This window comes from Humulus lupulus, chromosome 6 (genome assembly GCF_963169125.1).
Source record: "Humulus lupulus chromosome 6, drHumLupu1.1, whole genome shotgun sequence".
NCBI classification, from domain to species: domain Eukaryota; kingdom Viridiplantae; phylum Streptophyta; class Magnoliopsida; order Rosales; family Cannabaceae; genus Humulus; species Humulus lupulus.
Genome location: NC_084798.1, coordinates 6,449,711 through 6,593,889, shown reverse-complemented (window position 1 = coordinate 6,593,889; position 144,179 = coordinate 6,449,711). Strand labels below are relative to the sequence as shown.

Below are 144,179 nucleotides of genomic sequence, written 5' to 3'. Positions count from 1 at the left end.
ATTCTTGAGTCCAAACGGCATAACATTATAGCAGTATAGCCCTTTATCTGTGATGAAGCTCGTATGTTCTTGATCGGGGGCATGCATGGGAATCTGGTTGTATCCAGAATATGCATCCATGAATGACATCAGGCCATGCCCCGCCATGGCATCCACGAGCTGATCAATTCTTGGCAGCGGAAAACAGTCTTTTGGGCAAGCTTTGTTGAGATCCAAGTAGTCAATACAGGTTCTCCACGTCCCATTGGGCTTTGGGACCAACACTGGATTGGCTACCCAGTCAGGGTAAAAGTCATCTATAAGGAAATGGTTTGCATTTAACCTGTCAACTTCCTCCTTTAATGCTTTCTTTCTGTCTTCGTCCAGCTGTCTTCGCTTTTGTTGCTTCGGGGGAAAGCTTTTGTCTATGTTCAATGCGTGGCTCGCTACATTCGGGCTTATCCCCACCATGTCTGAGTGTGACCATGCGAAGACATCCTGGTTTTTCTTCAGAAAGCAAATTAATTGCTATTTTGCTTCGTCTTGGAGGTGTTTTCCGACCTTCACCTTCTTCGGGGATCTGCTTCCTCGAGCTGAACTTCTTCGAGCTCTTCCAATGGTTCGAGGTCAATTTTCTCCTCAATCCTTGGATCAATCTCCTCGTCAATTTCTAAAACCGTTTCATCTTTATTTTGTACGATAACGAGTGCTTGAGCGCTCGTTTGTTTCTTTCCCCTCAAAGAGATGCTATAGCACTCCCTCCTTGCCAATTGATCTCCTTTCAATGCTCCGACCCCGCTTGGGGTTGGGAACTTAAGGGCAAGGTGCCTTACAGATGAAACTGCCCCCAGCCCGACCAGGGCGGGTCTCCCGAGCAGTACATTGTAGGCAGATGGTAAATCTACTACCACGAATTCCATTATCTTGGTCACCGAGACTGGATAGTCTCCCAAGGTCATAGGGAGTTCAATGGATCCCATACAGGCAGTTCCTTCTCCTGAAAAGCCGTACAAAGTAGTTGCACAAGCCTTCAGGTCGCGAAGGGAGAGTCCCATTTTCTCGAGTGTTGCTTTATAAAGAATGTTGACTGAGCTCCCATTATCTATGAGAACTCGGCGCACTCTTTTGTTGGCAAGCTGAAGAGTAATGACCAGCGGATCATGATAAGGGAACTGGACATGGGAGGCATCTTCCTCGGTGAAGGTTATAGGTTGCGTTTCAACCCTTTGGCTTTTTGATGCCCTGGGTTCGGGTTCATAAGGAGACTCGTCCCCTATCTTCAGCTCGTTAACATATCTCTTTTGGGCATTTCTGCCCCCTCCTGGGTGATGAGGCCCTCCCAAGATGGTTATTACGTCCTCTCCATCTATCGGCGGGGGCCTGTCTTCTTCCCGAGATCGGGAGTTATTATTTTGTGCCGTCGAAGGCGCGGCTACTCTCTGGCTCGCAGTAGTCTGTCCAGTACTCTGGTTTTTGACATACTGCCGGAAGTAACCTCTCGAGATCAACCCTTCGATCTCGTCTTTCAGCTGTCGACACTCATCAGTTGTGTGTCCGGTGTCTCTGTGGAACCGACAATACTTACTGGAATCCCTCTTGGATTTTTGGTTTCTCATTGGGTCCGGACGTTTGAAGGGGACCTGGTTTTCATTAGCCAGGTATATGTTTTCCCGGGACTCGTTGAGCTCGGTGTGCACTTTATATACGGAGAAATACCTCTCTCCTTTCTTTTTCTTTCCTCCCTCAGCTTCGGGGTTATTTCCCTCGCTCTTTTTCCTCTTGGAGGGATTCTCCGAGGTAGGCTGTGGAGCTGCTGGGTCAGCCGAGGTTGAGGCGGAGTTGATGTTTATCGTTGTAGTTTCGGTCTGCGAGGTCGCCTTGAGCGTTGACCTCGCCTCCTCTACATTGACAAACCTCTGCGTTCGTCTGTTGAACTCGGTTATTGACCTCACCGGTTTCCCTTGCATGTCATCCCAAAGGGCACTTCCAGGTAAAACACCAGCTCGGATAGCCATAAGGTGCCCACTGTCATCCACATCTCGAGCTTGGGCGACCTCTAGATTAAATCTTGTTAGGTAGCTTTTCAGTGTTTCGCCCCGCTGTTGTCGAACGTTAGTCAAAGTGGATGCCTCTGGTCTGACTCCCATCATAGCTCGGAACTGCTTCTTGAAGTCTCTAGACAACTGATCCCATGAAGTTATCGAGTGTCTCTTGTACTTTTCGAACCAACTCTTGGCAGGTCCTGCCAATGATGTTGGAAACAACATGCACCTGAGCTCGTAACCCACGTTACTAGCTCTCATAATAGTGTTAAATGTACTCAGGTGACTACATGGGTCGGTTTTTCCTTCAAACGCTGGGACGTGAGGAATCCGGAACCCTTGAGGAAACTGAGTGTTGGAAATATTGGGAGCAAACGGCTCGAGCTCCTCATCAGAGTCCTCGTATCGACCATTCCCTCGTTCATTCTTTAAAAGCCTGAAGGCTTTTTCGAGCTGATCGATCCTTTCTTGGACTAGGTCCGTAGGAGGTGTTGTCTGGAATTGACAGTCATTGATCATGATTCCAGGCTCGCGTCTCCGTGAGGGATCTCTACGCCCATTCAGGTGATTCCTCAGGTCCGGATTTGTCTGATCTCCCTTCCCCCTACTCTGATTCAGATGATTTCGCAGGTCAGGACGATTCTTGCGGCTTCCAGTATTTTTACGACCTCGGTCGTGTTTACTGACGGACCTGGTCTCTCCGGACTCGTCACTGGTGAAACTCATTGATCGGTCATTTCGTGATGGATTATTACCACGTCGCCTCGTCTCCGCAGTGCGAGACCGAGACGTCTGACTTCTTTCAGATGGTGCGCCTCACCGCTCCTGGAATGTCTCCCTGTTTCCTTGTCTTTCCCCTGTACGCCCTTGATCCTGATCTCGAACAGGTTGAGCGTTTCTGCGGGGAGGTGAAGGATATCTTATGGGTGACGGAGGGAACCGTATAGGCGACGGTGGCTTCCGTCCTTGCCTCGGCCTAGAGGGTCCAGAATTTTCCCGAGATGGGTCAGTCGCGTTCGGTGCACTACCAGGAACCTGAGTCCGAGCCTCTGCAGGAGTTCGGTTATTCTCAGTTCCTGCAGGCACTTCCACAGGCGGTTTAGGCAGGACCCGAGCTCGGGTACTCCTCTGGGGCCTAGGAGGAGCAGATGGCTCTGCTTGTGCCGGAGGTTGAGTCGGCCTCCTTGTGGCAGCATTTTTTCGTGGACGTCCACGGGGCCTCCGGGGAGGAACATGCACGTCCCTCGGAGGAGGGACTTGGTTTTCGCGCGGAGGCGGGGGCTGAGCCGCCTGCGCCTCTGCGGCCATCCTAGTCAACTCCTCATTCCGTTGGTTGGCCTCTGCCAACAGTTGTTTCAACTGCCGGTTTTCCAGTTCTACAATAGGAACATAACGCTCAGGATTGTAGTACATGTCCTCATCCCTTGGTTGTGGAGGTGGTCCCCGGGAATCAGAGGACCCACTTCTCTCACCAACATCCGGGTTCTCCATTGGTTGTTTTCCAAGACGCCTTGGGTAATTTTCTTCAGGAGTGTTCTGATTGTTTGCGGCCATGAATCTCTCAGGGATGAATGCTTAAGGCTCTCAATGAAAGCACCAAACTGTTGACGCTGTTTTTCGTCAAACAATAAAAGAAGAGCACATAAACAACGAATGACAATGGCCAAATGAAACAAAACAAATCAAACACACGATTTTTTACGTGGTTCAGCAGTTAAATCTGCCTAGTCCACGAGTCTCTGTTATTAATCTTAAGATTATCTCTGAAAATTCTTTAGCATGAATTCTTCAGAGTTTTCTCTCAAGGATCAAAATTTCGGTCCTCTACAATGGTGCATGGCCTCTCTATTTATAGAGAAGGCTGCAGAATACTATCCCACATATTTTGGGTAGTTACTCTTTTGTGAATAAAATAAATGGCTTTAAATGCTTATAATCAAATATAAAAGGAAACGTCCCTGGAGACCAGGAAACGCATAACTGACCAAATAATATCCCACGATTCTTGGGGATTTACATTAATAAATGAGGATTACATCTCATATTTATAATACTTGTAGATATTCAAGGTGGTTATCGTGTATCTCTAAGGCTTTAGCATCCCAGGTCTCACGTCATCGTGCGAGCTAATGACATCTCCCGAATTCACGTGGCCTTCGAGATCGTACGTACATCGAGCTCGAGACCCCTGATCCGAAGTCATCCCGGAAGATGAGTGTTCTCGGAGCTACCTTTCGAGATCGAAATCGTTTCGAGGTCACCATATTCGAAGTCATACTTTGTACTTTGCAGGCTCGATATACAATCCTGGAGCATACTCTAATCCTTACGAGACCATTTGTTGCGAATCCAACTTTCGAGGTCACATTTACCATGGCTCGAAATCTGGGTATAACAATATTGTAGTTATTAGAGCATCTACAAATTTTTTGAAAATTTTGAAGAATTTATTGTGATAAAAATAATGTTCAAATATTTTGTTTAATGCGTGATTATTTTTTTATGTGCATGGAAAGTAAGATGTTTGAACCTTATTTTGTAAGTGTGGTTAGAATAATGGCAGATCAATCTAATTACTCTTCTTTAAATTCAGTCCACTTTCTACCCAATAAGAGGAGTAAGATACAAATATGCTTTTCTCTAATTTGGTTAATTCTCTACCCAAGTAGTCCTCTTTCTACCATGACCACAGTACGAAGAGAAATAAAAATTTGTGGTTCGTTTGATTGATAATTGTTAGGTTACTAGTCATTCAAGTACTAATAATTATATTTTTAAATAGAGAAGAAGTGAAAGATGCACATTGCTCAGCCTTTTCATGTTCGTCAATATACTAAAGTATCTTAATTTTCATTTAGAAAAATACCACTTTTTCTTACTCACGTTAATTGAATTGATTTTAAATAAAATAATGCTATTTTAAATATTGAAAATACTTTATGAAGCCATTTTTAATACTTTTGATGACTTGTTTTGTTTTAAATAATTTTTAACATATTTTAATCATCTAAACCAAGACAGAGTTTTAGTTACTAGAGTTACTAAAAGTTGTGTTACTAAAATAATTAGGTTACTCTCCCAAGTTTGACTTATACTACTAACATGATCTAATTATGTCTACTAATGACTAATAGTCTAGTTCAAGCATGATAATGGATACTTGATAATTGGATGTCTAATAATTTGGTTACCTACTTCCAAAATTAGTTAGCTTACTATCTCAACTGTGACTTGTATTACTAATCTATGTTCAAATTTTTATAATGTAATATTCTAATAATTAACTCATATATTCACAACAATATGATTTCTTATATGAAATTATACTTTAGCAACAACGAGAATAAAGGAACATATAAATATAATTCTAAGAAAAAGAATAAAGCAACATAAAGAGAATAGTCGCTTTGAGTGTGTTGGGGACATAGCTTGCAAGGAATAATAAAGTTAAAAAAAAATACTTTTATATAGTGAATTCTTAAAATAAATTGTGAAAATGTCACAAAACAAAAGGAATTTGAAAAGAAAAATAAATGTTATGTTTATCCCCATGTTATATGAATTATCATCGTTGTGATTGAAATTACGTTTCAATTCAAAATTTGGTTAATCACTTGTACATTAGTTGCTTCTTTATTTTTCTCATTTTTTATTTAAAAAATTATAATTCCTTGCCCCCCTCAAAGATGATTGAAGGACCAAGTTTAATTATTTCCACGTTTAGTATCATCGAATAGTTCACTTCAAATGTGTATATATTAATTTGCCAACAAAATTGATTCTTACTTTTCTTTTTTAAAACAATGTCACTTTGTGACCAAATTGAGATATGTGAACTATAAGAATATGGAGAACTGATAATGTAAGTCTCTTTTCAAAAAGGAAAAGTAATGTAAGTTTCTTTTCATAAAGAAAAAATAAAGAATTTCAATTGCCATAAGAATTATTATGTTTCATAAAAAATATAAAATTAATTTTAAATTGATTAAGTTTTTAATCTTTATTTTTAAATTATTTCAAATATTTTTGTAATTATTAATTAGTTTAATTTAAGAGTATTTTGGTCATATTGAAAAACATTTAGACCAAAATTGGATTTAGGGTAGTATTTTGATTCGTTTTGTAGAATATAGGGTACATAAATGTCGTTTAATAAAATATAGGGTCTATTCACGTAATTGGAGAAAATACAGGGATCAAATTGATGTTTTCCCAAATAAATATTACTTTGTTTGAATCTATTGAAATGCTATTTTAAAAAGTGAAATTTAAGAATAGATATAAATAATTTTGACATAATTAATTTTAGACAAAAATAATGAATAACTATTATTTTTCTTAAGCATCAAGGGCCGATCTTGAGCATCAAGGGCCTTAGGAAATTAACACTTTATTTTTAATGTTTTTCTCTTTGAATTTCTCTTGATGAGGGATTTTTTGGGCTTTCATTTTTTTTATTAGGGAGTCTCTTGGGGGTGGGGTGCCCTAAGCATAGGCTTAGCTTGCCTATAGTCAGAGTCAAACTTTCTTCTTTGTGATGTTACCTAAGAAAATGTAAATTGGATGAAATTGTGTTAGTTTTTATGTTTTCCATTAGTATTTTAAATTTTGATTATTTTATGATGATTATACATATAAATAAGGAAAAGTATACTAGGGAAAATAATAAAAGAATACAATGAGAATAATACTTTGAGTGTGTTAGTGACATAGCTTCAAGTATGAAGAATAAAGTAAAATAAGAAAATATTTTTATAAAGTGAATTTTTAAAATAAATTACGAAAATGTCATAAGAGAAATGAATATGAAAAGAAAAAAAAAGGTAATATTATATGTTTAATAACTTTAATGCCTCTTGGTATATGAATTATCATCGTTATGATTAATATTTGGTTAATCACTTGTACATTAATTGCTTCATTCTTTTTCTCATTTTTTATCGAATGACCAAGTTTAATTTTAATTATAAATTATAATCACATTTTGTCGTGCCAATATATATTGTCAAGTAATATATATTGTAGCATCATTGAATAGTTCACTTCAAATAGGTATTTATTTGCAAAACTACTTTAGTAAACAACTCTTGATCTCAACTGTGACTTGTATTACTAATCTGTTCTAATTTTGTTAATGTAATATTCTAAAAATTAACTTATATATTCACAACAATATGATTTCTTATATAAAATTATACTTTAGCAACAACAAATATAATCTACTGCTGCACTAAGGTCAATGCATCGCTTGACCTAATCATTGCAGTCAATTGTTATATGTACAAAATCCACTGTGTTCTAATCATCGCATCATTAATTTTTATTTACAGAAATACCACAATTTTATGTAAATGTCACTTTTTTTTTTATGTTTGTCAAATTGATTTCCAATATAAGATATGTTATTTAGAATATTAGAAATACTTAATCAAATTAATTTTAATACTTTCAAAAACTTATTTTGGTTTTAAATTATGTTTAACATATTTTAATTATCCAAACAAAAAGCTAAAAACTTTAGTTACCTGAGTTACTAAAAACTATTTTGGAAAAATTCATAAAATGTTTTATGAGAAAATTCATTAAATCTTAGTAAGAATATATATATTTTGTTTGAAACTATCCCCATACCCTACTAATTTAATAGCTTCTCCAATGAAGTGTTATAAAGTGGTGATTAGTTATATTTTAGCACATCTTGAAAAAATGTAGCTCCAATGGTGTTGCAAAATGTGTGCCAAATTTGACACAAAATATAGCATGAGTCAAATTTAACACACAATAATTGTTAAATTTTTTATTTACTTTTTTTGTCACTAATTAATGTCTTTTATATTAATTGAAAGCTTTTTAACTTTTCATTTACTAATTTTCTATTTTTTTTATATATTGTCAATAAAGATTAAATGACTTTGTTGACTTCTTAAATTAATTTGTACTGGAGCACAATTATAAAAATTGGGCCAAATATAACATTTGCTCATTTTTTAGCTAAATTTAGTACAAAATTTATACGATCCATTGGAGATGGTCTAATAATTCTATTTTGGTTACTTAGTTCCCAAAATAGTTAGGTCACTATTCCAAGTGTTAGTTATACTACTATTATGTTCTAGTTATGTGTGCTAATTACTTTAGTCCAATGAAATTATATGAGAATAAGAGCTTGAATGTATAAAATAACACTATTTGCTTTAATCACATTGACCCCACTCAAATTAATAAATTAATAACTTGGGTTGTGATCCTTGTCATTAACTATTTATTATTTTTCTTTAGTAGTGAACAAAGATTAACCTTGTTCATGAACATTGGTGTCAGTCTTAATAACTTGACAAAAAGAAAAGCATGGATTTCGAATTCCTTAATTATATATGTTTCTTAAAAAATATTAAATTAATTTTATATAGATTAAATTTTTAATCTTTGTCTATACAATATTTTAAATCTTTTTTTAATTATTAATTAGTTTACTTTAAGGGTGTTTTTGTCATATTGAAAAATATTTTGACCAAAATCAGACTTAGGATATACAATATTTTGATCTGTTTTGCAAAATGTATGGTCCTAAAATGTTATTTAATAAAATATAAGGTCTAATCACGTAATTTGAGAAAACACAGGAATCAAATTGGTGTATTTTGCAAATAGATATTACTTTGTTTGAATCTATTGAAATATTGTTTTAAAAAGTGAATTTTTATTTTTATTAGGGGGGGTCCTAATCTTAGGCTTAGCTAGGCTACAGTGAGTCCAGAACTTACTACTTTGTGATGTTTCTTTACCTAAGAAAATATAAATTTGATGAAATTGTGTTAGTTTTTGTGCTACCTGTATTTTCAATTTTGATTACTTATACATATAAATAAAGAAAAATAATACTAGGAAAAAGGATAAAGAAACATAATGAGAATAATCACTTTGAGTGTGTCGGGGACATAACTTGCACTAAATAATAAAGTAAACAAAAACTTTTATATAGTAAATTTTCAAAATAAATTGTGAAAATGTCATAAAAAAGAAAAAAAAATATTATGTTTACTCTCTTGTTATATGAATTATCATTGTTATAGACATAGGGTCTAATCATGGATTAAACTGATATTTTTTTTTTTTTGCAAATAGATATTATTTTGTTTGAATGTAATGAAATACCATGTTAAAAACTGATTTTTAAGTGTACAAATAGATAGTTTTGGCACAGTTAATTATAGACAAAAACTATAACTATTATTTTTATTAACTTTTTGAAGGGGCCAATTTTGAGCATTTAGGGGCTCTAGGAAATTTATACTTTATTTTTAACGTTTTCTCTTTGAATTTCTCTAGATGAGGGATTTTTCATGCTTTCATTTTTTTTATTAGAGAGTCTCTTGGGGATGGGGTCCTAAGCTTAGGGTTTACTTGCCTTTACTTTATGATGATCATACATATAAATTAGGAAAAATAATACTAAGGAAAAGAACAAATAAAGATAATGATAATAATACTTTGAGTGTGTAGGGGATGAAGAATAAAGTAGAAATACTTTTATATAGTAAAATTGAGAGAGTAATAATGTGGTAATACTAACCCTACACAAATAAATTATTAATTTGGGGTATCATCCTTGTAATTAACTATTTATTATTTTTCCTTTAGTAGTAGTGAACAAAGATTAACGTTGCTAATAATCATTGGTGCCGCTCTTAAAAACTTTTTTTTAAAAAAGCATGGATTTCAAATTCCTTAAATATTTGTTTCTTAAAAAATATAAAATTAATTTTAAATTGATCACTTACTTTACTTAATGGAGAAAGCGTTTTTGGAAGGTGTTTGTGATAAGTGTAATTTTAATTATATTTTCATAATTTCTTTAGTCTTAGAAATTGTTAGTTTTTAGTTAATTTAAATATTTTAATTTTGTTTTTGCTATTTTATGATTTTTGGGCTAATAAAAAGATTTTTATGAGTTAAAATATGCTTTTGTTATCGTTAAAATAAATTGGGTATGAATTAATATTTCTATAGATTCATTTGATAATATTTTTAGTTTGTTCAATATTTGATTTTAGTATGGTTCACATCTTAAAAAGTAAACATCGGTGCACCCCTTAATGATTTTGATTCGAGAAGTATTTTTGGCAAATTTATTTTTTATGGTCGTGTATATTGTACTTATTTAGAGCATCCTGTAAATTTTCAGAAAATTCAAAATAATTTACTGTGATAAAAATAATGTTCAAATATTTTGTTTAATGCATGATTATTTTTTTTAGGCGCATGAAAAGTAAAATGTTTGAACCTTATTTTGTAAGTGTGGCTAGAGTAATGGCAGATCAATCTGATTACTCTTCTTTAAATTCAGTCCACTTTCTACCCAATAATAGGAGTAAGATACAAATATGCTTTTCTCTAATTTGGTTAATTCTCTACCCAAGTAGTCCTTTTTCTACCATGACCACTAGTACGAAGAGAAATAAAAATTTGTGGTTCGTTTGATTGATTAATTGTTAGGTTATTAGTCATTCAAGTAGTAATAATTATATTTTAAATAGAGAAGAAGTGAAAGAAGCACATTGGTCAGCCTTTTCATGTACGTCAATATACTAAAGTATCTTAATTTTCATTTAGAAAAATAACACTTTTTCTTACTCACGTTAATTGAAATGATTTTAAATAAAATAATGCTATTTTAAACATTGAAAATACTTTATGAAGCCATTTTTATAACTTCTGATGACTTATTTTGTTTATAATAATGTTTAACATATTTTAATCATCTAAACCAAGATAGAGTTTTAGTTACTAGAGTTACCAAAAGTTGTGTTACTAAAACAATTTGGTTACTCTCCCAAGTTTGACTTATACTACTAACATGATCTAATTATGTCTACTAATGACTAATAGTCTAGTTCAAGAATGAGAATGGATACTTGAATGCATAAATAATACTATTAGCATGGCAACACATAATAAGCTTACTATCTTGATAATTGGACATCTAATAATTTGGTTACCTAGTTCCAAAATTAGTTAGCTTACTGTCTTAACTGTGACTTGTATTACTAATCTATGTTCAAATTTTTATAATGTAATATTCTAATAATTAACTCATATATTCACAACAATACGATTTCTTATATGAAATTATACTTTAGCAACAACGAGAATAAAGGAACATATAAATATAATACTAAGAAAAAGAATAAAGCAACATAACAAGAATAGTCACTTTGAGTGTGTTGGGGACATAACTTGCAAGGAATAATAAAGTAAAAAAAAAATACTTTTATATAGTAAATTCTCAAAATAAATTGTAAAAATGTCACAAAACAAAAAGAATTTGAAAAGAAAAATAAATGTTATGTTTATCCCCATGTTATATGAATTATCATCGTTGTGATTGAAATTATGTTTCAATTCAAAATTTGGTTAATCACTTGTACATTAGTTGCTTCTTTATTTTATTCATTTTTATTTAAAAAATTAAAATTCCTTGCCCACCTCAAAGATGATTGAAGGACCAAGTTTAATTATTTCCACGTTTAGTATCATTGAATAATTCACTTCAAATGAGTATTTATTAATTTGCTAACAAAATTCATTGTCACTTTTCTTTTTGTAAACAATGTCACTTTGTGACCAAATTGAGATATGTGAACTATAAGAATACGGAGATCTGTAAGTTTCTTTTCATAAAGGAAAAGTAAAGAATTTCAATTGCCATAAGAATCATTATGTTTCTTAAAAAATATATAATTAATTATGTTTTTAATCTTTATTTTTAAATTATTTCAAATATTTTTTAAATTATTAATTAGTTTAATTTAAGAGTATTTTGGTCATATTAAAAAATATTTGGACCGAAATTAGATTTAGGGTAGTATTTTGATTCGTTTTACAGAATATTGGGTACATAAATATCGTTTAATAAAATATAAGGTCTGTTAACGTAATTAGAGAAAATACAGGAATCAAATTGGTGTTTTCCCAAATAGATATTACTTTGTTTGAATCTATTGAAATGCTATTTTAAAATGTGGATTTTAAGAATAGAACTAAATAGTTTTGACCTAATTAAGTTTAGACCAAAACAATGATTAACTATTATTTTTCTTAACTTTTTTAAAGGGCCGATTTTGAGCATCAAGGGGCCCTAGGAAATTTACACTTTATTTCTAATGTTTTTCTCTTTGAATTTCTCTTGATGAATGATTTTTGGGACTTTCGTTTTTTTTATTAGGGAGTCTCTTGGGGTGGGGTGCCCTGAGCTTAGGCTTAGTTTGCCTATAGTCAGAACCAAACTTTCTTCTTTGTGATGTTTCCTAAGAAAATGTAAATTGGATGAAATTGTGTTAGTTTTTATGTTTTTCACCGGTATTTTCAATTTTGATTACTTTATGATGATTATACATATAAATAAGGAAAAATAGTACTAGTGAAAAGAATAAAGGAAAATAATGAGAATAAGACTTTGAGTGTGTTGTTGACATAACTTCAAGTATAAAGAATAAAGTAAAATAAGAAAATATTTTTATAAAGTGAATGTTCAAAATAAATTGCGAAAATGTCATAAAAGAAAGGAACATGAAAAGAAAAAAATGTTATATTATATGTTTATTAAGTTCAATGCCTCTTGTTATATGAATTATCATAGTTATGATTAACATTAATCACTTGTACATTAATTACTTCACTCTTTTTCTCATTTTTTTTATCAAAGGACCAAGTTTAATTTTAATTATGTCGACGTTTTGTCGTGTCAATATATATCGTCAAGTAGTATGTATTGTAGTATCATCAAATAGTTCACTTCAAATGGATATTTATTTGCAACTACTCCACAATTGATTGTCACTTTTCATCTATTACACTTAATTATCTAGTCATATATTTTCAGTAAATTTTAATTATTAGGATAATTTTACTAAAATATGCAATGACCATAAATAAAGTACTGAAATTACGTAATTAGATGCAAAGACTCAAAAAAAATCATGGTAGTATATATTATTTGTTCTGGGACAGAATAATTACTTTGCTTCTTTGAATAGCTTAGAATAAAGAATAATTTCAAAACCTCAATTTTTTTTTCTTGTAGAGTATATATAAAAAAGAATATGAAGAAAATAATATAAGTTTTTTCTTTTGATAAAGGAAAAGTAAAGGATTTCAATCGCCGTAAGATTCGTCATTTTTAATGAATGAGAGCAAACCAATTGATCAATGTACATGCTCTTTTCTTAAAGTTCTCAACAAAACAAAAAGTAAAATTGAGAGAGTAATAATTTCTGGTAACACTAACTCCACACAAATAAATTATTAATTTGGGGTATGATTCTTGTAATTAACGATACATTATTTTTCCTTTAGTGTATAGTAGTGAACACGAATTATTAACTTTCTTCATAAACATTGGTGTAAGTCTTAATAACTTAACAAAAAAAAACATGGATTTCAAATTCTTTAAATATTTGTTTCTTAAAATATATAAAATTAATTTTAAATTGATTAAGTTTTTAATATTTATCTTTAAATTATTTCAAATATTTTTTATAAATTGGAAGAAATTGTGGTTGTCATGCATATAAATAAATAAGGAAAAGTAATATTTGAGAAAAAAATAAAGCAACATAATGAGAATAATCACTTTGAGTTTGTTAGGGATATATAGCTTGCAATGAAGAATAAAGTCAAATTAGAAAATACTTTTATATTGTGAATTTTCAAAATAAATAGTGAAAATGTCATAAAAAAAAGAAATGAATGTGAAATAAAAGAAAAAATTACATTATGTTTATGCTCTTATTATATGAATTATCATGTTTATTGTGATTAGCATGTGTATCTCAAATTAGTTTTCAATTCAAAATTTGGTTAATCACTTGTCCATTAATTGCTTCTCTATTTTTCTCATTTTTTATTTAAAAAAATAAAAATCCCCTGCCCACCTTATAGAAGATCTAAGGACCAAGCTTAATTTTAATTATCACCACCCATTTACATATGCCAATTATATATATATATCGTCAAGCAGTGTATATTATAGCCATATATATTTTGTAAATTTTAATTATTGCAACACTACTTGAGTAAACAAATACTAATGTCTACTCTTTCTCCTTTATAACAGAAGATGAGAGTTTCAATTGGAGTGGGATATATAAAGTACTAAAATTAAGTAATTAGATGCAAAGACTCAAAAAATTAAAAAGTTCATGGTAGTATTACTGGTTATTAGGAGACAAAATAATTACTTTGCTTCTTTGAATATATAAATTTTTATATATATATATATAGGGGGGTTCTCCTATAGGGGCTTCACTTTAAGCCCTATCGGTAGGGCTCTCAGTGTTCTCGACCTGTAAACAGTTTTCGGCGCGATTTTTTTTATGACCGTGTATATTGTAGATATTTAGAGCATCCTGCAAATTTTCAGAAAATTCTGAATAGTTTACAGTACCGAAAACTATGTTCAAACATGTTGTTGCACGCATGACTAATTTTTTTTATGCGCGTGGAAAGCAATATGTTTGAACCTAGTTTTCAATACTGTAAACTATTCAGAATTTTCTGAAAGTTTGCAGGATGGTCTAAATAGCTACAATATATACTATCATAAAAAAAATCGCGCCGAAAACTATTCACGAGTTGAGAAATACTGAGAGCCCTACCGGTAGGGCTTAAAGTGAAGCCCCTATAGAAGAATTGTCATTTATTTATATATATATATATATATAAAGACTATGAAGAAAACAATATATGTTTCTTTTGATAAAGCAAAAGTAAATAATTTCAATTGCCATAAGATTCATTAGTTTTAGTGAATAACAAAAGAATTATTCTTATCTTGTTATAGAGTAAGTAATAAATTTGTCTGTCTATCGTCTTCTTAAAGTTATCTACAAATATATATATATATAATTTGCACAACCATCTTTTGAAAAACAAGAAGTAAAAAATTGAGAGAGTAATAATGTCTCATACAATTCAACATTTCTCTCACAACCATCTTTTGGAAAGCATTCATGATATAGGACGTAGATACAATGCTAAAATAATATGTAACCTATGTGAGCTTATAATCGACCCCAATCAAATATGCTACGCTTGCAGTGAATTCTGGTGTGTCTATTCCCTCCACAAAGCATGTGCTGAGTTGCCGCAATATCTTGATCATGCGTTGCATCCTGACCATGATCATCATCTGAAGCTCAAGAAAAGATCATCAGACAACACAACTCTCTGCTATTACTGTGACAATTCTTTTCAAAGCCAAGAAGTTCTTGCTTACGCCTGCAATCAATGTGCTCTCCACATGCATACTGCATGTGCTACCATTCCTGTACCATCCTTGATATCCGACAACGATAAAGATGACAATGCTCAATATTTCTGCCACCAGCTTCCAATGAAATTGCTTGAGCGTGATAGTTCAAAGGACCAAGCCAAATGTTTTGTGTGTCAATCAGTATGGTCTAATTCGGCCTATTCTTGCTCCTCTACATCATGTAAGAATTTTCTTCACCACTCTTGTGCAAATTTTCAATTGAAAATTGATAGGCATCCTTTTCATTCAAACCATCCTCTCACACTTCAGTTTAGTAAGCCTCAATCTTGCAATTTATGCTGCAAGACAGATTGTAGGCTAATTTTTAGGTGTCAGAATAATGAGTGTAACTTTAATTTGTGTACAAAATGTGTTGTTCCTAAGACAACTGTGAGATGTCAAAGTCATGATCACTCACTTTACTTTGTGGACGAAGCATTTTTCAAAAGTGTTTGTCATGCTTGTCAAAAATCGTATACACAGTGGAGTGATCATCTTGTTCCTGAGGAAGTGAATCTTACCCAAGCCTTCTTATTTCGATGCATGGAATGTGATTTTAGCCTCCATTTTTTATGTGGTCCATTGCCATCCATCATTAAATTTGATTACCACATACATTCTTTGACTCTTGTTGATCATTACACAAGCAAATATGACCATTATGATGAATTCTATTGCGACATATGTGAAAAAGAAAGAAATCCAAACTTCCGCGTGTACTGTTGTAACGATTGCGATTACGTTGCACATATTCATTGCCTACTTTCTGAGGTAAGAAAATTTTATAAATTTTGTTAGTTAATTTATAAATACATTTATAATTAAAAGTGCATTTTTAAATAATAACTTATTTTACATATATATTCTGCTTTTCCTTTTTGATTTGTTTAAAAGTACTGTATGTATACATATAATTTTTTTAAGCTAGCTCGCTCATTCCTTTTAAAATCGGTTAGTATATGTTTTATATACATATTTATATTAAAAAGACAAATCAGCCATTAAATTGTAGTGGAAAAAGAAAAATTAGTGAAAATAATGTTGATTGATAACTACTTTTTCATCCAGCAGGTGCATTAAGAATGCATGTAACTATAAAAATAAATCAATCACAACCTCTCTTACATAAATTTAATATCATAATATCTTCTAAGAAAACATGTTTGTTTATATAATATATATTTATAAATATTGGTGTAATTAATAATTAAGATATATAGATTTACAAATGTGTATGCATGCATGTGATCAGATCATGAAGGTGATAAAGGAGGATAGCAATGATGTGAAGTTAATGAGCTTGGGAGAGAGTCGGTGGACTGATCAATTTATTGACACAGAAACAGACGACAAGGCACGTGAAGTGACCCTTGGAGAGTTATTGAGCAACACTCTAACTGATCAAGACAGTGCAATGTTGAATCATCCCTTTACTTTTGGTTCTTCGTCTGAGGACAAGACTTTTGTAGAACAATATTACAACTTTGTTAGGCGAGAGATCAATCCTCCTCTATTTGATCATCAATTGCGATCAATTGAAAATATTTATAAAATCAATCAGTTTCCTTCTTTTGGCTCAGACGATTTCAAGAGCTTTTTTTGGGAGCTTCTATGTTATAGACCTAGAGAAGGTTTGAAATTGGATGAAAAGTACTTGAGACAAAAGGTTGTGGATATCAAGGGTTATAAGGTACCAGTCACATTGGCCCCAATCTTAAACACTTTGCTCCACCAGTACACAGAATCAGATTTGTTTGGCGCAAGGGTCTCAAGTTGGACACCTGGAATGAAAAGTGTCTTGGCTACAATGTTTTGTGTAGTTTGTGATCAAATGTGCAGAACTAAGATTGAAGACGTTACGAAAGATGTTCTCCAGAACTGGGTTTTCTATCTAAATGCCATTGCAGGAGCTAGATACACAAATTATATTATACTTTATACTTTTATAGGAAGAGTCATTGAACGATTTTTCTATTTTGAAGCAGTTAGATATGAAAGAGACAATAAAGAAAAACTGAAGTTGAGGATCACAGAGTTAGAAGCTGAAATGAAGCAATGCAAAGAGAAGCTTGACATGTTCAACACGCAGATGTCTGAGAGCTTGGAGAAAATTAAAGATCCCATCAGTGACACTCTGAAATTGAAAGGAAAAACTGTGGATGAATTAATTGATTTTGGTCAACTTCTAAATACGCAATACAAGCCTTCATATTTTACTTAAGATCTATATTGTAATTGGTATTTTTGTGATAAATAATTGTGGATTTTATTATACACTACTAAATTATTTGTGATGAATAAATCTTTGAATGAGTGCGTTTATAACCAATTTATTGGAAGCTATCATATATTTACGTATTAAACCTTTTTTTTTCTTCCGTTTTTTCGACAATTAAAAAAAAAATTAGAGGACAGACTTCAGTTTTCTATTAATGATAATAATAAAATCTTCCTGATATGTCATTACCTTTCAAATCAAACTGTGTGTTTTCGTAATTGAATTCAAACTTGGAATGGGAAATTTTCATACAGAAAGAGCTAAATTTATAATTATATAATATAAATTACTATATAAAAAAAATTAATTGTAAAAACTATCCTTCTTAAATTAGTTATTCATTTCTTTCACACAGGAAACACTCACAATTTCATGGTCGTAGTGGCATTATTGGATAGATTCTTATATTTGATTTTTTTTTCAAAAGAAAAATAATAGATAAAATTAGAGACTCTCAAAATTGTCAAAAAAAAAAAAAAAATAGATGATAACATTGTCAAGAATACAAATAGAGTTAATATCATATGCATATTTTTTTTTTCATTTATGTGTAAATTTTGATATTATGTTTAGAAAAATACCATTTTGGTATCTTTGCAATAGTTTTCTATTCCACTGTTTTTGGGGGGAGACCAACAAATACTTATATCAAAGTTTCGGCCTATAATAACCATAGAGACGAGCCCACTTTCTATTCTATTGATGAGAAAATTGGTCCATTTTCAGCTTATTGGGCCAGGCCTATGAAACACGATGTGAATGTGATCTAAGCAAGTCCAAAGTCTAAAGTCCAAGTGAATATAATTACTGATATATACAAAAAAAATTGGGATAATTTGAAAAGTACCCATTTTTAAGATTAATCAACTAAAAATTAGCCACTAAATACATTTAGTTTAGTATTAACTATTTTTATAACTACATTTCCCATAATACCCCTTGAAAAGTACATTGTTTTGTAAGTGTTTGAGCAAGAAAAATGGTATAATAGGAATAGTAACTAAAATGTTGGGTATAAAAAGAAAAAGATTTAAAATATGGCTACAAATGAGATTGAATGTACGTACTTAATTTTACACCCAAATTTTATTTAATAAATTTTTTTATATAAAAATAAATCTTTTATAAAATGAGTATCTATATACTATTAGATCTGATTCTTCCTTTCCGTGGTACCAAATATTGCATTTAATCCCTACCAAATTTAATACTACGTACTATACTCTTTCTTTCTACCTTGGATTCCTTTGCTGTAATTCTCCTCCTTTTTTTATTTTTGACAAATTTAATAATCTAAATATAACAATAATATGTCATTGTATTTATTTATTCATTGAAATAATAAATAAATTAGGACCACATGCTTTTAGGACATACTCCTAACACGGCTTTCATTCCGGGATAATGTTTGGGCTTTACTGATATTTGGGCCGTCGGGACTTTCGTCTATTGGGCCCGATCTAGGCCTTAAATCCCTTCAGGGTGGCCCGTGGACTCACATGCAGAGCCGCGAATGTGGAGAGGAAACGAGGATAACATTATATATATATAATATTTGCAATGAAAGTACCTGATTTATTATGTTTGTTGCACTTAACTACCAAAGTTATTATTTTAGCAGCGAAAGTATTTTCCGTCCATGTTTTGGTGCAGTTTAGTACAACCGTCAATTCTCACTGTTAAATTCGATAATAACGTGTAGGCGAAAGTACCCAATTAAATGGATATTTGCAGTGAAAGTGCCTAATTAAAGAGATATATTTGTGGCGAAAGCGCCCAATGTAAGAGATATTTGCGACGAAAGTATTAAAGTTATAAGTAAATTTCACGTCATGGTAGCAGACTTAACGACGAAACAAACAGGTGCACTAAACTGCACCAAAACATAGACAGAATGTACTTTCTCTGGCAAAAAAATAACTTAGGTAATTAAGTGTTACAAACATAATAATTTACGTATTTTCTCCAATGGAGTATCCATATATATATATAACCTAACAGTGAGAGAAAGAGCTAATTAAGTCTATCCATTAGAGCATGCATGGTTGGTGCAGTAGTATGATTCATGCCAGCCTTGCTCACTACCCAGTTGGTATATATATATATATATATATATATATAACACATTTGCATTCATATAAATATATATAATATACACAAAGTGTTGACTCATATTTCTCCAAACCATTATATATATATATATTATTCCACACCAAACTTACTCTCTCTTTTTTTCTCTTTTTTTTTCAATTATATAGTGATCATTTGGGGGAGGGAGGCAGAGATTTTGTGTCACGTAAACCTGTGATTGTACATGCAGATATATATATATATATATAATGTGTACATAAATAAAATATGTAGTTGCTGTTTACCATATATATATTTTCATTAAATAATAAAAAACTATGGGAAAAACATTTGTCATAATAATCTAGAATAGTAATAGATTAGTGATACTGATTATTAAGTATATGTAGTGTTAATTAACAACTAAACATGTTTAGAAGAGTAGGTGTTTTCGAATCATTATTGCTTCTTTGCCGTCCCATGCACACTCCATAATTTTATTTTATTATAAATAAATTATATATATATTCACATGTATAAATATTAATTATATTATATAGTATTGAAAAACAACCAACCATTTAATTAATAAAATTAAAGTGGTTTATTACTAACTATTAATGGCAATGATTTATGAATGATATCAAAGTTGTATATTATTTTTACAAAATTGGATACATTAATCAAAACATAACTCAATTCACATCATGAGTAATATATATATATATATATATATACATACATAAACGTACTTGTTTCAATTTACATTGGTTGACATTAATTTTTAATTAATTGACATAAAAATAAAAAATAAAAAGTTTTCAACCATTAAATCGCAGTACTTTATTATATTTATTGTTCAATTAAAGTCAATGTTGTAAATTTTATAATAATCAACTTGGTGCTTTAATTTGTAAAATTTAGTTTTCATATAATTTCAAAATCACCACTTTATTGGTTATAGAAGAGTAGTGACATTAAATCATTATGATAAATCTATCAAGAAAAATAATTAATGATAGACGATTAGTATGATCAGTACTTTTCCGATGCTATTTAATTTTGGAAATATACCATTTTAGTCCTTTGAGTTTATACAAAATGTCAAATATGCCTCCCAATTTTCATAAATACTAAAATAGTACTGTGTTTTGTTGTTCATGCCAAAATAGTACTCTAGACCTCACCTACATATTTAGTTTTTAAAGAACATTTCACCCTCACTTACATATTTTATCTATAATTAAAATTAATTTTAATTCTTTTAATAAATTAATAATAATACTTAAACTTTGTTTTCAAGAACATATAAACTTAAAGAAATGATAATGATAATGAGGAGACATCTCTGATATTTTGCATAAACCGGAAACCTAAATGCATGGTATATTCCCTTTATTTTTTTTGGAACAAATACCACATGGGTAGGAATTGATCTAATAAGAACTTTCAAACACAAAGCAACAACATCATCATCTTCAAATACATATAAATATATATATATATATATATCAATTAATAAGAGTACATATCTTTCAAATTATTAATTAATACCAATAATCTTAATATAAAATATGTCACATCTCTTAATATTTATGTGCCATCATTGTATGAGGCAAATAAGTGATCGCATGTGTTAATAATTTCAATATTAAGATTTATCCTAAGGATACATCTCAACCATCTGTTAATTAATATAATAAATCAAGTACGCAAATAAGTACAAATGAATAAATATATATATACACACATAATTAAACAAAATTTATTATTCCCATCTCTATTAATTATTTTAAAAAATCAACTAACATAGTATATAATAAACAAGATATATTTATCGAGAAGGACAATATACCTAATTTCCATGTAGATAGCAAGGCATGATCCATAAACAAATAAGAATAGAGTAATTTAGGGTTTACATATTTTATAGATTTGTATGAGTCAATAATCCATTATACATATATATATATATATATAAATATATATATATATATATATGTGCGTGGAATTGGGGAGTGTCCAAAAAGAGGTAACACAGTAAACCAAAGAAGTATCTGGTTGACTGACTTTTTCAAATTCTATCAGTATAATATATATATATATATGGATTGACTACAGCTCATTCATATTTTTACAACTTCAAAGCATCTTTTTTTTCAATTTTTGATATCTAAATAGATATAATTTTAAATTTTTTTATATGATGGTATACATTATAGCTATATAGAATATTCTACAAATTTTTAACAAATTTCGAATAGATTATGGTACAGAAAATAGAGTTCAAACAGTTTGTTGTACGCGTGTTTTTTTTTTTATATATATATAAGTGTGTAAAAGTCAACTATTTGAATCTTATTTTCGGTACTGTAAATTATTCAGAATTTCTTAAAAATTTGCAAAGTGTCTTAAATGAATACAATATACACCGTCATATAAAATACATTGAAAAAAAAAGGTTCAAAACATAGGATTCTATTTTAACAATTTTATAAAATATAAAATCTAAAAAATAATTTATTAAAATACAGAATTCAAACAGATAATAAGACAAAACACAAAGTCTAAAAAAAATATAAACTCGAAAAAAAATTATGAAAGTGTAGAAAACACAAAATAACTACATCAATATTATCAAAAAAGTGAATGCGTTCTATTTTGAGATATGTCATTTTTTTGAAAATGTCAAATAATTCTTTACCTGCCTAATAGGATATATAAATATCATTTTTCACTTTTTGTGACGACTCACGAGCTTTGAAAATTGACTTTTGGTCACAACGATGGCTTACAAACTTGGTTGACAAGTTTTTATATATAGACAAAAATTTGAAAATGGCTTATATATAATAACTCTAAATGGTTTGATCATACTGTAGTTGTGCATTAAAAATCTACGTAGGGTCCATATGACTTCTTATATATAATAAATAGGTTCTTATTCTTAATTGGTTTTGTTATCGTCACAGTCATTTATTCCATTGGCTATATATATGTTAGTAGCTTTCACTGAAAATCATGTCAATTTTCTTCTTTCTTTTTCCATCTTTTTACAAAGTCATAACTAAATAATAAGTTGGTATTCCGTAACCAACAAGGAATTAGAGTATATCAATTAAATAGGTTAATACTATGATATCATAAAAGAACTGTTCACAGAAAATATTGAATAAAAAAACTCAGTAGTATATATCTTTTGTTATCCTTGCTATATGTAAATATATAAGGGAATTTTTTTTATAGGAGTTTCCCTATCAGTGGGGCTCTCAGTGTTCTCGATCCATGAATAGTTTATGGCGCGATTTTTTTTATGACCGTGTATATTGTAGCTGTTTAGAGTATCCTGCAAATTTTCAAAAAATTCCAAATAGTTTACAGTAGCAAAAACTAAGTTCAAACATGTTGCACGCATGACTAATTTTTTTTATGCGTGTAGAAAGCAACATGTTTGAACCTAGTTTTTGGTAGTGTAAACTATTCAGAATTTTCTAAAAATTTGCAGGATGCTCTAAATAGCTACAATATACACGGTAAAAAAAAAATCACACCGAAAACTGTTCACAGGTCGAGAAACACTGAAAGTCCTACCGTTAGGGTTTAAAGTGAAGCACCTATAGAAAAATTATCATATATATATATGATATTGGATTAGGTTCCAATGACTTAAGAAAAGGAAAACTTACGTGCATATTTAAAGTACTCTTCGAAATAATAAGATCTAGATTTACTCTTCTTAAAACTAGTCATCTTAAACTTCTCTTGTATAGCTTGCCTTGTGGTTTGAAACCACAAATCAAGATATTTTATCTTGCATTTAGGAAGGGATGGAGTACTGAGAATTCCTCTCCCCCTTTCTCTATCTCTCGGTTTCTCTCCTCCTCGCCTTCTCTCTTATCTAAGTCTTACTCAAATTCAGAAAAAGAGAGAGACAGATCGAGAGAAATAGAAAAATGGAGCACAATGCTGAACTATGGCCTTTGTAGAGTACTATTGCAGAATTTCCCTATAAGTTTTGGACAAATTAGAATGTTTCCCCTAAATTATGGCATTTGTAGAGTTTTTCCCCCAAAACTTTTTTGTATGGTGAAATTCCTCCTCGAATTTTTTTTTCGTGGCAAAAATTCATCCAGAAAACAGCAACCATTGCAAACATGCCCCTTCTAGACACTACAACAAATAGGGGCTTTAAGGGCGACATGTCGCCGCTAAGACGTTGCTGCTAATAATTCGACGCTAATATTGATTATTAGCAGCGACCAAAAAATCGCCCCTAAAAAAATTCAAAGTCGCCCCTAATAGTTTTATATAATTAAAATAAATAAAAACTATTTAATAAAATACAATATTAGCTGCGACAAAATTCGCCCCTAATAGTGTTATATAATTAAGAAAATAAAATATTTAAATAATTTTTTTAATTCATAATATCAAAATTAAATATGCATAAAAATAATAATTTGTTCAAATTACATAACTAATATAATATTATCCAAATTAAATATGCATACAATAATATATTAATTAAAAGTTATTGTTTAATAAAATAATTTTTACTATAATAGTTTTTAGAGAGAGACTCTCTGACTTCTCTCTAAGATCTGAATACTTCTCAACTTTGGGTTGTGCTATGGCAGGAGGTTCTAAGGTCAAGAAGAAGAGATGGCGTCCTAAACGTGGTCCTTCATCTCCAGAGGATTCGCGGAAAACCAAGACTGTGATGGAATTGATTGGGATTGATCCAATTAAATTTTCGGATGATGAGGAAGCGGGAGATCTTAGTCAAGAAAGTTTGGAACGGGTGAAGAACAGGGAAGCAAATTCTTCTTTGATGACCACACAAGATTCGCGAGGGAAGAATAATCCTGAGTTTGGCGGTAAGTCTCTGAATCAAGCAAATCTTGAGAGTTTTTCTACTGGTTTGAGTGCTAAAAAGAGAAACGGTGTGGGTAAACAAAGGGTTTCGATAGTTACGGGTCTGAAAGAATGTGCAAACTCTGAATTGGGTTTTATCAAAATAGAGATGGAAGACATTGAGGAAGAGGTGGGCTATTGGAACTCATCAGTAGTTTGTTATGTCTTGGGAACCAATCCTCCATTGCCTATATTTGAAGGATTCTGCAGGAGGATATGGAAGAATATGGCGATAGATAAGGTGGCAATCATTGGTCATGGCATCTTCATTGTGCGATTTGTTACAGTTGAGCAGAGGAATCAGGTTTTAAATAATGGAATTCTTTTCTTTGATAAAAAACCACTTGTTATGAAATCTTGGAGTGCACAGGAGGACTTTAGGAAGGAGACAATTCAGAAAGTGCCTATTTGGGTTCAGTTATCAAATTTAGACTTGAAATACTGGGGAGAGAGATCCTTAAATAAGATTGTGTCACAGATTGGAAAGCCTCTGCAGATTGACCCGATTACAAAGGCCAAGGAGAAATTCAATTTTGCAAGGATTATGATAGAAGTTTCCGTAGATCAAGATTTCCCTCATTTAATTAGCTTCCTAAATGAACAGGATAAGCAGATGGACATGTTAGTGCAATATGAATGGAAGTCAAGTTTGTGCTCGGTTTGTAAAGGTTTGGGCCATGAAGCTACTCAGTGTCGAAAGAAGGAAGGAAAGCAGGCCTGGGTTCCAAAAAATTCAGCAGAAGAATCTACAAAGAAGGCAAAGCCTGAGAATGACAAAGATGGGTTTCAACTTGTTATTGGGAAAAGAAAAACAACTGATGGTGAGAGGAATAAAGAAGGGCCAGGTGTGCATTTAATTGAGGCAAACAGGAATTCTTTTCAGGTGCTTGAAGAGGATAGTGGTGGAGACTCTAGAGGGAAGCAGAATTGGGATATAACTGGAGGAGGGGGAGTACCTCCTGTGCAATATGGATAAAATTTCGACTTGGAATGTAAGGGGTTTGAATCAAACTAATAAGCAAATAGAAGTTAAGAAGCTCATCACTAATAAGAAGATTAGTTTGGTTGGCCTCTTGGAGACTAGGATTAAAGCTAAGAAAATGGGAGCTCTATTCCTTAGGATGTTTAGGGATTGGTGTTTTACATCTAATAGTGCTTGGCATAATAATGGTAGAATTATAGTTGCTTGGGATCCAGCTGTGTTTTCTGTGGACATACAATTTTGTTCGAGTCAATGTATTCATTGTTGGGTTGAGCCAAGGAATGGTTTGCAGTCTTTTTATTGTACCTTTGTCTATGCGTTTAATGAAGAGATTCGGAGAGCTGATCTTTGGAAGAATTACGGTGCTTGAGATCTCAAAAACCGTGGGTTTTATTAAGGGATTTCAATGCTACTATAAATATTGAAGAGAGGGTTGGTGTAAAGGTTAGGACTCTTCATTCTGAGGCTTTTCGAGAATGTATGATTGAGTGTGATTTGGAGGATGTGCAATTCAATGGGTGCTTTCATACTTGGAGTAATAAGCAGAATCCGCCTGACAGGATAGTTGCCAAATTGGATAGAGTTTTGGGGAATGCTAATTGGATGGAGGTTTTTGAGAAGGCTACGGTATGTTTCTTACCTGAAGGCATTTTTGATCATTCTCCCTCAATATTATCGCTCAGTATTCCAGCAGTTTTGGGGCGTAAACCCTTTAAATATTTTAATATGTGGCAGCGATTTTCAGTGTATAATGATATTATTAGTGCAGCTTGGAGTGAATCTGTTCAAGGGGTTCCTATGTTTAAAGTGATTGCTAAGCTGAAGAGGGTGAAGATAGCTTTGAATCATATGAATAAAAGTCATGTGGGGGATGTTATATCTTTGTATAATAGTTCCTCTTCTGAGCTAGAAAGGATTCAGCAGGCAGTGCATATTGATTCTCTAAATCCTCACTTAATTGATGAAGAAAGGAGAATAATGAATGATCATGAAAGGATTAAAGGGATTTATTTGGATTTTCTGAAACAGAAATCTAGGATGTTATGGATTCAACAGGGTGATGCCAATACTAGTTTGCTTCATAGGAGTCTTAAGGCTAGAAGAAAGCAAAATTCTGTCATGGCAATTCGGGACATCTCAGGAGTTTGGCAGGATACAGCAGAAGGTGTTCAACAAGCTTTTCTTGATTATTATAATCAATTGTTGGGAGACAAAATGGATAACAGAATTAAGGTCAAAACTAGCATCACGAAAGAGGGCCCAGTTCTTTCAACAAATAATATCCAAATTTTGCTTAAGCCTTTTGGGAAGGATGAGGTTCGAGAAGCTGTTTTTAATATTCCCCATGATAAAGCTCCGGGGCCGGATGGATTTAATAGCGCTTTCTTTCAAAAGCATTGGGATCTTATTGGAGAGGAGGTTAGTGAAGCTATTCTTTCCTTTCTTGAAAGTGGTAAGTTGCTTAAGGAAATTAATGCAACTATTATTACTCTCATTCCTAAAGTTTCTAGTCCCGAACATGTGAGTGATTTTAGGCCGATCTCCTGCTGTAATACATTGTATAAGGTGGCTTCTAAGCTTGTTTGTAACAGGCTGAGAGAGGTTCTTCCTCATTTAGTGGGGGAGAAGCAAAGTGTATTTATCAAAGGTAGAAGCATAGGTCAAAATGTGTTGGTTTGCCAGGAAATTTTGAAGCATTATGGGAGGAGTAATTGTAAGCCTACTTGCACTATTAAGATGGACATTAGGAAGGCTTATGACATGTTGGATTGGGACTTTCTAGAAGAAATGCTTGAGGCCTTTGGGTTTCCTAATCAATTCACAAAGTTAATCATGGTATGTGTCAAAACACCCAAATTCTCTCTAATGATAAATGGGATGCTTCATGGTTTTTTCAGCTCTAAACGTGGTCTGAGACAGGGAGACCCGATCTCCCCTTTACTCTTTGTTCTTTGTATGGATTATCTAAATAGAATCTTGATGAAGGTGGCTCGCCATGAGAAATTCAGATTTCATGAGAGATGCTCGGAGCTTCAGCTTACTCACATGTGTTTTGCAGATGATGTGATTTTATTCATGCATGGAGACTTTATGTCCATTTATTTGATGCTGCAAGGTGTTGAGCTGTTCTCTAAGTCCTCTGGTTTGCAAATCAACAACAACAAAACAGAGATTATTTGTAGAGGTATGGTTGATGAAGAAATTCAAAGAGTTCTGCATGTTTCTAAGTTTAGGGAGGGGAGATTACCTATCAATAATCTTGGCATCCCTATTAATTCTAAGTGCATTTCGGCTATAGATTGTGCTTCCATTGTAGACAAAATGGTTGCTAGGATAAAAAATTGGAGCTGGAAATACTTATCTTTTGCTGCTAGACTAGTTCTTATTAATTCAGTTCTAATTTCTTTGCATTCCTATTGGGCCCAAATCACCATTTTACCTAAGCAGATTTTACACAGTGCGAAATCCATTTGTAGAGCTTTTCTATGGAAGGGTGCTTTGGATTTTGATGGTGCAGGTAATGTGGCTTGGGAAGATGTTTGTAAGAGTAAAGCTAAAGGAGGTCTGGGTATGAGGGATGTAGATTTGTGGAATATAGCTGCGATAGGTAAATATGTTTGGGCTGTGGCTAAGAATAAAGAGAGTTTGGGTGCATACAGTCTACCTTAAAGGAACTTCCTGGTGGACTTATGAAGCTTCAATTACTTCAAGTTGGCAATGGAAAAAAATAGTGGCAGTTAAGAATAAGCTGAATAGTTTATATTCCTTTCAAACTTTCTGTGACTCTGAGTATAGTGTTAGAAACGTGTACTGGAAACTTAAGGAAAATGAGATTTCTGTGAAGCTTTTTTGGACTCGTATAATTTGGAATACTCATAATGTTCCTAAGCATTCATTTATTGCTTGGCTTGCTCAACTTAATCGCCTTAAGACCAGGAAACATCTCTTTCAACATGGTGTTATTGATGATCCTAATTGTCTGATTTGTGGGCAGGGGGAAGAAGATATTTGGCATCTCTTTTTTGGCTGCTGTTATAGTAATTCCTGTTTGGCTCAGATCACTGAGTGGCTGGGCTGGAAAATTTTTGACAGAACCTTAAATGGTTTGTTAAGATGGCTGGTCAATGTCAAAGGTGTTTCTTAGGTTAGGAAAATATTTTATTCCATGACTTTGTTAGCAACAGTGTATCAGATATGGAGGGTTCGGAACTGTGCTCTTTGGGATCATAAAGTTGTGACTTTACAATGTACAGTAATGCATATTAGGAAAGAAGTTAAAGCTAGAAGTAATATTCTCTTACATAGTAAAATAATTTCTGGGCAAGATAGGAATTGGATAGGAGAACTATTTGTATAGTCTGTTCTCTGTTTGTTTTGCTCTGTTTTGACTTTCCTTTGGGAAAGTTGTTTGTTGTATTCTTGATTTGATATATAGAAATTTCTTACTTACCAAAAAAATAATAATAATTTTTACCAATTTTATTTTTTTTTATAAAAAAAACGCTAAAATTATCCCTAGGATGTATGTCTATGACTTTCTGTTACTACAAATATTAAGAATTATTACTTTGTGATAATAACCATCATATCCTATAAAGACCCTATATCCCGACCCTCGACTCTATAAACACCTTATCTCGACCCCCGACCCTATAAAGACCCTGTCCTGACCCCCGACTCTATATCGACCCTATCTCAACCCCCAACCCTATCCCGACTATATAAAGACCTTATCCCGACCCTATAAAGACTTTATCCCAACCCCCAACTCTATCTCACTATGTAAAGACCCTATCCCGACCCTATAAAGATCTTATCCTGACCCTATAAAGATCCTATCCTGATCCCCGACCCTATCAATACCCTATCCCGACCCTTGACCCTATAAAGACCCTATCCCGACCCCGGTCTCTATAAAAACCCTATCCTATCCCCGGGCCCTATCTTGAACCCCGACCTTATCTCGACCATCCGCCCTATAAAGACTCTATCCCAACCCCCGACCCTATAAATACCCTATCCCAAACCCCGACCCTATAACCCTATCCTGACCCTATAAATCTACAAAAAACTGGGCAGCATCTCCCCTATACTAATGACCTAGTCATTTGTACTACTACAAAAAAGGTCTTTCTCTGCGGTTTTTTTACTTAATACACTCCGGTTTTCGAGAGTATTGAAAAGTGCAGTGTATTCGACCGCAGAGAAAAGTGGAATGAAAACCGCGGAGAAAAGCCTCACTTTTCTCTGCGGTTGTGTTGAAAAAATCGCGGAGAAAAGCCACACTTTTCTCTGCGGGGCATGAGCTTGGTTTTGTGTGTTGTATTGGTGCCCTTGATTCATTTGAGGTTGGTTTTGTCTCCATGAAAAGTTCGGATGGTTTCTCCAATTTGGATTGTAGGTGGACGAAAATGGGCTATCATTTGGTTTCCCATAAGAATGAAGAGCATTGACCTCCTCAGAAAAGGCTTCTTGGTAGGAAGGACAGGATTGGGCATTATGGCACGGACTAGAACATATAGAACAGACATCTTTTCTTGGTTGTATTGGAGAGTTTATAGTTTGTCTTATGGCTAAAGCTTCTACTTTTCTCGCTAATTTATCTAAAGATGTTCTTAAGTCTACTTCTTCTTTTACTTCATACCTTCCTCCTCTTTTTGGTGAATTAGTTGACCTAGACCTAGGATCAAAATAATTCCATTGTTGTGAATGGACAGATAAATCTTCAAGGGCGTCCCACGCCTCTTGTCCTTGAAATTTTAAAAAAATTCCAGTATGCATAGATTGAATCATTTGACGATTAGAGGGAGTCAAACCATCATAAAAATATTTTACAAGTCTCCATTTTTCAAAACCATGATGAGGACATTTTAATAATAAATCTTTAAATCTCTCCCAACATTCATAAAACTCTTCATTATCTTTTTGAAAAAACTCGGAGATTTCTCTCCTTAGACTATCAGTTTTAGACATTGGAAAAAATTTCAACAAGAATTTATTATAAAGTTGATCCCAAGTAGTTATAGACCCAGTGGGAAGGGAATTTAACCAAGCTTTTGATTTGTCTTTTAATGAAAAAGGAAACAATCTTAGTTTGACCGACTCATCAGAAAAATTTTGAAATTTAAATGTTGAGCAAATTTCTAAGAAATCTTTGACATGCATGTAAGGATCCTCTCTATCTAACCCATAAAAAGATGACAACAATTGAATGATTGCTGGTTTAAGCTCAAAATGAGTAGCAGAAGTTGTAGGTAAAACAATGCATGAAGGAGCATTAGATGAAATAGGTGCAAAATATTCAAGCAAAGTTTTTTCAGGCACAACATTTTCATCAACAGGATTAGCAATAGGTTCCATGATGCTCAAATTTTTACTAACACTTTCAATTTCAAACAAAGATAAACGTCTTTTTACTAATCGTTTTTTAGAGTTACGTTCCCAATGATGCATACAATTTTCACAAACAAGGCAACAAGGATAATCTCAAACAAACAATTTTCTGATGTGGAAGATCAGTTAAAACCGCAACCACAGAGCATACTTAGAATTTTTAGAGATTTCACAACAATATAATTCTTATGGTTTACTTGTCCCCAAGCCTATTTGATTCCACTTACTCGCGCACTACTAACAACTCCCCGAGGTTAATTAGTAGAGGCGGATGAGAATTTTGTTCAAATTTCCTTTAAGCAAAAATTGCTTATGGTGAAAGGACAAGATTTAGGTTTCTCTTTTTTTTTTTCAAGTATTTTTCACAATATTACACTAAAATATTAAAGAAGACAAAGAAAAATAAGGCAAAAATTAAATAAGACTAAAATTTAGGCAAGAGTAGGGAGGCATAGCATGCCATCAACCATAACAAAATTAAAGTAAAAACGAGGAGGCACAAGTGCCATCAACTTAAACATAAGATAGAGGACTAGGAGGCAAAAATTGCCATCAACTAGCTAGGAGGCAAAATTGCCATCAACTAGTAATTTGCGAAATTTAAATAAAATAAAAATACAACAAAATAAATAAAGAAAATTACACCAAATGTTAGGAGGCACAAGTGCCGTCAACTAACAAAGATATAAAAGAAATAAAATTACAACAAAATTATAACAAAATTAGGAGGCACAAGTGCCATCGACTATAAAAATTAAAAGGATAGATAGGAGGCACAAGTGCCGTCAACTAAAAAAAGACAATAAATATAAATATATAAGTATATATATATATGATTTTTTTTTAAGGGTGGTAGAACCGTCCCAAATTTTCTTTTTTATCTTTTTTTTTTTTAGATTTTATAGATATATATTTTTTTAGTTTTTTTTTTTTAAGTGCAAAAATTAAAATAACTAGTAGAAGAATTTACTAACCTTGAGATAATTTTCGTTTCTTTTCTCTTGCAACTCCCCGGCAACGGCGCCAAAAACTTGATGGACCCAAAACGGGTATGTTTAAAAATTTATATATCGCAAGCGCACGAATCGTCCATATAGAATAGTGATCGTAAGCAAGGATGTCGAACCCAAAGGAGTTGTCTAAAATCGAAAATGAAACTATTTTAAATCAAAAGTAATAAATTATAACCTAGTTCCAAAGATTGATAAGTTTTAATATTATGAACATAAAATAAAAGATTGAAAAATAAAGCTATTTAAGATAATGAAAATAAACCAATAATGAGTTGAAAATAAGTGTTAAAAGAAAAGATTATTAAGATACTAGAATCCACAAAATGTAAGTTTAATAATATTTATTAGTATATTGATTCCCAAGTTTTAGTGATAGTTAAAATAATTTAAACTATCATTTTCCAAAAATATTTATAATTTTAAACACAAATTTCTTATAAAAAGATAAGATTTTTCTTCACTTTTCAAAATTATAATTTCAAAACATTTAGTGTAAATCAATCTAATGAAATAACAAATAAATCAATGAACATTATTTATAAGGCAAAACATAATATTTTTGTTCTAAGCATGGATGTGTACAATTTAATGACACATCTTACACAAAGAATATTATGTTTATGCATTAATGAAGAACAAAGTGTAAATATGTTCTAACAATCTAAAATACAAGATATTTAACATGAAAGAAATATATGAAGAAGAAAAATCCATAGACTTTGTTGTATTACAAGGGAAATCAACATACAACATAAATATTACCTAGTTACAAGTTGCTTCATCATGATCTTAATAATCTTATGAAAAAGATTAGAAGCACATAACTAGAGTAGAAATTACAAAATAAATGACATACATACTTGCAAAATGCTCTTGAAAAACCCAAATGGAAGAGAGAATGGTAGAGAGAAAATGAGAGAAAAAGAAGGTAACCAAAAACATTAAGCACCCTAAAATGGTCTTGAAAGTCCATATTTATAGCCAAAGTGGGATTATTAAAATAATCAATTTAAATTAATTAAATTGATTAGATTAATTAAATAAAATAAATATGATATGTAGAGGTAAATTATAGGGTGTAATGATGGTGTTGTGGTGAAAATATGTAGACAAAAGGGTAAAAAGTTGGCAATTTTATCATAGGGGACACATGGTACATTTGGGCAATTTTATGGGCTCAAGGAGGTGGTGTACGGCTGGGCTTGGAAGAGGCTTTGGTGGCAGCTGGATGGTGGAATGCTGCTGGGTATGAAGCTGGCAGGTTGGTGACAAGCCAGGCGTTGGCTGCACGGTTGGAGGCAAATGTTGGGCAAGATTTGGCAGCAGCCAAATGATGAAGGCAGCAGGCTGGTAATGAGAAGTGCTGGCTGGGAGCTGCTTGGAGGCAGCTGAGTTGGGCCAGGCGTGGGCCTGGTTGTGAGGCCCAATCCATGGGGCTAAAGGAGATGGGTCTTGTGCCACTTTTCCCTATTTCTTTTTCACAAATGCCACTCTTCTTTCTTACTTTTTCCCAAAACTACAATATAATTCCTACAAGATAAAAATAAATTAAATAACAATCAAATATTTTCAAATATAAATAAATCATATTAATTATTTGAAAATATTGATTATAACTTAATTTAATATAGCATTTAAGTTCACAAGAATTACACTTTTAACTTCTAACTTAACAATACAAATTTCAAATAATTAAATTACAACATATTATAATAAAATATCTATAAAAACATATAAAAATCTAGAGAACTACAATAAGACTAATAAATTAAAACTTACATAAAAACTTAATAAGTTAATTAAAAACTCAAGAACTACGCCACAATTAGCATATAAAATATGGTAAAATAACTCTATTTTGTAGAGTTATCAAGTAAGGTTGTGAGTCGAGGGTTTTATGTAGGGTAAAGACTTTCTCTGCGGTTACATAAAGAAAACTGCAGAAAAAAGTGTACCACTTTTCTCCGCGGTTCCATAAACAAAACCGCTGAGAAAGGTACCCTTTTCTCTGCGGTTTTCTTTATGGAACCGCGGAGAAAAGTCTATTTTTTTTCCCATTTTTTGTGTTTCAAACTCATTTGAACATTTTTTCTGCGTTTTTAATTTAATGCTAGAAAAAAAGCGCAGAGAAAGCCTATATTTGCAGTAGTGGTAAATAGTTAAAAAAAACAATTCGAACAACAACAACCATTACAAACATGCCCCTTTTGTTGCATTCCGTTCATTTTTTTAAACACTTTGCTGATGTAACACTAATGTGGCGTAATTATAGAGTTTAGACGAAAAACACATACATAATAGTGGTCTAATTTAGAGCTAACATGTGTATGTTTAATAGAAATAAACTTGATTTTGGCTATCTTTAGTTAGTTAATTAAGTAAACCTTGTTTGTATTGCAACTATGCATGTGGCCTATCAATCTATTTAAAAAATTAAGGGACATTTGGTTGGAGAGAATGAAAATAGAGGAATAGGAATGAGAATATGAAAATGAATAGGAATGGAATTTAATCTTGCATTGGAATGATATTTTCGCTCATTTTCGAATCGAAGAGTCGTTCCACCAAAATGGTGGAAAAATCATTCTATTATAACGTGATTCCAATACTCTAAAATGTAACCAAATAAAATAATGGAATAAAAATTGATTCTTTTCCATTTTATTACCCCCAACCAAATATTATCTAACATAATACAACAAAAAGGGCACATTTGCAATTATTACTATAATTTGAGAACATTTTTATCATACTAAAACATTTAGGATGCAAAACTCTACAAGTATTACATTTCATGCGTTAAAATCCTATTTTTGTCCATAAGTTTTTTTATATAGAATAAGACATGGATATTATGTTATTTTTCTATCCCTAACTAAAATTGTCATGTGATATAATGTACACCAAAGGGGACTCATGGTCAATTCACCCACACGTGTCACTTTAGAGTTGGTTGGAGTATCATCACTTTGGTGGTTGGAAGTATCATCATTTCAATTGAATTGTAGAACAAAAAAGGTCGAAATAATAAAGAGGACGGTGGAGATGATGTGGGTCATATCATATATATATATATATATAGTATAGATGTGCACACACACATATAGAGCTGGAACCCCTTGTAAGTGGGTCATGGCTCACCCAATCTCCATCGAAATTAGCATGTCTGTATGTGACACCTTAAAGTCTCAATCTTTAACCCAAAAAAAATCATTTAAACTACGGAAACGAACGAGGGGCCATGCACATACATGTGTACTCATACAAATAATCGACTTGATTTGTGTTTAAAGAAGCTAGCTGGTTCCTTTTTGGACCATTTCATACATGAACTTTGGTACTTATAATATAATGCAATAAAGGCCACCTTTTTCAAAGGGAATTTTTGTTTATATATGGGGACGCTTATGTGGTTGAGTACTATAGAAAATGCATACTATATATATATATTGAGAATCGTTAAGTGACCTTATTAGTGTTCAATAACAGAAGTAGATGACATACCGTTATTGGTGTAATTTAATATTATGTCTTACTTTTTGGATTTAATAAGTATTATAGGATATCGATAATCAATCATGAAGTAACAACTCATGTGTTGTTAGGTATCTTAAGATGTCAAATAGCCACTCATATATATTAAACTGGTTTAGGACCAAGAAACCAAAAAGTGAACTTATTAAAATTAAAAGTACTTCTTAGTAGTGGTGGCACTTTTCTTTATGGTCCAATATATGTATGTCTTGCATTTCTTCAAATATATATTTTGTTTTGGATTTATATATCTTAGTCCAAGATACGCATAGTGGGGAGCAAAACACAATTTTTTCAATGTTTTCTAGGTCAAAAGTAACTCCAAACTAAACTCCGTAATAATTAGGGAGTGTTTGTTTTGAGTAGTTGAATTGTCTTGGAAAGTGTAAATTGATTTAGAATATTGAAGTAATATTAAACTCTTGTGTACAAAAATGTTCACTTTACCTTTAAAATATATGTGGAGAACACACAAATTATTAACTTTACTCCCTTAAAATTTGAACCAAACATAGGAAATGATTTAGATTCTCATTCCCACATTTACTTTACCCCATACCAAACACCCCCTTAGAGTAATGATATGTGCACTCAAAATATGTACCCAAATATTACACACAGTAACGTGTAACTGCTTTTTAAAACAGTTGGTCTTTATTTTTATAAATATGATTGGCTAAGCTAAACTCTCACATTACTGTACGTAATGTTTGAGTGTATATTTTAGGTGCACATATTCATTACTCTAATAATTAACTAAAGATTAGAGAAACGGATTGCTTGTATGCCTAATTAGCAGATATATATATATATATAAGTGCTCATTGTTTACTACTTAAGCAATACTAATTATTTACTATATATTGTTTTGACGCAAGTAAATAAAAAGTGTCATAAGTAGTTATTAAAATGTACTTATTTTATATATTAGTGTGGTACTACCAAAACAAAGGCATTTAATTTAAGCACCTTCAATGAAAGAAATTACTTATTTGTCATTAATTAGTTTATAATTAATAAATAATTATTCCATTTTCATGAAAAATCATGTCAAAATTTTAAAAAATTAGGTAATAACACAACATGGCGTGATCATTTACGCTGACTAAAAATTGCATATAGTCATACAAAATATATATTGTGACTAAAAAGTTATTACTAAGGGCCCGTTTGGTAAAATTTTGGTTTTTGAATTTTTAAACAAAAAAATGAAAATATTATTTTATTTTTGTTTCTTATATTTAAAAAATAAAAATATGCTTGGTAACTATTTTTGTTTTTTGTTTTTAAAAATAAAAAATAATAAATACGTTTGATAACTTTTATTTTTATTTTTTGGTTAACAATATGATCTGTTGATTTAAAGAAGAGAAGAAAAAAATATTGGAAAAATTGAAAACTGTTTAAAAAAAAAATTAAAGTGAAAAAAAATTTTATTTTCAAAATTTTAAAAAATAATAAATAAAAATAAAGTTACCAAACACATTTTATATTTAATTATTAAATTTTTAATTAATTAAATAAAAATCTATTTTTTTTTTTAAGAAAACAACACCTAAATCATATATTTATTTGCATTATATGAGTGTGTACAAAGAAAACTTTGCATTAGAGTAAGTACGTAAGTGACCGACTGATGATATTTATGTATACTCAATAAGTTGTGAAGTTGGACTTGGAAAACAAGGTAAAAGTATTTATAATCACAACTTCAAGAACACGTCGTCAAAATCTCATGATGAAAAATAAATAAAGAAAATCTTTTGAGATATGAGTAGAGTTCTCATCCAAGTATGGATGTTACTATATTTGAGATTTTAAGTTGTCCAATGTCACACGATGTGACACTTTATAATTCTTATTAAATTCAAGAGTGTTGCTATTTGGTATCTTAAAGTACCCAATACCACATGAGGTGTCTCCTCATAATTGGTTAGCGATACTCTAAAATTCTTATTAAATTTAAATAAGTGGGACTTGATATTAGATTGCACTCTTTAGCAATTCTTTAAATTCAAATATGTGAAACCTGATATTGAATTGTACTAACTTGGTGGGCTCCACTAGGCCAAAGTAATGTTTGGAATCCCTAGAAATACGTAGACATACAAAAATCCAACAATTCAAGAGTGTCGTTATTTAGTATCTTAAGGTGCCTAACACCACATGAGGTGTCGCCTCATGATTGGTTAGCGATATCTCATAATTCTTATTAAATTTAAATAAGTGAGACATGATATTAAATTGCACCAATAGCAATATGTCATCTACTTATGGTGTTGAGTATCAGTGGTGCCCCTTAACAATTCTCTAAATTCAAATATGTGAAACTTAATATTGAATTAGAGCAATAATAATAGATATTTTACTTTGTTGGGCTCCGCTGGGGCAAAGAAATGTTTGGAATCCCTAGAAATACGTAGACATACAAAAATCCAACAAAATCTAGGCTGACTTTTTATTTATTAACAAAAATGCTTCTCCAACAAGTAGAGCTGACTTAGACTTTCTCACATATTTCTTCATTATTATTATTCAATTTTATTTATTTATTTATTATAGTTTTGGACCATTAATTTTCAGAGTCCAATAATAATAATAATAATAATAAACCTGGTCGTCGGTGGTTCTAACAACAACTTACTCGGAACCGCGTTCTCGTTTTTTTTTTCCTTTTTCTTTTGGATTGGATTTTGGGGGGAAAGTGACTTTTTTTTTCTACTCTAATTTAATTATTTATTTCAAAATTAAATAATAATTTTCTTTTAGAAAAAAAGGATTTTATGTTAGCTGTCTTTTTTTGTATTTAATGCACTCGCGTGCATGCTTTCCAGCTATGGATGTTTGTGACGGTTGGACTTGTCAGACTTATATTATTACTACTATTATTCCTACTACAACTACATCTACAATTTTTCTCTTTCTTTGAACCAAACATAAAATCAATTCAATACAAAATAATTACTTCTAATTGTTTGTTTAGATTTTGTGTTTTAAAAAATTTATTTTTGGACTTTATATTTTGTAAAATAGTACAAATAAACTCTTTAACTCAATTTTGATAAAAAAAATTAAATATAATAACACATGTTTTAAGCAGAATGATTTTATTTTTGTTTTGAATTGTTAGTTTTGTGAGTTATTTGTGATTTCAGTTGATAAAACTTTGACCAAAATTGGGTTTAGGGTTCTATTTGAACCATTTTACAACACATAGGGTCCAAAAAGTAATTTTTCAAAACATAAGATCCAAACAGGTAATGAGACAAAATACAGAGTCTAAAAATGTATAAACCCTATCGAAATACATACTTATAGTACTCTATGTTTTCAATAATACTCATCTTGTACTTTTAAATTGTACATATTTAATACCCTAAACTCCAATTTCAATAGTAAAATTTTATCAATATAATCAAACTGTCATCAATTATATATAATTAACTAATTAAATTTGAATTTAAAACTCATATAATTGACAACAGTTTGGTCATACTGATAAAATTTAAGTTCAGAATACCAAATATATACAATTTTAAATTACTCGATATCAAACGAGTATTATTAAAAACATAAGATATCAAATATATATTTTAATAATAGAGTATACCAAATGAGTATTTACTCTTCAATATATAATTATATAAGCAGTGTCGTTTTCTATTCTTTCATTTTCCTTCTTTGCACTTCTAATTTGAGTATGTCGTATGCATACATTCATTCATTTTTAAATATATATAATTAAGAGGAAAACGTCAATCTCTTCTAGACGATGTCGTTTCTAATCCTACGTACCTGAGTCTAACTCTACTACTAATAATTACGTGTAAATATTTATTTATGACTGTATTTGACTTAAGAAGTATATATTGACTGACTACGTCTAAAGAAATAATTACATTATTTATCATTTATTAATAACAATGATAAAAAAAAATCACTATTAACATTTTTTTATTATAATTAAAATGAACATTATTATATCCGTGGATGGACAATTAACTCTCCTCAAACATCTACACATTTTTAATTATGCATGTATAATTATATATGTGTATATATATTTTAAAAATTCATTTTTTACTTAGATTATTATTCTTAACATTTTATTGTTTCATTATTGATGTTTCTCTTCAAATTTTATATAAATTCTCACCCTAAGATTCAATACTAGATCCATTCCTGATTATATCATAACTTAAAAAATATATATATATATATATAGGTATATATATATATGAGAATTTTTATAGGGTCTTTACTTTAAGTCCTAACGGTAGAGTTCTCAGTGTTCTCAACTAATGAACAATTTTCGGTGTGATTTTTTTTATGACCGTGTATATTGTAGCTATTTAGAGCTTCCTGCAAATTTTCAGTACCGAAAACTATGTTCAAAATGTTGCTTTCCATGCGCATAAAAAAATTAAACACGCGTGCAATATCATGTTTGAACTTAGTTTTCGGTACTGTAAATTATTCAGAATTTTCTGAAAATTTCCAGGATGCTCTAAATAGCTACAATATACACGGTCATAAAAAAAAATCGCACTGAAAACTGTTCACGGGTCGAGATTACTGAGAGCCCTACCAATAGGACTTAAAGTAAACTCCAAAAAAAAAAAATTATCTATATATGTATATACATTATTCATTCAATTATTATCACCAATGGACTAATATGTATATATCACTAATTAAAGTTTTTTTTTTTATGACATTTTATTTTTTGTAGTCAAAGCTTTTACCAGTCACAGATTGCTTTGAGATTAAAAAATATTTTTTTATTTTTGGCGAATACCAATTTTAGTTTACAATTATACCAAATCAGCAATCACATTTAGGATTCTTTTCTTTTAAAATATATATGATAAAGTATAAAGTTAGTTTAAGAATAGGGATATGATTTTAGGTAGAGACAGGTGACCTTTTTCTAATTGTTTATTTGAGAAATTTTCCAAGTGTGAAACCTTTTTTTTCCAGTCTATTAATTTTCACGTTGCTATGTATATGTATAGTACAACTTGGAGTAAAATTAATAATTCAAATATGATCAACCTTAATAAGTGCATAACTTAATTAATTAATTAATTGAGATGTTTGTTATATAAATTAAGAAGTAAAAACGCTTTGGTGTCCATATATTTTCTAATTATTACTACGGCCGCCTTGACCAGCTTTATGTGTTGAACGTGTGCATGTTTATTTATTTACATATGGTGCACATTATCATATATAATAATAAGTTAATTATGGTAAATATTAAATAATGTATAGAGTAATCTAAGAGTTTAATAAATATTTTTCACATTTTAAAAATTGTATATAGAAAGTGACAAAAAGAAATTTTGAAATATGCAAATTCGGTGCTTTATATATTTTCTAAACTATATATTTAGAAAAATCATTATTCGAAGCAGGAGTCAAAGAAAAATCAACAAAATTATATATATATATATATAGAGCCCATTTAATTGTTATTTTGTAAGGTATGTAATTTTTCTATGATAAAAATAATTTATTATGATATTAAATTTTGTTACACTCAAATTTTTTAGAATAAATAATTAACTTCGAAATGTAGGATTGTAAAGTGTAATTTTTGAGTTAACAAATATTGACGTTATACTTGCACAAATAAACACGAAGTTGTAGTGTTAGGTCATCTATACTCAAGCATGAGTTGCAGGCTCGAAGGCAGAAGTCTCCTCCAAAAGGATGAGTTCGAAGAACTAGTCGAGTGAAGAGGTGGCAACAACTAGAACGGTGAGCTCGAAATTACGTGATCTCGAAAGCTTGTTCAAGCTCGAAAACGCGTTAAACATACACACAAAAAAACTGTTAGGAAATCTCTATTTTTTTTATATTAGGTTAAACCGTGTATTGAATCTTTATTTTTATGAGATCTTTATTTAAATAAGTCTTATTAATTGCATTATTATTCAAATATTCATTTGAGTTTAAATTTGAATATATGTTGTAACTTTCCTAGATTTGTAGGAATATATATTCTTGTAACCAGATCTATAAATAATATGTATTTAGTCATTTGGATTCGGATGCAATTAGGCACATTTTAGCACTAAAAAACGCTCTGTAAAATTGTTCCTTCCAGAATTTTAACGCGGACAAATTAATAAAAGTGACTCGTAGACGTAAGCAGATTTTAACTGTTGAACCACGTAAAATATTTCTTTCTTTTCCTTTTTTCCGAATTAATTCTTTATGTTGTTCTTATAGTCTGTTTTATACTTTATGTTTTATTATTTAAAATCACCATATATTATTAATTAAAATGGTTGTACTATTACTTGTATAATTTCAATATTATTTAAGGATGGTTTATTCTTGTGTCTCTATTTTCGATTAGAGAAACTTGTAGTACAACACAAAATTTAGTTGAACTTGCAGTAAAAAAAAAAGTTAATCAGATAATAGACTATTTTAAATGTTTATTAAATCCTTGGAGTTAAAAAACTAAATTAGAATCGTTCAATTCATGCATGAAAAAAATTTGAAAATCTCATCATTAGATATATACTTGCCATGTGCATAGTCATATCTAGTAATAATAAAACAAAATCAACGAAACCCAAAACGAGATTTAACTTTTTAATTACAATTTTCGAATGAAAGATTAAACAATTAATAATAATAATAATAATAATAAGAGTAAGACTTAGGTGAGCGAACTGTCATGGGATACGGTTGTCTGGGTATTATTGGGTATTTTGTATCACTCTAATTACCTGGACAACACTACGTGGGGAAATGGGATCTTGCCACGTGGCAACTATTTACAACACATTAGTAGTCAACACTTCTGTACGGTTCAAAGTACTCTCTTTTGATCATCATCATCATCAACAACTACTTTTTTTTTTTTTGCATAGAAAGAGAGATCAGATCAGATCTGAGATGACAGTTGGAGATGACAGTGTGTGCTCTTATTTATTTTCATTAATAAAATTAAATTAAAAATTGCAAAGGGCACAGATAGACACTAGTAGTTCGTATTATTATTTAAAAAATAATTAATTAATTTTTATTGACTAGAGTAGAGAGGTTCAAACAAAACGACTGCACTGTGGACGAGGTTTTTTATGGGAGGTTTTTGTTTTGAGAGTGTTTTATGGGACAATTAATTACTTTTATTTAGGTACGTTTGGTCAACTAGATATCTAAAGGGATTGGACTATTTAGGCCTTAATCTATGTTTGGTGTTGTAATTAGTCCAAGATAAAAGAGATCGGACTCAATTTAAAATTCATGATAAGTGATAAAATTAACCGATCAAAAGATTGGATTAAAATAAACTTTGGACTCGAGAAACTATTCGATATTGAACACCCATTTCTCCAAATCTAATTCATGGTTAATCCCTTCCCGGACCAAACATGGGATTACTAATCTAATTTATAGTCGAACAATGCACCAAACACTGGACAGCATTAGCATTAAGCACATTCCAATCCAGTCCTGAATGATAATCCGGTCCAATCAAGTGTACCAAACAAGCCCTTACGATTTTTTTCTTTTTAATTATTTGGAGGAACAAAAAGGGTCTGGTTTTGATTTGAATATGAGGTAAAAGTGAATGGTGTGTCGTACTTTTACAGATCATTAATGGCATTGAAGTTATCAACTTTGATTTTTTTTTAATTTTTGATAAAAAAAAGGGAATAAAATCTATAATTCATATTTGTCGGTTGGGACATTTTTAGCTACAAATCTCATTAGTATTATTATTATTTTTTTATTCATGAGATTGAGATTTACAATATTTATTACACTCTTCTACTGTTTTCAAGTACGGTTTTTAAGTACTTAGAAGACTTATACTTGGAATATTCACATTTACAAATTCCACTTGAAACTTATTGCATTATGCATAATTAATTTCAAGTAATTTAAAAAATGTATTCCCATTTGAAATAATAATGATTAAAATTAATAAGTTATTTTAAAGTGCAATTTGTGAATACTCATATAATATTACTTAATTTCATAATGCCATCATATTTTGAAACAAGAGTTGAAATTGATGACATATTTATATATGTACTAAATGAAAGTAACGTATGATTAGTTTTAAAATTATAAATATTATTTATAATTTTAATAAAAATTAATTTATTATTATTTTTAAATATATATATAATATAATGAATTATAATTTTATAGTACATATATATGATTAGTTTTAAATATATTATGTAATCATGTAAATATATACAAAATACAATAATATTTTCAAAATAATAATAATAGTATTATTATCATTATTATTGATCGATGATATCTCTTTAAAAATAAAACAATTTAGAAAAGTATTTTCCTAAGGGTACCCTCTTTTTGGAGAGTAATATTGTTAATTTTGATGTTTAATGAGAAAAGCTTGAGACCTTCTTTTATCATTAATTATTTCTTGTTAGAAAAATTATTTAATAAACCTTTTAATTAGTAGTTCTTTTGAATAATCGATCACTTTATTACAATTTGAATGGGGAAAGACCACAAGAATTAAGATTGGAGTTACATCTTAAAACTAATTGGTGTTAAGTGGAGTAATCATTTCCTTTATAAGGATATGTTGTTCCTATATATTTTCAATGTGAGATTTTTTTTCACATTTAATACACTTTAAAGTTGGTTTAGAAAGAATATTGGAATGTTATATCTGTCAAAATAAAATTTGGAGAAAATGAAATTGACAAATTAATGACTGATTTTTATACTATCTCTTTTTTTTTTTTCTTGTTTTAAAAAAAAAATAGTCGTTCGAAGTGATCATCAAGAATATAATATTCAAAATGTGTAAATAATATTATATCATTTATAAGAGTAGAAATTCTACTTAACTACACTAATTAGTTTTGAAATTGTTCTACTGTATATACTATCTATTAGTACATTTTTTTTTCCTTTTTTTTACAATTCTTTTTCTTCTTTTTTTTTTACTAATACCATTATTAGAACTTATCAATAATTGGTTTTTTTTTTTATATATATAATATGGTACTCATTCGTACTAGCTAGCTAGTTTTCAAATAAACAACCCATGTTATCCACTACTATCTTTCGGTACCTAACCAGCTAACCTTATCATCATCATGAACTTATATCGAAGTATCTATGAACTGATGTATAAATATATATATACAGGCGCTTCACTTTAAGTTTTATTGGTTGAGCTTTCAGTGTTTTTGATCTATGAACAGCTTTTGACGCGATTTTTTTATGACCGTGTATATTGTAGCTATTTAGAGCATCCTGTAAATTTTCAGAAAATTCTGAATAGTTTACAGTAACGAAAATTAAGTTCAAATATGTTATTGTACACGTGACTAATTTTTTTATGCGCGTAGAAAGCAATATGTTTAAACCTAATTTTTGGTATTGTAAACTATTCGGAATTTTCTGAAAATTTGCAGGATGTTCTAAATAGCTACAATATACACGGTCATAAAAAAAATTGCGCCGAAAACTGTTTACAAGTCAAGAACACTTAGGGCTTGATTGGTTCAGTGTTCAAAAACAATGTATTTGGATAGTTAAATTGATTTGAAAATACTTATTTTGAAAATAATATTTTCACTTTTCAAAATTTTGATTGGTTAGTCATTTTATATTAAAAATGATGTGGGCCCTTCTGAAATGTAAGAAAATGATAGGAAATGAGAAAAAATCGTTTTCAATTTTTATGTGTAAAAGCATACTCATTTTTCAAAACTTGTTTTGGATTTGTTTTTTAAAATGACCTACCAATCAAAAATTATGTGAGATTTTTATATTTTAAGGATTCAAAAACATAAAATTGTATTTGAATGACAAACCAATCAGTCCCTTAAAGTTCCACCAATAAACTTAAAGTGAGGCCGATATGAAAAATTCTCTAATCTTTATATATATATATATATATATATATATATATGACAAAAAGCAAAAAAGACCATTCATTCCAAAACTAATGAATTAATTAGCCACATGTGTGCTTTTTTCTGCATATACATCATTTACACTACTTTTTGATAAATAATAATAATAATACACATGCATACATAATAAGCTAAGCCTATATATACATGCATACCATACACACGTAAATATATATATATATAATATATTATTTTTCACTTTATATACGTCGTTGTATTTTTCGGCTACGCGTGATAATATATATATATATAAATCATGCACTTTACAATTAATACATACTGAGTTGAATTTTTTGAGTAATCAAACTAATTTTATTTGGATAAAAAGATAAATAATGATGAAGTGTAAAGGGTTACGTATGATGATATAATGTTCACACACATTGATCATCACCATCCAACGGCCAGTTTTTGTTCAAGTAAAAATAAATAAATAAATTAAAAAAGAAAAAGAAATTAGTCGGTTTCTCTTATTTAATTATTAAATTATTGCAACCACAAGTAGATATAAAGATATAGTTAAGTGAATAATAATTAGATGTGATGTAGATATATGTGTGATGTATTTAATTTAATTTAATTTATTTTAAGATTCTTGTACAAAGAAAAAAAGCATGCAATTTTAGTCTTCATTTACAAAAGTAGCTTTAAAATAAAAATAAAAAAGAATAATGCATAATAATATTTGTGGACAAACAACTAATAACAAAAGGAGACCAAAATAGAACAATAAAGTGTATATTTGCAATAAAAATATGGGGCACAGACCATGAACGTACAGACAAAAAAGACAAGAAATTATTATATAATTAGAAAAAAAATGTGGAAAAGAAAAAAATATATAATAAATTAATTATTATGGGTTGGCTCAATTAATATGTTTGGTATGTTAGTGGGGCAGAAGGCAGTGTGGCATAAATTGTCTCTTACCAAAATACATGCACAATACTACTTATAATTAATCAACATTAATTTTTTATAAATATATATATATATATAACAATAGAAATTAATTATATACAACACACACTACTATTTTTCAATTATATATGTTTATGTGTAGTGTTTGGCTACGGTCCTTATAATAGTTGTACCCTATCCAAAATAATTAAGTTTTTTTTTGTAAAAAAAAAATCCATAATTTTACACTTTTTAATAAACATTACACATGCACACTATTTTAAGTGTATAAGAATGGAAAATTTATATATATATATAACACTTTTTTTTCTTAGGGAACGTTCGGAGAAATCACCTTTGTATAATTGAAATTTTTTCATTGATTTATTATTAAGTTCATCTAATGCTAAAGTTAATTAGTAAATATTATATAATTTACTTAATTAGTAATATTATTTATTGTCTAAAAATATGTGTTTATTATACCCTATAAAATTATATAGACAACCTAAATTAAATACACCACATTTCATATAAATAAAAAAAAGTATTTATTTGTAATTACACCTTATATATTACCTTGATTTTTGCATCCTATTATAAAAAAATTATGTAGAATTGAAGTAATAAAATATATAATTAGATAAAAATATAAATATTTAATGTAATCTCAAATTTAAATTTATGAAAAAATATATATAATAAATTTACTTTTATATTATATGATTTTTTTTACTAAGAAATTTTTATTGAATTGTTGCAATAGTTTATATAATTTTAAAACAATATAAAGACTCAATTTTAAACAAAAAAAAATTATTAAAATTGGGATGTATATAGACTAAAATTTTACAATTTACAATATTATATTTTTTCCATTTTAGTTAAGGATATTTATGTAATAAAAATATATTTTAACAATTATTTTGGGGTGCATATATAATTTCTTATTCATTAAACCTATGTATATATTTATATTAATATTTGTTAATTAGGTACAATTGCTTATAAAAGCTAAATTTAATTAATTCATTATTAGTTTGGGATATAGTATTATGTTGTTTAATTAATTAGGTAAATTTCTATTGTAAGCTTAATTCAATTAATTTAGGTAGTTTAAATCAAATTAAAATACTAGAGACAAAATATATATATATATATATAAATTTTAGTATTAACAACCTCTAGTGATTGATTTATTATTATTTAATTTTCTTTTTGAGGTAGACAAACTTTATTAGAATATTAATTATATAGTGCTTCTGTTGTTATTAACCCATCAAAACCCAATTTTGGGATACAAGTGATTCTAGTCAACTTGTGGGACACACCAAGAACCCTTCTTGGAAGTTTCAAAAGCTTTAAGCTTTCGCTTTCCAAATCAATTTTTATTTTTATAAAATTGTAAAAATTAATTAATAAATACGTAAATGATAAATATTAATTTTCTCAACTACTCATGTCCTACCTAAGAGTCCACGTGTGCCAATACATCATACTAATCCTTATCACTTAATAATTTCATAATACCCTATTATGTATAAACATAATGGTGTTAGTGGTGTAATTTAATATCGGACCTTACACATTTTAATCTAATAAGTGTTATAGAAATATTAGTCAATGAAATATATAGAAATCAAGATATAACTCTAAGCAACAAATACAATAAAATATGTATTTGATTAAAATAAATGTTACAATTCAATTACTAAAAATACAAATAAATAAAAAGGTATAGAAGAATTTAAAGCGAAGAAGATTACAAACTCAAAACAAAAGATTATATGTAAATATAAAGAACAAAGAAGATCATGAAGAAGGACATAAGAACAATAGTAAATAGAAATAAAAGCAAAAACAACAAAAACACTAAAAACTTACACAACCAGAGTGTAGAATAAAGGAGATCACTAACTTAAACAAAGTCCAAGACTTTTGTCCAAAAAAATTATTTCTCTCTATTCTCTAAGCTCTAAGAGACTCTCAAGTTTGGAAATAGCTTTTTGAAATTATCAAATCTTTTTGTGTATTTTCTATTTCTAACAAAATGTTTTGTGGATAAAAAATTATGTGTGTTACAAGTGAGCATTAGACTACTATTTATAGAGTTTTGAGACACTCTTTGAATTTTAAATTCCACCAACTCTCTTGGTTATTATCAATGCTTATTTTGATGTGTTATGGAATCAAAATGAAGAATTGTGAGTTAATTAGGATGTTAAAACTGTTCAAATTGGAAAAGAGACAAAATTAGATTTGGTTGTGGCCACGATCATTAGGCTGTTATAACCTCCAATTTTGCTTCCCCACATGATTTTGTAACCTCCATACGCATTATGAGATTCAAAAACATATATTCAACAATCATATCATATTATGGCTTTGTGAAATTCAATATAAAATGTATAACTCTCAATTTACATATTATTGTGTAATATTTGGAAGTTACAAATTTGTAACTGATTTTGTAACTCCATAATATGTTACACTTGAACACTCACACATATGTCCAATTTTATAACTCTCAATATTATGTTACAAGGTGTAACAAATCACATCTTGTCACATTAATTATTTAATCTAACAATATATTATATAAAATAATATAACAATAAGTATTATGAGGTATCACTAACCAAACATAAAATGTCACGTCATATGATATTAAACACTTTAAAATGCCAAATGACAACATTTATTATTTTTTGATAATCACCCTTTTGATTTTATCATTAATTAATTATTTTTTGTGATTAAATATCAATAATCTAATTTAAAGCTTGAGTGTCAAGTAAGTTTTTTTTAGCCTTTGTAAAATGCATGAGAATTCTCTAAAATGACCTCAGCGATTGCGATTAACATTATGAACAAGTCCATTTTCAAGAGTAATTTGCAAACTAATTAAGTATGACTACCGATGAAAATGACCTTTTTTTCCCTTTCAATATCTTATCTTTTATTTTTTCCTGTTTTTCCCACTTGATAAGGTTTGAAACTTTCCGAGAAAGTTTAGCTAACTTTCCCTGATTTTTATCCAGAAGAGAGAGTACAAGTAAAAGTACAAAAGGGCACAAAATTCAAAACTATTCAAAATAAATACGTATTGACTTTCTCTCTATTTTCTTTACACATGCAATTATATATTTATTCATATTCTCACAACACAAAAATTACAAATTAATTTCTCTTGAAATTCAAGTCATGCAAATCTCAAATTATTCAATTGAAAATACATAGAATCATTCTAGTACATATCTAGACACTACCTTTTTTTATTAGTATAAAATAGACTATTTTAAGAGTAATTTTCAGTAAATATTTAAAACTAAATATGGAGTAATAATGCTTGTCATTCATATCCAAATAATTATATTAAAATAGTCCTCACACTTATAATTAATTTGAAGAGGTCTAATTTCCATTAAATAAAAAAAAATTGATGAATGAGCGAAAATAACTCTAAAAAAATATGACATAGATTAAAACATATATATATATATAAGAATAGTATTGAGACTAAATTAATTATTATCTAATTAAGATGTTATAACTAAATAGAGGTATTTATACAAAATTATTTCAAAACACCAAAAAATTGCAACTTTAACTATAATAATAATATAAAATCTCTAATAAACTATTACATATTTAAAAGTAATTTATGTAATTCAAATGTGAAATAAATGTGTGATTTTAATATATATTTATTTGATGTATATTTTCTTAATGCAAGATTTAAAAAATATATAATTAATAATTATATTTTAGAGATTATTTTTATTTATAACTAATCTAAATTAAAATTAATTTTTTTTATAATAAAATAGAAATTATTTTTATATAGAGTATTATTATATTAAAGTTTTACTGGAATTTGAAACATAGTGACAAAAAAAAAAGATTAATTACATCATTTATTCTATTTATTTTGACATAATGTGATTTTAAAATTACAGAGTAATTGAGAAGCAAAGCACTTTTTTACCAGAAAAAAAATTTCACTTCAATATAATTTATTTAGCGAAAAAATAAATTAACAAAGAACATAAAAGAAAAACTGTCTCGTAGTGTATTGTTGGTACTCTTTTTTTTTTTTTTTAAATAATAATTAATAAATTTCTCGTAAGAAAAAAAAAAAAAAAAAAAAACCTTGGAAGAGAAGAGTCCACTCCACGTGGTCGGAAATACTCTCTTTCTCCTCTTTCTCTCTCTAAGTGGCGCGTAGAAAGCTGAGGACTGACAAGAATGGCCATTTTTATACGTAGTACTCTTCTTCTCTAGCTTAATAAGTTTATGTATAAAAACAATCAGAGGCCATGGTTAGTTCTCAAAAACCACACAACACAACAATCTCTTCTGTATAGAGTAAACGATCCCCCCAAAAACTCTTTTTCTATTTATTTATTTTTATCCAAAACCCAATAACTCAAAAAATCTTCAAACCATTAAACTGGGAGAATCTTTACCAGTAATACAATCCAATCTCATTCGATATATCCTCATAATTTTAAGGTAATGTTCACAATGCCCTCTTCTTGTTCTATACATTTTCTTTGCTGTTCTCTGTTCTTGTTTGGTTTTTAGCAGATACGAATGGCAAAAGAAAAAGATAAAAAAGTGTTTTTTTAATGTATATTTTGTTGGTTTTGATTGTTTCATGGGTTGTTTGATGAAATGGGTGTTCTGGGTTGCTTTTATTTGGTCTCCATTAATGGAAATGCGACTTTTTTATTCGAGTTTTATTTTTTCTGGTGATGGGTTTTTTTTTGTTTGGATCCATGCTCTTTATTGTTTTTGGTTTGTTTGCTTTACTTGATATTGAGAGTTTTGGAGGCTTATTCGGTTTCGGGCAGAAATGGGTATATATGTATATGAATGAAAATGCTGAACTGGGTTCTGGTTAGGCAATAGTACCCCTTTGTTGGAATGATTTTTCAATTATTGATTGAAAGAAAAACTGGGTTTTGCAGATCCATCGCATTTGTTTGCAACATGATGTTTTTAAAGCTTTGATTTTTATCTCATAATTTGGAACGACAATGACTAGACAGCAAATACTATTTATAGAAAAAAATGGATGCTGTTGATTTACTTTGTCGTTTTTGTAATTCTTGAAAACACCTTCACATTAATTTGTGGGCTATAAGATGTTTGAGAGTATGTGCTGTAGATCTGAGTTCATTGCCTTATTTGTCTTTAGTATGCATAGTTTGGGATCTTTTAATAGTAATGTTTTCATTTAAAATACATTGTACACTTTATAACATCTTTTTATCTGTTTCAACAGGAATGGGGATCTCCTTTTCATGCCCTTTTGCTGCCTATAGTGATGTGGAGACTGGTTTAGAGTCTATGATTGTAAACTCCATTAGCTTTGGAGGTGAACAAGCAAAAACACCTGTTAGATCTGTTAGTTTCAACAGTACTGATTTGGAACCAACAATTTTGAAATCCATAGGCTCTGGAAAGATGACATTAGAAACATCTGTTAGCTTTAAGGGTAGAGATTTAGAGAAAATGATCTTAGTTAAGGTTCCTTCTTTAGAGAAAGAACAGAATATGGCCATTGTGTCATCAACCAACTCAGATAGGAAACAGTTAGATTCTCAATACTCGAAATTGGATAGTCCCATTGGGTTGATTAAATCCTCAGTTTCTGATCCTGCCAATACCAAACACATGGCTGCTCTTAAGCTACAAAAGGTCTACAAAAGCTTTCGAACCAGACGAAAGTTAGCAGATTGTGCTGTTCTTGTAGAGCAGAGCTGGTAAGGTCAAACTCAAATATAGTCATATTGTGTAACAAGATTGTTATGTTTCTTTCATGTTCTGATACAACTGTTTGCATCAATTTTAGGTGGAAGCTCTTGGATTTTGCTGAACTCAAGAGGAGTTCAATATCATTTTTCGATATTGAGAAACATGAAACCGCCATTTCACGGTGGTCTAGAGCAAGGACCAGAGCTGCCAAGGTAAATTTTCTCACAAATTTGCAATATGTGCCTTTTCTTGGTTTCATTAGTTGTTATGGAAGATTAAATATATTTTTTTCTTCACTTTTTCAGGTTGGCAAGGGTTTATCAAAGAATGATAAAGCTCAAAAACTTGCTCTACAACACTGGCTCGAGGCGGTAAGTTGATTTCTATTAGATTACAAACTCGGTCTTATATGTTTTTTCACGAACCGTTGCTGATATTAGCATCTTTTGTTTTCGTTGTTATTATTGACAGATTGATCCAAGACATAGATATGGACATAATCTTCACTTTTACTATGATAAATGGCTTCATTGTCAGAGTAGAGAACCTTTCTTCTACTGGTAATAATCTCAAACCAGTTGTTATTTCCTTCTCTTATTCAATAACCAAGAATTAAAACTGACGAAAACTACATCTGGTTTCATTGCAGGCTTGATATAGGAGAGGGAAGAGAAGTAAACCTCGAGAAATGTTCTCGGTCAAAACTTCAGCAGCAGTGTATCAAGTACCTTGGTGATGTGAGTATTAAACTGTGTTCATTTTTTTTCATTTTTGATGAAGATTTTACTTTTTTGCTGATTGGTTTTTTCTGAATGTAGATGGAAAGAATGGCCTATGAAGTTGTTCTGGTAGATGGAAAATTTTACTACAAGCAATCAGGGGAACAGCTTCATACCACCTTAGAAGGCAGCGATGCGAAATGGATATTCGTGCTCAGCACATCTAAGGTCTTGTATGTTGGAAAGAAGAAGAAGGGTACATTCCAGCATTCTAGCTTTCTTGCTGGAGGGGCCACAACCGCTGCTGGGAGATTAGTTGTCGAAAATGGCACCCTAAAGGTATTGTCAACACATGAAAAGCTTATAGAATCAGTTTTCCTTTAGTTCTGTTTATGTGTTTTTCTCTAGATGTTGGAATTGGCTGTTAACAAAGATTGTTTTTATGTGATTCTTAACAGGCGGTTTGGCCACACAGCGGTCATTACAGGCCAACAGAACAAAACTTCAATGATTTCGTTGCGTTTCTCCAGGAAAACGATGTTGATCTGAAAGATGTTCAGACGAGTCCAGTCGATGAGGAAGAAGATGCTCTTAGCAAGCAAAGAAGCAGTCTTCATATGCGAAGCAACTCAACCGAGGAGGACTTGTCTCCAACTCTTGATGAAGAGACTAATGCCGAAGCATTGGCTCAAGCTAAGCCAGATTCAACCGAAGTTGAACTACAGAAGTCTAAGCGGGTCCTCAACCTTAATACCAAATTGGCTAATCTTGAAATTCCAAAAGGAAAACAAATGTTTGGGAGTTTCGAGTGTGAGAGCGAGGCTGCTGTTTTGAGCGTTGATGAACAAGAAACACCAGAAGAAACCTTTTCTTCAGACCAGGAATGCTTGATACCAAAAAACATGTTTGTTCAAGACCACGACGAGAATGAAGTAGAAGAAGTCCCCGAAGAATCAATTCTTAAGCGGATTAACTCGCGCAAAGGAATGAATTCGTACCAATTGGGGAAGCAGTTGTCTTGCAAATGGACAACGGGAGCAGGACCACGAATTGGTTGCGTAAGAGACTATCCATCCGAGCTTCAGATTCGAGCTCTGGAGAAAGTGAACTTGTCCCCGAGAAGTGTTGCTCGTTCTCGATCATATTTCTCGCCTAGGATCATTAGTGGTATGAGTCCAAAGGTCTCAACACCAACAGGGTGCAGTAGTGAAGAAATGGCAGAGAACTCTTCTTTAGGAAGTGCTGCACATTCCTCCCCATTGACTAGGAAAGTATCAACACCCATACTCACTAATTTGTCATAATTTTACAGTAGTTTTCTTATTGGTTCATTCTTTTGTTGTGAATAGAGAAGATGGTATAGGAATTCTTTATCACTCTTTTCAACTTCAATTATGTATACACACAACACATCCTTTTTTTTTTTTTTTGTTCATTCATCTTGTAGAAATTAAGATGAAAATTTTAGATTCTGGGGAAGTTTTATGTCCCATTTAATACAACAGAATATTCATTTTTATCAGAAATCTTGTGTTTTACATTTACCTGGAAGATTTATTCATTTATTTATTTTATATATATACTTAAATAATATATCTAACGAAAAAAGCTCTTAAATAATATATAAATATATATGTATTTATGAAATGATAATTGACAAGTGGTTTGGTCAACTAGTTAGAAATTTCTCAAACGGGCTTTCCTTCAATTAATTTTAGTTACCAAGTATGACTTGTCTCTTTTTAATCAGTACGAAAAGGATAAAAGGGAGTGATGTAGACTGGTGGGGAATTGGTGGGAAAATAAATTAAAATTAAAATTTTAAAATAAAAATTATAAATTATATGTAAATTAAACTATTGCATAATATTTATTATTTAAAATATTAAAAAAATAACTACTATACTACAATAATACATAAAAAAAAAATATGTATATAAAATATTACAAAAATATATAAAAATTTAAATGGGGCCCAATCGGGGCGGGGAGAGCCCTATTTAATATTAAATGATTGAAAATTATTTCCGTCCTCGCCTCGTTTGCCATTTAGATGGGGATACCCAGTCCCATTCGAGACTCATTCCCACAAGGAAAATAATCACTGATGAAAGGGAGAAAGGAAAATAAAATTAATAAAAAAATTATTAAGTATTGGAATAGTATTTATTATAAAAATAAAAGAAAAAAATTGAGAGAAAATATTTTAATAAAATAGCATTGTAATAACTAAACAAAAAAATAAAAATAGATTCTTTTTTCTTTTCCTCTGACCAAATATGATCTTAAATTATTGGATAATTCCCAAAATTACAAGCCAATGATCCCCTTAAATTCTGAAAAATTATAAATAATGAGTTTATTTAATCAGATATTGTCACTTTCTTACGAAAATGGCAAAAGAATTTAGAGTAAATTCAGTTAACAAATTTTCAAGCTTTTGATCCTACCAAAAAAAAAAAAAACTACTTTTTTGAGCCAATATCTTAAATCGCTGTGTTCAGTTTGAGACCACACTCTTACACTTCGATATGTTAGAAAGAAACACAGCCTCAAGTTTCCTTACAAACGAGTTTGAAAGTATCTACATCAATCGCCATGGAAGCCCTGAGAGTGTGCTCTGTTCATTCTCTCGGCTTTCCAGCCAGACCAAGCAAAACCCAGTTCACAAAATTCATTCCCAGTTCATCTTTCTCGCCAGACCAAAGAAACCACTCAAAATCGAAGCTTTTCAAGGCCGCTTCATCATCTGTTTCAACAGAGCTCACTGACCCTTTTCAGCCAGAGCTTGAAACTCAAACCCCGGATGGGAAATTCGATTGGTATGCACAGTGGTACCCGATTATGCCGCTTTGTGACCTGGATAAGAGGAGGCCACATGCAAAGAAGGTCATGGGTCTTGATGTGGTGGTTTGGTGGGACAGAAATGAGAGTGCTTGGAAGGTGTTTGATGATAGTTGTCCTCATAGATTGGCTCCATTATCTGAAGGAAGGATTGATCAGTGGGGCAGGTTGCAGTGTGTGTACCATGGTTGGTGTTTTAATGGCTCTGGTGACTGCAAGTTTATTCCACAAGCACCCCCAGATGGCCCTCCGGTACTAGCTCTTTACTAACATACTCTATAGAACAGTACCTGAATCAAATTTTTTGACTTGCTGAGTTTGCTAATGAATTCCAATTACACATGGAGAATAGAACTGTTGTAGATGTTGTCTACTTTTTCAGTCAGCATGCTAAGTTGTTGATTTTGAATGAGAAGTTGTTTGTCTCTTCAAAAGAAGAAGTTTCCAATCATAAGAAAGAGACTGTATTAGCATTTACCTAATTAAGACATTGGAAATTACTTTTTTAAATCATTAAATTTCTGTTCCATTAATGTATTGGAATTTGGAGTTAGATTTCATGCAATTTAAGCTTCTGTGTGTTATGTCCACCAACCAACCTCCAAACAAGAATAGAGCCAAAAGTTAATATCTTTTCTCCCTCTGATGACCAAAAATCGCCCCTAAGCCACTGGACTTGGCCTCAGTGGTGAGCGGGGGTTGGGGTAAAGGGAGAGGTCTCAGGTTCGAACCTGGGATCCCCATATTGTGGGGCTCTTAGTCCCATTTAAAGCATCAAGTGTGCTACCAGAGATGTGACTTTTGAGTAGTACTAAGAAGAATTAGAGCTAATTAACATTCTTTGTATATTATGCAGATTCAAACATCCAAGAAAGCATGCGTAGCTGCTTATCCAAGTACAGTGCTGAATGATATCCTCTGGTTTTGGCCTAATACCGATCCTCAATACAAAGATATTCTTGTGAAGAAAAGTCCCCCATATATTCCAGAACTTAATGATCCATCATATATATCCTCAATGGGAAATAGGGATTTTCCTTTCGGGTATGCATAAAAAAAAAACTCATAAAACTATGATGTAAGAATTATTTTCCTTGTTAGAAAGATTCAATGAAGTTTCCATTGATTTTAACTTTGCATTTTCAGATATGAAATCTTGCTCGAGAACCTTATGGACCCTTCTCATGTTCCATATGCACATTATGGAATACTGCCAACTCGGCAACCCGAAAGTAAATAAGAACTTCATATGGTTTCTTGTACTTTTTGTCTTTAATATTCCTGTAGCTTTAAATTCATGCTTCATATTTGGCAGATAAGTTGGATAGGGAGGGAGGCAGACCCCTGAACATGAGAGTGAATAAGTTGGACGCAAATGGTTTTTTTGCAAAGCAAGATTGGGCAGGTAATAGTGAATTCATCGCACCATGTATTTTTTATGGTCATTCTGCTGCTTTACCGGATAAAGGCAATCGGGCTACATCGTCATCTGGAACCAAAAAGGTAATATAAACATACTACGTTGAGCTATATTGTTTGGTTGTTGTGATATTTTGGCCATTTCATTAATTTATTTTTCCATTGTTAGGAAAGGAGAATGGGTTTAATTTTCATGGGGGTTCCAGTTAGTCCAGGTAAAAGCAGATTGATATGGGCTATCCCAAGGAATTTCAATCTTTGGATGGACAAGATTTTTCCAAGATGGATATTTCATCTTGGACAGAACTTGATTTTGGATTCAGATTTATATCTTCTTCATGTTGAGGTGACTTTAACTCTCTCAATTTAAAACTACACATTACTTTTCATCTTTGCAACTGATTGAGTCTCATATTCATGGCTACAACACTCATAGATAAATTAATATGTCCCACTTGTGAAAAAGTTTATGCTAGGTAACTTGTAATGTCTATTATTATCTGTACACTATTAAAATCAATGCACATAGTAGAAAGAAGAGAAAACTCAACTGGCTGGGTATGATTAAAATGAGAGAATTACTTGCTTACAATAAAACAAGAAGCTAAGGTTTTTAGTTATATAAACCCAAATACAATGAGATAACAGACCAAATTTAATCCTTCCAGATACCCTTTCAGTCAAATTTAATCTAACACACGCACACACATCCATTGGGTCCTAACAATCGAGTAATTTAGTGTATTATCATACTTAATTCTTAATCAAAATATTGATGACAATTGTTGTTCTGTCAAGATGATATTGCTTTTTAGCTTGGGGAGTTGTTTTGTTGCTTTAAACTTGTACCAATCAGAGTGTTCGATTCTTTAATACAGGAGCGAAGGATATTAGAGTTTGGGTCAGCTCAATGGAGTCGGGCATGTTATGTGCCAACAAAGGCAGATGCTCTGGTGGTTGGTTTTAGAAATTGGTTAAATAGATATGGTGGTGGTCAGGTTGATTGGAGAGGAAAATTCAGTGGAGTTCTTCCTCCATCTCCTCCCAGAGAACAAATTATGGACAGGTAAGAAAGGAAACTCATACGTTTAATGAACACTTTAGAGTCATTTTCCCCTGGCTGCTTAACATAAACATCCTTTATAAACCCCAAGAGGAGCCATACCAATTTTCACTTCATTACCCTGGATTTTAGGATGGAAGGAAAATAAACTAAAGGGATTCTATTTTCTCTTGTTTAGATTAATGCAGAGCAGGAGTTGAATTTGATACAACTTTTAGACAATTCAGAACCTGGCAGTAAAGTAAATGTTGAGAAGATAATTTTAGCATTTTTACATGATATGATTGCAGATCTTCTTGAAAAGTTAAAGTGGTGTTCTGTTTTGCACTTTAATTTCTGTAAATATATATTTTTATATAAATATAACCTAATTAACTTCCTTGATTATGTTTCACATGTATACATACTAGTTTACAAGGTGGTAAATCAAGTTTTACACTTGGTTTATCCAGTTTATATTAGTGGATACATTATGTTAAGTGATGTCAAGTACCAAATATATATGTTAAAGTAATGTAGTCCCCACTAAACGTGTCCTCGTAAAGTAGTGTTGAAATTAAGGCTCGGCCTTCCTGCCAAAACTAGAGCAGTGGAATGTTGAATTATTCAAACATTCTGTTTATGATTTGAAAGAAATTGAAATGTATAATTTTGTTTTTACAGGTACTGGTCCCATGTGGTGAATTGCCCCAGCTGTAGTGCAGCATACAAAGGTCTGAATGTGCTTAAAGTTGTGCTCAGCCTCACCTCTCTTGTTTTGATTGGTCTCGTAGCTGCAACCAAGCTAGCCACTGCCTCAGTTGCTTTGAGAGCTACAATGGTCTCACTCTCCATTCTATGCTTTGCAGCTTCAAAATGGCTGGCTCACTTTGTCTACAAGAACTTTCACTTTCATGACTATATTCATGCTTTTCATTAACACCATATAAATACAAGTATAATTTATATATTGGTGAAATATATTATCATGGAGAGATTGTAAATATGAACATATTGGATACTTGTAAATATGAGATTATCATAATGTTATTAAGGCGAAATGTAATTCACAGTCATTTTTTAACTGACTTTAAATGGCCTTTTTCAAGTATTGGGTGGTGTTATTTATCACTTAGTTACTTTTGTTTCTTGTGTGCCTTTGGATTGGGTTTAATGATTTCTCAGTGCTTATCTCAATTATATCAAAATATTATTCAAAATATTGTCCAGCACCAGCTGCAGATCCAGATCCAGATCCAGGTAATATTCTATTCTTTCACCCCTCATTGTCACTTCCATGATATTCTTTGTTTGGATTATGTTCTATATATGTAGAATGTAGTCACTTTGGTAGGAAACTTAGGATTGGATAAATAGTAATAGTTAGTATATTTATGTGCCTAACTTATTATAATGGCTTTGCAGAATCTCTAGTAATGGCAGGAAGCATGAGGGGAGTGGAAGACATGCATGAGTGGAGAAATGCATTGAAGGAAATGAAAGAATCCAATCTCCAAAATGTTGAATTTGATGAAGATAAGGTATGTGGTGTTTTAAGATGTAGCTATGATAGATTGAATGATCCGAAAGTGCAAGAATGTTACTTGTTTTGCTCATTGAATCCTGAAGACTATGCAATTGATAGAAGGGTTCAATCTCTAACTTGAAGAGTTTGATTACCTTATTGCTTCGAGAATGTAATCAATTGGAAGATGTACCATCGCTGGAAAATCTTAAATCTTTAGAAAGGTAGGATTGCCCGAAGGCCTGGAAGAGTTGACAAAATTTGATTAATTACCTTATATTGAAAAGCTTATACTTATTGAATATAATTATCACCGATCATGTCCAATAAGCTTTGGTGAGATGGCTTGGTTGACTAAACTAGAAACTTTTAAAGGACAAATGTACGGTGTTAGTGATGTCAATCTTTGGGAAGAGAGAGAGAGAGAGAGATCCCGATGAGTACCATCTTCAACTTGGAGTGTTTGATGTATGGAATTTTGAAGTCCAACATCACATGAGGTGGCACCTCATAATTGGTTAGCAATACCTTATAATACTTAAAAGTTGATTTGGAGTTGGAAGAGAGTGATACCGATCCAATCAGTAAACTTTCTAAAGTAATCCTTTAAGGGCAGGAGTGCCCCGGCTCACATGTGCTCGCGACTCCAAGCTGCGAGCTTGATTTTCCTATCCAAGTTGTCCTCACTCGGAGCACAACTACTCCTCTCGAGAGGCCTGGGAGCTCAACACGCTAACTCGCTGGACAATTTTAGGCCATGGCAAGACAGAATGTCTGATATTTTTCTTGTGGAGGTAATCGAGCTCTTATATAGGTCGACCTCGAAAAATTTGCCATTGATGGTAGGGATGGAAGATACCACAAAGGCTGATGGAGGGTTTTGGCTTGACGAGCTCTTCATGATCTCGAAGGAGAGCTCGTGAGGGTGAAAGGAAATGGGAACTTTGAGATTGGGGTCTAATGGAATGGGCCTAATTTCTGTATTATGGTCGGGATAAACGGCTACTCCCAATTTCCTTATTTTCCTTCTTTAACCTCGGTTATCTGGAGTTGAAAATGAGCACCGATGTCCTCGCGTTCAGTTCGTTCTTCGTACTCCTGTATCAGTCTTTGGTTGCGTGAGAACGAATATTCAATTTGAGGTGATTGAGGTTGGTATGGAATGGAAAGGTCAGACCCCCACCAATTCTCGGAAGACTGCATCATCTAACAATAAAGAAATAGGTGAGGGCTCAAAGTTTGAAAAGGTTAAATTGAAAGAATAACTCGAAAATTAGAGCTTAAATGCTCGAAATAATGAGGCGATGATATCGATGTAACCGAGCCAATAAAGGCTCAGAGTATCGATATTATACCCACATAAAGTGAGAAGTTAATTTCTAATTTGGGCTATCCTGATTTTTTAGGAAAAGTGGGTAGTTACCCAAAATGGGTTATTATTGGAATGTGTGTACTTAAAACCCTATTTCTAAAACCCAGAAATCCTAGTTCTACACTATACTCGTATCGAACCCATTTAAAGCCTAGAAAAAATGCCATTTTTACATAGTTTTACCTTAAAAGACTCATTTTTTTTTATCCATTTATACATAAGAAAAATAGATCAAACTAACATTTTTTTCCACAAATCTTCAAGAACAAAAAGAAAAACTCTCATAAGCACATTACCACAAAAGAAAAGTTGAGAAAATTACACATTGGAAGTTGATGGTAGAACTGAAGCGTGGATTAAAAATATTTGTGCAGAGAAATCCTTAGAACTCTTCGTAAAAATGGGAGTGCGTGGGAAATTGGGGGATTTTTGATATATCCTTCTTCGAAGAGGACATGCAAGAATGCAAGAAAGTCTGGTTTTTTTTCTAAAGAGTAAAAGTGGTAAAGTAAACAGGGGAAGAAGGGTTTAAATAGGCTTAAACGGTGGTTTTCAAATGAATCTAGGCCTTTAAAATGAATTAATATATGATCCAAGGGACCACATTCAATCTCGATAAGTGGCGACAAAAAGAGAATTGAAAAGACATGGGCAGAGGCTTAGTACTTGAGTGCCTTTAATAACCACTCTCGTGATGATATGTATACCCACTCGAGTATAGCAAGTGGAAACGTTTCCCGAAAGAGGAGTTCAAATGTTTCTTTCTCACGGGACTCGAAAAAGATACTTTTGACGGGCAAAAGTATTACACTCCAAAATTTGAGAGATAAATATTAGCCTTGAAATGTAGGCTCGCAATTATAAAAACCACTTGTATAAAAGACAAACAATATGATTACTTATGCAAATAATCAATCACGCCAAGATGCCATGTCACTGGCACTTGAGCATGCAATGTGAGCTCGAAGGCAAGGGTGCACTCCAAAGGCTAGTCTCGAAAGTCTGACAAATAAAGAGGCGATATTCATGTTATGGAGAGTCTGAAACATGGAGCAGGCTCAAAAGTACGCTAAGATAACAACTTACACAGTTACAATTCCCTATAAATGTGGGATTTGTTATAGCCGTGTGTCAACCACCCTATTTTAAATGAATATTTGTTTAATTAATACATTTTATTGTATTTTAATATATTCTTTTGTGTTTCAAATCCAGTTTATATATCTCGTAACTTCCTTAAAATTAAGGGGAGATATATTCTGTAAACCAGGTCTATAAATAGCCTAGATCAATCATTTAGGGGATGGACAAATTCTGTACTCAAGCTCTATGAAATTGCTTTAAAAGTTTTAGTGCATACTGCATAATAAAAGTGACTTGTAGACATAGGTAGATTCAACTACTGAACCACGTAGAAAATCATTCTTTTTTTTTTCTTCCTTTATTGTTTATAAGTACTTAATCTTTTTTATTTAATTTTAGTTGACAAAAAAATCGTAAATATATATATAAAGTCTTAATAGTTAATTTTAACATAGAATAATAATTATAACAAAATATTTTAATTCGAAGCATATCTATTTAATAAAAATGAAACAAAAACAAAATTAATTTTCATTTACTAATTGTTGACCACTGATTTGGTCAACCGACACTGAGTCAATTAAACGATAGTAAATGATAAAAAGAACTGAACTTAAATATACAACACATAAATTTTATAGTGGTTCAGTCCCAAGATTTGATATTGACCTACGACTACTTGCATTTTTATTAATCATAAAAGGAATACGACTCAAGATCACAGGAACAAGATACAACTCTTAAGCTTGAGAAAAAGAATATAGTATGACAGGGTTTCTGTATGTAAGTGTGAATTCCAAAGTTTGGATTCCAGATTCCAGCCCTCCCTAATGACGGTGAGATGTCTCATTTATAGAGTTTCTAGTGGGTCATAGGTCTTACAAATATGAATTGGGCCCTACATATGTGTCTTTTACAACTACATACAAAATAACAAAATACATACAGTTAAACAAAAAACTCGTGAAATGCGAATTGATCTGGTCGCTAGAGTTGCTTTTGGGATCTTCACACAACGATCGTTCCTTCGAGCAGGTTGCATGTAGTCAGCTTGAAATCTTCGATCAACAACCTTTGTCATATTCAGATGACCTTTGAAGAAGCTACTCTTCATCTTCTCGTCGAGTTCATTAGACTAAAACTAGGAAAATAAATGCTTCCTGTTGCCACGTGTCACTTCGTCATGCCACATCACCATGTCTATTTTTGGGATAAACACTAATTTTATTGTTATATATTTAAAAAAAATAAAAAATTAAATTAAAATTTCTTTAATTTATCAATAACTTAAAAAAAAATATCACCCACTTTCAAACAATACCTATTCAAAGTCACAAACAAAAAAACAAAACAAAAAGTCATAAACAATCTCAAACATCATCATCGAAAAGAAAGAAAGTAAAGAAAAACACTGCTTAAGCAGACCAGAATTAACTTGATGTGTCCAAATGCCTAACCCTCCAAGAGTTCCATTCATTCATCTAAGTATTAGATTTTAGATTTTTATTAACTATTTTATTTAGCTTAAGGTTTATATAGGTTATAGTTTTTCTTTTAAGTTTCAGGTTTTAGTTTTGTTTAAACTTAGTCTTAGTTTTATTTAACAAAGATTTTGTTAATTTATATAGTTTTAGATTTAATTAAAAAATAATTTTGTATTTTTATTAAAAAGTTTTAATTATTTTTCTGTAATATTAAAAAAATATATTAGGTGCGTGCATGAATTAAATAGACCTATTGTTGTTTTATACATCTAAAGTTGATAATTTTTTTTAACTTTAAACATTTAAAATCTAATAATTTAAATGGTTGAATACTAAAATTTAAATGATGCCCAAACTATGAATAATATAATTCTAAATAATTTTTTTTTAAGAAATCAATAAATATCAATTAAAAAAAACTAGCGACTATATAAAATAGTATGATAATTCTTCTATAGGAACTTCACTTTAAACCCTATCGGTGAGACTTTCAGTGTTCTTAATCCGTGAACAGTTTTCAGCGTGAATTTTTTTTATGACCGTGTATATTATAGCTATTTAGAGTATCTTGCAAATTTTCAGAAAATTCTGAATAGTTTACAGTACCGAAAACTAGGTTCAAACGTGTTGCTTTCTACGTACATAAAAAAAAATTAGTTACGCGTGCAACAACATATTTGAATTTAGTTTTCGATACTGTAAACTATTCGAAATTTTCTGAAAATTTGCCGGATACTCTAAATAGCTATAATATACACGGTCATAAAAAAAATCGCGCCGAAAATTATTCACGGGTCGAGAACACTGAGAGCCCCACCAATAAGACTTAAAGATATACCATTAAAAAAATAATATATATTATTATAAATACACAATTTTATAATATGAAAATTATATTTGAAAAAAAAAATTAAATTTTTAAATGTTATAAAAAGTCATAGAACTTCTCGAAAAACACGTCTACTATTTTTGACAAGGACAGAACATGGGTTCTATGTTTGTAGTCATAAAAAACAAAATAAAAGTGTTATCATTAATTCAGAGACTTACATTTATTTTATATTCATTCCTATCATCATCTCATATATCAACCTACAATTCTTTAGATTCTTAGCTCTGAAAAAAAAAAAAGTTGGAGCTGATCGAGCTAAGTCCAGCCATGGTAGCTCTCAGAGCAACCCCTCTATTTTACTCAATCGGCAATTTTATTCCATCCAAACTTGACAACAAACTTTTTCTCACTAACTTTAACCAAAAACAAAAAACCCAGTTGTCAAGATCGAAGCTTTTCACTTCTGTTTCTTCATCTGGTTCGACAGAGCTCACTGACCCTTTCAAGCCAGAAGAGCTTGAATCTCATCAAAACCCAGATGGGAAATTCGACTGGTACAGCCACTGGTATCCGATTGTGCCGGTTTGTGATCTGGACAAGAGGAGACCGCAAGGGAAGAAGGTGATGGGGCTGGATGTGGTGGTGTGGTGGGACAAGAATGAGAGTGCTTGGAAGGTGTTCGATGATAGTTGTCCTCATAGGTTGGCTCCATTATCAGAAGGAAGGATCGATCAGTGGGGAAGATTGCAGTGTGTGTACCATGGTTGGTGCTTCAATGGCTCCGGCGATTGCAAGTTCATCCCTCAAGCACCCCCAGAAGGCCCCCCGGTATTCCCTCAATCTTGGCTATCATGGCTGAAACCCAATTTTTTTTCTTTTCACATGTCTTTTTTTTTTAATTTTGTTGTCAGCTTGTTAATGTTGATTTTTTTACAAATGGAGTCTTGTTAATTTTTTTTTAAAAAAGCATTAATTTTTTCAATTTTTTTTTAAAATTTCAAAATCCGAACTCGACCCGAACCATGTCGGGTTCGGATCGGATTTCACCCAAATTTAACGAGTTTTGCAAAAATTCGGATTGGTTGGGTCGAGTTTGGTCGGGATTTCGGGTTTTTTTGGTCAAACGTTCATTCCTACAAAATAGTACCGAGACATGATTTTGGTCAAAATAATTTCAAATATAAGATTAATTATTCGGTCCCCGACAATGCGATTGGTTCAGAGAAGCGAAGAAGGTGGCTAGAGAGCATATAGAAGGAAAGATTATATTTGAACTTGGTCTAAGGTACTATTTTGATTCACTTTGTAAAATACAGGGTCTAAAATATAATTTAGCAAAACATAAGGTCCAAATACGTATTATGTCATCGAGACCAAAATAGTATTTTCTCAAATTTAAAATTATAGACTCTTGTTTTTATAGAAAAAAAATTATTTTATATTTTATGGGCACCACTATAATAGTAATGATTTTTAATCACTACATATAAGTTTTTTTAGTATTTTGATATATAAATAAAATGCAACACTATTTTTTTTACACGAGAGTGTATAATGTAGTTACAGTGGATCTCTCACAAAATTTCAGGAAATTTTGAATATGCTGAAATTAAGATTCAAACAATTTGTTGCACATGTGTTTATTTTAATATTTATACACGTGTGGAATAGACAATTTAAATTATGATTTTGACACATTTTGGTGTTGTTTGGTAACACTTAAAAAAATAGTTTTTTATTTAATTAATTAAAATTTTGAAAATTAAACATAAAATGTGTTTGGTAACTCTATTTTTATTTATTATTTTTTTAAATTTTAATTAAAATTTATTAAATTTTGAAAATAAAATTTTTTCACTTTCAAAATTTTTTTAAACAGTTTTCAATTTTTTTTTTCTCTTCTTCAAACCAACACCTTATATTGTTAAATAAAAAATAAAAATAAAAGTTATCAAACGCATTTATTATTTTTTGTTTTTAAAAACAAAAAACAAAAATATTTACCGAACATATTTTTATTTTTTAAAAATAAAGAAACAAAAATAAAATTATATTTTTATTTTTGTGTTTAAAAAATTCAAAAAGAAATTTTTTACCAAAGGAGCCCTTTACTATCCAAAATTTCTTGAAAATTTGTAATAGGTCTTGTATAACTACATCATACAGGTAATTTCTTTTTAACAACTTATCCATATATTCCAAAAAATAATAAAAGAAATTAGAACAAATATAATCTCTTATTTTTGTTGGGCTTCCTATATAGGCGCGCTAAGCGATGAAATATCATTTGGGGATTGATATTAATTTTAGCTTGTTAGGACCTTTATTAATTATCATGATTTTTCCATAATTTTGGGTTAATAATATATATATATATTTAAATTTAATTTATATATAAAAGAAAAAAAATGAAGGGCTATTATTACCCTCATGATAATATTTTCAATTATAAAATTAATTATTTGGTCGTTAGCGATGCGATGGGTCAGAAAAAGTGGTCGAAGAGCTGATAATGAAATATTATATTTGAAAATATTTTGACCAAAATTGAGGCTAGAGTACTATTTTATTAAACACAGAGTCTGAATTGTCATTTAAAAAAACACATAGATTGATAGTGTATTCAGGAAAATCTCAGAGACCAAACTGATATTTTTCCATATATTTTTAGGGCGCTTTTAATTTGCACTCACTTTTGTTCTCTCCTCGCTCATTTTCTAAAGAAACCCCCATAAAATTTATTTTCATACCCCTCTGAAATTGATAATAAGTACAAAATTACCCATTGGAAAAAAATTTATTTTCCCACCTCTCTATATTATTATTATTTAATTCTTATAGAAAAAAAAATACTTAACATCCAATAAACAATTTTAACAATAAAATTCAATAAAAAAAACACACTACAATATCTTTTTGAAGAGTTGAATTCGTATATACAATAATAGACAAATATTAATAATTTTTTTAAAAAAAAGTTACCCCATAAAAATTAAAATTATTAATAGAATCACAATCTTCCACTTCCACTTCCACATCCACATCCACATCTATATTTTCTTCTTCCATTGATATCCTAACCCTTTTTTTAATAGCTCATATGTTTTAAAATTATAAGAGAATATTAATCACAAAGTTATATTTGTAAATAAATAATTAATTAATTATAAAATAGTGAAATATGAAAAAAAAAAGGTGGATACCAACAGAGACACTCTATATTTTTATGGTTATGTTATACCTAAGAAGAACAATTCCATTACATGCATCATGATATAACTGTCCCTTTCCCAATAATTAAATTATAAAAAATAAATATCTTAAGTATATTATGAGTAATAACTTTATAAATTCCCTATATATTAAGTATATAATATTTACATGGGAATTTACTCTATTTGTACCCTTTGTTTTTGCAAAGTATCATTCTGGTACCCTTTGTTTTCAATAATGCTCATATGGTATTCCGTATTTTGAAAATATAGATATTTTGTATTCTAATTGATAACATTTTGTCAATATGACAAAACTATCAGCTGTTATATATGATTTGTAGCTCGTATGATTTAAAGTAATTTGATTAAATTGGTAAAATTTTATTAATTAAATTTGAGTTTAAAGTACCAACTATGTTTGATTTAAAAATACAGAGTACCAAATACGTACGATTTCAAAATGCAGGGTACTAAATAAGCATTATTTGTAAATACAAGGTACCGAGATAATCCTTTACAAAAACACATGGTACCAAATAATTACCTACCCTATTTATTATATATGTAAACTTATATATATATATGTATGGCAGGTACACACATTCAAGAAAGCATGTGTAGCCAGTTATCCAAGCACTGTCCAGAATGATCTTCTTTGGTTTTGGCCAAACACTGATGCTCAATACAAAGACATTCTTACAAAGAAAAGACCTCCCTACATTGAAGAAATAGATGATCCTTCATTCTCCAAAATGTCATGGGGCAATAGAGAGTTTCCATTTGGGTAATTAGTGAAGATACATACAAAATTCTTGTGCTAGAACTATATATATATATATCATATCATATTGTTTGTTAGTATTTTTACTTTGCATTTTGAATTTTCAGATATGAAGTCTTAATGGAAAATATTATGGACGTTGCTCATCTTACTTATGCACACTATGGATTAATACAGACTCCACTACCGAAGAGTAAGAACTTATTTTTTATCAATTGCATATTATTTTGATTAATATGAACACACGGGGCCTTACGCCCTAACTATGTGACCATAGAGTCACTTGGAGCCCTTGTTTTTAACTCTGAATAACTAGCCATAATCAAGTATTTTGTTTTCCAATGACCATAGGATCGGCCAACGTAATAGTATATTCTTGATTGAGCCTAAACTTTTCGACCAGCGACTATTACCGCGCTTGACTTATAAGTCAACCCCTATGTGTGCATATATATATATATATATTTAAATATGATCAATTACAATTAATATGAAACAGGTAGGGCTGATAGAGAAGGTGGCATACCTTTGGAATTGATTGTGGAGAATATTAATATTGAAGGTTTTAGTGGAAAACGAGAGCCTGCTACTAACAAATTTTTTGCACCATGTTTGTATTATTCTCATGTCCCTCTTGGACCAAAGGTAATAACACACACATATATATATATATATATATATGATTTAGTTATATTGATAATATATATGTAATTTTCCTTAATGTGATGATTTTTGTTTTTTTTTTTTGTTAAATTCAGAAGAAAGTGGCTTTTGTTTTTAGCTGTGTACCAATTAGTCCTGGGAAGAGCAGAGTGATATGGTCAAATGTAAAGAACTTTGGAGTATTGTGGGACAAGATTGTTCCAAGATGGATATCTCATATTTCCCAGAACTTAATTTTCGATTCAGATTTAGGTCTCCTACATGTTGAGGTGATCACTTCTAAACATCTTTTTTGTGTTGTATAATGTTAAAGAAAATATCCCACATGGAAATGAAAGTGTGTAGGTAAATTCAACAATTTATAGGAGTATGATTTACTCTACTCATTACCAATTGATTTTGAGATAAAACTTCATGCTTTTTATCATGCACTTTGTGATTCGAGGATAGTGGCTCAAAAAGAGCCAACAAGCTACTTGCGATCGAGTCGTCCAAGATTTAATTATATTCTACTTCTAGACTACTTTCCACGTTCTAACATAGAATACCCTAAATTCAATTATATAGGAGCATAGGATAATGGAAGCTGGGCGTGGGCCTTGGCATAAAGAATGTTTTGTGCCAACAAAATCAGATGTTCCAATCGTTGCTTTCAGAAATTGGTTAAACAAGTTTGGTGGTGGTCAAGTTGATTGGAGAGCCAAATTCACTACTGCTCTTCCTCCAACTCCTCCTAGAGAACAGCTTATGGATAGGTAACAATAATTTTATTTGAAAAATAAAATATATATACTATTCTTTTATTATTATTATTCCTAGTCTCTTCAAGGGTTATAAATTTGCCCCCTTTAAATTTATTTTTATCTTTTGCACCTCTAAAAAACATTCCCGTCTATGTTTTTGTATATATTTATTGAGTGTTGCTCTTTGACATCTTATGATTAATTAGCGATATCATATAATACCCCGATATTAGATTGCACCAATAATAGTATGTCATCTCTTTGTGGTGTTGGACACTACTGGTGTCCTTAACAATTCTCATATTTATTTATACTTGTTTGTTTTTTCAAGGTATTGGAGCCATGTGGTGAATTGTTCCAGTTGCACTGGTGCACACAAGGTTTTAAAAGTGTTAGAAGTAGTGCTACAAGTGGTCTCCATAGCTCTGATTGGATATGCTGCCATTGCAACCAAACAAGGCCAACCATTAAAGACTGCCATGGTTTCTATAGCATTACTTTGCTTTGCAGCTTCGAAGTGGTTGTCTCACTTTATCCACAAGATCTTTCATTATCATGACTATGAACACGCTTTTCATTGAAAAAAGCAGATAATTTAGGGAAGTCTGCACTAGGCTAGGCTCCTTAAGTTTCTGGATGTGAATAAATTATGATCTTAAATTTTTTATATGACGATGCTTATTGTAGTCATACTAAATCAGGATAATTTATTATGTCGAAAACAATGTAATAATTTTTTTACCTGACCGACATGATTATATTTGTTTTGTTTACTTTAGCATAATATTAAAAATATTTAACGGAATGTACATTTAAAAGTTATTAAAAATAGATATTAATTATATTAATATAAATTAAAATATTATAAAATATCATTATTATAATTATATTTAATACAAAAAATTTATTATTTATATTTATAAAAGAAAACATGTTTTTTTATTACTTAATGTAACTTAACTAAATATATATTCATATTAAATAACAATAAATATTATAAATATATTATATAAATGTGTTGTAAGTGTATAAATAGTATGATTGTGTAACTACATAAGGAATTAGAATAATATTTATCTTTTATTAAGAATAAACAAGTTTTTTCTCCAATTATAAAAGTGTGATTTGAATAATATCATAAATATTTTATACATTAATTAATGTAGTTTATATGATCTAAAATAATGTTATCATTTATCATAAATGTTTTATACATATGGAAGACTTCCCATGGTTACTACCCATAGATGGGTACTAACAATTATGATGATGTGACAACATAGTGATTTGGTATAGCAAGTCACAAATATTTTTTTTCAACATTAATTTCAAATTTAATTTTTTTTACCATAATTAATTTTGTTTCCAACCAATGAGAGATACTAACTATATTTAGAAATTGACATGCATTTGAAAAATAAAAAGTTTACAATATTATATTTTCATAATTAATACTTTTTTTTTTCATCAGATAACCCTTCCAAAAATTTGAAAAAATTAAAATTTATTTTTAGAAATATTAATTAACAACTACAAATATGGATCATTGATCTTAATCTAATGATTAATATTAAAGTAAATATCCATGTGTAGTAACCATTAAGAATGTAACCTTATACATATATATATATTAAATAATATAGTTTATGATTTAAAATATTATCATATAAATATATATTATGAAAAAACCATAATCAAATGTTTAGTTTTAATTTTTCTTTTAATATGTTTATGTCATTTTTTTATATATAATACTGTTTATTTATTTAAAATTTATATAACAATCATAAAAATTTAATAAAAAAAAAATTATGTTAAAAGTAGTTTTCTCTCTCAGCAGACGCTGGCGCTATGGCAAAGAGGAAGACGAAGAAGCGGACAACCACAACTCCGGTGATCAAAGCCTCCAGGAAAACAGGTCCGACGTCCTCTGATAAGGTGATGAAGACCAAATCAATGGCAGAAGTGTTAGGTGTTGAAGCGATTGTGTTTTCTGATGAGAATGAATCAGAAGAGGATGGGGCGACTATGGACGATAATGATCTTCTTACTCCTAGATCGATCCAACGATCTCTCAAGGAGCAGGGTACAAGGACAGAGGATGCCACCTATTTGGAAGTAACGAAATGGAATGAACCGCAGATCCGAGCAGGTAATTCAAATTCTCCCCCAATTCTTCGGTCTGAGAATGGCATAAAGAATTTCTGTGGGAAAATTGCTGAATCTGATAATGGTCATGTCAAAGTAGCTGATGGGGTTAAAATCGATATGGATGATATTGAAGATGAAATTGAATATTGGAATTCTGCTCTGGTTTGCTATGTGTTAGGGGCCAATCCTCCCCTCAGTGTTTTTGAAGGATTTGCTAAGAGAGTCTGGCAGGATAAAGGCATAGACAAAATTGGGGTGTTAACACATGGAGTGTTCATTCTTAGGTTCAGAGATGTGAAGGTAAGGGACTCTATTTTGAATGGAGGATACATGTTTTTTGATAAAAAAACCTGTTATCATGAAACCTTGGGATGCTTATACAGATTTCAAAGAAAAGAACATTAGCTCAGTTCCTATATGGTTACAGCTTCATGGATTAGATTTGAAGTATTGGGGAGAGAAAGCTCTATTCAAGATAGTGGGACAGATAGGGACTCCTCTAATGATGGATTCAATTACCCAAAATAGAGAGAGATTAACTTTCCCTCGGGTTTTGGTTGAAGTGGAGCTGCATCAAGCATTTCCTGAGGTGATTTCTTTCACAAATGAAATTCACCAGGAAGTTATGCTTACTGTCAAATATTAATGGCTTCAGTCTTTTGTGGGAAGTGTCATGGTATTGGACATTATACTTCCAGCTGTAGGAAGGCAGAAGAAGTTAGGAAAGAATGGGTTGTTAAGAAAAAAGATACACAGCTGCATCACTTGGAAGCGCAAGGACAGGATAAGGATAAGGAATTTAAGCCAGTTAAAAAAGGAAGGACAGTGATTAAAGAAGGAACAAAGGCACCAGTAATAACAAACATGTTCCAAACACTTGAGGAAACAAGAGAATGTTCAAAATCTGAACAAGAGGGAGTGAACAGGAAGGGAGGGGGAGATCCTCCTATGTAACATGGATAGGATCATGAGCTGGAATGTCAGGGGAATCAATAATCGCCACAAACAGGAAGAGGTAAAACAGATGATATTCTCAATGAAGGTGGGATTAGTTGGTCTCCTTGAAACCAAGATACAGACTCAAAATTTGGGTTCTGTATTTGTAAATATGTTTAGAGGATGGTGTCTTTCAACAAATAATGCTTGGCATAAAGGGGGTAGAATTATGATTAGCTGGAACCCGGGGGTGTTTACTGTCAATATACTTCAATGTACAAGTCAACTAATGCATCTCGAAGTTACTACAATGGCTGGTAAGGAATGTTTTCTGGTTACTTTTGTTTATGCACTAAATGAGGAGCAGGGTCGAATCTCACTTTGGAATGATCTAAAAGATATAGCATTGAAGGGGTCTGGTCCTTGGATCATTTTAGGGGATTTTACTGATATTCTTAGTGTTGAAGAAAGAATTGGGGGTCAACAAAGACCAAAAATTTCTGGTGCATTTAAAGAGTGCGTAGAATTCTGTCAGGTTGAGGATGTAAAGTATACATGCTCTTTCTTTACTTGGAACAACAAACAGAACATGGAGACTAGGATCTATTCTAAAATAGATAGGGTGTTAGCAAACCAAGGTTGGTTGGACAAATTTCCTAATGCAGAGGTGGTTTTCTTGGCTGAAGGTATGTTTGATCACTGTCCAGCCATTCTCACTGTCTATCCGCCTGGAGTGGAGGGAAAGAAACCATTTCGGGACTTCAGAATGTGGGAAAATATTCCAGATTTTAAGAAGAGATTAGAAGCGACATGGCGGATTCAGGTTGATGGTGCTCCAATGTTTCAACTTACACAGAAATTAAAAGAGGTGAAGAAGCTAATGAAAGGGATTAATAAAATGGAGTTTGGGGATATTCATTCAGTGCATGCCAAGAGATTTCAGAATCTAATGGATTGTCAAGCTGCGTTACAGTTAAAACCTCAAGATCATATCCTAATTTCTAAGGAGAAAGAAGCCAGAACCTTATACAGTGAAGCACATAGCAACTATATATCATTTCTTAAACAAAAAGCTAAACTACATTGGATGAAGGAAGGAGATGATAACACATCTTTTTTTCACTCTAGTATATGACAGAGAATGGCTATAAACAGGATACACTCAATTAAAGATATGAATGGTGTATGGATTGACACACCAAGAGGAGTAGTTAAAGCTTTCTTGCAGTTTTATTATAGTCTCTTGGGGAGTAAAATGGACAACAGGAAATCTGTTAAGGCTTCTGTAATGTTGCAAGGTCCAAAAATATCAACAAGCCATACCAGTTCAAAGCTGGCTGGAATGTTGCAAGGTCCAAAAATCCAAAGCTGGCTGGAATGGAAGACAGCAGCTTCCACTATACATAAGCTACTGAGGTGGATTGCTAAAGCCAGGTTATCTCAGTTCAGGAAACAAGTCTTTTTGGTGGCGTTGGCAGCTATGATATATCAGATTTGGTGGTGTAGAAATGAGGCACTATGGAAGCAAAAAGTTTATACAACAACTATAATTGTTCAAAGGATTCAATATACTGTAAAGTCTAGAATTAGAAGTATAATGCCTAACAAAATTCAGTTGACAGATAGAATATGGTTTGAGAAATTGTAATAGTTTTCAATCAGGTTTTTCTTACCTTGGCTGTTGAGTTGTAAATTGAAAGTTAGCAATACACAGACCTTATTTACCAAAAAAAAAATTAATAAATATATATACATCTAATAAATTTTTTAAAAATAAAATTAAGCAAATGTGCATAATAATACATTGTACATTACTTGCACCTAGTATATATAACTTAGCAGAAAATAAGATAAAACAAATGTATTAAAACCAAAAAATTAAAAAAATTCATGAACATTGATCGAACAAATAACTCTTTGCCGGTGGGCTTTGCTCAACATTAATTATTAAAGGGTAATCATATCAATTACTAGAAACATTTTGATCCAAAGCCAATTCTCCAAAATTTGAGTATTTTTTCACTCTGTTCTCAGCCTTCGCTACCTGGCAATAACAAAATAAATAAATAAAATTAGGATTGATTTTGTAATTAATTCATAGATCTAATCTTACATTTAAAGGCTCCTTATAAATATTTATATAATGATTATAATAGCTTAACATATAAAATTAAAGACAATATGATTTATGAAAAAGGCTCTTCCATTTGTAAATTATATATATATATATAGAGAGAGAATGACTACGACGCATCCTTTTGTAATATCAGTGCATCATTTTTTTATTTCGGCACCTGGATAGATATAATTCCAAATATTTTTATATGACGGTGTACATTGTAGGTATTTAGAATATCCTACAAATTTTCAAGAAATTTTGAATAGTTTACGAAGCCGAAAACAGAGTTCAAACTGTCGAATTTTACATGCGTACACAAAAAAACAGGCACACGTGCAACAGACAGTTTAGACCCTGTTTTGCTACCATAGTTTATTCATAATTTCTTAAAAATTTATTAGATGTTCTAGATAGCTATAATGTACACCATCATATAATTTTTTTTTGTATTATAACTAGTTAGGTGCCCAAATAGAAAAGAGATGCACCGATATCGCAAAAAAAAAAAAAATAGATACGTTTAGTCACTCCCTCTCTCTCTCTATATATATTCGAACTTATTAAAAAGAAGGAACGAATTAAAGAGCACTTACTTCTTTATCCCAGTTGGTTCGTATGATGATGATAAGAAAAAAGACTATATCCACGACAAAGGCAACAATCATCCCCAACCAAAGCCCCTATATACATAAGTATATAACAATAATAAAATATCAATTATTTAATTTTTATATAGTAAAATTACATTTAGTAAGATTGATTGCATAAGAAATGGGTTTATTATTACTTTGGCTTTCATGTGGAGGACAAAGGCAAATGTAACTTGACAAGGAACCCCAACAAAATAGAAGGCTGCTAGGTTTAGGTATACACCTTTCTTTTGCCAACCACATCCTCTAAAGATGCCTGAATTTATATATATTAGCAAAAAAAAAAAAACAAATAAATTATTACATTTATTCGATGTGAGACACTCTTATATATATTTCTATCTATTCAATACGAGACAAACTTATACTTCTGAGAGCATACATCATTGCATGGCGAGCATGCATGGCATCCTCGTACGTAAATATAACATCTTATTGACCAATTAATATATGCACTAAGAGTGTTGTTATTTATTACTTTAAGGTGTCCAACACCACATGATGTGGTAATACCTCATAATACTTATTAAATTTAAATATGTGTGACCTGATATTGAAACCAATATCAGTATACCACCTCCTTACGGTGTTGGGCACCAATAGTGCCCCTTGACATTTCCCATGCAATAATGACTTGTGTTTATACCTGAAAGCACAGTCTCAAATCCATTAACGAAGCACGACATTGCGATAAAGGGCATCAAGGATGCCACAATCGAAGTAACATTTTTATCATTGCTGTATAATCCGGCCCACATCTTACGCAAGAGTACGACAATGACTCCAACTACAAGTCCCTCCATGATCACCATCACTAACACCATTCCTATGGCGAAATGAGCTGCTTGTAGATTCTTGGCTCCAAGTTCATTTCCTACTCGTACGCTAACAAGTAGAACACGTGTTAAGAAAAGTACAACAATTATCTTGACTATAAAAAAAGAGCCTTTTCAGGACACTTCTAGTGAAGAGCATCGAAATAGTGTATTTTTGCCGACACATTATGAGTAAAACGTCAAAAAATAAGTGTTGTCAATATCGAGTGTTGGGATTCTTTTATTGATCGTTGCTTTATTAGCACACCGGCATAAAATATCTTTCTAGACGCATTTTAGGCAATGCGTCGGGAAAAGTGACAAACTTTGTGTTCTTGTAATATGGTACTAGTGTTTAATTATTCTTACCTTGTACTAGCCATGAGTCCAGCAGGGATAGACCACAACAATCCAAATGTATTGAGACTAGCTAAAGAAAAATAGTTGTTAAGCTTATAATTAATCAAGAAAAACATAAATATTGAATAAAGATATATAAGATTGATGATGTATGGATTTGAACCTACCATATAGATTGAACAGAAGTTTCAAGCATTGGATTAGGAAGAAACCCAGAAAAGATGATCAAAAGCTCAAATGCCCAGGTTTTGAAGCTGTTAATTTCATAGAACATTACAAAATCTATTAAAAGATGATCCAACTGAATATATTCCATTTTGAGAGAGTCGAAAAAGCACTACATTTTACCATTCCATTAGAACCGAAGGCATGGCGAGTTTCACATAAGGAAGAAAATTGCGAAGAGCTTGCTTGGAAAAACCATTCCAAGTTCTTTTACATGAAGAGGAAAACTTGATAAAGAGCGCCAAACACAACGCGTTGACCCAATACGATACAGAGGTGGCGAGGGCAGCTCCACTGCTTCCCAGCCCAGATTTACTAACCAAAATCCAACAGCAAAAAATGTGTATAGGAGTTGCAACTAAAGAGCTCAACACCATGGGATAAACTATATTCTGGTTTTGCAAAAAACTTCGAAAGCATTGGAGAAAACCAAATGCAAAACTGCTAGGAATCAAAAGAAGTAAATATCTTCCTGCTTCTTGAGAAATTTGGTGATCTTGGTGCATAGAAATCAAAATAGGAGTTGCATTTGCCCATATGATGGAGATCAAAATACTACAAGTTGAACTAAAGATAACAGCTCTTTGTAGTTGTATGCCTAGTGTAAGATATAGTTTTGCTCCAAATAGTTGGCCACATAATGTGTCCAATGCACTAGTGGCACCCACCTTGATCAAATGAAATTCACAAAAAAGTATATCAATAATAGAATTGACATTATATATGGACAAGTGTGGCCAATACTGATTGATTTCAAAGTAAAACACCAACAAATCCATGCTTTCTTGACAAGAAATGTCAGTTTTGTTTTGATGATTTAGTGTTTTGAGAAAAGTTCATGTTACCTTTGCAACCGTGACAAAGCTTTAGATAAGTAGTTAAAGGGCAAATAAGAATGATTAACACACACTACAAAAAATCTTAGTTTTAGTTACAATAAAATTTGTGACTACAAGTAAAATCATCTTAGTTATGCCATCACTCAAAAATCAGGCTAAAAGTAATAGCCACAAAAATCACAATTTATTATCACTAAATGTATTTTTAAGCACAACAAACTTTATCACTAAAAGTGATAGGTTGTGACTAAAACTATATCAATGACAACTTGTGATTAAGTATGATTTTTTAGTCTCAGCAAATTTTTGTTCTAACTAAAAGTAACATTTAGTTTCACAAAATATATGTTGTAACTATACAGAAGTTGAGGATTTGAATTACCAGTACGTAATAACCAGTGGCTGCAGCAAATGCAGTGGCCATGGATGCACCAGCTAAGGCCAACTCTCCATCGTTATGGCCAATAAACATCAATGATATCATTTGCAAAGAAATCTGTGACAATGTAACCAGTGACACCGGCCCTGCTAATACTAGCTGTTTTCCCACTTCTTTGAAAACCTTTTCCATTCTGAATATTAACCCTAAATCAAATAATATTACTATTAACTAACAATACTATATATTATTCGTACTGGACTGGAGTTTATCTAAACAAATATTCTCAGGCAAAAGTGATGACTTTAGAGAATAATCAAAATGAAAAAGAAAGATTCTAATACCACAACAACATCAAAACCCCTGCATCCACAGCAATTCTCAGTTTATTAACAAAACAAATTACAGATAAATCACCTTAGAATCGATGGAGCAAATTATATGGTTCGGCCAAGAGAGAAAACAATGTCTGAGATTGTGTAGGGTTGTATTGATTCGATGAAAGAGGGCCTTATATATATATATCAACATATCTTTTTTATTTTCTTTTTATGCAGTTTCCTTTTAGATACTTGCTATTTTGAGCTACACAATTCTGAAAATGTGAATTCATATTTATTGGTTCCCTTTTTATCAATATTAAACGTGTCAGTATTAATATCTATTACTAATTCAATTAAAAAAATGCACTTAGGAAAAGATTGTGAATACACAAAAGTTTAAGTACAGCTCATCCGCACAGCTATATATATACTAAAAGCTAAAAGCTATTCAGGTAGAGTGTTGCTATAACATAACTTTATAGTTGGTTAGCGATAACTCTTAATATTTACTAAATTCAAATATATGAGATTCAATATTGTATGGCACGAATAACGATATATCACCTCTTGTAGTGTTTGGATACCAATAATATCCCTTAGCATTTCTCATCGGTAAATTATAGAAAATGAGTAAAATTTGAGGCTCCTTTCATAGTGTTGTGGGCACTATTTGACTTGAAGTAGCACTATTTGACGACCCCAGTTGTGTTGTGAGCTTCCAATGAGATGTTGTGTAGTCCCATCTTCTTAAAGTTTGAAGGCCAAAGAGCATTATGGATGATCAAGGTTAAAAGAATGGAATTACTAAGTAAACATAAATAAAAATTAAAGAAGATAATTATTAGTTTCTATTAATACTTATATTTTTCTATATAAATGGCCAAAACCAATGATAACACATATTGTGGGCTCAAAATATTCGGCCCTAGACTTGCTATTTTGAGTGAAGTGAAACGGAGCATTTTAGCCCAGATAGAGGTGCCAGAATCAGAGGCCACAGATCAAAGGTGGGTCTTGCCTCTATCCTTTGCATACCTGAAAGATCCAAAAGCTTTTTGACATAAAATTCAGTTATTCCTTCAACCAATTAGGAAGTAGACCTAACTACTAACTTTTTAGTATTTTTTACTTTATAAATATCATGATCTCGTTTGGAGAAAAGATTAGAATTTGACTTAAGTGTGAGAGTGTCTTTCTTGCAGGTACTCCCCGACTGTTCGACAATCACTGGAGCTATCTTCATTGCCGAAAAGAGATCGGAGAACCAGAGCTTAACGACAAATACCACCCGATTTAGTAGACAAACTTGTTGCATCAACACATATATTGAGCCATACTTCATTTTCAATGATATTGTTCCACCAAAATTAAATGATATTGCTTTTACTCTTCAGGAGATGTTTTGTTGCTTTAAAACAGGAGCAGAGGATATTAGAGTTCGGCAGATGCTCTTGTAGGTTGGTTTCATACATGTGTGGTGGTCTAGTTGATTTGAGAGGATTCAGTGGAGTTTTGAGAACAACTTATGGACTGGTCAGAATTGAATGAAATAACTCAGACTTTTAATGACCATTTTAGAGTCATTTTCCCCAGGCTGCAGTTATAATCTTAGTGGAATTGTTAAGATTTTTCATCTATAAAATCTCTTTGTCTTGTATAATCTCCAAGCTTGCTTAGCCAAAAGAGACTGATTAAAAAGAGAAAGGTTGCAGAACCCAAGTGCATCAATGCATTTTTCTATTAGCTTCATTAAGTAACAGCCCCACCAAAGAAATTTAAAATATTTAAAATCTGAAGTTAAAAGCGAAGGCCTTTAAGAAGACTTTAGTGCAATCGACAATACTTTTCTTCTGTCTTTCCTAGAGAACTAGTTACATGACAAATAACATAAAGAGATGCTACAAAGAACCATTATGATATACATACGAGTTATGAAAAAACTTGGAAACGTATAGAGAATACACTTATGTATGTGAGGGGGGACATTTGAAGATTCTGCACAAAGTTACTTGCATACTAGCCCATGTTGCAACTAAAGAATCCATGTACTGATTTTATGATAGAAATGATCACTTCCTCTATTGCTTATTTTCCCTTGTAGATTCGAAAAGGGTATTCACAAGTTGTCATCTTCTAATATATAACATTTTTTAAAAGAAAATATGTCTGTTTTACTTCCTTTTACATTCACATCAAATCACATTACACATTTCAAAAACGACACTAACACTCATCTTTGGTCTACATATACATACGATGGTTCATAGCTTATAAAGACAAAATCTAGTGCTAGAAGAGATGTTACTCCACAGAGCTTTCAATTTATTATTTTAAAAAATAAACAAAACATAATTACAATAATGTATAACAGTACATTCTTATTTTACAAAACAAAGTGAGTTAAAAAAAAATAGTTCATTCACAAAACCTTTTTTTTCCCCTTGTTTTTTTATTGGATACATCATCGTGTGTGATCTACATTCAGATTTACTTTATACACAATTTTCACACCAAGAGACGAAGTGAAATTCATAAAAGCTTCAAAATGATCAAATGGAAGATTTCACTATATGGGGAGAGGCAGGACTACAGTTAGAACTCAGCTCCAGGATAGAATACAACAGACAACAGCCCTTTCACTTTTCATGCATCATCACTAAATGAGTACCCTTCAAGATTTGCCCTCCCCATTATTTCACTCTGCTCCATCAGATAATTGAAAAGAATAAAAAAGGTCAAAAATAAGAAACTCATCAGCTACCATGATAGCTCTATACTTCAGTTTCAGTTTCAGTTTCAATGATAAGAAGTATGTTTACTATACATTACAGAGGGCCATGTTGAAACTTGTTTTTGTTTTAATGAAGACTACCACAAAAGAAAAAAACGGTGATTTACCTGGATTGCTCTTGTGATAGTTCCAGGACCACCCTGCTCATAATCCAGCATAAAAAATAAACAGAGGGCAATTAATACTGGGAAATAAATCATGTATTTTTTGTGGCAGGTCAAATATAAGGATTCATGTCCAAATGAAAAGAATTTGAAAACCTCGAATTGTTTTTTATTCCATGATATCTCCTTCCAAGATTTTAAATGGAGTGAATCCCATGAATTTGGAATAGAAACTGTCTCTACATGCTGGAGGAGTCTCAAGCTATCTGCAATGGATAATCATTAAATTATATGCTTTAGCCTCTTCAGTCAATCATCGCTAAGTATGAAGAACTACAGCTAGTGTTTGACACAATTAACGAAATGTTTGAGAACTTATACATAAAAATGAAGGAAAAAACACAACAATCATACTTGTGATGAACGCCTCTTCCCAAATCTCATGCTCTGACCACATTGGTGCCACTTCTCGAAAGGGGATGCCTCTAGTCAAGCAAACCCTGTCAAATTCATAAAGGATGTCAAATCCAGTCAACTTAATAGATCCTAAAATTGGGCACTTTCTATATTGTGATTAAAAATCATGGTTTAGAACCAGTTAATAAATAGTGAAATTGGCAGTAGAATCATGATAGGAAGGAATTTACTCAATGACTAGTTGTCGAATAACTCCTGGAAGGACACCATCGCTGACAGGTGCTGTTTGAACTTCAAAACAATCTCCACTTTCTTTCTTGTCAGTCGCGCTTCCTTCGGTTCCATCTTTGTCCTGAAAACATCTTTATACTGCATGTCATGCACAAAATGAAACAACTGGAAATACATGAACTACATACTTGGTATGATCAGTTTCAAGCAACTTGTTGATCACAAGTCACCCTAAGATTCAATTCTTTTATCTATAAAGTCAACATTTTGAAATGGTGTCTATAATTGTACCAAAGAAGCAAAAAAATCATGTATTAACTTTAGTTTATCAAATGAGGTTCAGATCATCTTGTGTTTGATTTCAGCCTCTAATAAACTTCTTCCATTATATTATAAATCGAAGTTCATTGAAGCATAACACAACCAAAAAATCTTACGTCTTGATCATTCACCTTGCGACAGACAACATAGAAATTAGTTACACTTCCTTCAAGAAGCCGATTGCCGTCATTTGACAACAAAAGGTCAGTTGCCGAGGGAGGTTTTAGCTTCTCCAAAGACGTTCTCACCCTGAAAAGAGAACAACACAATTCCCATATGACAGTAAATTATGAAAGCAATATAAAGGCCTTAATTACAAATTAGACTACTATTCCATTAGTAATGGGAATTCTCTTTGTATTTTCAAACCCTTTTACCTTCAACTGAACAATAACATGCCCCAAAATATAACACAAGACATGTCACTTTTGCCAAAAAAAAAAAGTTCAGCTATTGAAGATGAGAATTCTGAAACATAGTGAACTAACCTCACCCAATTAGAGTGCTTTGCAGATGCAGCTTCCCTCCCAGGACCCACCACAGCCAAATGAGCACCATTTTCTTGGATCCCAAACATAGGAGGCACAAAATCTACGATATAGATATGGACGTCAAAAACATTTACCAAACTTTCCCGTCTCACACTCTCACTCACAATCAATTTATCCAAATTTGCAGTGACTAAAGTCGTAATTGCAAGTTCGTCACCCTCACTCCCCTCCTTTAGCGCAATCGGCAATGCTTTTCTCATGGAATCATTAACGAGACCTCGAATCCCCGATTCCCATGTCTCTGAGATTGTCGACAAATAAGGCAAAGACTCTTTCGAAAATCTTTTAGCCTCAAACAAAAGTTGTGGATGCGAACTCCAAAGTATCTGTATAGATTGGCAGAGCCTTCTTAAATGTCTTTCCCAGAACAATACACAGGCACCATTGTTGTGAGAACGAGTAGTCGTGTAGGCACCTTGGGAAGAAGAAAGTTTCTTTTTCATAGTTGAAACGGAAATGGAACAAACAGAACAAAAATACAGGGAGAAAGTTCAAAGCACTGCGAGCTCACCTGGATGGGTTTCCAGGAAGGTTGATACCGAAGGAATGTCGCTGGATTGGGAGAGAACACCATTAGTGAACAAGAATTTTGAGCTCGTCATAGCGAAGACTATTTTTTTTCCTGCAAAAATTGAAAATGATAACTCAAAACGGGTCTATTTCATAAGAGGAGTATATTTTAATATTCAAAAAAAAAAAAATTGGCAGTAAAAATAGCCAATTAAAAATATACAGCTTCCCTAGCGTATTTTAGTGGCAAACTTAAATGTAGTCAAAGCTCAAAGGCCTCCAAACATAAGGAATATCACCACAAATAGAATATAGATTAATATGAGGAAAGCATCAAAGGATTTAAACAAAAATTGGGTCACGGCTTGATTATCCCAATTTCCAAGTCGGAGAGCTAAAACTAAGAAACAAGCAAAACAAAAGCTCAAACCTGGAGGTCAGCCAAAGCTACATTCAAGAAACATCCTATCATAAATGTGACATCAGTATCCATAATATATATATATACATTTAAAAAGATGCTAAGATATATTAGAGCTTTGTTTTGTTTCAAGAGAAACAAGAATTCACTATATATACTTATCGATGAAGCAAAAACAAGAAATGCCAAAAAAAAAAGCCTCTGCCTTTGATTTTGGCATACTGTAAAGTAAGATTATCTGAAGTTATATTTATGTACCAGGATGGGTCATCTTTAGTTGCTAACTCTAAATGTTTCCTAACAAGCGAAGAGGACATGGAGTGGTATTATATAAACCTGTGTTTAGTGAGAAGAGGTATGAAACACAACATAACAAGCAGAAACAGAAAACCAAATGTATCAAAACCCTATTCTGTAAACCATTAAAAATGTCCAACCCATCTACATATCCACAAACATACACACATAAAATTTATTCAGAGTCTTCGTGGAAAGAAAATAGAAGAAACCCTCTTTGACAATTCATCAAATACAGCACAAACAATTTCAATTTTAACTATGAGATTCAACCATTTTGTCAATCAGAGAATCATAATGAAAGCAAATCATAGAACTATAATAAATTGAGAAAGGGATAATCATATGAAAGGAATGATGAATAACAGTATTACAGAAACAAACAATGATCAAACAAAAGAACAAAAAAAAAAAAAAAAGCACAAAACAGACCCTATTCCTAAACAAAATTAGAACTAGATTCATACCTTTAGCAGAAAAGATCTAACCTATGAATACGATTTATTGCTTATGCCATTTATTTATAGAACCAATAATCCTTACAACGCAACATATCCACCATTACAGAGAAAATGTTTATATTGAGAAAGGGATTAGGAGAAAAAAATCTCATATATGAAGGAGATGATGATTGAAATGGTACCTGAAGAAGAAGTAGACAATAGAACTAAGTAGATAACAATGGCTCTCTGAAGATTGTTGTCGGAACTAGAGAACTGAGAAAATGTAGTCGGAACGAAGAGGAGAAGAAGCAAATAAATAAAGGGTTTATACCCTTTTCATGCTCAATTTTTAAAAAATTTCATAGTTCTATTTAAACCATTTTATAAAAAAATTTTAAATTTTTATATAAAAGTGATTTAAAAATTATTGAAACTTAAATAAAGATACTTTCAAAATTAAAAAAAAATTCAAAATTTTTATTAAAATTTTATAAAATAAAAATAAACTTACCAAACATATTTTTAGAAATAAGCTTACATGTGACAACACATTTGTTTCGTAAAATGAAGATTCAGAGATATTAAGGGTGTGATTGGTAGGGAATTTGGAAATAATTTTATGATTTTGAAAACTTAAAATTTGTGGGACTTACCAAAATATTTGATTGGTAGATTGTTTTTTAAAATTATATCCTAATTAGAATTCTAATTTTGTGTTGTAATTTAGAAAACAAAAATTTTGTGTTTTCTCTGTTTTGTGATTTTTTCTCCAAAAACTTAAAATCAAAATTAGGATTTGTTTGTTCTCTCTATTCCTATCATTTGTATCATTGCTTGCATTTTTTCTTTTTTTTTTTCCAATTTTGATGACTTGAGTATATTCCCACTAGTAATAAGGTGTTTATGGAACATTTTATGATATTTATGCACAATTCAAAAATAAGTTGTGCTGGTATTTTTATAGATGACAATGCAATATTGTTATAAATTTAATCAATAATTATTATTAAATTTTAATTTATCAATATAATTAAATTTTACTTAATTAAATCTATTGATAAATCAAAATTTAATATTATACAACCTATGTATATAAAATATATAAAATTAAAATAATATTCAAATTCAGTTGTTCCAATCACATATTCAGTTTATGTTATATTTTCAAATTTAATACCAATCACAGATTCATTTTTTTAAAACTCAAAAATAGTTTACTAACATTGAACCAATCACATTTTCAGAAACATGATTTTAGTCACTAAATTCAGATTTTCATTTTAGAATCTCACTTTTCAAAAATACAGTTTTTTAATCGCGAACCAATCAGACCCTAAGTTTTACAAAATGTAATAAGATAATACTTAATTTCGGTAAAAAAAAACTTTTAAATATAATATTTTATTATTAGCTTATTGACCACTTTCATTGTTTCTTTAGACCAACAGCATCACTAAATATCTGAGAATTGATCTTGTAATTAAAAAAAATTGACTAAAATTATATGTAAAGTACTCTTTCGTTTCATTTTAGAAAACACATGATGCGAATTATCATTTAACAAAATACAAATAATAAATTTTGCAAATCACATCGGTATTGTTTGGTAACACTTAAAAAAATAATTTTTTATTTAATTAATTAAAAATTTGACAATTAAACATAAAATGTATTTGGTAACTCTATTTTTATTTATTATTTTTTTAAATTTTAATTAAAATTTATTAAATTTTGAAAATAAAATTTTTTTCACTCTGAAATTTTTTTAAACAGTTTTTAATTTTATCTTTTTTTTTCAAATCAACACTATATATTGTTAATCAAAAAATAAAAATAAACGTTATCAAACATGTTTATTATTTTTTGCTTTTAAAAATAAAAAACAAAAATAATTATCAAACATATTTTTAAAAACAAAAACCCATCATTATTTATCCATTACCATTTTTAGGTTGTGTTTTTCCATATCATAGGTGAGGTTGACAGAAAATTTTAGCCCCAATTGAGCATGGTCGTTGATGGTGCTGACCAATGACCAACTTTAATAAACAATTATGACCCACCCATGTTCTGGCCTACTCTCAGGACAATGTAAAAACACAACCTAAAAATGGTAATGAGACTAAAATTATTTTCTGTCCTCATTTTATAAGGTTAATGTTTGGAAAAAAAAAAGAGATAGAAAAGAGAGAACATAAAGAACTAAAATTTAACGAGGAGAAAAAGTTAATAAATAGATGGTGAAAGCAGAAGGGGAGTGTGGAAAGAGAGAGAAATATGGATATAATTAAAATAATAAAAAAAGTTATTAAATTATTAAAAAAATAAATAGTAAAAAGTTTGAATGGTAATAGGAGTTAAATATAAGTTGGCAAAGTAGATGAGTGGGCCGAGATAAGGAGATAAACAGAGAAAAAGAATAAAAAAGAAATTAGATTTAGTAAACACTTTTATGAAAGTCTTTTCTTTTTTATCTATAATTTTTAAGTGGGTTTATACTTTTTTTAGACCTGTATTTTTTTTCATTACTTGTTTGGACCTTATGTTTTGACAAATTATTTTTTGAACCCTATATTTTGTAAAATGGTTAAAATAGAACTCTAAACCCGATTTTGGTCAATGTTTTCTCAACTAAAATCACAAATAATTTACCAAACTAACAATTCAGAACAAAAATAAAATCATTCTGCTTAAAAACTGTGTTGTTATATTCAATTTTTTCTTTACCAAAATTGAGTTTAGTGTTCTATTTTAACCATTTTACAAAACACAGGGTTCAAAAAGTAATTTGTCAAAACACAGGGTCTAAACAGGTAATGGAGAAAAATATAGGGTCCAAAAAAGTATAAACAATTTTTAAGTTTTAGTATAATACCCACTATTTCAATCATTATACTTATTATACCCCTATAATTGGTGGATACTGTTTTTAGAAGAGTATCATATGGTCAAGGGTATTTTTGAAATTGTCTGTGATAAAAATGGGTAGAACTAAACTAAAAATATTTATGAGATAATTTTAGTTAAGAACTTATTAACGGATATATGCTTTAAAATATACATCTAAACATTAAATACAATGATATAATAGTATAATCTGACCAATGACATTTATTAAAATTATAACACTCTCAAACTCAATCATGATAATGGTTAATGCAAAAGTCTTAGATTTTTAGCTCAATTGTATGCTCTTTTCTCTTTTTTTTTTTTACTACTTTTATTTATATTTTATAATTTTATAATATAATTATGCATATGATATATAAGTAACTTATACCAAATTTTGATAAAAAAAAATTCTAAATATAATATTTCATGGACCATCTTCTTTGTTTTATAATTGAATTAATTAAATATAAAGTATTTTTTTGTTTCAATTTTTGAATACCGATCCATAACTTTGTCAAAAAACAGGTATAAAAATATTATTTACCGATTGCCATTTTTAGGTTGTGTTTTCACATCATAGGCGAGGTTGGCAGTAGTATTCGAGAGTGTTCTTCTGACAGTAGGCCAGAACATGGGCCATCATGTTTGTGGGGATGGAGTGTTGTGTTCCCCAATAATTGTTCATTCTCAAACTCGATCATGATAATGGCTAAAGCAAAAGTCTTTTTATTTTCTTCCTAACCCACAATTCATTAATTAGATTTTTAGCTCCGAAAATAGTTGAGAGATCAAGCTGAAACCAGCCATGGTAGCTCTTAGACCAACCTCTGCATTTCACTCTCTTAACAATGGTATTCCATCGAGACTTGACACCAAACTCTTTCACTCCAACTTCAACACAATACCCACTTCATCTTTCTCGTTTGGTCAGAGGATTACTGTATCAAGATCCAAGCTTTTCACTTCTGTTTCTTCATCTGGTTCGACAGAGCTCGCTGACCCTTTCAAGCCAGATGAGCTTGAATCTCACCAAAACCCAGATGGGAAATTCGACTGGTACAGCCACTGGTATCCGATTGTGCCGGTTTGTGATCTGGACAAGAGGAGGCCGCATGGGAAGAAGGTGATGGGGCTGGATGTGGTGGTGTGGTGGGACAAGAATGAGAGTGCTTGGAAGGTGTTCGATGATAGTTGTCCTCATAGGTTGGCTCCGTTATCAGAAGGGAGGATCGATCAGTGGGGGAGATTGCAGTGTGTGTACCATGGTTGGTGCTTTAATGGCTCCGGCGACTGCAAGTTCATCCCTCAAGCACCCCCGGAAGGCCCCCCGGTATCTCTATTCTCTAACTCTCTTTGTTTATATATAACGGTCCTTATCTAAGTGCAGTCGATTCATACATAAAATTTCTATGTTAAAGGGAGCATCCAACTACCTGGAAAATTCTCTTGCAGTAATTTACTTTAAGTACTACCGGATGAGCTCTCTTTGTTCTCGACCCGTTAATAGTTTTTTGTGTGGTTTTTTTTAAATGACGGTGTATATTGTAGTTGTTTAGAGCATTCTGCAAATTTTTAGAAAATTTCGAATAGTTTATAGTACCGAAAATTAGATTCAAACATATTTTTTCACTCGCATAAAAAATTAATCATGTGTGCAACAAAATATTTGAATCTAGTTTTTGATACTATAAACTATTTAGAATTTTCTAAAAATGGCGTCGATGCTTTAAATAGTTACAATATATACGATCATAAAAAAAATTGCGTCGAAAACGATTCAAACGTCAAGAACACTGAGAGCTCTACCAATAGAACTTAAAGTAAAGTTCCTATAAGAGAATTCTTCGTATACAAGTATATAAATTTATATTTTAAAATTTATAAATTAAGAGAAATTGATGGAAAATGTTTTTTTTTTAATTTTGTAAAATAGTCTAAATAACACCTATTTAAAATTTGACCAGTTATCTAAAATTTTCGAATAATTATTTAAATATTTTAATTACTTATCTAAATTTTTTATTAGCTATTTAAAAATTATAAAAAAATATTTTGTAAAAATTTATTAAAACTAGGCTATAATACTAAATAACTAAAAAGAAAAACACGTTTTGCCAAAAGATTCATAAATTATTGAACATATTAAAGATATATAAATTAATTAAGATAAGCTTATCTTTTATAAAGAAACATGGATATTGACTGACAGAGGACATTTGTCCTTTTGTGCTTAATCTTTTTCTTTTTTTTTTTTAGGTTCTTTAATGGGCACTTTACACATGTATACTTATAGAATAAAATAATAGCAACTTTGTTAGAAATAAAATAATATACCCAAAATATATTGTTTATTATTATAAATAACTTATTTTATTTGATTTAATAAATAATAAACTTTCCTTAAATTAATCACAACCATTACAATTTTCCTTATATAACTTTATTAACCAAATGATTAATTCACTATATATTTCTTTAGGAAAATATTCATTTCAACGTAAATTTAATACTTAGGCTACTTTATTTTGGTATCACAGTGTAAATTTTTTTTTGAAATCATGTTATAAAATACATAGGATATTTTTTGGTATCACATACCACTTTGTAGTTAATTATGTATGATATTCACATTATATGAGATTGTATGTATACATAATAGCATCAAGTTATTTTTTATACTAATTAGTATCAAATTGTATAATTATAATGCATTTCACTGGTTAGTAGTTAATTGTTATAGAATACTTTTTAGTATTACATTATAAGAGTTACCACTTAGTAGCTATTTAGCCCAACCACATATAGCCCAATAATTGTTAAAGTTTCCCGAAAAAGACTTCACAAAGGTCCAATTTTAACAGTTCCTAGGGATTGTAAACTATTTACGAGATTTTGTCCCGCGACTCTCGGAACTGACAAGACCACTCAGCGACATGCTTAAAAAGCAGACTCCACCATAGTCACAAGAGCAAACTGTAGCAGTCAAAAAGCTAAAAGAAATAATGCAGACACTGCCACCTCTGCAGATTCCTTCTGATGGGAAAAGAATCCTACAGACAGATGCTAGTGATCAATATTGGGGAGCGGTCCTACTTGAACAAGACAAGACAGGGAAAAGAAAAATATGTGGATACAAGAGTGGCCACTTCAAAGATTCTCAGCTCCATTATCACTCAACCCTGAAAGAATTATTGGCGATAAAGATGGGTATCACAAAATTTGAATTCCATCTGATAGGGCACCATTTCTTGGTAGAAACAGACTTTGCCGCGTCAAAAGGAATGCTTAGCCTAAAAAAGAGCAAAACGACAAATGCCCAACTGTTGAGATTGGCAGTTTGGTTTGACAACTATTCTTTTGACATTAAACACATTCATGGCAAAAACAATATTGTAGCTGATTTCTTATCCAGATCACCCCTTGCTATAAATCTAGCCTCAGGATACTCACCAAGAATTATCTCCATTGTCATCTAAAAATCACCACATACAATCCTAATCATATTCATGATGGCCTCTTCCTCTTCTATCACACACACCCAATCTTTCCCCCGGGATGCAAAGAAGATCCTTTCAAAAAAATCCAAAAAATCAGCCAGAGAAAGAGCAACCCACAGAGCAATCTTCATCCAGAATCTCATGATCTCCAAGCTTGGACCTTCCATACAAAATGACTTTGGAATCTATCTAAAGTATCCATTTGCCCAAATCCTACCTCTCCGAGATGCTATCTTCACACCAAAACCGATAGCTCACCTTTTCTGGTACTTGGCCAGTGTCTTCACCATAGCTGTCGAAGTACAAACTATGGCCTTGCACACGTCCATAAAATCATTCTTGGACCAAGAAAGGTTCAAGCCAGCCTACCAAGTCCAAATGGATATTTTGTCCTGGTTTGCCCCACTGGAAGAATGGAAAAGGGTCTTATCAGCAGAATGGAAAAAAGTCCAAAATAACAGGCCCACTTTTATCTACCCACCAGGCCCAAATGTTGCCAGCTTAATGAACTGTTATACTATTCTCTTCCTTAGCATCAATGCCAAGCTCGATGCAGAACAGAATATAGTTACCAATCCAACATTCGAAGTCTACGGGTCAAAAGATAAACCATTATGTGGTCTTGGAGGCCAAGAGTACATGGACATCCAAGAAAATCTGTTTGAGAAAAACCAGATTATACCTCCGGAATTGTGGCCCAAACCAGAAGAAGATGCTCCTTGGGAAACATTCCCTTCCGACTATACTCGCAAAATAACAAGGGCCCTTGAAGCCTTCCATCTGTCAAAAAATGAAACAGATCAGGTCACCAAAATCGAAGAAACACTAGAAAAAAAATATCCGTCTTTGTACAAATTGACCGATACTGAAGGGGTAGTTTTGCGAAAAAATGACTACCTTGAAAATTCACAAAACCCATATGCTGAATCTGCAGATATGCAAGACCCCTATCTCTTCCATTACACAGGAGAAGAATGGAACGTGATGTACACAAAATACGACGCCTGTCCTCCAGCTGGCAGTGACGAGGATGAAGAACCGACAGGATGGAACCCACTTCATGAAGACCCAGCATATGACTGACTATGAAATTAGTCATGAGACAATATTTAAATAACTATTTCAGCCATAAGGTTTTGTTGTTTAGCCTTTTGTCTTTGTCGGGGAATCTTATCCCTTACCTATGCTTTTGTCTTTGTCGGGGAATCCTATCTTATCCCTTATCTTATCCCAACCATGGTTGGTTTTGACTAGGATGGGTTAAGTTTGTTGTTTGGTTAAGTTTGTTTGCTGAAGGATGTGGCTATATAAGGCCATCATCCCCCTTTGTGTAAATCAGAGAATTTTGAAGCAATAAAATACTAGAGTGTTTATTATAAAAAATGTTCTTCTAAATCCTTCCTTCAGAGATTTCTGAAGTAGAGATAGCATGCAATATGGATCATATCTAAAGGTAACTACTGTTATAAGTTTTTAGATTAACCTTCGAGTTAATAAATCTAGCAATCTATCATGTATGATCATAAGTCACGCAATTCTGAGTATGTAAGTCGTGCAGATTGGTGTGAAAAATTGCTGGGTTTATTGATTCGTTAGTTTGTCTTTATAACTTATAGCATGAACACCTTAATGGTATCAGAGCCATAATTCATCCTATCCTATTGACGAGTCTCTATCTCAAAATATGGCAAAAGAAACATCATCCACAAGCTCTGCAAGTTCTAGTACTCCTATAATATCACCCTTGTCACTTACTCCTTCCCTATCTTTCCGCAAATCCACAGCCAATAAACTTGACTTTCTTTACGAACTATCATATGTTCCTGAAGAAAACAAGATTGCCAACAACAACCTTCCCTTGATCAACCCGTACCAAATATTCCCAAAATCCATCACTCATTTTACCCGTTCCATTAAAGCACTTATCAAACCATCATATAAAGCCCCAAAAGAATATATCCAAGCCTCTAAATTCAGTGAGTGCCAATTAAGACCTACTCTTGAGGTCCAATTTGTCACTTTACAAATCCCTCCTGAGTTTATTCCCGAGTGGATTGCGCAAGGATTCACCCACATACACTTTGGTGCCATTCACTTAGCTATTTATCTTCATGGCTGAAAGGGCCTTCCAATCGGCTGCCGAATGGGTCTGCTCGACACCCGAATGAGGAAATACCAACATGCAAGCATTGCCACCATAGAGACTACATTAAACGCAGGAACAGTAATAACTACGCTGTTTCCCAACTTTAATATGTCTCTCAAGGACAACCGTTTAATTGATGCTTTTAAAGTAGAGGTCCAAATCTCTGGAATCGACCAAGATCTCACCTCCATTGGAGCTACCCTTCACTACCAGATGGTGTACAGACTCCAAAATCACGCTTTGGATCTTTTCTTGCCAACAGTTGCTGAAGCATTGCTGGTCACAGTGGACTCTACCCAAGCTCCAACATGCACTCATATTCCAAGGCAAATCTCTACAGATGATCCTATGAAGATTTTGCCTAGTTCATGGATAACAAATTATGAGATGCTCCATCAATCTCAAAAAGCTGTCCAGACTCTTACTGAACCATCTTATCATAAACGAGAAGATGGCTCTGTCGAAATAATCTTTGACAGAACTCAAACCAAGGCTCCCAGTTGCTTTACCACCCAGTATATGATGACATCCGTCACACCGGCTGATGTGGAAATCCAGTCTTTCGATTCTCAAGGCAGTCATATTTATGCTTTTGAATCTTCGGATGGACATAAGTATTGGAATGTGTGCGACTGCAAAAGTTGCCTAAGATCAGAAGAAGACATCCCAAAGTCAAAGCAACGTCCGAACTTGGGAAAACGACTTAAGCAGCGGCTAAATCAATGAGAAAAGGAAATAGGATTGTTAGGCCAACCCTATGGAAAGTTTGACTATATAGTCAAATATTCTACTCCCAAAGGCTTACCTGACTCTCCTCCAGAACCAACTGGATGAGACATTGAGCTTCCTCCCACGGGCTCTCAAGAGCCTCCACTTTCGGCTCCCCAACAGAACATTTTGCCATGCTACAAAAAGGCAGCAAAATGGATGCAACATCATGGCGAAACTTTTCCTGCTCAAAATCAATTCCAACAAATCCCACAAGTATGTATGATGACTACCCTGATTATGAGTTAGATTTTCCTCCACTTAAGAAATTTGACAAGCAAGCTGACCAAGGCACAGTCTCTCACCAACCAAAAGTTCAAAACTCTACAACTAGAAATGCAGACGGGACTCTCAAAACGATATCTCCGGCCGAAGAAGTTCTCAATTGGCAATCAGAAAATATGATTGCCTAAAACAAGGTCTTGAAACAAGTTGAGTTACAAAATACCAGAATAGAGACGGCAGTAAAACAATCCCAGAATACTGTCATTGACAAACTCACTGCAAAGATCCAACAGACTCATGAAGAGCTTCTAGCTATCATCAAAGCAAACTCAGTTCCGATGCCAGTATTTCTAGCAAAAGAAGCTGAGATGAAGAGCCTCAAAACCCAATATGAATCCCTCAAGAACCGGTTCTGCCAACAAGAGCCGACAATGACACCTTCAACCAGCTACTTGGGAACTTCGTCCCCGTTTGGGATAGCTACGACGCCAGTCCCATGGCAGTTTGCTGCAATACCAAAAACCTCTCAGCCTTTTCCTATTACCGGATCTGTACAAGAAGACTCTGTTGTAAGATTGAGGCGCATGCTTGATGAAAACCAACAACAGAAGTTAAAAAATGGAAAGAAAAAAGAATCACCGGGCCAAATGACAGATGAACTCAAACAACTTATGGTTCATCCAGCCGCAAACCCTTTGTCACAAATGATTCGCCATACAAGCACTCTCCACATCGCAGATAATGAAACAAACTCAGAGGATCAAAGTTCTTCGACTAGTTCAGGCAATTCTTCAGGAGTCTGGTCTGAAGAAATAAGCTCAACTTCTGATGATTCCATACTGAGTGACTCTGAGAGCTTATCCAGTAAAACTTTGTCTAGCGATGACGATGAAACAGTTCCACATCTGATGGTGCAACCAGCTGAATCAAACTCACAGACCGAACCAATTATCACAAGCGAAGACGAAAGTGGAAACGAATCAACAACACCACATGTTCCCCCAAAACGGAAAAGTAAAGGTTCAAATTTTCAAACTTTTACTTTAGATGACCTCCCTCCATCAAGATAGCGCGAAAGGTTCCAGGAGTTTCAAGCTTGGCTCAGCCTAGAATCACAAAGACCGGAAGCACAGACAGGAACGATTCTCCTCAGCTTTGTTTCCCGTTTTACAGGCACCCTACAAGATTGGTGGACAAGTTTGGGCGACTACAGACAAATGACGTTTTTGCAACTTCCATCTGTCACAAATGCCCTGACCTACCTGCATATTGAGTTCTGCAGACAAGATGCTCAAGTCACTGAAAGACTTCGTGCATAATTCTTTAAACTAAAGTGTTGTTCAATGGATAAGAGAGATTTGGAAAAGCATTACAAAAAGATGACTCAAACATTCTACCAAATAGGTGGAATTGATGACCCAAATCTAAAACAAGCGTTCCTCTCTTCCATACCAGAACCACTAGGAGAAGAAACCTTCAGACTTCTCTCGGGAACAGAAAGAACCTTAGCTGATGCTACGATTAGAGAAATTTATCAACTAGTTCTAAAGGCATTGGAAAAGATGTGCTCTCAGCATAAATTTATCCAAGAATTTATGAAACAATCCAAGAAGCTTGGAAATGTTTGCAGCCAAAAGGGACTACGAATCAAATGCCAGTCAGAATCAGCATGTTCCTGTCATCCAGAAAAAAGGAAACACAGCAAAAGGTTTAAAACCAATGGGACCTTTAAATTCTCAAGGGGAAAAGAACGCCGCTCCTTCAAGTTTCTAAGGAGGAAACGCTCTTTCAAGAAAAAGTCTGACAGATGTTTTATCTGTGGTGAAAAGGGACATTATGCCAAACAATGCCCCAAAGGGAAAACCGCCAAACTAATCACCCACATTCAACAAACAACGGGCATATCGCTCGAAGAAAATGATCTGGAATCCATCTTCTCTACTGATGACGAGATCAATTTAGAATCTCTCTGTGCGTTCGAACAGCAGAAGACCCCAGATGAGTTCTACCACGTGGTAGCAATCAATACAATACAACCATCGCCAATCATCTCTATGCAGATCCTCCCTACAAAGTATGCTCGGCTAGTCAAAGTAGCAGCCTTCTTCGACACAGGAGCATCATACACCATGATGAACCCTGATGTTCTCCCTCCAGAATATTGGAGGAAAGAAAAGCAATACTTCCACGCTGCAAACGGAAGTATCTTCTGTACAAAGCTCATCAGTAAACCAATCAAATTACAGTTCTTCCTAGGATGCTCTATTATTCATAGAGTAATTGGTTCAAAATTACCAGCGAAAGATTTAATCATTGGTTTTGATGTCTACACTAAGAAAAAGGGTTTGAGAATTCTTCTTGGTGGCCTTGGTTACAAACAACATTTTGCTCCATGGGAATCCATCCCCAACTATTTTCTCATGACTCCTGATCCATTCTCCAAAGTCAAACAAAGACTCATAGAAAACTCTTGTGCCACAAATCATGCTGAATTCCTCCAGAAATGTGACCACCCTCTTTGGAAAAATCATCAGTTTACCATTTAAGCTCAACGAAGATATTAACCCTACCAAGGCAAGCCACCTAGGTATGAACCCAGAGCATCAGAAAATGGCAACTGAGGAATGCAAAGAACTACAACAATAAGGACTGGTCGAACCAACAACCTCTTCATGAGCATGCCATGCTTTCTACGTCAACAAGAGATCAGAACAGGCCCGAGGAAAACAGAGGCTGGTTATCAATTATAAGCCTCTGAACGAATTTTTGGTAGACGACAAATTCCCTCTACCAAATAAAAATTCTCTATTTGCGATCCTGTCGAAGGCCCAAATATTTTCTAAATTTGACCTCAAGGCAGTGTTTTGGCAGTTGGGTATTAAAGAAGAAGAAAGGCGCAAAACGGCCTTCTGCATTCCGAACCACCATTATCAATGGACTGTCCTTCCCTTCGGTCTCAAAACAGCTCCATCACTGTTCCAAAAGGCCATGACTAAGATCTATGACCCTATTCTAGATAAGGTCCTAATCTACATTGATGACATATTGCTCTGCTAACAAGATGAGCAAGCCCATCAAAATCTTCTGGCCCAGTTCATATCTCTCACAGAAGCCCATGGGGTCATGCTATCCGAAAAGAAGATGATCATCGGACAAGCCCAAATTGACTTTCTGGGGATGAAGCTAGTTAAAGGCCAATATGAAGCCCAACCACATATAGCCCAAGAATTGTTATAATTTTGATGAAGCTCTGATACCATTAAGGTGTTCCTGCTATAAGTTATAAAGACAAACTAACGAATCAATAAACCCAGCAATTTCTCACACCAATCTGCACGACTTACATACTCAGAATTGCGTGACTTATGATCATACAGGATAGATTGCTAGATTTATTAACTCGAAGGTTAATCTAAAAACTTATAACAGTAGTTGCCTTCAGATATGATCCATATTGCATGCTATCTCTACTTCAGAAATCTCTGAAGGAAGGATTTAGAAGAACATTTTTTATAATAAACACTCTAGTATTTTATTGCTTCAAAATTCTCTGATTTACACAAAGGGGGATGATGGCCTTATATAGCCACATCCTTCAGCAAACAAACTTAACCAAACAACAAACTTAAACCATCCTAGTCAAAACCAACCATGGTTGGGATAAGATAAGGGATAAGATAGGATTCCCCGACAAAGACAAAAGCATAGGTAAAGGATAAGATTCCCCGACAAAGACAAAAGGCTAAACAACAAAACCTTATGGCTGAAATAGTTATTTAAATATTGTCTCATGACTAATTTCATAGTCAGTCATATGCTGGGTCTTCATGAAGTGGGTTCCATCCTGTCGGTTCTTCATCCTCGTCACTGCCAGCTGGAGGACAGGCGTCGTATTCTGTGTACATCACGTTCCATTCGTCTCCTGTGTAATGGAAGAGATAGGGGTCTTGCATATCTGCAGATTCAACATATGGGTTTTGTGAATCTTCAAAGAAGTCATTTTTTCGCAAAACTACCCTTTCAGTATCGGTCAATTTGTACAGAGACGGATATTTTTGTTCTAGTGTTTCTTCGAGTTTGGTGACCTGATCTGTTTCATTTTTTGACAGATGGAAGGCTTCAAGGGCCCTTGTTATTTTGCGAGTATAGTCGGAAGGGAATGTCTCCCAAGGAGCATCTTCTTCTGGTTTGGGCCACAATTCCGGAGGTATAATCTGGTTTTTTTCAAACAGATTTTTTTGGATGTCCATGTACTCTTGGCCTCCAAGACCACATAATGGTTCATCTTTTGACCCGTAGACTTCGAATGTTGGATTGGTAACTATATTCTGTTCTGCATCGAGCTTGTCATTGATGCTAAGGAAGAGAACAGTATAACAGTTCATTAAGCTGGCAACATTTGGGCCTGGTGGGTAGATAAAAGTGGGCCTGTTATTTTGGACTTTTTTCCATTCTGCTGATAAGACCCTTTTCCATTCTTCCAGTGGGGCAAACCAGGACAAAATATCCATTTGGACTTGGTAGGCTGGCTTGAACCTTTCTTGGTCCAAGAATGATTTTATGGACGTGTGCAAGGCCATAGTTTGTACTTCGACAACTATGGTGAAGACACTGGCCAGGTACCAGAAAAGGTGGGCTATCGGTTTTGGTGTGAAGATAGCATCTCGGAGAGGTAGGATTTGGGCAAATGGATACTTTGGATGGATTCCAAAGTCATTCTGTATGGAAGGTGTAATGCCCTGGTTGCCCCAGAACAATTACGGTGAACGGTGGACCGGAAATTTGACTCGCTACCTGAGTCCTTTGGTCAAAAACGTGCTCTAAGTGTAATTAACAGGTTAAGGTATAAAACCAGTAAAAAGGAAATGGAGATTTTCATTACAAACTGCTCTGCAGAGCTAACAAAACTTTTATAAGTTGCTCTCAGTACAAAATGGTCACTACTGTTTAAAATTTACAATCCCGCCGACCTGAGCGGCAAAAATAGGGTAAACCCCTTAGTTCCTCTGAGAACTCCTTGGCCGTGGTGGTCAAGCGGCCGCATATGTACACATCACCACATCAGCTCTCCACTCAAGGCTAGGTAAGCTTTTCTTTCCCTTTACCTGCACCACATAGCATCCATGAGCCAAAGCCCAGCAAGAAAACATAACACTTTTCAATAACATTATCAAATGATTATCATTATAATCACACTGAGTATAAAGCTTTCCAACAAGTGAGAACACAACTCATGAGGTCCTGATAAACCATACTGAGTGATTGACTAGCATGTCACTAATTCAAATGGAAGAGTGGCTGTTAGGTAAGCCACTAGCCTTCAACAGGTTCTGGTAAACCTTATTGAGTGACTGTCAAGCATGTCACTGTTTCAAGTGGGAGAGTGACTGCTAGGTAAGCCACTAGCCTCCAAGCGCTTATTTCATTCATCGACCCTCGGGGTCGGTCTGGCATTAATGCTCTTTGAGCCATTCAATGTTGATAGTTGATTAGATCCAATCTTTGTTGGCTTGCGTTACATGCTAAGGTCGTCCTGACTAATGAGTCAGCGCAATGTGACCAGTGCCCAATACCACTGCCGAACTTGACTAATAAGTCACAGCTTCACAGTTGATACTAGCACATTTGCCAAATCTGACTAATGAGTCAATACCATGCACAAGTGAGCAACATATGCTAAGCATTCTATATTCAATCCATGTCCATATTTACACAACCAACATGCCTCATGAATATCCATGCATATCACACTTGGGGTGCAGTTTTCTTACCTCTGGTTCGAGCTAGAATGAGTAAAAGAACGACCCTTGAGAACGATCAACCTTTAGATTCCTTAGCGGTTACCTAATCACAACCAATTATAATCCATTAATAAAATAAATTAATAAATGGTTCACAATCTAAAATCACATTCCCGGGATCAATCCCCCACTCTCGGGATTCTTAAAATACTCAAACGGGGCAAAGGAACCAAACCTCGAACCTTAAGGATCATTCCGAGCCCTAAAATAGGTTTGCTGAAAAATGGACTAGCGATGCAGCCCTGTTGAATGGCGCTGCAGCCCTATGAGTGGCGCTGCAGCCCTAATAAATGGCGCTGCAGCCCTATTTCCAAGTCAGAGAGCCCAGCTCTGAGCCCTGAATAGCGCTGCTGCGCCCTAAGTGGCGCTGCTGCGCCAATTACAGACCAGAGACTTTTTGGTTCATCTTCTGTGCGATTTCTCTTGAAACCGAACCCTCCAAACCAATCCAAAACCTTACCAAAACACCCAATTCAACCCCTAAACTTCATCTACATCATACCCTCATCAAAACCCAATCAATCTTACACAAAAACTCTCATTGATTCCAACTATCCACACCAAAACTATAAGCTGAAAACTATAAAGTAAAACAGAGTATGGCTTGTTTTTCATGGATGAATTCTTACCTCAAATGGAATTAAAGTCCTTTTCAATGGATGAACCGAGTCTACAACTCCCAAGCTTTGATTTCCTAGCTTGTATCTTCAAATTGGGACCAAAAACTTCAAAGGAAGAAAGAGAGAAATGGATGTACGGGAAGGGTAATTCTTGCTCTGTTTCTACAGCCATCCAAAGCCATATAAATCCAAACCCAAATGACTAAAATACCCCTAGGTCTTTAAAAGTTTCTAAAGCCTTCCCAAGGGCAAAGTTGGTACTTTCGAACCTATACCGTTAATCATAATTAACGCTTCCCAATTCCCGCTAATCTCAAAATTTTCAAACACCAATAATTCATGTCCCGTTACCCTTTTACTCCCGGCAACATTCTAATCATTATAACATCCCGAGACTCACCCCGAGCCTTGAACTTAATCCCGTTATGACTAAACCGCTACTTTAACACTTAAAGATCGTCTCATGCCGAATAGCTCGAACAAATCCACATTATAATGTGGCCTTAAAACATATCACCAACATACGAACAAATAAACAATTTACCCTCAACGGGCCAAATTACCATCACACCCCTGTAATTAAAAATATGGACTCACATGCATGCATTTCACATCATATTATAATATAATCAACATATACATGCATTTTATCAATTAATAACACAATTAAGCAAGTACGACCCTCCCAGCCTACTATTCACGCCGTTAAACACATCGGGGAATTCGGGGCATTACAGAAGGTCCAAGCTTGGAGATCATGAGATTCTGGATGAAGATTGCTCTGTGGGTTGCTCTTTCTCTAGCTGATTTTTTGGATTTTTTTGAAAGGATCTTCTTTGCATCCCGGGGGAAAGATTGAGTGTGTGTGATAGAAGAGGAAGAGGCCATCATGAATATGATTGGGATTGTATGTGGTGGTTTTTGGATGACAATGGGGATAATTCTTGGTGAGTATCCTGAGGCTAGATTTATAGCAGGGGGTGATCTGGATAAGAAATCAGCTACAACATTAATTTTGCCTTGAATGTGTTTAATGTCAAAAGAATAGTTGTCAAACCAAACTGCCAATCTCAACAGTTGGGCATTTGTCATTTTGCTCTCTTTTAGGCTAAGCATTCCTTTTGACGCGACAAAGTCTGTTTCTACCAAGAAATGGTGCCCTATCAGATGGAATTCAAATTTTGTGATATCCATCTTTATCGCCAATAATTCTTTCAGGGTAGAGTGATAATGGAGCTGGGAATCTTTGAAGTGGCCACTCTTGTATCCACATATTTTTCTTTTCCCTGTCTTGTCTTGTTCAAGTAGGACCGCTCCCCAATACTGATCGCTAGCATCTGTCTGTAGGATTCTTTTCCCATCAGAAGGAATCTGCAGAGGTGGCAGTGTCTGCATTATCTTTTTTAGCTTTTTGACTGCTACAGTTTGCTCTTGTGACCATGGTGGAGTCTGCTTTTTAAGCATGTCGCTGAGTGGTCTTGTCAGTTCCGAGAGTCGCGGGACAAAATCCCGTAAATAGTTTACAATCCCGAAGAACTGTTGAATTTGGACCTTTGTGAAGTCTTTTTCGGGAAACTTTAACAATTCTTGAGCTATATGTGGTTGGGCTTCATATTGGCCTTTAACTAGCTTCATCCCCAGAAAGTCAATTTGGGCTTGTCCGATGATCATCTTCTTTTCGGATAGCATGACCCCATGGGCTTCTGTGAGAGATATGAACTGGGCCAGAAGATTTTGATGGGCTTGCTCATCTTGTGAGAAGAGCAATATGTCATCAATGCAGATTAGGGCCTTATCTAGAATAGGGTCATAGATCTTAGTCATGGTCTTTTGGAACAGTGATGGAGCTGTTTTGAGACCGAAGGGAAGGACAATCCATTGATAATGGTGGTTCGGAATGCAGAAGGCCATTTTGGGCCTATCTTCTTCTTTAATACCCAACTGCCAAAACCCTGCCTTGAGGTCAAATTTAGAAAATATTTGGGCCTTCGACAGGCTCGCAAATAGAGAATTTTTATTTGGTAGGGGGAATTTGTCGTCTGCCAAAAATTCGTTCAGAGGCTTATAATTGATAATCAGCCTCTGTTTTCCTCGGGCCTGTTCTGATCTCTTGTTGATGTAGAAATCATGGCATGCCCATGAAGAGGTTGTTGGTTCGACCAGTCCTTGTTTTTTGTAGTTCTTTGCATTCCTCAGTTGCCATTTTCTGATGCTCTGGGTTCATACCTAGGTGGCTTGCCTTGGTAGGGTTAATATCTTCGTTGAGCTTAAATGGTAAACTGATGAAGAACTGATGATTTTTCCAAAGAGGGTGGTCACATTTCTGGAGGAATTCAGCATGATTTGTGGCACAAGAGTTTTCTATGAGTCTTTGTTTGACTTTGGAGAATGGATCAGGAGTCATGAGAAAATAGTTTGGGATGGATTCCCATGGAGAAAAATGTTGTTCGTAACCAAGGCCACCAAGAAGAATTCTCAAACCCTTTTTCTTAGTGTAGACATCAAAACCAATGATTAAATCTTTCGCTGGTAATTTTGAACCAATTACTCTATGAATAATAGAGCATCCTGGGAAGAACTATAATTTGATTGGTTTACTGATGAGCTCTGTACAGAAGATGCTTCCATTTGCAGCGTGGAAGTATTGCTTTTCTTTCCTCCAATATTCTAGAGGGAGAACATCAGGGTTCATCATGGTGTATGATGCTCCTGTGTCGAAGAAGGCTGCTACTTTGATTGGCCGAGCATACTTTGTAGGGAGGATCTGCATAGAGATGATTGGCGATGGTTGTATTGTATTGATTGCTGCCATGTGGTAGAACTCATCTGGGGTCTTCTGCTGTTCGAACGCACAGAGGGATTCTGAATTGATCTCATCATCAGTAGAGAAGATGGATTCCAGATCATTTTCTTCGAGTGATATGCCCGTTGTTTGTTGAATGTGGGTGATTAGTTTGGCGGTTTTCCCTTTGGGGCATTGTTTGGCATAATGTCCATTTTCACCACAGATAAAACATCTGTCAGACTTTTTCTTGAAAGAGCGTTTCCTCCTTAGAAACTTGTAGGAGCGGCGTTCTTTTCCCCTTGAGAATTTAAAGGTCCTATTGGTTTTAAACCTTTTGCTGTGTTTCCTTTTTTCTGGATGACAGGAACATGCTGATTCTGACTGGCATTTGATTCGTAGTCCCTTTTGGCTGCAAACCTTTCCAAGCTTTTTGGATTGTTTCATAAATTCTTGGATAAATTTATGTTGAGAGCACATCTTTTCCAATGCCTTTAGAACTAGTTGATAAATTTCTCTAATCATAGCATCAGCTAAGGTTCTTCCTGTTCCCGAGAGAAGTCTGAAGGTTTCTTCTCCTAGTGGTTTTGGTATGGAAGAGAGGAACGCTTGTTTTAGATTTGGGTCATCAATTCCACCTATTTGGTAGAATCTTTGAGTCATCTTTTTGTAATGCTTTTCCAAATCTCTCTTATCCATTGAACAACACTTTAGTTTAAAGAATTCTGCGCGAATTTTTTCAGTGACTTGAGCATCTTGTCCGCAAAACTCAATATACAGGTAGGTCAGGGCATTTGTGACAGATGGAAGTTGCAAAAACGTCATTTGTCTGTAGTCGCCCAGACTTGTCCACCAATCTTGTAGGGTGCCTGTAAAACGGGAAACAAAGCTGAGGAAAATCGTTCCTGTCTGTGCTTCCGGTCTTTGTGATTCTAGGCTGAGCCAAGCTTGAAACTCCTGGAACCTTTCGCGCCATCTTGATGGAGGGAGGTCATCTAAAGTAAAAGTTTGAAAATTTGAACCTTTACTTTTCCGTTTTGGGGGAACATGTGGTGTTGTTGATTCGTTTCCACTTTCGTCTTCGCTTGTGATAATTGGTTCGGTCTGTGAGTTTGATTCAGCTGGTTGCACCATCAGATGTGGAACTGTTTCATCGTCATCGCTAGACAAAGTTTTACTGGATAAGCTCTCAGAGTCACTCAGTATGGAATCATCAGAAGTTGAGCTTATTTCTTCAGACCAGTCTCCTGAAGAATTGCCTGAACTAGTCGAAGAACTTTGATCCTCTGAGTTTGTTTCATTATCTGCGATGTGGAGAGTGCTTGTATGGCGAATCATTTGTGACAAAGGGTTTGCGGCTGGATGAACCATAAGTTGTTTGAGTTCATCTGTCATTTGGCCCGGTGATTCTTTTTTCTTTCCCTTTTTTAACTTCTGTTGTTGGTTTTCATCATTGATGCGCCTCAATCTTACAACAGAGTCTTCTTGTACAGATCCGGTAATAGGAAAAGGCTGAGAGGTTTTTGGTATTGTAGCAAACTGCCATGGGACTGGCGTCGTAGCTATCCCAAACGGGGATGAAGTTCCCAAGTAGCTGGTTGAAGGTGCCATTGTCGGTTCTTGTTGGCAGAACCGGTTCTTGAGGGATTCATATTGGGTTTTGAGGCTCTTCTTCTCAGCTTCTTTTGCTAGAAATACTGCATCGGAACTGAGTTTGCTTTGATGATAGCTAGAAGCTCTTCATGAGTCTGTTGGATCTTTGCAGTGAGTTTGTCAATGACAGTATTCTGGGATTGTTTTACTGCTGTCTTTATTCTGGTATTTTGTAACTCAACTTGTTTCAAGACCTTGTTTTGGGCAATCATGTTTTCTGATTGCTAATTGAGAACTTCTTCGGTCGGAGATATCTTTTTGAGAGTCCCGTCTGCATTTCTAGTTGTAGAGTTTTGAACTTTTGGTTGGTGAGAGACTGTTCCTTGGTCATCTTGCTTGTCAAATTTCTTAAGTGGAGGAAAATCTGACTCATAATCAGCGGTAGTCATCCTACATACTTGTGGGATTTGTTGGAACTGATTTTGAGCAGGAAAAGCTTCGCCATGATGTTGCATCCATTTTGCTGCCTTTTTGTAGCATGGCAAAATGTTCTGTTGGGGAACTGAAAGTGGAGGCTCTTGAGAGCTCGTGGGAGGAAGCTCAATGTCCCATCCAGTTGGTTTTGGAGGAGAGTCAGGTAAGCCTTTGGGAGTAGAATATTTGACTATATAGTCAAACTTTCCAGATGGTTGGCCTAACAATCCTATTTCCTTTTCTCATTGATTTAGCCGTTGCTTAAGTCGTTTTCCCAAGCTCGGACGTTGCTTTGGATTTGGGATGTCTTCTTCTGATCTTAGGCAACTTTTGCAGTCGCACACATCCCAATACTTATGTCCATCCGAAGATTCAAAAGCATAAATAGGACTGCCTTGAGAATCAAAAGACTGGATTTCCACATCAACCGGTGTGACGGATGTCATCATATACTGGGTGGTAAAGCAACTGGGAGCCTTGGTTTGAGTTCTGTCAAAGATTATTTCGACAGAGCCATCTTCTCGTTTATGATAAGATGGTTCAGTAAGAGTCTGGACAGCTTGGAGCATCTCATAATTTGTTATCCATGAACTAGGCAAAATCTTCATAAGATCATCTGTAGAGATTTGCCTTGGAATATGAGTGCATGTTGGAACTTGGGTAGAGTCCACTGTGACCAGCAATGCTTCATCAGCTGTTGGCAAGGAAAGATCCAGAGCGTGATCTTGGAGTCTGTACGCCATTTGGTAGTGAAGGGTAGCTCCAATGGAGGTGAGATCTTGGTCGATTCCAGAGAGTTGTATCTCTACTTTAAAAGCATCAGTTAAACGGTTGTCCTTGAGAGACATATTAAAGTTGGGAAACAGCGTAGTTATTACTGTTCCTGCATTTAATGTAGTCTCTATGGTGGCAATGCTTGCATGTTGGTATTTCCTCATTCGGGTGTCGAGCAGACCCATTCGGCAGCCGATTGGAAGGCTCTTTCGGCCATGAAAAGAAATAGCTAAGCAAATGACACCAAAGTGTATGTGGGTGAATCCTTGCGCAATCCATATCAAATACATATCAAATAATATAATTTTGATGCATTTCACTAGTTAGTATATATTTGTTATAAAATATGCATGATACTCTTTGGTATCACATTGTAAAAGATACTACTCAGTAGCAAAATTATGTAGATATATGTTAAATAGCACTTTAGGGTGTCAGTGTCACCCTATATTACAATTGAAGAAATCTTTATAAGGAATTAAAGTGTTTTTTCTTCTAGGAAATAGAGTAATGTAATCAAAATGGTAACTAATGTATATGTTTTGATTTGAAATAAAAATGGATATAATAAAGTCGTAATTAAATTTTGAATGTTTGTTATATATGTTAATTAATACAAGAATATCTGTATATTAAAATATCCATAACAAATTAGTAATTATTTTTAATATAATGGGTGGGAGTGTAAATTTTCCTTCTTTAATTGTAAATGGGCTGCTAGCCCACTTTTAACCCAGCCCACTTTTAATTCTTTTAATTTTGTGGTTTTATTATTGTTTTCTATTTACTTTTTGTTAACGTAATTTATTTTATTTTATTTGTTAACTTTTCAGTCTCACAAAGTTATATAACTATTTGGGAAATCTACAAAAATGCACTAAAAGTTAAAAAAAATATGAAAAATATGGTATATTACAAAAATACGAAATTTTTTGATAAAAATACAGTGGCAAAAATGTAAATACGGAGTGACTTTTAAATCTTAAATAAAAGCGGTAAAATACATTTTTTTGTGATCAATGTTTATAAATTTATAAATATCTGTTACAAAATTATAAATATATTTTACATATTTGTAAATAATATTTACAAAATTTAGTTTTAGAATTGTATTTTTTTTTACATAAAACTTACGAACAAATTCGTAACTAATTTTTTATTTTTGTAGCAATAGTTTACAAATCTAGTTTCATAATTAGGAAAGATATTTTTGTGACTAACATTTACAAAAATAATTTATAGTTAAGAAATCGTAACCAAATTTACATAAAAATATTATACTTTCCATATGTTACAATATTGTACCAAAAAGTTACAGTAACCATCAAATTTATATTATACAACTTAAAAATATAAATTTAAGATATTCATTATTTATAAAACACTGTATTGTATATATTTATATAAAAATGCAGTTACGGAGTAGTGGATTACAATAATTTTATATACAAGTTTTACATTTTTGTAACAACAGTTTGTAAAACTAATTTCACAATCAAGAAGTTTATTTTTGTAACTAACATTTACATAAATATTTATAAAATTATTTAACATGATTGTTACAAAAATTTACAAAATTAATTTTTTAACTTTAAAATATATTTTTGCAACAAAGCTTAAATTTTGACTAGATTAAGATTTTAGTTTAACATTGAGTGTTGAGATTTCACTAGCTATGATTTTTAAAACAATATAATATTTTTTTATCACTATCTCTCCTACTACTATTAATATATGTTACAAAAATTCATTAATATGTATAATAAAATTGAAAGATTATTTATATCAATTTAAATAAAAATAGGATTGTAAACAAATTAAATATAAAAAATAATATTAAAGGAGAGAAAAAAGAAGAAGTGAAAAATGACATATTTAATTAGAAATTTTATGTCCGATACTAAGACAATATAATAAAAAAGTAGAAGAGAGTTGATATTAGAGAAAACTTATGACTGTGGTGTAAAATCACCGTATTTTAGTAATTAGTTTATATTACCGTATAAATCAATTTTTTTTCAATTACCGTGAATGATGTAATTTTCTCTAACTATTTTAGGGTCTAATTGGTTCGCAATTAGAAAACTATATTTTTGAAATGAAAATCTAAATTTAGTGACTAAAAACATATTTATGAAAATGTGATTGATTCAATGTATGAAAACTGTTTTTGAGTTTTAAAAAATTGAATATATGAAAATAGTGAAAACATGATTTTATTGTTTTCAACTTTCCTTCATAAAATCTGAATTCTGATTTGGATTTAATTTTCAAATATAGTCTACGAATTATTTATTTTTACGAGTTCCACAGATTTTAAAAAATCTAAAATCATAAAATTATATCCAAATTGGATACCAATCACACCCTTAATAATTATGCTTTTCCATAACTAAATATTAAAATTTCACAATTAATTTTGTACATGTACTGGTATTTGTTTAGAATTTGTTTTTTTTTAATTTTCTAAAAACTATTTAACTAAACTATATAATTATAATTATGGGATATAATTATAAGTAGATTATTTTTTTCACTAACATTAAAAGGTATTAGATAATTCTTTGGTAGGGACATAGAAAATGCCCATATTGTAAGAGCGTTTTCTAATTCTGGTATTTGAAAAAATTATGACCAATTTTTTTTTCATAATTGTGTATATTGTAGTTATAGCTGACATCTCACAAATTTTTGAAAAATTTCGAATAATTTTCAGTGCCCAAATCAGAGTTCAAACAGTCAATTACACGCGTGACTAAGTTTTTTTATACGAGTGCAAAACAACATATTGTTTGAACTTTGATGTTAACACTGTAAATTATTCAGAATTTCTTGAAAATTTGTGGAATGTCTGCCATAAATCTAATATATATTGTCATGAAAAAATATATGGGTTATAATTTTTCCAAATATCAGAAATAGAAAATGATCCTACGGTAAAGACATTTTCTATGTCCCTACTTTGCCCCCACTTTAGAATTATCCAAAAGTATTTAAGAAAATATTAAAGCAAAGATTAATGGTTTGAAAAATCTAATGCAACATTAAGTAATGAACGGAAATTTTTACATTTTTGATAAAAAGCACTTACTCCATTTATAACATACTTTTATTTACATTTCACTATTAATTTTTTCATACATGATATCTAGACAAAAAAAATTAATAGATTATTTTATTTGTAAAACTTTTTATTGAAACTAGATTAATTATGAGTTTATTATTCTATACCTTAGTTGATTATTAAAAAAAATCATATTTAGTTAATAAAAAGCGGGTAAAGTTATAATTAGTTGATATATTTCAATATTATATTTGTATATGATGAGTAGTGTAGAAGTTCAAGTAATAAGTAGAATTTAATATGGTATATATAGTACTACCATCAAGTTTGAAGTTTGCTTTTTTATATATATATATATATGTGTAAAATATGATTATAAATAAGTTAAATTAATTTCCATATATATATATATAGGGTTTTTCGAGAAAATTGTCTATCTTTTAAAGTTATTTTGCACTTTAGTATAGTTTTAATAATTTTTTGTAAAATTGTCTCTCATAATTTAGATAGTCAATCGAAAATTTGGACAAGTGGTCAAAAAATTCAAACAATTAGTCGAAAATATGAGACAACTGGTTGAAAAATTTAAACAGCTGATCGAACTTTAGATAGATATCATTTTACAAAAAAATTATTAAAAATAGGCTAGAATACAAAATTATTTAAAAAAAAAAACTATTTTCACAAATTTCTCATTTATATATATATATATATATATTGCAGGTTCACACATTGAAGAGAGCATGTGCAGCTACTTATCCAAGCACTGTCCAGAATGGTGTTGTGTGGTTTTGGCCCAACACTGATCCTCAATACAAAGATATTCTTACGAAGAAAAGGCCTCCCTACATTGAAGAGATAGATGACCCTTCATTCACTAGAGTTTCATGGGGCAGTAGAGAGCTTCCAATTGGGTAATGCCTTGTATACATATATATATATATACATATATTAGATAATTCTCATATAGGCACTTCTCTTTAAACTCTACCAATTTGGCTCTCAGTGTTCTCGATTCATGAACAGTTTTCGGCACTATTTTTTTATGGTCGTATATATTGTAGCTATTTAGAACATTTTGTAAATTTTCATAAAATTGTAAATAGGTTAAAGTACCGAAAAGTAAATTCGAATATGTTGTTGCACGCGTAAATAAATTATTTTATGTGCGTGAAAAATAACATATTTAAACCTAGTTTTCAGTGTCCTATATCTATTATTATATTTCAAAAACCATTTGATTTAATTCTGAATCCTAGATGATATCATCATATATATGTATTATTGTTTGTTGTTTTTAATAACTTTGCAATTTAAGTTTGTTTCAGATATGAAGTCTCAATCGAAAATATTATGGACCCTGCACATGTTCCTTACTCACACTATGGAATAATGAAGACTCCACTAAGGAAAGGTATATATTAAGAGCTTATTTTGTTTCTTTATTATAAAAATACTAGAATTGAGAATAATATATAATTATTTAGGTTAAAATATTTATCTAATTATTAAATTTTTACGTTTTAAAAAAATAATAAAAGATATTTATATCAGAATGACCTTGTGAATGAGATGATATTCTCCACCTGTGACAATAATTCTAGAAGATTTTGTCTAATCTTAAGCCAGATAAGCTACAAATTAATTTATCTTTTTTGAAAATTCTCTGTGGTATTTTTTTCATTCAACAAATTAACCCATCTTCTTTTTTTTTTTATAAGGCTCCACCGTAAATGATATAGAAAACCGCTATAGAAACCTGTAAAAAAAAAAAGTAAAACTGGTCTAAACGTGTCAAAAAGGTTCAGGTTGTTCAGCTTTATATATATATATAGGATAATTTTTTTATAAAAGTTTTACTTTAAGTTCTACCGGCAGGACTTTATTTCTCGATCAGTGAACAGTTTTCGGCGCGACTTTTTTTATGACCGTGTATATTGTAGCTATTTAGAGCATTCTGCAAATTTTCAGAAAATTTCGAATAGTTTACCGTACCGAAAACTAGGTTCAAACATGTTTTCCACTGGCATAAAAAAAATTAGTCACGCGTGCAACATGTTTGAACCTAGTTTTTGGTACTGTAAACTATTCAGAATTTTCTAAAAATTTGTAGGATGCTCTAAATAGCTACAATATACACGGTCATAAAAAAAATCGCGCCGAAAACTGCTCACGGGTTGTAAACACTAAGAGTCCTACTGGTAGAACTTAAAATGAAGCCCCTGTAAAAAAAAATTCTCCTATATATTATAGACATAGTTACATTAGTTGTTTGTAAATTTTAAGTAATTACCATAGAATATGACAAATTAATTTCTGTATTATAATAGGTGGGGCTGACAGAGAAGGTGGCATACCTTTGGAATTGATTGTGGAGAATCTTAATATTGATGGTTTTAGTGGAAAGCGAGAGTTTGCTACTAACATATTTTTTGCACCATCTTTGTATTGTTCTCGTGCCTCTTTTGGACCAAAGGTAACATATAATATATATATATATAAATTTATGAAATGTAACTACATGTAAGTATTAAAAAAAATCTTAAAAAGTTTGCTTTGATGATTTTTGCTTTTGTTTTGTTTTGTGGTTCAGAAAAAGATAGTTTTTGTTTTTAGCTGTGTACCAATTAGTCCTGGGAAGAGCAGAGTGATATGGACAAATGTAAAGAACTTTGGAATTTTGTGGAATGAAATGGTTCCAAGATGGATGTCTCATATTTCCCAGAACTTAATTTTCGATTCAGATCTAAGCCTACTGCATTCTGAGGTGATCATTTTTTAAAATCTTTATATATTATTTTTTGGTAGTTGCATCACTTTTGTCTTGAGAAATTATAACTAATTTTTTTTATATAAGAAAATTTTAAATTATTTACAATGCTAAAATCAGAATTCAAATAATCACTTACATGCGTGCTTGATTTTCTTTTTTTATACACGTGAAAAACAAACTATTTGAACTTTGATTTCGACATTGTAAATTTATCGAAATATTCTGAAAAATTAGCAGGATGTTTTTAACATCTAACATGTACGCTGTGAAACAAAAAAAAATTGAATTATAATTTCTCAAAGTACAAAAAAACAGATAAACGCCCTTCCTTAGGAACAAAAGTAATGTACCTACCTAAGGGTCTTTTCGAAATTTGTTACTTTTTTTTTTTTTTTGTAACATATTAGCTTTTTTCCTTGGTATATATATACATATATTTATATATTTATATAGGAGAGGAGAATAATGGATGGTGGGCGTGGGCAGTGGCACAAAGCATGTTTTGTGCCAACAAAATCAGATGCTGCAATCGTTGCCTTCAGAAATTGGCTAAACAAGTATGCCGGTGGCCAGGTTGATTGGAGACCCAAATTCACTACTGCTCTTCCTCCATCTCCTCCTAGACAACAACTTATGGACAGGTAGTAACAACAATAATTTTATTACCATTACAAGAAAAAATCCATCTTAAATGTTATCACAAACACAAACTAGATTAAAAGAAAATTATAACACTTTTTGGTTGGTTTTTCTATAGAATGTTACTATTTGGCACCAATACTACTTGAGGTAGCAACTCAACTCATGATTAATTAGCGATACTTTATAATATTTATTAAATTCAAATGTGTGGGATCCGATATTGGATTGTATCAATAACTGTATGACACCTTCTTGTGATGTTGGACACCAATGGTGCCCTTTAACAATACATTTTACTTCTTTTTTTTTGTTCAGGTATTGGAGCCATGTGGTGAACTGTCCCAGTTGCAGTGGTGCACACAAGGTTTTAAAAGTGTTAGAAGTAGTGCTACAAGTGGTCGCCATAGCTCTGATTGGATATGCTGCTGTTGCAACCAAACAAGGCCAACCATTAAAGACTGCCATGGTTTCTATAGCATTACTTTGCTTTGTTGCATCAAAGTGGTTGGCTCACTTTATCCACAAAGTCTTTCATTATCATGACTACCACCATGCTTTTAAATGAGTAAGTAGTAGGGAGTAGGGACTAGGGAGTATCGGTTATCGATTTATTTATCGGCGTGTTTACTTAAGGTCAACGGATATTATTTATAGTGTGGTAATGATTTCTATTCACGTGTTTATTAAAATAGAGAATAGAAAAACTTGGTTTGATAATGAATATTTCTCTCCTCAGTAATGGTTTCTATTTTTTAATTTTTTTTATCATAAAATAATTACTTTATATTTTTTAATTAAAAATCATAATTCAATCAATTTAAGCATTCTGATTACGTTTTTTGATGATGTAAATGACATAAAATGATTTCAATTATCTTTTCGAATAATTTTAGTAGACAACATAATACAAATAATAATTCTGATTCTTACATATTTTATTCTCATTTATTTCTCCATTAATTTATTTCGATTTCGATTAGTCTTTAATAAATGTGTCATAAAGGTTTGAACAATTTAACAAACGACATTGGTTGAAAGATATTTGATACAATTAAATTCTTTGATAACTACAATGTTCCCAATGAGACTCGAGCCACATTAGTTCCAACAGCATGATAAGTCTCATTTTTTTTAATCAAACTTGATATTCCACAATAGAAAAAGAATGGAACGAATTTACCGATCAAAATTTATGGCTGAGTCGCGACAAAGTCGCTCTCTTTAAGACGTTTCGCGGCTCTGCCCTAAGTGTGCACGGCAGTCTATCAACCACGCCATCCCCAGGATAAAACAGCCTCTGTACGATCTCTCCCTGCACCGAGAGGATCGTTCTTGTACACCCTTTATAAAATTGCTCTCTGAGAAATTTTGTAGAACCAAGAAAGAAAACACTGTGTATATCTTCTATGTTTTTTCAAAATGGTTCTATCTTATTTATACACAGAAAAATCCCCAAAACGGTCAAAAAACGTTTTTTTTCTTAATTAAATCAGAGGAGGATTAAGGATTAAACGGCTAAAAACATTTATCTTCAATTAATAAAAATAGAACCGTTTTTGGTGTTATTAAAGTGAACGTTTTAAAATTAATATAAACGTTTAGATACCTTTGTTTAAAAAATAAAACGTTAATACGACACCACACCACCCACCCGCCAGCCAGCCAGCTCAGCTCGGTCGGACGGACGGCGGCGGCGGCGCGCGCGCGTGTGGTGGTCAAGTGTGTGAGTCCTTACCCATTCGCACAAAACTGGGTACGACTTAGGGCACACCCCAAGTCATTGCATTTGCAATATATATACACTCTATGAAGAGTGTTCCAAATCCATGTGGGACTTTTCCCATATCACACACAAATGTATCAATTTTTAATAATTCATAACAAAAGGTTCCAACAATCCCCCACTTGAATTTTTAAAAATATTTTCTTGAGCAATTTCAGAATCTATAAGATTGTGCATAAACAAATGTATCTTTCGATTTGAACATTTGCGTAGTGAATACGATTTAGATTATACTAGAGTGACACGTAGTCTTGAACTCTATTTCTAACATCGTACCACGCACCAACCTTTCAAGGGTGTAATCAAAACAGCCCGTGCGTTAATGGCCATGCACGTCTATCCCAGTATAGTGAATGCTCTAGAAATTTTGCCCAAATTCCATAGGAAGCGGCCCCACTTCCACATTCACGTAGGTGAGTCTATTAAGAGTACTCCTGTAGCTCGGTACTCCACTCCACATAGAGTATAGATCTCATTAAGAGTTTCTATTAACTCATCCTCTCATCGCTTCAGGAATTCATGCTTCTATTTGCTTTAATGGAAATAGCATGATTCAACTCATATCACTTCACAACTTGTTATTACCCATTGAACCTAGTTCTTGGGATCTCCAGTCTTTAGGTTGGGTTACCATCATGAGTGATTCATCATTCTAAGGGCAATAGTCCCATTCCCTTCGATGTTTTATGGACTTTCTCTCTAGCTAATCCTTTCGTCAAAGGATCTGCTAGGTTATCATCAGTGCGTACATGATCCACTCTAATAGCTCCTGTTGAGAGAAACTCTCTAACAGTACTATGCTTACGACGTATCTGTTGTCTCTTACCATTGTAATAACGGTTCTGAATTTTTGCAATAGCCGCGGTACTATCGCAGTGGATCAACACAGCTGGTATCGGTTTTTCCCATAAAGGGATCTCAGCTAGCAGGCTTCTCAGCCAACCTGCTTCTTCACTAGCTGTAGCTAGTGCTATCATTTCTGACTCCATGGTGGACTGTGCCAAAATAGTCTGTTTCTTTGATTTCCAAGAAACAGCTCCACCAGCTATACTAAAGATATAGCCACTTGTTGCTTTGGAGTCATCAGACAGAGAGTTCCAGTCTGCATCAATATAACCTTCGAGAACAGCTGTAAACTTCTGATAATGTAATCCAAGGTTCATGGTTCTCTTTAGGTATCTCATGACCCTTTCAATAGCATGCCAATGCTCTATACTAGGTCTGCTAGTAAACCTGCACAATAATCCCACGACATAGGCAATGTTGGGTCTCGTACAATCAGTGGCATATCGAAGACTGCCAATGATGCTCGCATAGTCAGATTGTCTTACACCGTCACCAGTGTTCTTAAATAACTTTACACTTGGATCATATGGTGTGCAAGCAGGTTTACAATCAAAGTAATTATATTTCTTTAGAATCTTCTCAATATAGTGAGATTGATCATGAGAAATTCCCTTTTCGGACCTAGTAATCTTAATACCAAGGATTACATTCGCTTCTCCGAGGTCCTTCATATCAAAGTTAGCAGACAACAGAGATTTCACAACATTCACAACATGGATATTCGAACCAAATATGAGCAAGTCATCCACATATAGACATACAATAGTGCAAATGTCATTATCAGATTTATAATAAATGCATTTGTCACTTTCATTCACTTTAAATCCATGTGAGATAACTAAATTGTCAAATTTCTCATGCCATTGCTTAGGTGCCTGCTTAAGACCATACAAAGATTTATCTAACTTGCAAACCTTATGTTCCTGGCCATGGATCACAAACCCTTCCGGTTGATCCATATAGATCTCTTCTTCCAATTCACCATTCAAAAAAGCAGTCTTAACATCCATTTGGTGTACAACTAGATTGTGTATGGCAGCTAGGGAAATCAAAACTCTAATGGATGTTATCCTCGTAACAGGTGAAAAGGTGTCAAAGAAATCTATGTTTTCTCTCTGCCTAAAACCCTTGGCTACCAAACGAGCCTTGTATTCTTCAACAGTACCATCGGGTTTTAATTTCTTTTTCAAAATCCACTTACAACCTATAGGCTTACAACCAGGAGGTAAATCAACTAAGTGCCACGTTTTGTTAGACTCAAGAGACTCCATCTCATCATTTATTGCTTCTTGCCAAAGGTCAACATCTAAAGAGCACAAGGCTTCTTGGAGGTTAGCAGGATCCTCCTCTAATGTATAGACACAGAAATCAGAACCATAATCTTTAGCAACTCTAGTTCTTTTACTTCTCCTAGGTTCTGATTCTCTATCCTCAATATGTTCATTATTCCTAATCACAGTAATGTTGCTAGTAGATGCGCCCCCACTATTTCTCAATTTAAAAGGGAATCTATGTTCATAAAAATCAGCATCATTTGAATTCACAATAACATGCGCATTTAGATCATAGAACCTATATGCTTTACTATTAATTGCATATCCGATAAATACACATTCATAGGCTCTACTTGCTAGTTTAATTCTCTTAGGATCAGGAATACGAACATAAGCCAGACAACCCCAAGTTCTAAAATAAGACAGGTTAGGTTGCCTATTTTTCAAGATCTCATAAGGTGAAACTTTACTTTTAGACTTAGGAACTCTATTCAGCACATAACAAACAGTCAAAAGAATTTCACCCCACCAATGAGATGCAGCACCAAAATTCAATAAAATAGCCACAACAGATTCAGTAAAAGTTCGATTCTTCCTTTCAACTTTACCGTTCATTTCAGGTGAATATGGTGCAGTGGTTTCGTGTACAATGCCATGAGAATTATAAAACTCAATAAACATGTTTGAATCATATTCAGTTCCTCTATCACTACGAAACCTTGTAATTTTCTTATTGAATTGATTCTCAATTTCAGTCACAAATAATTTGAACATGTCAAGCGCATCACTTTTATTTTTCATCAAGTACACATAAGTAAAGTCAGAACAATCATCAATAAAAGTGATAAAATAACGTTTACCATTCCTAGTTAACGTTCCGCCAAGTTCACAAATATCTGAATGAATTAAATCTAGTGGCTCAGATTCTCTAGTAACAGATTTATGAGGAGTCTTAGTTATTTTTGCTTGACTACAAAAATCACATTTTTCAAAATCATTTTCTGACACTTTAGGAATCAATCCTATGTTACTCATGTTCTTAATAATGCGCTTATTAACATGACAAAGTCTAGCATGCCAACCATTAAAATCACACAACATATAAGCAGAAGGAGAAACTTTATTGGATTCAACATTTAACTTAAACATACCATCAGTAGCATAACCCTTCCCAACAAAAATACCATTCTTAGTGATGGTGTACAAATCAGCCCCAATAGTTTGAGTAAACCCAGCCTTATTAAGCAGAAAACCAGAAACCAGATTCTTTCTCATCTCAGGAGTATGCATTACATCTTTCAGTAATAAAGTCTTTCCTGAGGTAAACTTAAGCTCCACATTTCCCATCCCAGCAACAATAGTGGTGTGGGAATCTCCCAACAACACTTTCTTATCATCAGCAGCAGTGTATGTTTTAAACATAGCACGATCATAGCAGACATGGCGAGAAGCGCCAGTGTCTACCCACCACCCATCTGATCCACCAATAAGGTTGATCTCAGAAATCATAGCTATAAAAGCTTCTTCAGTCAAGTTAGCCTGCGGAGCAGTGCTTGGCTTGTTCCTACACTTACGTGCCATATGACCTAGCTTGTTACAAACGTAACAAAGGAATTGTCCAGAGTCATTCTGTTTAGGTGGAGGCTGCTGCCTTCCATGTTGGTTCCTGTTATGGTTCCAATTCTGATTGTTGTTTCGAGGATTGTGCTGGTTGTTGCGGTTGGGATTTGAATTCGCGTTGCGGTTGGAATTTGAATTCGAGTTGCGGTTCTGATTCTTAAAGGTTTTGCCATTTGGCTTCAGAACCGCAGGTGTGGGCTTCTTAGGGATGCTGTTAGAGACAACAAGCACCTCTTCTTTCTGGTCTTGTTTCCTTGCTTCCTCCTCGATTCGAAGGCGGGTGATCAAACTTTCTAAGGAAAATTCCTTAGTCTTATGCCTGAGAACATTTTTAAAGTCCTTCCAGGAAGGAGGTAATTTGTCAATTAAAACAGCAACTTGAAACTGTTCATCAAGGGCCATACCTTCCGAGATAATCTCATGAGCAATTTTCTGAATTTCGTGAGATTGGGCCTCCACAGATTTATCATCAACCATCTGATACTTCAGGTAGCGACTAACAGCGTATTTTTTAGTCCCCGCCTCCTCTGTATCATATTTCTTTTGCAGCGCCTCCCAAATCTCCTTTGCTAACTTGTCTGAGTTATAATAGTCATATAGATCATCAGATAAACCGTTAAGAATAAAATTCTTACATAGGAAATCATTTTCCACCCAGGAGTCCAAGTCCTTCTGTTGCTTCTCACGTTCAGTCTGATTGTCCTTGTCGGTCGAGGCTTCAGGGACAACCGGCTTCAGAGCAGTGAGCACAAACGCCACCTTCTTCATGGTCAAATAAAAAAGCATCTTCTGTTTCCAACGCTTAAAGTGCAAACCCTCAAAGCGAAATGGCTTGTTAATATCAACAGAGGTAGAACCAGAAAAATCATCGGTCGCAGCCATAGCAGAACAAAACGTCTTAAAATTGATATTCCACAATAGAAAAAGAATGGAACGAATTTACCGATCAAAATTTCTGGCTGAGTCGCGGACAAAGTCGCTCTCTTTAAGACGTTTCGCGGCTCTGCCCTAAGTGTGCACGGCAGTCTATCAACCACGCCGTCCCCAGGATAAAACAGCCTCTGTACGATCTCTCCCTGCACTGAGAGGATCGTTCTTGTACACCCTTTATAAAATTGCTCTCTGAGAAATTTTGTAGAACCAAGAAAGAAAACACTGTGTATATCTTCTATGTTTTTTCAAAATGGTTCTATCTTATTTATACACAGAAAAATCCCCAAAACGGTCAAAAAAACGTTTTTTTTCTTAATTAAATCAGAGGAGGATTAAGGATTAAATGGCTAAAAACGTTTATCTTCAATTAATAAAAATAGAACCGTTTTTGGTATTATTAAAGTGAACGTTTAAAACGTTTAGATACCTTTGTTTAAAAAATAAAACGCTAATACGACACCACACCACCCACCCGCCAGCCAGCTCAGCTCGGCTCGGCTCGGTGGCGCGCGCGCGCGTGTGTGGTGGTCAAGTGTGTGAGTCCTCACCCATTCGCACAAAACTGGGTACCCTTTGGGGCACACCCCAAGTCATTGCATTTGCAATATATATACACTCTATGAAGAGTGTTCCAAATCCGTGTGGGACTTTTCCCATATCACACACAAATGTATCAATTTTTAATAATTCATAACAAAAGGTTCCAACAAAACTTGATTGGAAGAGATTTACATTCATTTTCCTTGAAGGCGTCTCCAGATTTTTTGATCTAGACTAAAATCGTTTTCTTCAAGTTTGTGCTACATTTGTAAAGTAAAGTAAAAAAAAAAAGATATGAAAATATTAACAACAATAATTTTTTCTATTAAATGATCTGCCTCGCACACTATAGGTATCTGAGTTGAATCAGGAGGAGGATCACCCTAACATCTCCACCATGAGATCGAGCAACATCAACATACATAACTTCATAATATATATACTAATTAAATTTAAAATAAGAATAAATATGAAAACTAATAAAATAATAATTACATCAAATATATTTAGATATAAACATATAAAGAATAGAGAGTACAATATAAAAAAATTATCTTAAATTTTTTTAATACTAGTTTGAAGAATAACTCTATAAATAATATAGCACATTTGCACTAATGTAGTACAATCTTTACACTATTTATTTTTTTCTACATCTTTACTAAAGATCACACCAAGAGTAATTTTTATTTATTTAAAGTAAGGTATTCTCTTAATTAATAAATGAAATTTATTTATTATTATTATTGGAAATTTCTTTGGTAGGGGCTTCAAAAAGAGCCCTACTGATGGAGCTCTTTTGTGTTTTCCACTCGTGAACAATTTTCAACGCGGTTTTTTTATGACCGTATATATTGTAGTTGTTTAGAGCATCCTGCAAATTTTCAGAAAATTCCAAATAATTTATAGTATTGAAAACTATAGTTTAAAAGCAGGTTGTTGCACTCGTGACTAATTTTTTTATGCTTGTAGAAATAACATGTTTAAATCTAGTTTTCAGCACTGTAAATTATTTGGAATTTTTTGAAAATTCGCAGGATGCTCAAAATAACTACAATATATATAATCATAAAAAAAATCACACCGAAAATTATTCACTAGTCAAAAATACAAAAGACTCTCACCTATGAGATTCTTTTTGAAACCCCTATCATAGAATAATCTATTATTATTATTATTATTATTATTATACAATTCAAGAAGTGTTTTCCTCTTTACCCGCCGTATGATATTTTATCAAGATGTAAATATAACTCTTTCTCTTTTCTTTATTAGATGGGTTTTATTAAGAGACACTAGATGGTGGGGGTGGATGGGCAATGAATGGCACAAAGCATTGCCGAAAAAAGCCAAATGCTCATCGTGTGATTGATTAGACATCAAAAGAAATAGTGTCATGAAATATATATATTTAAAATACAAACTGTGAAAAAAGTTGCTTGTTAAGAATAGATGTGTTATTCATTTTCTAAAAAGTAGAAGAAAAAAAAAAAGAATAGATGTGTTATTTGGAAAGAGGGTACATTAAAAGTAATAAAAACTTTTTAGGCTTTTTTATCCCTTTAAAACGAGAAATAAAATAAAATTACAAATATAATATGAGTTTATACTTTTTTTAACCTTATATTTTTTTTATTACCTATTTGAATTTTGTGTTTTAAAAAATTTATTTTTTAACCTTATATTTTGTAAAATGATTCAAATAGACTTCTAAACTCAATTTTACTGAAGAAAAAATTGAATATAACAACACAATTTTTAAACAGAATGATTTAAATTTTTTTTTCTGAATTGTTAGTTTGGTGAATTATTTGTAATTTCAGTTGAGAAAACTTTGATCAAAATCAGGTTTAGGGTTCTATTTAAATTTTTTTACAAAACATTGGATCCAAAAAGTAATTTGTTAAAATACATGGTCCAAACAGGTAATAAGACAAAACACATGGTCTAAAAATATATAAACCCATAAAATATTATATTTATGGAATTGTTGTTTATTTTTTAAAGTCATTTTGTACTATAGTCTAGTTAATAATTATTTGTAAAATGACATCTCATAATTTAAACAGCTAGTCGAAAATTTAGATAGATGGTCGAAAAATTTAATTAGTCGGTCGAAAATTTTAGACAACTAATCAAATTTTTTTGATAACTGATCGAATATTAGACATAGATTATTTTACAAAAAAAAATTAAAAGTAGGTCCGAGTTTAAAACTACTTTTAAAAAATAGGTCATTTTGACCTACTTTTAATTAGATTATGCTAAAGAAGTTGATCACTTTTGTTCAGGTATTGGAGCCATAGCTCTCATTACAAATATAATGTTACAAGTGATATTCCCATAGCTCTGATTGGCTATGCAACCAAACAAGGCCAAGCAGTAAAGACTGCCATCGTTTTCTATGGCACTATTTTGTTTTGTTTTGTAGCTTCAAAATGGTTGTCTCACTATATTCATATATTAATACAGAAAAATTTTCTCACTATATAATACCATTCCTTATGTGAATATGAGCCATTCAATACCATTTAATTGATGTAACGGTTTTGTTGTTTCTATAGCTTATAATCTTGACCATTCAATTGATCAAGGGCTAGGAAGTTTTCTGAGAAAGTAGACTGTTCAGCTGTCAGTACACAGTCTACTGAGTAGAGGTAAAGCTGAAATTTAAGAGCATGTACTAGTCCTTGTCAAAAATATTAAAATATTAATAATTTTATATTTTTTTTTTCACTAAATCAAAAATATTTTTATTAAAATAAAAAACAAAATAACAACGTTGCCAACTTTTAGTAATTTCTCTTGGCAACAATCTAATCTGGAGATCCACAAATAACTATGACAACGCCTCTGTCATCAGCATTGGAAGTGTTCTAAGTGTTCAAAACTCTATTATCTCTTTAAAATCTTTCATTATCTTCTTCCAAACAAAATTCCCTACAAATCCTTTTTTATATTATGGGTGCCATCAATTATTTGACAGCTTTTTATCCTCAATTTGTAAAAGAGAGAAAATATTATTTTTATTAAAAATATTTGTATTTAGTCTTTTATTTTTTAAAATCAATTATTTTATTCTAATTAATTTTAAATATAAGTAAAAAAATTTCTTTAACTTTTTTGTTAAAAATTAGATGATGTTAAAGAAAATGATGTAATTGACACCATTTAAAAAAAAATCTTAAGGACTCAATATCTACAAAAAAATCTTAGTTTTAGTCACAATAAATTTTGTGACTAAAAGTAAAAAATTTGCGACTAAAGAAAAATCATCTTATCTATGTCATCACTAAAAAGTCTATGACTAAAAGTGTTAGTCACAAAAATCATAATTTGTTGTTACTAAATGTATTTTTAGCCACAACAAACTTTATCACTAAAAATAATAGATTGAGACTAAAACTACATTGTGACAACTTGTAATTAATTATGATATTTTAGTCACAAGTAATTTTTTGTTGTTACTAAAAGTGATATTTAGTCATACAAAATATATGTTGTGACTAAAAATTTATCTCTAAATGTTACCTTTATTTGTAGTGAAACCCTACTTTTTTATAGGTGTAAACAAGTATTATGAAAACAAAATACCCTTACCTACAATAACACAGTGCTCCTCAAGATTTCAAAAAGTGTTAATTATGGTCAGTTTTCAATTTTTTTTTTGGTGATACTAAAAGTTTTTCTTGTAGTCTATATATAGACTTACTTTAACGTATGTAATAAATATATATATTTATTTTTGGGTTTATATATTTTTAGACTTTGTGTTTTGCTTCATTACTTGTGTTAGACTCTGTATTTTGACAAATTATTTTTTAGACCTGTGTTTTGTAAAATGGTTCAAATAGGCCCCTAAACTTGATTTTGATGAACAAAAAATTAAGTATAACAACACAGTTCTTAGGTAAAATGACTGTATTTTTATTCAGAGTTGTTAGTTTGATGAATTATTTGTGATTTTAGTTCAAATTTTTTTGATCAAAATTGGGTTTATTTGTGATTTTAATATAATATTATATTATATTAAAGCTATTTGTTTATGGGACCTTACCAAATTTTCCCGGATGAATGGTGAACACGTGGCGCATTGGTTATGGCTTTTCGTTAGTTCACTTTGCTCGAGCTGCCTCAACAAAGTATGTACTGATATTCAGGGCGTACACAAGTGATCCCCATAGCCTTGATTGGATATGCTGCTGCTACAACCAAACAAGGCCAAACATTAAAGAGTGCCATGGTTTCTATGGCACTACTTTGCTTTGTAGCTTCAAAGTGGCTTTCTCACTTTATCCACAAGATCTTCCATTATCATGACTATGACCATGCTTTTCGTTAAAACATCTTTTACATAATATGCGAAAGGATGCATATTAGCAAACTATGATTCTCTAGCAATGAAATAATCAGAGAGAGTTCATAGATATATTGGCATGCATTATGTCAATATGATTTTGTTGAAAACTATACTAGCTACACACTTTACCTTCTAAGCCTTTGTGATAATCCAACACTATCTATTTTTCTTACTATGTAAATATTGTATCTTCTTCTTAAGGCTGTGTGTGCAATCAATAAAAGTGATATTTTATATTGTCCTCATTTATTTGTGAGGAAAGTTGAAAAAAACTAAAATATGTTTTATTTAATTTATTTTTCGTAAAGAATTCATTTTTTATATTTTTTTTGGTAGTCTGCCATCGTTTCTATAGCACTATTTTGCTTGGTAGCTTCAAAATGGTTGTCTCACTATATTTACATATAAGTAAGTAATGATTGAGACATACTCTAATTATAACCACATAATTTAAAATAATAAATACTACATGAAAATATATATGGCAAAAATTGATAACAAATCATAGTGTGTGATTTTAGCTTATATTTTAAGTGTGTTTTTACCATTACTCATTCACATAATACACAAAAATTTCTCATGACTATAGTTATGCTTACCGTTTGAAAATTTTTCATATAATATAACATACTGTTCGGGTCAATTTTCCTGAGCACATTGGGTTTCCAAAAATAGAAACTTTGGATATGATTCTTTTATGACCTTTGCTCTACTACTTTCTATCTTTACTTCCCTATTGACTTAATCAACTCATGTGAGAGGCTTCTGGAGCGTACGATCTTTGACATGAACAATTTTTGACAAAAACTAATGATGGGTACTTACAAGAAAACTTTCTAATGCTTAATTCGGTTCTTACTTTCTATTTTGACAGAGTAACAATATGATAAAGACTCCAAAAAGAACTCCCCTAGCTACGATTGGAATCCGTTATTTAAAGCAAAAGAGAAAGAAAGGGTTAGAGATGACTTATCGCCATTGGTCCACGTGCTTGCCCCAAGTTCCATTTCTCGCCAATTACAACTGAGTCCTCCCGAATCAATTTGAACCGATAAAGCCTCTACCTTTATCTTGGATCACGCAGAATACCCTTCTCCTCCCATCATTCAGTAAAATGTGTGTTTTGATGTTCTCCCCGTAAATAAACTAACATCTTTTTCCCTATAATTAGTCACGTGATTGTCACGCTCCCATGTTACAAATAAGCATTTAATCTGCAAATCATTAATAAAACATGTAAAAGGAAAATAACTAATAAATTAGAGACAAAATACCCTCACACACACTATAATGAAATATGCAATATAATAATGCATAATATAGTATACTATAATAAAGTGTTTTTCTGGTCGTGTATAATATTATTTTAATGTTGCTAATTGTTCTACTAAGATTATAGGCCTTAATAAATAACATACAATAATTTTTATTACTGGCAAAATGTAGACTTGTCCAGACACTTAAATAGGGGCAATTATTTAGTACTAGTTCAAATTAAATGATTAGTTTAATTGGTAAGCGATGAGCTGTCATGACATCACTGCACACTGCCCAATTTGATTTTACACCAAATGGAGGCTCGGATTAGTGCTTGAACAAATGAATGCTAAGGTCTTGTCATAAGGTCATAAGTACATCTAAATAATTGCTCAAAAATACTATTGTGTTCTATAAATTACTTTTTAATTTTATGCTTTATAAAATAAATCAAATGAAATTATAAATTCAATTTTGACCAAAGTTTATTTAACAAAAATTATAAATAATTTATTAAATTAATAATTCAGAATAAAAATAAATTTATTCTGCTTAAAAATTATGCTGTTATATTCATTTTTTCTTCACTAAAACTAAGTTTTGAAATCTATTTGAACTATTTTATAAAATATAAGATCCAAAAATAATTTTTTTAAAATACAAAATCTAAAAAAATATAAATCTTTTTAAAAAACAAACTCAGTTCATAATAACATGTTTGAAAAGGGTTCAGAGTATTAAGTAGGCTTTTTTTTTACTTTATTGGTAGGATATGATCTTATTTTAGACACATAAATTAATTATGATCCCATGTTTTGTGTTAGTCATAGGAGACTTCTTAAAAATAAAAATTATTTATGGTACTAAAATCAGGTTCAAAAAATTTATTTTACACAAGTATTAAAAAAAAAATTCATGCAACAGAATAATTGAATCCCGATTTGAGCACCGTAATTATTTATACTTTTTAAAAATTTTGGAGAAAACCTACGAATACAACGAACACCGAGATAAAATAGTCAAAATTGATTTACTTTATTGGTAAGTTGAAAAAGCCAACCTTATTGTAGATTTTTTCAAATATTTTTCATTAAATTATTAAAAATACATTATCTGGTCAACAACAGTATTATTATGGGACAGAAAAAGTGTCTAACATCACACATAATGCGGGAATAAATGTAATTTATATATTTTATTTTAAATTTAAATATGTGTTCATCAATATAATCTAAGTTAATCATTTTTTTTTTGTGATGGTGACACGTGTTGAATGCTTATTAGTTGAAAGTGTCATAAAAAAGACTAGAATAATAATGTGAAACCCACCACCTTCAACTTCAACCTCATCAAGCTCTGTTGTGTTTGAGCTCTGTAAAAACAAACCAGCCATGGTAGCTCTCAGAGCAACCCCTACACTTCATTCTCTTCCCAATGCTATTCCATCCAGACTTGACAAGAAACTCTTTCACTCCAACTTCAACCAAATACCACCCACTTCATCTTTTTCGTTTGGTGAACGGACTACTGTGTCAAGATCCAAGCTTTTCACTTCCATTTCTTCATCTGTTTCGACAGATCTCACTGACCCTTTTCAGCCAGCGGTTGAAACTCAGAACCCAGATGAGAAATTCGACTGGTATAGCAACTGGTGTCCGATCATGCCGGTTTGTGATCTGGACAAGAGGAGACCGCATGGGAAGAAGGTGATGGGGCTCGATGTGGTGGTGTGGTGGGACAAGAATGAGAGTGTTTGGAAGGTGTTTGATGATAGTTGTCCTCATAGGTTGGCTCCATTATCAGAAGGGAGGATCGATCAGTGGGGGAGATTGCAGTGTGTGTACCATGGTTGGTGCTTCAATGGCTCTGGTAATTGCAAGTTCATCCCTCAAGCACCCCCAGATGGCCCTCCGGTACAATATAATATATATATATCTCTTTAGTCAAAAGTTTTTGTATGTTTCTCTTGTTAATAGTTATATTCTTCTCTTTTCCATATATTTTGACTTATTATATGTTTGGCAAAGTTCTTAGAGAAACGGAATGCAGTTATTTTCTAAGTTTTGGACCCAAAATTATTTGATATAAATATATTAACACTTTATTTTTAAAAAAAAGACGTATAACTAAAATATAAAACAATTATTAAACCAGTTTTATAAAAAAAAAAATTAAAAACATTAATTACCCACTCTTTTAATGAAGTTGGTCCGTGGAAAAATAAATATTAAATATATTTTTTAGAAAAATAATCTAATTTAAGATTTCATAAAAATAAAAAAATAAAAACAAATATTAAAAGTAGGTGCAGCAAATTCTTCACTTGAACCAAAAAAAAAAATCATATATATATATATATACTTTAAAATATTTATATTTACATAATACTTTAATATAGATACATCATAATAATATTTATTCCTACATTTATATATGGAAAATTATTCGGTTAGTGATTTTTTAAAATCACTAGCTATATATAGGTACAAAATTATTTAAGTAAAGTTTCTTAAAAAATATTTTTATGGAAACAATTAAATATAGTTTATATTAAAAATACAATAATATATAATATTTAATTTAATAAATTTATAGTGTTTATATACTTTTAATAATTTTATTTTTAGGGGTTTTTTCATTAACATATCTATAACAATGTTTTTTTTTTCATTTATACGGTGATTAAAAATTTCTTTCATTAATATATATATTTAAGTTTTTCTTTCAAGATTACGTCTTAGCTAAGAAAGCTTCTTTGCTACTATATTTTATTTTTCACTTATGTACTAATTACTCTATAGGATATATATATATATATCTAAAATTATACCTATTTTCAATAATTTCCTGGTTCAAACAAAGATGATTGCTTTATGCACTGTTTTAGTCATATATATTTATAGAAAATATTAGATACTAGGTTGTATTGTACTTGATGAATTCTACTGCATTTGTTAACCCCAAGTTCAATTATATATACCAAATTCATCTATTTTGCTCTTTTATATATATATATATATATAGTTCAAACTATATACACAGTAATTGTAAAAACATATAAACAAATACTTTAAGTAGGAAAAAAAAAAAAAAGAAACCCATCACTTCATTATAAAATAACTTTCATTATTTATTTAAAAAAAAAACTCTGTTTTGAGAGGCTAAAACAGAGAAGTTTTATGGGTTGCTTAACAAGTTGCTTAAATAATCTTATGAGTTGCTTAAGTAGTTTTATAAGTTGCTTTATAGGTTGCTTGAAAAGTTGTTTTATGGGTTGCTTAAGGAGTTTTATAAGTTGTTTAACATGTTACTTGAGGAGTTTTATAGGTTGCTTAAGGAGTTTTACGGGTTGCTTAAGCAATTTCATAAGTTGCATAACATGTTGTTTTATTGAGTTGTTCATAACGGGTTTTATGGATTGCTTACGTAGTTTTATAAGTTACTTAACATGTTGCTTAACAAGTTGCTTTATGAGTTGCTTATTAACAGATTGTTTAAGGAGTTTTATAGTTTGTTTAAGAAGTTTTATGGGTTGCTTAAGCAATTTTATAAGTTGCTTAAAATGTTGCTTTATTGGGTTGCTCAACGAGTTGCTTAGAAAGTTTTATGAGTTGCTTATGTAATTTTATAAGTTGCTTAACATGTTGCTTACGGAGTTTTACGGGTTGCTTAAGAAATTTTATAAGATGCTCAACATGTTGCTTTGTTGGGTTGCTTAAGGAGTTTCATGAGTTGCTGGAGAGCTTGTTTATATGTTTATAATCTTTCATTTGTGTTTTTTTATTGGTGTTTGGTTTGTTGCATGTATTTTAGTTTATGCTTTAGTATTGTATAACTTTTTATGTGGCTCTGTTTTTGTTAAACTACTCTACTATAGTCATATAGAATTTTTTATTGCTACCTGATAGTTATACTAGAGTGACATTTGGTATTTATTTTTCAATTAATGTTGGTTGTTAGTCATTGTTGGACTCTTTAGCTATGTGGTTATTTTTCAATTGATGTTGGTTGTTAGTAATTGTTGGACTCTTTCCCATGTGGCTGAATTACTAATTTAGTTACCTTCACTTTTTTTGGTGAGATATATTTGTTGTGAAATTGGTTGAATGGAAGATTATGACAGTGCTTATGTCGGTTTACTATTTGTTTCATGGAACTTTTTTTCAGGACTGCTTATATGTTGTTTATGAGTATATGTAGCTATATAGGATTTTTTAACATGTTGATTTATAGGTTGCTCAAGCATTGTTTAACATGTTGCATTATATGTTGCTTTAAGAGTTATAGTTTTAATATGGTTGAATAATGAGATTAATTTAATTGTTTTTATAAGATTGGTTATGTTTCTAAACACATTGATTACTTGTTTTACCATATTAATAATATAATATATACTTGATTTAACAAGTTTAAAATGGATCAACTTTATTGTGCCTACACAATTGTTGTGTTGTAAAGACATGAATCAAGATCCTTATCAATATTATTCTCCATAATACAATAAGGAAGTCATGGTTGCTACCTACAAAGAAATTAAATACCCTATAGGCAATGAAGACACTTGGGAAATACATGAACATATCAAAGTTGTGAAAGTACACCCTCCAGAATGAAGAATAAGAATAGGCAGACCAAATAAAAGAAGATGTAAAGATGCATGTGAGATAAACAAAAAACCAAAAATGAAAAATAAATGCATGAATTGCGGTCAAAGTGGACATAACAAAAAGATTTGCAGAAATCGAAAGAAATATTAGATATTGACTTACAAAATCGTACATTATTACTTCATTTTTTTTCAAAAAAATATGAAAAGTTAAATTGTTTGATCTATACAATGATTTTGGTTCATTTCCTTTATGTTTTAAATGAAAACATGAGTATATAAATATATATAAATTAATATAGGGAAAAAGATTAAAAAAAATTGGCAGAAATCAACTTCTTGACCTTGAGAGTAAGCAAAATTGTCATTGCAAGAAAAATGTTCCCAATGATCTATTTAGAACAAGTACTCATAGGACTGAAAGTTAGGTAATAACAAAATGTTATTTTTCTATAATATATAAATATGATAAAAGAAAAGAACAAAATATTTTTATCAGGAATACGTAATGTAAAAACAATGGATGAGTGAGACAACAAAGAAGAAAACGTAAAAGTAAAACTAATAAACTATTTTTAATGTAATCTTGAAAAGATTTACATATAGAAATGAAAAGATATAAAATATACCGTAAAAATAAAAAATAAAGATAAATTATCGTATTTTGGGTAATTTCTCTTATTTTTATTATATTTACATGAATATAAATTTATATACATTTTAAAAAGTAAGAAAACGACAATTAATGTAATTTTTTTTTATATATTTCTTGTCCAAAATAAAGAGTATTTTTAAAGAATAATTTTTTTTTTACATTTTGAAAGAGTGAAAAATTGAAAAATAAAAAATATTATAGAATATTGTAAGTTGATCATATATTTTATAATATTAATAATTATAATAAAAAAATATAGATTGATATTGGAAAATATATAGATTAATAGTTGTAGAAAATATTTGAAAATATAATATTTAAATAATATAGAGAAAAAAATAGATAAGCAATGTATGTTTTGGGGATGTATTTTAAAGGAAAGAGTAGAGCACTCATTGAGACTGCTCTTACTTGTCCAAAATAAAGAGTATTTTTAAAGAATTTTTTTTTTTTTTTTACTTTTTGAAAGAGTGAAAAATAAAAAATAAAAAATTTTTAAGGGAGAAAGTGAATTAATAATTCATTATCATACTAAAAAAATTTGAATCATAATTATATGTGGTATTAGTTTATTTTTGTATGCTCAAATAAGTAAAAACTTTGAATCATTAATTTTTTACGAAATGATTCCAAAATTACGATAATACAATACTTTTGTCCTAATAAAACTTGATTATAATTGTTAATTATTATAAAAGCAGGTTCACACTTCCAAGAGAGCATGTGTTTCAGTTTATCCAAGCACAGTGCAGAATGGCATTGTATGGTTTTGGCCAAACACTGATCCCAAATACAAAAATATTATTATGAAGAAAAAACCACCCTACATTGCAGAAATAGATGATCCATCATATGCTCAATCAGCATTAATCAATAGAGATTTGCCATATGGGTAAGCCAAGGTCTTAATTAATGATTCTACTACATTTTCTAATTTCTATTCTATAGAGAAAAAATAACAAAAGGATTTCTCTTCATGTTAATTACAGTTTTCATATGCATGTGCCCATCATGAATTCAAATTTTCTATCTCATTTATTATATATACAATTACATTCTTTGTTAATCATATAAATTTATTAAATTTAATGAGGTGTATGTTATTTTAATAATTGAGTTGTTACAGGTTAATTGGTTAGGGATATGGGAATTTGTAACAAATGAGACAAAGAATTTCAATCCTGATTTTACATGCTCATTTATTTTGTACTCCACTATTACGGCAGGAAGTGATTGAGTTCAGTAGTTTCTCTTATAAAATTGTTGACTCTAAAGATATAGTAATATAGAAAAGACAAAAATTGTTTCAAGCACTGACAGAACCAACCAGAAGCGCTCCTTGTTTCAAAGAAAGGAGAACGAGTTATTCACATTTCATTTGATCGAGCTCGTCTCATCGGCTAAATCAAAGCTCTATCATGTTTATTATTGCTTCATTTTACTAGGATTAATCTTTATCAAAAATCTTTATCATAAAACTATGTTATCTGGACTATTTGTTTCACTTTTTTTCTTTCCATTACATTTTCAGATATGAGGTGATGATTGAGAATCTTATGGACCCTGCACATGTTCCATATGCCCATTATGGATTGATGCAAACACGGCTACCAGGTAGAGCTTTTGATTTTATATTCACATTTTTATGCTCACTTTTCTTCATATTTAATATGAAAGATCCCCAATGGAAAAGCTTTGGAAAAGAAAGAGATATATAAGACATTACAAATTGTGTTTCAACAAAAAAATGATTATACTCATGCACCTATAATAATCACTTAAGCTTTATAAAATTTTTCATGCCCCACTAAATTTCTTTGGTTTATCCTTTCATTTAGTATTGGAGTATATGATGTCTCGGATAGATAGATTAAGTGTAAGAATATTAAGCCACTAATAAGAATATGAGTGACTTCACTGATGACCAATTGATTTTTAGATGGAGCCCCGTGATTCTTGTCATGATATCATAAGTCATTCATTTGCGGGCATTCGATCCATACAAATATAAATAGTTAGTCAAGCCACACGATATCCGCATAGTGCAAAAAGATACTTGAGATCCAAAATAGTAAGCTAAACCGCACGAGATTCGCATAGTGCAAAAAGACACTTGAGATGAGATCTAAAAAAATAAGCGAGCTGAAAAAGAGTCAATTGTGATCAGGTAATTCAAGATTGGTGAGCGAAAAATCGCTACCATCTTGAGGAGATATTGGAGTATGGTGCCCCACATAGAATAAGTATAAGACTATTGAGCCATTAATAAGATTATGCGTAACTCCACTAATTACCAATTGGTTTTTAAATGAAACCTTATGATTCTTGTCATTTAGTCTTGCTGTTGATATATAAAATTTTGGGTTAGTGTTACAGTTATAATGACACGTAAATTTCCAATGTGTTCAATGTATTTTGAATTGATCCACTTGTATTTATCAATAGGCAAGGCTGATAGAGAAGGTGGCATACCTCTGGAAATGACTCTCGAAAGTTTTAACCCTAATGGTTTTACTGGAATGGGAGATCCTGGTTTTAACCAATTTTTTGCACCATATGTTTTCTATAGTTCTATGCCAGTTAAACTAGATCAAGATAATGAGACTAAAAAGGTAATTAACAATCTATAAATTGTGGTGAATGGGTTTGTTTTTGTTTCTATTTCTATTTTCATTTGGTAATTTTACTTGATTGTTTTTGGGTTTTGAAGGGGTTTCAAAAAAGGATGGCTTTAGTTTTTATATGTGTTCCAATTAGTCCTGGTAAGAGCAGATTGATATTCAGTGGATCGACCCCAACCTTTCATAGATACTTTGCTCGTTGGTTTAACAAAATATTTCCAAGATGGATAACTCATGCTGCCATAAATACAGTTCTGGATTCTGATGCATATCTGTTACATCTTGAGGTAGCTCTTCTAAATCTTTATACTTGCAATAACGTTACATATATATAACTTTTGCACTAATGTATTACAATCTATCACACTAAAAGTATATGTAAAAAAAAACAATTGCTAAAGAAGGATATGATAATCATCTATTAAGGTATATATAGCTCTTTCATTTTTTTTCTTTGATACTTTTAGTATAATTAACATGTGTCAATTGGTGTATGTATATGTATAGGAGCGTAAGATAATGGATGCTGGAGTTGGGCAATGGCATAAAGCATGTTTTGTGCCAGCAAAGACAGATGCTCATGTGGTTGCATTTAGAAAGTGGCTTAACAAGTATGGTGGTGGTCAGGTTGATTGGAGAGGCAAATTCTCTGGAGTTCTTCCTCCAACTCCTCCTAGAGAACAGCTTATGGACAGGTATAACACATCAATTATTTTCAAGCCTCTTTTGGAAATGCACAAAATCTATACAAATATATGATATAAACTATATAATGATCTTAGGATCGGTGCGTACCTTTTGTGTTTCTAGTTCGTGAACAGTTTTCGGTGTAATTTTTTTATGACTGTGTTTATTGTAGTTATTTAGAGCATCTTGTAAATTTTATGGAAATTCCGAATAATTTGCAGTACCGAAAACTAGGTTCAAATAGGTTGTTGCACGCGTGACTAATTTTTTTTTATACACGTGAAAAATAACATAATTGAACTTAGTTTTCGGCATTGTAAATTATTCAAAATTTCTTGAAAATTTGCAAGAGCTCTAAATAACTATAATATACGCCGTTATAAAAAAATTCGCGCTAAAAACTGTGCACTAGTTAGGAAACACAAAATGTCTGTAATATAGAATTATTCAATGATCTTATACATACTTAAACTAGTTAGCTAAAGAAGTTGACCACTTTTTAGGTATTGGAGCCATGTAGTGAACTGTGGTAGCTGCAAAGCTGCATACAAGGGTTTCAAAGTGTTGGAAGTGGTTCTCCAAGTGATCTCCATAACTCTGATTGGCTATGCTGCAGCAACCAAACAAGGCCAAGCATTGAAGATTGCCATAGTTTCTATAGCACTGCTTTCCTTTGTAGCTTCAAAATGGCTGTCTCACCTCATTTACAAGATCTTCCATTATCATGGCTATGACCATGCTTTTCGTTAGAATACCTTTCACATAATATATGAAAACACCATATAATGATGCATATATATAGCATACTATATTATGAGTGACTATACTATTATCATTGGTTTCTCTACCAATGAAATAATCAGAGAGAGAATTCATATATATATATATATATATATTGACATGCATCTCAATATTTATATATACTTTACCGTCTAATACATTTGTGATAATTCAACACTCTCAAGTTTCGGACTAAATACTAGTATTATAATATTATGTATTTAGTGCCTTATTCAGAAAAAAGAAAAAAAAACGAATAAGTAATAGTATGGTCTTTTCATCGACACATTTTTTTTATATAAATAAATAGGTAAAGTTTTAAAGAGTGATAGACATACCTTCAAAAAGAAAAAAAAAAAGTAATATTGAAATGACAAAAAGTTTTATTTACACGTGATATGTGTAGGAATAGAATATAATTCTTTGCTCGTACGACAAACTAGTCATTCTTTGTATAACTTTTTTTCTCTTTTACATGTGACAATTTATATATATGGAAGATTTTTTTAAAAGTTATTACCATAAATTACTAAATAAATTTTTAATGAAAAATTATTATAATAATAAAGAAAATAAATAAATAAAATATATAAAATCAATAATTTTGAATTTTTTAGATTAAATAGCCAATAAACATTAGTTAGAAAGATAATAGTCAAATTAATTATTCCTATTAATTCTAAAATGATTTTTTTTCTCATGAAATGGATGAAATGTGTTATTTTAAATCCCATTATAAGCTACACATCACATATATTTTTACAATCTCAACAACTTACAACAGAAAATTAACCCAAACCATTTACAGTTATAACTAACCACCCTTTAGCCTCCATCAGAACAAAACACTATATATATATATGTAAAGGCAGAGAAGGGTAGAGATATCATCACAGTAAAAAGTTCTCCAAGATCCGTGAGCATTCTTCAAGAAGTTCCAGAGAGAAAGAGAGTGTAAATCTCGTTAGGGTTTCATGCAAAGAAAGAAAAAGAGTGATAGTTAGAGAAGTGTAAATAAGCAAAATAGAGAGAAAATAAGAGGAGATCAGAGTTCAGAGGTTACCTGTCGACTGTGTGGCTTGGATCCTCATTGTTGTACCAGAAACTTTGAGATTATAGTGCAAATGACTGAGTCGCACCCCTGAGGCGAGCTCGACGAGGAAGTAGCCATTTTTGGGCGAACCTCGATAACCCTCTGTGTTTGTTTTTCTTCTCTTTTGTTTTTCCTCTTATTCTCACTTAAATCTTCTGGGTTGTTTTCATTTTTCTGGGCTGTTTAGTTTACTGGTTTTGAACCTGTGCCCTAGAAGCTTCTCTGGTTTTAGAGAGAATAGTGCACCGAAGAAGACATTGATTTCTTTCTTTTTGAATAAATGAATTGACCCCTTTTTGATTGGCGGGCTTTATTACAGAAAGAAAGTAAAGGAGCATCGTGGCACTTTTAGAGCCATTTGTTTTCTTGAGTTAAAAAGACAATACTAACCATTTATGTGTTTAGTGTTTAAGTGAATTGGTGTAGGGTATATCAGTAAAAGAAACCTACAAAAGGAATGAAGAAGAAATGGAAAATGAATATTAAATAAGATTTTTTTATTATTTAATTAATAAATATGTGACAACCATGTCATCAGGTAGTCGTTCTAAAAGTTTGAAAAAGTTAAATTTTATTTTTAGAAATAATAATTAACAATCATAATATTGATCATTGATTTTAATCCAATGTATAATATTAAAGTAATCATCCATGAGTAGTAACCATTAAGAGTGCCCCATATATATATATTTGTAGGGTGCACAAAAACAATGCTAATCTGGTACACACTACTACAAAATATATTTTACGGGACATATTTTTAGGACGCGCACTTAAATGTAAGTCCTAAAAAATATATCTATAATTTTTAGGACTCTTAAAAATCACATTTTAGGACTTGCAATAAGAGTCCTAAAAATATATGTGAGTCCTAAAAAATATAACTATTTTTTTTTTAAAAAGTGGTGACTTGTAAAGACTCACTTTGGGTGTCCTACAAAAATATTAAGACTCCAAAATGAGTTCTAAAAACTTTTAAGTAAAATTTGATAAATACACTTATATTTTCGAAATTGGCAAATGTTATACCCAAAAATTGGAGAATGCATCCTAGGAGGCTAAGGAGAATGCATTCTAGGAGAGCTAAGGGGAGTGGTCCTAGGAGACCCCAAGGAGGATGTGGTCCTAGGGGACCCCAAGGGAGTGGTCTTAGGAGACCCCAAGGAGAAAGTGGTCTTAGGAGACCCCAAGGAGGATGTGGTCCTAAGAGACCCCAAGGGTGTGTAGGAGGCAAGCCTCCCAAGGTTTCCTAAGTGTTGGCTCGAACGTGTCCAAGGTAAGTAGCTAAGGAGGAGGAGTCTCATGCAAGAGGATGAAGACTTAGATTTTGATAAGGAGAACCTATACAATGTTCGATCGGACATGTTTGGGAGATGCTAAAGGAGGATGCCTTGAACTTGTCCAAGGTGAGATGTCATGGAGGAGGTTGCCTCAATGTTGTCCAAGGTGAGGTGCTAAGGAGGTTGCCTCAATGTTGTCCAAGGTGAGATGCCAAGGAGGTTGCCTCGGACCACCTGTGTCCGAGGAGAAGCCGAGGAGATTGGTTCAAGGAGGAACATGGCATGCTAGAGGAGAGTGCCATGTTAGAGGAGAGAAGTGCATGTCCTACCACCATGCACGTTCAACCCACGAAAACATGTCCTACCACCATGCACATCCGACCAACACTTGCATGGGTGGTCAGTAGGAGGTGGATCAACTAGCTAGAGGAGACTAAGTCAAGATTCCGGACAGCTTCAACAACATACGCGGGAATCTCTCATTCTTCCCACAAATGGGGGGTTTGTTACATTTCGAATTTTGAATGTTTAAATGTAATAAATATAATAAAATATCCCTATCATAAGGGGATATCAGTTGAGGATCCCAGGCCTATAAATAGAGAGCTTATGGGATGAGAGAGGGGTCTTCTTCTGCTGCTTCTTCTTTCTAGAGAGAGAAAATTGGGTCTGTCTATTCTAGAGAGAGAAAGTGCTGAAATAAGAGAGAATTCTTGTATTTTTGCAATCTGTACTGAAGAAACTCAGTTGGCTCAATCCATCTGATCTTGAGTACGGATCTATAAATCACAACTCTAAGTGGATTAGGCTATTACCAACAATCGGGGCTGAACCACTATAAAAATCTCTTGTGTGTTATTTACTTTTCTTGTTTATACCGTCTGTGTCGTTTTTATTTCTCTTGAACGTTCATCGTATTTGACGTTCTCACGTCGTTGGCTAAAAACGCAGTCAACAGGTATTTTATTAGAGTTAGGGTTCCTTAAAATTTTCAGCACACAAAAAAAAAAAAAAAAAGGAGAGAAGAGCAAGCCCAGCCGTGGCCCACCTGCCCTCCTCACCAGCCATCACACCTCCTGTCTCCAACTCATCAGCATCAACATCAACATATGCACATATGCATATATCACTTATGCACTTCCTTTCTTCCAGCAAGTGCCTCACCAACGTGGGCCAGCCTAACATTCAGCAAGGCCCAATTTCATTGCTGCCTCTCCACCAACTTGGGCCCAGCTCCAAAAAGGCCCAACATTCAGCTGCTGCCATTTTCTCCAAAACAGCCACAAAAAGACCCAAAAATCACATTTTCATTCCCAATATTTTTTACTCAAATATCAATTCACTATTCCCTATTTTTCTTACCTAAATAAACATTCCTAATTTATTTTTTACCCTAGCTTTTCACTAATCTTTTACCCAACCAAACATTTCATCTTTCTAATACTCTTACACTTACTCTATTTATCCTACCACTTCCCAACACAATTAAATTAATCAATTTATTTATTTTAATTTGATTAATTTAATTTCCATATTTTGCCTATAAATAGAGTCTTGTAAGACCATTTGGGGGGCTCTTCTTCTTCATCTTTTTTTTTCAACATCTTCTACACATTTTTCTCTCTTCTTTTCACTATTTTCTATCTACCATTTTCATCTTTTGAAGAGCATGTCAAGTATGTTATTTTGTAATTTTTATCTAGTTATGAGCTTCTAATCTTTTTCAAAGGTTATTAAGATGATGATGAAGCAAAATGTAACTAGATAATATTTTTTTGTTGTATGTTGATTTCCCATTTGTACAACATTGTTTATGGATTTTTCTATCAAAGATATGCATTTTTCATCTATTATTGATTGTTAAAGCATATTACACTTAGTTCTTCATTATGCAAAAATATGATATTCTTTGATTAAATGTTTTTCATTAAATTGTTCACATCTAATTCTTAGAGCATAAGTATCATATTTTGCCTAAACATAATCTCTTTGATTTTTTGTAGTTTCATTAGATTGTAACACAACTAATGCTTAGAAATTACATCTTATATAAGTGAAGAAAAATCCTACATTTTTTAAAGAGTAACTTGTGCTTGAATAGAAAATATATTTTGAAAAAATATATAGTGTGATTTATTTCAACTACATCAAAACTTGGGAATCAATATACTTATAAATACTATTGAACTTGCATTTTGTGGATTCTAACATCTTAATAATCTTATTTTACATATATCATTTGAAAACCATTTTTCTATTTAATCTTAAATCTTTTTATTACTTGTCTTTTATTTTTCTAAAACAAAATATCATCAAATATTTGGAACTAGGTTAGAATATTATTGCTTTGTTTGAAATAGTTTCTTTTGATGTTAGTCAACTCCCATGGGTTCGACCTCGTACTGACATGAACATTATATTCCGAAACGATTCGTGCACTTGCGAGTTTAATTATTAAAACATACCCGTTTTGGGTCCAACACCTATTTTCCTTACCAAAATTACCGGGATATGAGGACAGAGTTGAGACTTTGGAACACTCCTAAAACCATTTATGAAAGGGTGAGTCTATTGAAGAAGAAAAGATGAAAGAGATGAAGGAACTATACTTTTAAAATATACTTACCAAAACCTTTTGCTCAAGAACTTAGATTTCCTAACCAAAATAAGAATAAGGTTAGAATGAGTAGAAGACTATGAGAACTTTTAAAGAAAAAGTACAGAAACGAACTAGAGTTTGGGATACCTTGAAGACTTATAAGACCGATCTAAACCTTGAACCGAAATGCTATAAAAATCTTACTTCCCAAGTGTTTGATAAGCTTATGGTGATCAAGCTTATGATTCCCAACCCAAGTGTTTACACTCTCACACTCACCTAGCAACTTGCAGCCTCTGAACTTAGAGTAAAAGATGAATAATGGCTGGGTACTAGGTCCTATTTATAGAGTTTAGGAATGAAGAGATCTTCATTTAACTTGAATAAAAATAATGGCTTTTTAAGTGAAAATAATTTGAATTATCGTTCAGCAGAGGCTGAAGACTCGTTCAAAAAGATGCTGGACTTATCAAGAGGTTGAAGGGTTGAATGGAGAACATTTTTGAAAACTTTCAAAATATGCTGAGAGGGGCGATATATCGCCTGGGCCAGTATGCCCGAGGCAATCATGCAACGTTTCGTGTTTTTTCGTATCTTCGTGCTGCGATATATCGCCCCCTATAGCTGCGATATATCGGCATATGCTGATTATTTAAACACGAAATTACACATTTTTAGCTTATTTAAATTGATTAAACAACCTTGACTAAGCCCTCTAACGTTTTCAAAGCTGCTGACTGACCTTAGAGTATTCAAATTTTAACCTTAATAGATTTATTCCACAAAAATACTTAATCATTAATAAACCCATACATAACATGTGCTATTATCTAATTGGTTCTTATCTAAACCTTATAGTATAATAAATATTATCCTCAATATCAGTCATATTAATCAAACCTTAGGTTAAAATTAATATTCTTAAACTATAGGTTAAACTTAGAAAATCTACAAGTACTACTATGAGTGTCCAAATAAATCCCGGTCTGAACCAAAAATCCACAGTCATAAAGATAATACTATTATTACTATTATACTACTATCTAACTAGCTAAGTAAAGTTCTTGGACTCTACAATTCTCCCCTACTAAAAAGAATTTCGTCCTCGAAATTTACTTACCAAATAATTCCGGATACCGGCTTTGCATGTCCTCCTCTAACTCCCACGTTGCCTCTTGTTCAGAACTATTACTCCATAGGACTTTGACTATAGGAAAGCTCTTGGACCGTAACTGCTTCATCCCCCTATCTAGGATGCTAACCGGTCGTTCCTCGTAACTTAAGTCTTTCTGGAGTGCTATCGTATCGTACTTGAGGACGTGAGATGGGTCTGACACATATTTGCGTCACATCGAGATGTGGAACACGTTGTGACTATCTGCTAGTGCTGGCAGTAGGGCTAGTCTATATGCAACTGCTCCGACTTTGTCTAATATCTCAAAAGGACCTATGAATCGAGGACTAAGCTTGCCCTTCTTCCCAAACCGCTTTACACCTTTCATAGGAGATATCTTCAAGAAGACTTGATCTCCAACTTGGAATTCCACATCGCGTCGCTTGGCATCCGCATAGCTTTTCTGACGGCTTTGAGCAGCAAGCATACGCTTTCTAATAAGCACTACTGCTTCTTGAGCTTGTCTAACAGCTTCGGGACCTAGAAGCTGCCTTTCTCCTACCTCGTCCCAGTGCAACGGTGATCGGCACCTTCTTCCATATAGCAACTCATAAGATGCCATCCCGATCGTTGACTGGTAGCTGTTTTTGTACGAGAACTCGATTAGCGGCAAGTACTTATTCCATGATCCTCCGAAATCAAGTACACATGCGCGTAGCATATCCTCTAAAATCTGAATCGTACGCTCGGACTGCCCATCTGTCTGAGGATGAAAAGAGTCACCAATATGCATACTTGTTTATTTGGATCTTTGATTCACAAAAATTACACAAATAGACAGTTCATATCTCGACTATTCATTTGGAAGATTTAACATTAAAGCACAAATATGTTTTACAAAAATGTATTCAAGTGATTATTATTTTTTACCATGGAAATATGAGATAAATCTTATGAGAAATATAAAAATGACATTATACCATTGGCAATAATGCAATAAGAGATTGGACATAAAACCTAACACAGATATTACTTTTACTATTTATAAAATACGTAGAAAGAGCATGACTAATTCTATATAAATTTAGAAAAAGTAAATATATATGAATGAGATGGAGAAAATGATAAAGATATTATCTATATTATTTTCACTAATTTGATAATACATAGAAAGTGCATGACAAAATCCATATACTATTAGTAAACATAAATATAGATAACAAGATGAAGAAGTAGAGATGAAAGAAAATAAATCACTAAAATATATAAATTTTAAGCACATGGTGAATCAAAAATACCAAACAAAGTCATAGTGCATATAGGATCATCCTAACCTTCCTAAGAAGGTTAGCCTATTATGCTAGACATTCTCATGAAATTCTAGAGAGAAAATATTAGAAATGAGACTAAAATTTGGTAGAGTTTTGCTACCTAAAAATTACATTCCAATTATGAAGAAAGAGTCCATATTTATAGAGGGAGAAAATAACTAAAAAGAAATTAAACAACAAAATGGGGTTTACAAAATAAATCTGAAATATTAATAATAAAATATGATTTTGAAAAATCAAATCTTATTATAAATATTAGCCTACTTATTTTGGTGTATGGTCAATATGCCATTTTTCTAAAGCACCAAAAAAGATTAGCTTTAAAGCTCAAAATGGCAATTTTGCAAGGCCCAAAGTGCACAAAACATGGGCTGAAGGGTGGCTGTGGTAGAGGAGACTTTGACCCACTCCCAGCCAATGGGAGCGTGCCACGTAGGCGCTAGCTGGGAGAGAAGAATGGTTGATGCAAGTTGAAGGGCAATTGGGCTTGAGAGGTTTGTTTGGGCCGTGGGAGAGCAGAAGGGAAAGAAGGAGGCTTCGGACTGGGCTTCGGTGGGCACGTTGGGCCTGCTGAGAAGGAAGCTCTCGAACACGTAGTGCAACAAGGGCGCGAACATGTGGCATACAGGGGTGAAGGCGAGCCTGGGCTTCGATGGGATTAGGGAGGAGACGGGCCTGGGCTTCTTCTCAACAAAATGCCATTTTTCCTTTTATTTTTCAGATTTAACTCTTTCTTTATTCTTTGTGCCAAAATATAAATTAATTCCTACAAAATAATAATAAATTAAATCATGATCAAATATTTTATCCATAAAATATATCATATTAATTAAATGAAAATAATAATCAAAACTTAATTTATTTTGACATTTAAGATTAGTAAAGGTGCATTTTTCACCTCTAATCACCCACGTCCATTCTTGGACTTGATCAAAGACTCCATGCCACCATCGCTATTCAGAAACCCCCCATGAAGCAGTATCTTTGCACTTGAATACTCCTTGCACACATGAATTCCTCTGAGTCCATCACTACGTCCCTCCAGTCAACCAAGCAACCCTTGCAACACTGACCCCAAAGCCAACATATCATTTGATTGTTGCTTTCCCGCCAATTGTCCAATGCCTACTCCTATTGACAATGACAAAATTAAGGTGCACCCCTCAGGGTGAGGTTCGCAAACCAACCATTCCCAACGACACCTACGAAACATCCTTCCATTGAAGGCATGTCTCTCTTCAACGTGGCACTCGTGCCAACTGTAGCCTTTATGCAGTATCTAGTTCACCCTTGCAAATAGACTTCGCGAAATAGTCTCTTAGACTTTTGGCCCTCCAGCCTTACTACATACCCATGGGTTGATGCGAACTGGCCACTCCTGACCATAAGCATAACTGCTCCTCTAAGCTTCTACAATGTGGTCAATGATCTGACATCATACGAAACCACTGCATTGTCTTCTGGCTCGTGCTCATGCTGACTCTCAGCATTGTGCCTCAAGTTCTGCCCCCAAATCAACCTTGCCTAACTCTAGATGGCATGTTTAATGTTGACCAACTTGACTGCACTCTACCTCACCCTTGAGGTTTGAAGCTGTCCCAATCCGCTATCTCCCTTCGGCATATGTTCTCTAAATCATTCGACTTGTGTTCCCATAAACACAAAACTTGTCCCATAACATGTTGCAAAACCCGCCCAATCTTGGTCTTAGCCTACGCCTATGCATACTGTCTATTTGTAGCTTCACTTGGTCACCAGACCCACTCGCATCAGTCATGCATGTCTTCGCACTGTACAACCCGTCTATTGTTGTATTTCCCTCTAGATTCACACACCAAAACTGAACAAGTACCCTGGCCCTTCGAAGATATGAATTAGTGGGCTCCCCCACTTCAACTTGGGAATAATTTCTCTTCTCGAGGTGTACCTCTCAAGGTATAGCTCGCAAGCTAACCACATTTTCTCATGCGGTCCCTCGTTCCATTTATCACTTTTTGAAGATGATGTTGAACTAATGCCTCGGTCGAA

General features: G+C 32.2%; 9 protein-coding genes and 1 non-coding gene across 13 annotated transcripts; 8 read left to right on the top strand and 2 right to left on the bottom strand.

The window, feature by feature from the left end:
* Positions 1 to 14,979: 14,979 nt before the first annotated feature.
* Positions 14,980 to 17,651, top strand: LOC133784592 (uncharacterized). The gene is made up of 2 exons (XM_062223888.1): positions 14,980 to 16,104; positions 16,586 to 17,651. The coding sequence occupies exons 1-2, from the start codon at positions 14,980 to 14,982 to the stop codon at positions 17,552 to 17,554; spliced, it is 2,094 nt and encodes a 697-aa protein (XP_062079872.1). The 3' UTR covers positions 17,555 to 17,651.
* Positions 17,652 to 30,429: 12,778 nt separating this feature from the next.
* LOC133787265 (small nucleolar RNA R71) lies at positions 30,430 to 30,536 on the top strand. Its single transcript, XR_009872295.1, has one exon. It is a non-coding gene; the product is annotated as a small nucleolar RNA R71 (small nucleolar RNA).
* A 20,055-nt stretch (positions 30,537 to 50,591) lies between these two features.
* On the top strand, positions 50,592 to 54,361 carry LOC133781547 (IQ domain-containing protein IQM2). The gene is made up of 8 exons (XM_062220584.1): positions 50,592 to 50,868; positions 51,644 to 52,124; positions 52,214 to 52,328; positions 52,422 to 52,487; positions 52,588 to 52,676; positions 52,766 to 52,853; positions 52,935 to 53,174; positions 53,294 to 54,361. Exons 2-8 carry the CDS (start codon positions 51,646 to 51,648, stop codon positions 54,137 to 54,139), a joined length of 1,923 nt encoding a protein of 640 aa, XP_062076568.1. The 5' UTR covers positions 50,592 to 50,868; positions 51,644 to 51,645; the 3' UTR covers positions 54,140 to 54,361.
* A 987-nt stretch (positions 54,362 to 55,348) lies between these two features.
* Positions 55,349 to 59,251, top strand: LOC133781546 (protochlorophyllide-dependent translocon component 52, chloroplastic-like). The gene is made up of 7 exons (XM_062220583.1): positions 55,349 to 55,931; positions 56,536 to 56,723; positions 56,826 to 56,911; positions 56,995 to 57,182; positions 57,268 to 57,444; positions 57,977 to 58,164; positions 58,825 to 59,251. The coding sequence occupies exons 1-7, from the start codon at positions 55,434 to 55,436 to the stop codon at positions 59,078 to 59,080; spliced, it is 1,581 nt and encodes a 526-aa protein (XP_062076567.1). The 5' UTR covers positions 55,349 to 55,433; the 3' UTR covers positions 59,081 to 59,251.
* Positions 59,252 to 64,687: 5,436 nt separating this feature from the next.
* LOC133781545 (protochlorophyllide-dependent translocon component 52, chloroplastic-like) lies at positions 64,688 to 70,643 on the top strand. Its single transcript, XM_062220582.1, has 7 exons — positions 64,688 to 65,264; positions 68,245 to 68,435; positions 68,540 to 68,625; positions 68,932 to 69,077; positions 69,191 to 69,364; positions 69,663 to 69,850; positions 70,170 to 70,643. The coding sequence occupies exons 1-7, from the start codon at positions 64,764 to 64,766 to the stop codon at positions 70,417 to 70,419; spliced, it is 1,536 nt and encodes a 511-aa protein (XP_062076566.1). The 5' UTR covers positions 64,688 to 64,763; the 3' UTR covers positions 70,420 to 70,643.
* Positions 70,644 to 72,944: 2,301 nt separating this feature from the next.
* Positions 72,945 to 74,060, top strand: LOC133784591 (uncharacterized). Its single transcript, XM_062223886.1, has one exon. The coding sequence runs from the start codon at positions 72,945 to 72,947 to the stop codon at positions 74,058 to 74,060; it is 1,116 nt and encodes a 371-aa protein (XP_062079870.1).
* Positions 74,061 to 74,888: 828 nt separating this feature from the next.
* On the bottom strand, positions 74,889 to 78,504 carry LOC133784590 (protein DETOXIFICATION 16-like). The gene is made up of 8 exons (XM_062223885.1): positions 78,316 to 78,504; positions 77,218 to 77,762; positions 77,037 to 77,123; positions 76,879 to 76,935; positions 76,341 to 76,579; positions 75,832 to 75,950; positions 75,638 to 75,724; positions 74,889 to 74,969 (listed from the first exon to the last, which is right to left on the bottom strand). The coding sequence occupies exons 1-8, from the start codon at positions 78,502 to 78,504 to the stop codon at positions 74,889 to 74,891; spliced, it is 1,404 nt and encodes a 467-aa protein (XP_062079869.1).
* A 2,421-nt stretch (positions 78,505 to 80,925) lies between these two features.
* Positions 80,926 to 85,059, bottom strand: LOC133781541 (uncharacterized). 3 transcript variants are annotated; one of them, XM_062220577.1, is made up of 9 exons: positions 84,922 to 85,059; positions 83,562 to 83,672; positions 82,988 to 83,484; positions 82,616 to 82,748; positions 82,178 to 82,299; positions 81,945 to 82,030; positions 81,687 to 81,796; positions 81,534 to 81,566; positions 80,926 to 81,335 (listed from the first exon to the last, which is right to left on the bottom strand). In XM_062220577.1, the coding sequence occupies exons 2-9, from the start codon at positions 83,622 to 83,624 to the stop codon at positions 81,279 to 81,281; spliced, it is 1,101 nt and encodes a 366-aa protein (XP_062076561.1). In that variant the 5' UTR covers positions 83,625 to 83,672; positions 84,922 to 85,059; the 3' UTR covers positions 80,926 to 81,278. The 3 variants fall into 3 exon arrangements, with proteins under 3 accessions (XP_062076561.1, XP_062076560.1, XP_062076562.1); XM_062220576.1 differs by having other exon boundaries at positions 82,988 to 83,465; XM_062220578.1 differs by having other exon boundaries at positions 82,631 to 82,748; positions 82,988 to 83,465.
* Positions 85,060 to 88,261: 3,202 nt separating this feature from the next.
* Positions 88,262 to 113,352, top strand: LOC133781544 (protochlorophyllide-dependent translocon component 52, chloroplastic-like). The gene is made up of 7 exons (XM_062220581.1): positions 88,262 to 88,943; positions 110,081 to 110,271; positions 110,686 to 110,771; positions 111,688 to 111,833; positions 111,951 to 112,124; positions 112,584 to 112,771; positions 113,088 to 113,352. Exons 1-7 carry the CDS (start codon positions 88,419 to 88,421, stop codon positions 113,335 to 113,337), a joined length of 1,560 nt encoding a protein of 519 aa, XP_062076565.1. The 5' UTR covers positions 88,262 to 88,418; the 3' UTR covers positions 113,338 to 113,352.
* A 13,372-nt stretch (positions 113,353 to 126,724) lies between these two features.
* LOC133781543 (protochlorophyllide-dependent translocon component 52, chloroplastic-like) lies at positions 126,725 to 134,931 on the top strand. Of its 2 annotated transcripts, none has more exons than XM_062220580.1 (7): positions 126,725 to 127,298; positions 131,348 to 131,538; positions 132,178 to 132,260; positions 133,092 to 133,258; positions 133,357 to 133,554; positions 133,775 to 133,962; positions 134,458 to 134,931. In XM_062220580.1, exons 1-7 carry the CDS (start codon positions 126,777 to 126,779, stop codon positions 134,702 to 134,704), a joined length of 1,596 nt encoding a protein of 531 aa, XP_062076564.1. In that variant the 5' UTR covers positions 126,725 to 126,776; the 3' UTR covers positions 134,705 to 134,931. The 2 variants fall into 2 exon arrangements, with proteins under 2 accessions (XP_062076564.1, XP_062076563.1); XM_062220579.1 differs by having other exon boundaries at positions 131,345 to 131,538.
* Positions 134,932 to 144,179: the final 9,248 nt, after the last annotated feature.

Excerpts from the sequence above, each read along its gene's own strand:
- LOC133784592 (XM_062223888.1), top strand. The coding sequence starts at position 14,980 with ATGTCTCATACAATTCAACATTTCTCTCACAACCATCTTTTGGAAAGC. Across the intron at positions 16,105-16,585 it reads TTCATTGCCTACTTTCTGAG|ATCATGAAGGTGATAAAGGA; the intron begins GTAAGAAAATTT and ends GCATGTGATCAG.
- LOC133781547 (XM_062220584.1), top strand. The coding sequence starts at position 51,646 with ATGGGGATCTCCTTTTCATGCCCTTTTGCTGCCTATAGTGATGTGGAG. Across the intron at positions 52,488-52,587 it reads TACAACACTGGCTCGAGGCG|ATTGATCCAAGACATAGATA; the intron begins GTAAGTTGATTT and ends TATTATTGACAG. Across the intron at positions 52,677-52,765 it reads AGAGAACCTTTCTTCTACTG|GCTTGATATAGGAGAGGGAA; the intron begins GTAATAATCTCA and ends GTTTCATTGCAG.
- LOC133781546 (XM_062220583.1), top strand. The coding sequence starts at position 55,434 with ATGGAAGCCCTGAGAGTGTGCTCTGTTCATTCTCTCGGCTTTCCAGCC. Across the intron at positions 55,932-56,535 it reads CACCCCCAGATGGCCCTCCG|ATTCAAACATCCAAGAAAGC; the intron begins GTACTAGCTCTT and ends TATATTATGCAG. Across the intron at positions 57,445-57,976 it reads TATATCTTCTTCATGTTGAG|GAGCGAAGGATATTAGAGTT; the intron begins GTGACTTTAACT and ends TCTTTAATACAG.
- LOC133781545 (XM_062220582.1), top strand. The coding sequence starts at position 64,764 with ATGGTAGCTCTCAGAGCAACCCCTCTATTTTACTCAATCGGCAATTTT. Across the intron at positions 65,265-68,244 it reads CACCCCCAGAAGGCCCCCCG|GTACACACATTCAAGAAAGC; the intron begins GTATTCCCTCAA and ends TATGTATGGCAG. Across the intron at positions 68,436-68,539 it reads AATAGAGAGTTTCCATTTGG|ATATGAAGTCTTAATGGAAA; the intron begins GTAATTAGTGAA and ends TTGAATTTTCAG.
- LOC133784591 (XM_062223886.1), top strand. The coding sequence starts at position 72,945 with ATGGATAGGATCATGAGCTGGAATGTCAGGGGAATCAATAATCGCCAC.
- LOC133784590 (XM_062223885.1), bottom strand. The coding sequence starts at position 78,504 with ATGGAAAAGGTTTTCAAAGAAGTGGGAAAACAGCTAGTATTAGCAGGG. Across the intron at positions 77,124-77,217 it reads CCTTCGGTTCTAATGGAATG|CTTCAAAACCTGGGCATTTG; the intron begins GTAAAATGTAGT and ends TGAAATTAACAG. Across the intron at positions 76,580-76,878 it reads GGACTCATGGCTAGTACAAG|CGTACGAGTAGGAAATGAAC; the intron begins GTAAGAATAATT and ends TCTACTTGTTAG.
- LOC133781541 (XM_062220576.1), bottom strand. The coding sequence starts at position 83,652 with ATGACGAGCTCAAAATTCTTGTTCACTAATGGTGTTCTCTCCCAATCC. Across the intron at positions 82,749-82,987 it reads AAGCACTCTAATTGGGTGAG|GGTGAGAACGTCTTTGGAGA; the intron begins GTTAGTTCACTA and ends TTCTCTTTTCAG. Across the intron at positions 81,797-81,944 it reads GGAAGAGGCGTTCATCACAA|ATAGCTTGAGACTCCTCCAG; the intron begins GTATGATTGTTG and ends TATCCATTGCAG.
- LOC133781544 (XM_062220581.1), top strand. The coding sequence starts at position 88,419 with ATGGTAGCTCTTAGACCAACCTCTGCATTTCACTCTCTTAACAATGGT. Across the intron at positions 110,772-111,687 it reads GAAGACTCCACTAAGGAAAG|GTGGGGCTGACAGAGAAGGT; the intron begins GTATATATTAAG and ends GTATTATAATAG. Across the intron at positions 112,772-113,087 it reads AGACAACAACTTATGGACAG|GTATTGGAGCCATGTGGTGA; the intron begins GTAGTAACAACA and ends TTTTTTGTTCAG.
- LOC133781543 (XM_062220579.1), top strand. The coding sequence starts at position 126,777 with ATGGTAGCTCTCAGAGCAACCCCTACACTTCATTCTCTTCCCAATGCT. Across the intron at positions 133,259-133,356 it reads AAGATAATGAGACTAAAAAG|GGGTTTCAAAAAAGGATGGC; the intron begins GTAATTAACAAT and ends TGGGTTTTGAAG. Across the intron at positions 133,963-134,457 it reads AGAGAACAGCTTATGGACAG|GTATTGGAGCCATGTAGTGA; the intron begins GTATAACACATC and ends ACCACTTTTTAG.